This window comes from Microcaecilia unicolor, chromosome 11 (assembly GCF_901765095.1).
Source record: "Microcaecilia unicolor chromosome 11, aMicUni1.1, whole genome shotgun sequence".
NCBI classification, from domain to species: Eukaryota; Metazoa; Chordata; class Amphibia; order Gymnophiona; family Siphonopidae; genus Microcaecilia; species Microcaecilia unicolor.
The window spans coordinates 171,386,957-171,506,091 of NC_044041.1; the positions used below are offsets into that span (position 1 = coordinate 171,386,957).

The 119,135-nt window shown below is 43.9% G+C and overlaps 1 protein-coding gene across 4 annotated transcripts; it reads right to left on the reverse strand.

The window, feature by feature from the left end:
* Positions 1-19,822: 19,822 nt before the first annotated feature.
* On the reverse strand, positions 19,823-91,803 carry LOC115480019 (cytochrome P450 2F2-like). Of its 4 annotated transcripts, none has more exons than XR_003943779.1 (11): positions 91,700-91,803; positions 89,151-89,357; positions 76,299-76,461; positions 74,275-74,424; positions 67,531-67,691; positions 60,787-60,963; positions 51,618-51,759; positions 44,913-45,100; positions 25,781-25,922; positions 23,959-24,342; positions 19,823-19,858 (listed from the first exon to the last, which is right to left on the reverse strand). XR_003943779.1 is itself a non-coding variant. In XM_030218401.1 (10 exons), the coding sequence occupies exons 2-10, from the start codon at positions 89,325-89,327 to the stop codon at positions 24,161-24,163; spliced, it is 1,482 nt and encodes a 493-aa protein (XP_030074261.1). In that variant the 5' UTR covers positions 89,328-89,357; positions 91,700-91,803; the 3' UTR covers positions 23,218-24,160. The 4 variants fall into 4 exon arrangements, 2 of the variants coding, with proteins under 2 accessions (XP_030074261.1, XP_030074262.1); XR_003943778.1 differs by lacking the exon at positions 19,823-19,858 and adding an exon at positions 20,247-22,065; XM_030218401.1 differs by lacking the exon at positions 19,823-19,858 and having other exon boundaries at positions 23,218-24,342.
* Positions 91,804-119,135: the final 27,332 nt, after the last annotated feature.

The following is a 119,135-nucleotide window of genomic DNA, read 5'->3' on the forward strand; positions in this document are numbered from 1 at the left end:
TCCAGAACTCTTACATTTCTCATTATGATTGATTTCTCAGCTATAGCTTAAACTGGATTCCCTTAGAGACTAAGAGGCCCCATCTGACATTGGTTATTCTCATATTCCTAGTCAGCTTCATACTACCTGCTAGCTGAACTCTGGCATTCATTAAAGGGGTCAAGGGCCAATCTTACTTAATGGCATACGGCTATGGTCTGTTATTACTTTCAGGAGGCCAGTCCTACACTTAGCTATAATTAATCAAGGAGAAGAGAGCTGACTAGTTCTGACCTCGTTCACCTATCAGCTTATACATTGAACCAGCCAGAACTGCAGATAAGTCAAAACACATGTTTGACCTCTTCACTACAGTCTTTGCTTAGAAAATACAGCAGAGAGTAACATTAGATTTAAAAAGGTATTCTACATTTAACTACACAGAGTAAACATATTCTAAAATGAGCATCCTTATAAGACATTCTAAATATCAAAAACTTGTAAATACTAATCTATTGCCTCTCTCTCTAAATAGTATTTTCTATCTTGTAAACTACAATATATCTGGCTCATGCCAGAGCTTACAAAGGCTGCTCAGCATGCCTAATAATATACAGATGTTGAGCTAGCTTTCATCATTCACCAGGGTGAAAGAAATTCCTGTCTCTGACCTTTTTAACCCTTTTGCTCGACAGCTAGAGTTCTAGTAATTAATTCCAGCCTGCATTCCTTCACTACTTGCAGGACTGAGAATTTAAAATCAAGCTTTAACAGAATTAACTCTTCATAGGATTTCTCAGAATTATTCTTTGCCCATGGCTGCCTCACTTCAAGAGGCTGAGGTGATGATAACAGAAATTGATATAATTTCTAAAGGATATCTTCTGAATTGATAAAATATTTTAGAAAGAAATCATTAGAAACTAATAGTTGGGATCTGAAGTCTGAACTAAACAGACTAGATAATCATCTGAGATTGGAAGAGTAAAAGTAAAGAGTTAACTGAAGTAAAACCTCTTAGAGCTAAGTGAATTCAGTCTGACTGTGTGTGTGAGTGAATGACATGGTCAGTGGTGAACTGTGAATTCAGCAACTGCTCTCTTTCTAGTCAGGGAAAAGAAAATAAGATGATACCTTTTTTTATTGGACATAACAATACATTTCTTGATTAGCTTTCGAAGGTTGCCCTTTTCGAAAGCTAATCAAGAAATATATTAAGTTATGTCCAATAAAAATGGTATCATCTTATTTTCTTTTCCATGTTTTATTTTGTTTGATTTCTATTGATAACCTTTAAGAGTGGACTAACATGGCTACCACACCTCTCTACTTAGTCAGGGAAAAGAAATGAATGTTTATTAGGTTAAGTTAAGAGATCAGATTCAGAGATTTTATTTTAATTTATTTTGCTTATATTAGAATCCAGTTCAGGTTCCAGTAACAGGCAGGCTTACATTAAAGTACACACACTGCAGGGAGGTAGACTCTCTCCTTTTATTTTCTTTAAAGTATAAGTTTAGGAAGAAGACAAAGTGAAGACAACAAAGACAGAAGAATTGATCCCAAGGTCAAGAAAGCAGGAATCCAACTAAGTACTGCAGGAGAATGAGGACAATTGGACTCTGAGCTGAGAGAGACACTTTGCATTTACAAAGCATATACATACTTACTTTAAGGAACTGAGAACCTGAGAAAAGAAAAAAAAAATAGTTAAATCATTTCTTGGCCCTATAATTGGTTTGAAATAATAGTAGTTGATACTTACCTTTAAAGTAATTCCTATAGGAAATAAATCAGAAAGAGAAAGGAACTGCAATTGCTCAAGAAGAAAAGGTATTAGGGAAATTTATGTAAGTTGTGTAATATGTAATACCTACCTGTGATTGTAAGTGATTCTGTTGATTCCTAAAAAAGGAAAACAAATATTTTAGAGTGTAGTAGCTGGATTCAGTAGGGACTTTAAACACTGATAATATTTTTAACATTCAAGCTTTAAAACCACTTGTATTATTGATCATAGATTACTAAGTGCAATCTGATCATTAGTTTGCACTAAAATAAATAATATATTTATTTTTACCAGAGTTTGTGGTTTCAAATTGATGTAAGTCAAATTGATTATTTTCACAAAAATTAATACTTATACTTAATGCATTCATCCGGTAACACCTTTCTCAGGATGATGTTTGTTTATGCTCACTTGGCCTTTTTGTGAGCTGCACACAGTAAACCTCGGCTCACACGACTACATATCAGAGGGATAATTGAACTGTGTGTTGTTCGCAGGACAGGCGGGTGACATTAAGAAAACAGAACTAAAAGTGTATCCATGGATAAATTAGAAGCAAAACCATGACTGGCTCTGCCTGTATGAAGAATTGGGATCATTTAATTAACCCTAACAGAGTATAGTCTTGATTATCCAACGTAAATGGGACCAACCCATTGTCAGATAAGTGACAAGTAGGATAATATAGACAACAATGACAGCCCCTTAAATAATGCTCAGAAAATATACTTTATGCATAAAGAACAGGCATAGAGTATCTTTAATTAAAAGTTATTGTTTATTAACACTAATCAGCAATGAAAAAAAATGAAAAACATTGAGCACAAATATAGTACAGAGCGGTATACAGGATAGCAACTGTACATCAGGCAATGTGAACAGCAATACAAAACCGAGCAAAGGAATCATATTTATCTACTGCATGTTCAAAGCATGGTCTCATATCAAAAGTGGTTCCCTGGCAGGAAAAGCAATGTACTCAGTTCAAAACATCTTTAATGTTCACTTTATTTAGTACTTCTTTTATGCAAAAGTATCTGCTCTATAGACAAAACAATGTTTTTCCTCTTTTGATTGGCCAAAAATTGCTGCCTTGCTGTACTATTGTAAAATCAAGGTCTCAGCTCAAAACGTCTTCAACGGTTCCCTCACTGCTAAAGCGGAATCCTAGGTCCAAAAATTGCTGGCGCGCTGTAAAAGCAAGGTCTCACTTTAAAACTTCTTCAACGGAGAAGCCACGCATTTCTTAATGGCGATGAGGGGTGCGTGAAGGAATATCAGCTGCAAAGCATGGTTCCCTTGCAGAGAAGCACGGTCTCAGATTAAACATGGCATCCTTGCAGCATGTGAAGCTGGAAAACAGGAAGAGAAGCCTCATGCTTTAAAACGGCAATGCGATGATGTCACGGGGGGGGGGGGGGGGGGTCTATTGGATATGCCGAATGGTTGGATAATTGAGACTGTACTGAATAAAGTTCTTTGATATCTGTTTGTATCAAGAAGGAAAAAAGTTTTGTATATACTTTACATCCTTGGCTTATGTTCTAAGCATTAACCCTTTCTGATTTAATCCAAATTACATGTTTGGGCTAGGGTGGATGATAATGATGATTATTGTTACTAATGTCATTTGCAAAGTGCTACAAGGCATACATAGCAATTTATAGAGACACATGATGGAAAGTCTGCTTCTGTAATTTACAATCTAATCACGATAGATTTGGCTTATTTTCTGAGCATTTAATCCCAGCTCCATGTTTGGGCTAGGGTGGACGATGATGTTATTACCATTTGCAAACTGCTAGTAGACGATAAGCAGTTATTTGCAGAGACATGTAATAGACAGTCTGCTCCTGCAAAAACCGGTCAAAAGAAACCAGATAAAAAAAACTCCAAACAAAAAAAGTTCCCGACATAAAAGTCCCTGACAAAATAGACTCCCAACAAAAGAGCCTGATGAAATAGATTTATTTTTGAATGGTACGAATTTGAAGGGTACAAAGAAGTGGAGGAGCCATAAATTACTGAGAAAGTCCAAGGCTTGTCACTTGAAAGACCTGGCACCTGCCTACGGCTTGACTTCACTATCCACACTTGGTATCTAGTGAGAATCATAAATCTGCTTGAAAACTTAATGATTAAGAGTCTATTTTGTCTTGGGTTGTTTTGTTGTGGGATATTTTTGAGAGGGTTTTTTTTTGTCATGGTCTGTTTTGGTTTTAGTCTGTTTTGTCGGGGTTTTTTTGTCGTTTTTTTTTAATGGTCTATTATGTCAGGGTGCCCAATTTAGTTAAGATACATAAGAAACAGAGGGTCCCTTTTACCAAGCTGCGGCAAAAGGGGGCCTGTACTCGCATTGGCGTGTGTTTTTGATGCACGCTGAGGCCCCCTTTTACCACAACGGGTAAAAGGTAGGTCTTTCTTTTTTTGAGAAAATGGCCATGCAGCAAGTGAAGCACTAGCCATGTGACCATTTTTTTTTTGGGGGGGGGGGGAGCCTTACCTCCACCCATTGAGGTGGTGGTAAGGTCTCCCACAGCACTGCCCGATTACAGCCTGGAACACGCCAACGTTAGAAAAATGAATATATTTTTGTAGCGCCAGATATAACGGTGTGCTGGGGATGGGAACTACCACTGAGCTGCTTCGAAAGCTCGGCAGTACTTCCTTTTTAGCGAATGGTAAGCCTGAGTTGGGTTACAAGTACTTTGTAAAAGAGGCCCTAATAAAATTCTTACGAGGGAAGTAATGAATATAGGCTACCGTTGAGACAGGTTATTTTCCCACAAGTCATGCTATTATAGCACAGGATGACATTTTATGTAATGAGACCCTGTGCTAAAATAGCAAGACTTGTGGTAAAATAATCCAACTTCACTGTAGCTCATGTTGATAACTTCCCCCCTTAGAGTTAAAATAGGGAATTGTGATTGGGGATTTTAATTTAATTCAACACATTTATATTCCACTGAACCCTTCACTTCAGAGCGGATTACAAATAAATGGATAAAAAATAAAATAGCATACAAGAAGAATCATAACACTAAAAAATAAAAACAACAAAATCAAACATGTCCTATCAGATATTTCCTAAAAAGCCAAGTTTTCAAATTATATTTTTGCATCCAGTTTCTCCTACATATGCACACAACTGTGGAACGCCTTACCAAAAGCCTCGAGAACAACATACGGCCACCTAAACTTCCGGAAATCACTAAAAACTAACCTGTTTCAAAAGGCATATCCTACCGATCCAACTTAAACGCCTGAACTCTGCAACACAGCAAAACTAAAGCACATAATGGACATAACACAACTCTTCCGCTTTACGATTCCCTAATGTGACCGTTCCACATGAACCTTATCTTACCACAACATCACTTTATATTTGTTCACACCGGAGTCTGTGAATGCCTTTCCGGTATTATGTAAGCCACATTGAGCCTGCAAATAGGTGGGAAAATGTGGGATACAAATGTAACAGATAAATAAATAAATAAATAAATAAATAACATTTAGGGGCCCTTTTACTAAGCAATGGTAAACCCAAAGCAGGCTTACCACTCGCTAAAAGGGAAGTACTGCTGGGCTACTGCAGCAGCCCAGCAGTAGTTCCCATCCCCAGTGTGCACCATTTCCAGCGCTACAAAAATATTTTTATTTTGTAGTGCCGGTGTGTACCCAGCGGTAATCGGGCAGTGCTGCCCGCTGCCCGGTTACAGTCAGGGTAGTGCAGGAGCCCTTACCGCCACCTCAATGGGTGATGGTAAGGGCTCCCACCCGAAATGGGCCTGCTGCAATTGCTTCACTTGCCACATGTCCATTTCTTAAAAAAAAAAACTTGCCTTTTACCCGCTGCGGTAAAAGGGGGCCATGGCTTGCATCAAAAACACGCACTGACACCAGTGCAGGCCTCCTTTTGCCACAGCTTCGTTAAAGGACCCCATAGTTCTTAATATTCCTAATAATAGTTGGGAGAAGATTCCACTTCTTCACCAACTAACGAACGTTGCGCTGTAGATTGCAGAGCTACAATGGCCTTGGTACATTTTACCAATGTGGTTTCATTTACAGAACAATGGAATCTTGAAGGGGTATAAAGCATTACAAAGTGTTCTAGATAATGAAGGCTAAGATCATACAAAAATTTTAAAACAGATTAAACTTTTAAATTCAATTCTGGCTTGTAGTGGTAACCAATGCAATCGAATTAAATATGGTGTTGTATGTTCAGACCTCCTACTACCCAAAATTAATTTTGCTGCAGCATTCTGGACTGCTTGTAGTCTACATGGAGGGGTATGATGGCCAGCCATCTTCGGGGCTGGCTCCGCGACACGGCAGAGCCAAGAGTATTTTCGAAATACGCTTGGTGCCGGCCAAATCGCTCGCTGGGTTTAGAGCAGGATCGCCGAGTTTATATGAGATGGCCGGCTTCGTTTTCCAGCCATAATGGAAACCGGGCCCGGCCATCTCAAACCTGGCGAAATGCAAGGCATTTGGGCGTGGGAGGAGCCAGCATTTGTAGTGCACTGGCTCCCCTCACATGCCAGGACACTAACCGGGCACCCTAGGGGGCACTTAAACATTTTAAAAAAATAGCTTCCAGGTGCATAGCAACCTTACCTTGGGTGCTGAGTCCCCCAAATCCCGTCCAAAACCCACTCGCCACAACTCTACACCATTACCATAGCCCTAAGGGGTGAAGGGGGGCACCTACATGTGGGTACAGTGGGTTGGTTTTTTTTTGGAGGGCTCAACATTAACCACCACAAGTGGAACAGGTAGGGGGGGATGGGCCTGGGTCCACCTGCCTGAAGTGCACTTCACCCACTAAAAACTGCTCCAGGGACCTGCATACTGCTGTCAAGGAGCTGGGTATGACATTTCAGGCTGGCATACAGGCTGGCCAAAAAAGTTTAAATTTTTTTTTTTGGGTGGGAGAGGGTTGGTGATCACTGGGGGAGTAAGGGGAGGGAGGTGATCCCCGCTTGCCTCCGGTGGCCATCTGGTCAGTTGGGGCACTTTTTTCAGACTTAGTCCTAAAAATAAATGGACCAAGTCCGGCCGGCGAAATGCTCGGCTATTTTTTTTTCATTATAAAGTGAAGCCAGCCATCCCGTACCCACGCCCCCCGTCCTGCCCCCATCCCGCCTTCGCTACCCTACCAACACGCCCCCTTGAAGGTTGGCCGGCGCAGCGACGAAAAAGCAGTTGGGGCCGGCCAAAATTGGCTTTCAATAATACCGATTTGGCCGGGATCAGGAGATCGCCAGCGATCTCCCGATTTGTGTCGGAAGATCGCCGGTGATCCCTTTCGAAAATGAGCTGGATAATCGTTTTTGAGGAAGACCCATTAAGACCACACTGCAGTAATATAGGGGTCCTTTTACAATGCCATGGCAATAAGTGGCCTGCAGTAGTGTGGGCACGTGTTTTTGGCACACACTGGGCCAGTTTTTACCGTGTCTGGGAAAAAGGGCTTTTTTTCAAAGGGCTAGAAAAAGGACCTGCGGTAAAATTGAAACCAATGTGTGCCTATTTACAGCCTGAGCTCTCAACGCCACCCATTGATCTAGCGGTAAGGGCTCACACGCTACATGTGCGGTAACCGGTTGGCATGCACTAACGATTACCGCTGGAAACACTGCACGTGATAGAAAATAAAAGAATTTGTTCCAGCAGTATGGGCATACGCCAAATCTGAAATTACCGCCAGGGGATGTGCTAGCCTCTTGGTGCACGCTGCATGCTCGTACAGCCTACCTCACATTTGTAAAAGGACCCCTTAGTGTCGAGAGGACCAAAGCCTGAATATAACATTGAAACTGGTCTATTTCTAAATATCACTTGATATTTAGAAATAGACCGGTTTCAATGTAAACTTAACAGTTTTAGTTTTAAAAAATATTTCTGAATCGCCGAGCTAATTCCATAGAAAGAGAGAAATCCAAAGTAAAACCCAACAATTTAATGATAGACTTCAGCAACCCACTGCAAAGTCGCACCTTAACACAGTTGGCCAAAATGGAATTACCTCAGGTGTAATTTACACCAATATTGAATGTATAGAAGTGAAAAATCAGCAAATAAGAGATGTTAAATTACAGTTTGTTAACTCTCCACTTAGTTGTTTAATATGAGAGAAAAAAATATTAAGTATTATAGCTCAATTTAAATTTCCTTTTTTTTTGCTTTAGAAGGTGGCAAACAGCAAGTGCTAAGCAAGATGCTATTATATAGATTAATACAAAAATTCTTAAGTTTAATATATGAATTTGAAATAACTTTTCAAGCTGCAGAAAAAAATTATTTACATCAGCATTTAACAGCTGCACATCTGTAGAAATCATCAGCTAAACAATACTTCCTTTTGCAATTTGTTTTACATCAAATGTTATATAAAGTTAATAGGACAAACACAGCAAAGGTGACACCAAAAATGAAGCTAAATGATGTGTAAATCATGCAATTGATTCAAACATCCAAAGACTCGACACAAATTGTGTTTCGGCCACAATAGCCTGCCTCAGGAGTCTTCAAATTGGATGTGCTCTAAACAACATAGCTTTCAATTTTAACACTATATCAATACTATCTCATAGACCACACAGTGGCGTACCAAGGGGGGGGGGGGCGGTGGGGGCGGTCCGCCCCGGGTGCACGCCGCTGGGGGGGTGCCGTGCGCCTGTTGGCTCTGAGTCTGCTCGTTCCCTCCCTGCTGCTCCTTCTGCGCGGAACAGGTTACTTCCTGTTCCAGGGCAGAGGGAGCAGCAGCCAGGGAACGAGCGGACTCAGAGCCAACAGGTGCGCGGCACCCCCCCAGCAGGTAAAAAAGCACCCGGGGGGGGGGGGGCATCAGCGATCCACTCCGGGTGTCAGCCAGCCTAGGAACGCCACTGAGACCACATCATCTAGCTTCATTTTTGGTATCGCCTTTGCTGTGTTTGTCTGATTTGTATACTGTGAAGGGACTTTTTTCTTCTGTTTTTGGTTACATAAAGGGGTCCTTTTAGAAATGCAAGCTGAAAAATAGATTGTGGTAGTGTAAGCACGGGTTTTGGGCATGCAACAAATTTTTCAGCATGCCTGTAAAAAAGGCCTTTTTTTGCCGAAAATGGATGTGCGGCAAAATAAAAATTGCCGCGCGTCCATTTTGGGTCTGAGACTTTACCGCCAACCATTGACCTGGCGGAAAGACTCACGCGGTAACCGGGCGGTAATGACCTGCATGTCCCAAATGCCACTTGGCGCATGTCCGTTACGCACGCCCAAAAATAAAAAAATATTTGTCAGATGCGCATATCAGGCGTGCGCCAAAAATGAAATTACCGCAAGAGCCACGTGGTAGTCTGGCGGTAACTCAAATTTGGCGCACATTGGGCACGCATAGACGCTTACAGCCCCTAAGTAAATAGTACATCTGCAGCTAAATTTCATTGAGCATGCGCTTTACAATAACTTTTAGTTGGGTATAACTGAATTTTACAATTTTCTTTCCACTCAAAACATATAAATCAGAACTGGTTCCAATTAAAATTCAGTATTTTAAATTCTTTCTACTTTGTTTCTCTAAAAGGTTTCCGTGAAAGTATCTTTTTCCAATAAACCGTTTGAAAGATGAAAATCTTTTTTCAGGCATGTATCTTAATTTTCTTTTTTGTAATTATTTTATTTTTATAGAGGAATCACAAACAAAAGAAACAATGTTTGTACAGAAATATGCCCAGAATTATCCATATGCCCTCTGATATTATATAGGTTATCCAAAGTTGGGGACCCAAATATGAGTGTGGAGTCCAGATGCATGCATGAATTACAATAAAGTCTTATGGGTCCTTTTACAAAGGCATGCTGAAAAGTGGCTTTCGGTAGTGTAGGCGTGGGTTTTGGGCGCGCGCAGAAGCATTTTTCAGTGCGCCTGCAAAAAAGGCCTCTTTTTCCCCCCCGAAAATGGATGTGCAGCAAAATCAAAATTGCCACACATCCATTTTGGGTTTCTGAACTTACTGCCAGTCATAGTCCTTGGGTGGTAATGACCCACATGCATCAGATGCCACTTAGTGCGCGGCCACTACACGCGTCCAAAAAGAAAAAATATTTTTCAGATGCGCTTATCGGACGCGTGCCAAAAATGAAATTACTGCAAGAACCACATGGTAGTCAGGGGTAAGTCCATTTTGGCACACGTTGGGCGCACATAGGCGCCTATCCTGCTTATTTTCGAAATAGATTGCCAGCCATCTTCCGACACAAATCGGGAGATGGCCGGCCATCTCATGAACCCGGCCAAATTAGTATAATGGAAAGCCGATTTTGGCCAGCTCCAACTGCTTTCCGTCGCAGAGCCGGCCAAAGTTAAAGGGGGCATTTCGGTAGGGTATGGAAGGCGGGACGGGGGCATGGTTACAAGATGGCCGGCTTCGGCCTATAATGGAAAAAGATGGCCGGCTCTGACTAGCATTTGGCCTGCCTCATTTGATCCATTTATTTTTAGGACCAAGCCTAAAAAAAGTGCCCCAATTGACCAGATGACCACCGGAGGCAACCCCCCCAGTGGTCACCAACCCCCTCCCACCACCCCCAAAAAATAAAAAAAACAAATTTTTGCCAGCCTCTATGCCAGCATGAAATGTCATACCCAGCTCCCTGACAGCAGTATGCAGGTCCCTGGAACAGATTTTTGTGGGTGCAGTGCACTTCTGGCAGGTGGACCCAGGCCCATCCCCCCCTACCTGTTCCACTTGTGGTGGTAAATGGGAGCCGTCCAACCCCACCCCCCAAACCCACTGTACCCACATGTAGATGCCCCCCTTCACCCCTTAGGGCTATGGTAGTGGTGTAGAGTTGTGGGGAGTGGGGAGTGGGTTTTGGGGAGGATTTGGGGGGCTCAGCCCCCAAGGTAAGGGAGCTATGCACCTGGGATCAATTTTTGATGTCCACTGCAGTGCCCCCTAGGATGCCCGGTTGGTGTCCTGGCATGTCAGGGGGACCAGTGCACTACAAATGCTGGCTCCTCCTCCGACCAAATGCCTTGGATTTGTCCGGCTTTGAGATCGCCGGCATTAGTTTCCATTATCGCCGGAAACTGATGCCGGACATCTGTAAAGCCAGCCCAAATGCTGACATTTGGTCGGCTCCAACTGTATTATCGAAACAAAAGATAGCCGGCTACCTTTTTTTGATAATACGGTCGGGACGCCGGTCTACAGCTCCAGCCAAATAGATGGCCGGCCATCTATTTGGCCGGCGCTGTTCGATTATGCCCCTCTATGCGGCCTAGTAAAAGGGGCCGATAATTTCTGACAGGGCATATCCCACAGACTCCCCAGTGATATCATTGTGTTATTGTTAAGAAGCGCATGGCTTTTCTTCCAGTTTTCTGGCTTCAGACGCTGCAAAGAAGCCATCTTTTAGCCATGTTTGAACTGAGACCATGCTTCTCTGCAAAGGAGCCATGCTTTTCAGCTGATACTGCTTCATGCACTTTTCTTCCGAGTTAAGAAGCGCGTAATTTCTCTTCTTGTTCGCGATTTGAGCCCCTGCTTCTATGCATGAATTTTTGGATCTGAGACCCTGCTTTTTTGGTGAGGGAATCGTGTTTTGATTTGAGACCATGTCTTCATGCATTCAGTTTTTTTTTTGAGACCATGGTTCTATGCAAGGAAACCAACATTTTTGGATCTGGAACTCCGCTTATGCTGCAAGGAAACCGTTGAAAAGTTTTAAGTTGATAGCTTGCTTTTATAACATACAACAAGGCAATAAGTTTTGGACCTGGGACCCCACTTGTTCAGTGAGGGAATGGTTGAAAACGTTTTAAGTTGGAACCTTCCTTTTACAGCATGTCAGCAATTTTTGACCGAAAATGGACGTGCAGGCAAAATCAAAATTGCGCGTCCATTTTGTGTCTGAGACCTTACCGCCAGCCATTGACCTAGCAGTAAAGCCTCACACGGTAACCGTGCGGTAATGACCTACATGCGTCAAATGCCACTTGGCGCGCGTCCGAAAATAAAAATTATTTTTCGGATAAGTGTATCGGACGCATGCCAAAATTAAAATTACCACAAGAGCCACGTGGTAGCTGGGCGGTAACTCCATTTTGGTGCGTATTGGGCGTGTGTAGATGCTTACGCGGATTAGTAAAAGTGTCCCTAACTGCTATTATACAAAGGGCACTGAGCCCAGAGCACTCTTCATGGAGTAGCACTTAGGAACGATTTTTCCCGGCACCTAAATTTGAGGGCCATTTATAGAATTTAACCCATATTGTACAAGCAATTATTACTTCTAACATAAAAATATTAAATTGTCATCATAGTCCACAAGAAGGAGGAACCAGGATACACAATCCAGAGGAAGCTGGAACTATAAAGAAATTATCAAACGAGAAAAAGAGTGTGACTCTGTACCTTTGCTATTCCTTTTCTCAACCTGGACTTGATATTAGAAAACCCCGAGCGTTCAAAAAACTACACTAATGAATTAAAAAATGAGTATGTTCCATATAAAAAATAAACAAATAGAAGCAAACAGTGGGAAATAGTCCATGCAAACCAGAAACAGACGAGGAAACTTCAATCACTAGAATAGAGTTTATTGATGATGACTTCATCAATAAATTCTTTTCAAGTCACTGAAGTTTCCTCATCTCTTTCTGGTTTGCTTGGTCTATTTCCCACTGTTTGCTTGTATTTGTTTATCTCTTGTGGGATCTCAGCGTTCCTCCACCTCAGCGGACTTTCACTATATAAAAAATAACCACACATTTACTGAGAAAATGCAGCTGGAGCACCCAGAGACATCACTTTTTGACGCAAGGCCAAAATGTTTCTTTTCCTTTCTTAAATACATTTAGAAACACCAGGAAAAATTTTTATGTTTCCTTCCATAAAACTAAGATCATTTTTCCTCAAATACAATAGTAATACTGCTTCCTTATCTTGGAGAAATGCAAACGACACAAGCAGAATTGTTTTAAAGGATAACATAGGAACTGAGCTACGCAGCAAGAGAAGGGAGCTGAAGCATTTACTAAGCCATGGCAAAAAGTGGCTTGCGGCAGTGTGAGTGCATCTTTTGTGCTAACACTGGGCCAGTTTTTACTGTGTCCTGGAAAAAGGGTCTTTATTTTAAGGGGCCAGAAAATGGATGTGTGGCAAAAGAAAAACCAGCGAGCATCTATTTTCGAACTGAAACCTTACCACCACCCATTGACTTAGTGGTAAGGTCTCATGCGCTACCCAGGCGGTAGGCATGCAATGTGTGAAAACTGCTGTCTACCACCAGGTAAGCACCACATGGTAGAAAATAGAAAATATTTTCTACCATGTCTTTTCGGCACACTCCCAATTCAGAATTACTGCCCGAGATACACGGTAGCTGGGCAGTAATGTCGATTTGGCGCATGCTGGATGCATATAGGCCCCTATCAGCCTTATTTTCGAAAGTGATGGGTGCCCATATTTCGAGCCAAATCAGGAGATGGGCGCCCATCTCGCAAAGGTGCTCAAATCAGTATAATCGAAAGCCGATTTTGGGTGTCTTCAACTACAATCTGTCGCGGAAATGGGCAAAGTTGATGGGGGCATGTTGGAGGCGTGGTGAAGGCGGGACTGGGCGTGTTTATCGGCTGAGGAGAGATGGGCGCCTTTGGCTGATAATTGAAAAAACAAAGGCGTTTTTAGCGTGAAATTGGGTCATTTTTATTGGACCCTTTTTTTCACGAACAAGTCCCAAAAAAGTGCCCTAAATGACCAGATGACCACCGGAGGGAATCAGGGATGATCACCCCTGACTCCCCCAGTGGTCACTAACCCCCTACCAGCATAATAAAAAACCAACTTTGCCAACTTTTTTTTCCAGCCTGTATGCCACCGTCAAATGCCTTACCCAGCTCCATCACAGCAGTATGCAGGTCCCTGGAGCAGTTGTTAGTGGGTGCAGTGGACTTCACTCAGGTGGACCCAGGCCCATCCCCCTCTACCTGTTACACTTGTGGTGGTAAATGGGAGCCCTCCAAACTGCCCCCAAAACCCACTGTACCCACATGTAGATGCCCCCCTTCAGCCATAAGTGCTATGGTAATGGTGTAAAGTTGTGGGCAGTGGGTTTTGGGGGGGATTTGAGGGACTCAGCACCTAAGGGATGGGAGCTATGGACTTGGGAGGTATTTAATTTGTTTTTTTTAATTGTTACAAGTGCCCCCTAGGGTGCCCGGTTGGTGTCCTGGCATGTGAGGGGGACCAGTGCACTACGAATCCTGGCCCCTCCCACAACGAAATACCTTGGATTTGTTTGTTTTTGAGTTGGGCGCCTTTGGTTTCCATTATCACTGAAAAATGAAACCGCCCAGCTCAAATCCGCACAAATCCGATGCATTTGCCGGGCACAAACCGTATTATCGAAAAAAAGATGGGCAGCCATTTTTTTGAAAATATGTTCTGTCCCGCCCCTTCACGTACCCTTTCTCGGACATAGACTCCCATGGAGATGGGCGTTCGCGTTCGATTATGCCCTTCCACGCGCCTTTGTAAAAGGGCCCTTTAATATAAGAGAGGAACTGAGCTACCCAGCAAGAGAAGCGAACGGAAGCATTTAGTATCAGAGAAGAACTGAGCTACTCAACAAGAGAAGGGAACTGAAGCATATAAGAGGGGAGCTTAGCTACCAAGTTCAAGTAGAGAACAGATCCATGTAGCCGAAGCAGAAAGTTGATCCATTCCTGAGAGGTGAGCTGAGTCTTGCTTTTGAGAAGGGAGCTGACCCAATCAGCATGAGAACACCAAGCCATTCAGCTTGAGATGAATTATTCAACTTGAGAAGAACACTAAGTTTAAGGAGAAAGTAGATATATTTAGCTTGAGCTGGACAATCTGAGAGAGCTGAGCTATGCAGCCAGATGGTAACTATTCAGCAAGGGAAGAGAGCTAGAGCTGAGATATTCAGTCTACTAAGAGAGCAGAACTATTCAGCCAGAGAAGAAATCTGATGCTTTTTGGTAGGAAAAAAACAGCCAAACTATGTTGTGTAAGAAGATAGTTGAGCCAATTAGAATTGAAAGGACAGCCTAGTAACCAGCAGGAGAGGACAGTTCACATATTTAGAAGGACAATACAGGTGATGTGTTCAGCCTGAGACTACAGGTGATGTGACCAGCTTAAGAATAAAGGAAACATAATTATATTAAGGCTGCTGAACATGGTAAAGTGGCAATACAGATGAAGTTTTTAATCAGTGAAACAGCTGATCTTTTCAGAAAGGCCACCAGCGGATTGTGCTATCAAAACAGAGTAGCTGATTATAGCAGCCATGGAAATTAGCTGACCAAATGATCACCCTCAAAGAGCTGACAAAGTAAGACTTGCTAAGAGAGGAGACTGATTCAGCCTTGGTGAGATAGGCTGCAGAAAATAGATGCTACTGGGTGCTTCAAGTTTGGGTTGTGCCAGGTGCATGCGCACATGAGCCGAGTTTCCCGTGGAACTGTTCTGTACATTCACCATGTACTATCCTCCCTCCGAACTCTATAAAGCTTAACGCTATGAGCGTGCCTATATTTGTGTAGCTTCTGAGTCTCAGAAGGCCCTGCAAGCTCTACTATTATCCGTGGCTGAATACCTCAAGCTTGCAGTTCACTTCTGAGCTCAGAGACAATTAAACTAACCTCGTTTCCAAAGTTCTAAACTAGGGAGAGGAAAGAAAATTAAAAGGATTTTAAGACCCAGTACCAGACAGATGGTAAGTACAAGCTACTAATTGTTTATTTAAACCCAATTTGGGGTATAGAAAATATGGTGTTCCCCTCCGAAGGGACACCACCTTGTAGTGGTGGAGGGGCTTCAGTGTTTCAATGACTCAGAGGGCTATGCTGAAGGGTTACCCATATCAGACAGGCCTCTGAGGAGAAACCAGACAAAGAGTGTCCCAAACTGGGAGAGTGGTAAGATGGCGACCTGAAGTTCGTATGCCCAACGGCCCAGCTACCCTCTGAAGTTTTGTCTTCTTTACATAAATTTCCTCTCTGCAATTGCATTTACCTTAACTGAGAGGAAGGGGACAACCGGTGGTCAGCCGCCGATGGCCAGCGTTTTGGCCCCTGAGCAGCAAGTGCAGGACTGCTGTGCGACGAACTGCCCACAGATGAAAGGGTTGGCGAGTCCTTTGATTAGCGCCGGCGAAGGAGAGTTGACGCTCTTGGACCTGGAAAAAACAACTCCATCGCTCCAGAATTATTTAACCACCATGTCCAAAGGAGTGGGGTAGTGAGTTAGAGGCATATGCTGAAACGGAGGACATTTACAGCAGAACCCGAATCAGCGGAACCACTCCTAAACACCTAAGAGAAATCAACTCCCGTGGAGGTTACATTGAATACCATCTGGAAGGCGCTTCAGGACCTAACGGTGGCAGTAAATAATTTTGTTTCAGATATAATTTTATCAGAGAGTTACATGGACAATTTAACAACCCTTTGAGAGTGAAAAATTGATATAACAAATGATTCTATACGAGCAAGAAGTGGTTATGATCTTGAAAATGATGATAGACCAGAAACTTTGAATAATAAAATGAACATTATTATAGATGATTAATATCAAGATTATTGTTTTTCCTAGAGTTCCGGGTATGACTCTTAAAATTTTCCTCAGAAATATTTACTCAATTATTACTTTAAAAGGAGTGAAGCCTGTGAAAACTGGGATTACTTTAATCAGTGGGATTGGAATTAGAGACTTAAGTATATGTATTGTTAAATAAGTTCTGGTTTTTAAAAGAGAGAGAATGTAATCAGATGTATTATTTCTAACTAATATTGAACAATAAGTATGTTTTCAATGAAATGATTTGACTATACACCGTATTGGCCTTGAAGAAGCCAACCGGATGATCAATGTGGAATAATGAATTAGACGAGTAATATCTGGGGATAATCAGGTTAATACCATTTATTTTTTTCTGTTTACTGTTTAATTGATCTCCTTGTCTTGTTTCAGGAAGAGAATAGAATTACCTGACTGAACTAATTCCTCTATATTATTTTTTCTATATTTCTGGCAAGTTGTTTTATCGCTTGTAAAAATTTAAATGGTTATAAATAAACTTTAAAGAAAATATGGTGTTGTTAACACACAAACTAACAACAGAAATTTCTCTAACAGGTGCAGTAGTATAGCTTTAGAACAAAAGTGAAACCATCAGATAAGTATTAACCAAAGTATCATATCTGCTCTCTCCTTCTCTAGAGTTATAACTTTCCTTTGTAGTGTATATCTCAAGAATTGATTCTTTTTGAACTAATTTATGTCTTTCAGTTGTGAACACCCAGATCCAGTCTCTAGAACAGGTAAGTTAGGTTAAACTCAGTGATGTTTCAGTGTCCTTTCTTTAGATGTGCATGGGAATGCAGACTTATATTTGGTCTTTCTCGGAGCTTCTTTCTTCTCCTTGCTTGTATGTTGGAGCTCAGGTTCTTTTCTTCCAGTTCAGAAACCTACTGCCTTACACTTTAAAGAAAATCAACAAAAAAAAAACCACGTCATTTCTGACTAACACCAGGAACAGCCCAAGCTGGGATTCAGGGATAACTGGCTTTCTAACTAACAAAATATATAATAATTTTGTAACCTTGAGTAGTTTTTCTATTCTTTTACTAAGTACCCTAACTAAGGAAGGGCACTCTTCATTGGATCCTGTATTCACACTGCCCACAGCAACTCAGTCTCTCCCAAATCATGCAATCTTCCACACTAGCACACCTGCAGATCATGCAGAACACACATGCTCCAGGCCCAACCTTAAGCTTAGAAGACTAGCATTCCTATTGGCTTAACTGGGATTAATACACTAACAGAAACTAGTTTTACACATTCACATACTTGGTCTCTCTACCTCAGTCTTAATTGCAAAACTTTTAAACAGTACAAAAAAAAAGAATCAGTTTTAGAACTTTTTTCTCTGCTCAAAACCAACACCTTTCGCCTCCTGCTCACTTAATCTGCACTCAGTACTCAAACGCAGAAAAACTCACATTCACATACTTAAACAGCACATGAAAAAAGAAAAAAAAAATCAGTTTTAGTTCTTTTTTACTCTGCTCAGATCCAGCACCTTTCACCTCCAGCTCATTCACCTGCACTCAGTGCTCAAACACTTGCAGAAAAACTCACTTTCATCTACTTTCTGAGACAGTCAGAGCTCTCTCACACACATTGGAGTGGAGGAGTGGCCTAGTGGTTAGGGTGGTGGACTTTGGTCCTGAGGAACTGAGTTCAATTCCTACTTCAGACACAGGCAGCTCCTTGTGACTCTGGGCAAGTCACTTAACCCTCCATTGCCCCATGTAAGCCACATTGAGCCTGCCATGAGTGGGAAAGTGCAGGGTACAAATGTAACAAAAAAAAATCTTCACTCTGGTGTTTTTTTTAGTTTCTCTCTCCACTCCAAGGCAAACCAGCTGATCTCTGCTAACCAATCAGGTTTCAGAACACAGGGTGTTTGCCTCATGGACCCTAATTAGCATTTTTCCACAGTCTCCATTTTGGAAAATAATTTTCCATAGAAAAGTTTTCCTATTGGAGTTAATTTCCAAACACTTAGCACAGTAAATAAAATTTTTCAGTCAACTTTTTTGCCTTTCCACCCATATACTCAGTTCTAGGAAAAGCTGTTCTTTGAAACCCTTGCTTCCTTCCCAGACCACAAATACTTTGGGCCTGCAAAACTGCGGCAAAAAGCAGTATATAAATGACCTAAAAATAAAATAAAATACTCTTTTGCACTTTTAAAAGCAGAGCTTCAGTCTTAAATGAGCAATCTTTTAAACATAAAAAAACTATTTTCTTTTTTTTTTTTAATGTACATTAGTGTAACTTTTCCAGTTACATCTTTCGCTCAACTATACTTTTAACCAGGGGCGTAGCCAGACAGCCAGTTTTGGGTGGGCCTGAGCCCAAAATGGATGGGCACAGAATTCAAACCCTCCTGGCTCCCCCTCCACTCTGCTGTCTGCTCTCCCACTACCTTCAAACACAAAATATTAAATACCTGAGCTGGTGTGGATCCCCAGATTGCACCAGCTGAAGATTTCTTCCTCCTTGGGCAGCCAGTGCTCTTCCAAACAGCAGCTGGCAGCACTTGACTTGAGCTGACAACGCTGCCAGAAGTCCATACATGCTCAGTGCTTCCGCCTGGTGAAAACTGAGCATGTGCAGAGGGGCTGGTGTGTGGTGCCAGCTGCTGTTTGGAAGAGCATTGGCTGCCTGACGAGAGGAAATCTTTAGCTGTGGGATTTGAGGATTCCCAACAGCCATAGCAAGAGAGCTACAATTTTGGGTGGGCCTGAATACAAATTGCGTGGGCCACAGCCCACTCAGGCCCACCTGTAGCTACGCCACTGCTTTTAACCCCCCTGTTTACAAAGCCACGCTAGCAGCTGCTGGTGCAGTAATACCGACACAGCCCATTTACTTAATGGGCTGTGGCAGCATTGCCGCGCAGCTTTGTAAACAGCGGGGGTAAGCAAAATTTCTCAAAACACAACAGAATTCAAAGCATACCAGTCATTTTACGAGTATTCAAACTTCTTATTGCTGTCAATTAGTTTTTTCACCCCCTCAAGCCCAAAACTTTATATTTTTTTCTTAGAGCTTCTAGCAAAGAACTGCCTGTTTTTATGCTCAGCTTCCTTCTCCTCAGTAGCTCACTGTGGCACATGAAGGGCTCCTTTTACAAAGTGGCACTGCATTGAATACAAAGAAACCCATTCAATTCCCATGAGCTTCTTTGCATTCGATTGTCATTTTATATTGACCTATTTTTGCCTACTAGGTTGGCTGGACTGATATCAGATCTGATCCACCCTGATCAGACGGGTTTTGATCCTCACAGGTATGCCTCTGACAGTATACATTGAGTAGTTAATCTAATTCATTAGCACAGAAGAGGGGAGTACCTATGTGCCTTTGGGGTATTGATGTGTAAAATGCTTTTGATTGTGTTCTTTGGGGATTCATGGAACAAGTGCTGAAAAGAGAGGCGTCAACCAGAGGGGCTTAACCGTAAAGAAAGGTATTCCCAAATCCAAACCTGAGAGTGAAACACAGAGATATGAACAGATTAAATTCCCAGCTGTAAAATAGAAGTAACAAAAAGTGCAAACTGAAATATTTGGCCAAATTATTCAGCTACATAAACCACCTTCAAAGTTTCTATAATGCTATATTGGCTTTGTACTAACAGAAAAAGAAAAGTGAGATATCAAGAGGCACTGAAGGGACCACAGAGAAAACCGAGCCACACACAAAAATATAGTAAGAAGAAAAAGTTCTTACCTGGTACCAGATGGTAACCAGAATCCCTGGGCAATTTGAAACATTCCAATTCAAAGCCTCCAGATTCTAATCCACTAATACTTGTACAGAGTTAAATAACCAGACCCCATAGCATTATAAGAAAGTGTTTATTGTATCTGCGCCAAGAGACAGGGATTCAGCATTCAGATTCTCTGTCTGAATTACAAACGTTGTACAGTACCTTGTATAATGTTACAATACTGTGAGTTCCATAAGTACAACCCAAGATAATACATACATGGCTTGTTAGTGTATTAACGTAATACTGATTAGAAACCTAACACTTGCTAATCGTGTTGACTGCCCTTCAGTAATGAGCTGATGCCCTTTATCACTACATATTTTGGCAGAAGGTGTATAAAATGATATAAGCCAGACATGCATGGTTAACAAAACTCTATCAGAAGGTAACTTGAAGAGATCACTGTCTGACCTCTCACATCTTCACACACTTTTGAGGAATCATAATTCTGCCCCAAACCAGTTTGTACCTGCATGATGGGGCTATACTATGTGCCAGGTATTTTACATAAGATATATCCCACTATTTACATAACTTCTATGTGATCATTTCATTTCATTTCTGAGCAGATCCTCCTCCTTACATGACATTCAGTGAGGAACACTGAATACTTCAACCTTACTCCCCCAACATTCCTCCATTGACTGACTGTACGATTCATAATGGCAGAAAACATAGGCAAATGATTTCCTACTGGAGCAACTGCTGCTGATGTGGACTAGTTAAGAGGTTGATACCATTCGATGACTTGAGAGCTACTTAAGTCCCAGTGTGCTACTTTTTTTGCGTATAGACAAGTGGCTCACCTTTTGACTCTCAAGAGATAAAGGAGAAGTTGGCACAGAACAGCTTTTTTTTTGTTTGTTTTTGAGGATCTATGTGAATTTAATTTGGCCACAAAGGGATTAATATCAGCCCTTTATAAGTACTTTAGAAATGCTGGATCTAAGATTCTTCCTTATCAAGCTCAGTGGGAGAGTGAGTTGGGAGAGCATGTAGACCAGCACTGAGTCACGTCTCCACCTTATTCCTATTCAGTAACATCACGTATGTATGGTCCATCTGATAAACACTTTTTTTAGACATGCATTTTATATAGTTTACCTTTTTTATTTGTAATTTTTATCATTTCTGTTCATTTTTTTGTTACATTTGTACCCCGTGCTTTCCCACTCATGGCAGGCTCAATGTGGCTTACTCATTCAATGCGGCATTATTCATTATGTATATAGTTTTATATGTGTATAGAATATATTTTTTATCATTTGATCTTGTTACGTTTGTAATATGTTGGATTTTCTATGTGTTCTAGACCCCTGAGGCAGGCACTGGTGAGCACCGAAAAATGGCCTGTGTTGGGTCACTTTCAATAAAGACTACCATTGTTCCAGTTCTGGAAGCCCTTTTGTGCTTTTTCTTTGGAGCATTATGAGGAACAGGAGTGGTCATGAATAGAAGCTGCTCTGGCAAAGACCTTGTGGCAGTTAATATACAGGAGAACAACATGAAGTTTGTGTTCCAATAGTATTTAACCCCAGTAAGACTCCATTTTTGCTTTCCCACAGAGGATCTCCTCTGTTGGAGGAAGTGTGGGGAGTGTGGTACCATGGAGCATATTTGGTACAGTTGTTTGAAGGCCAAAGTCTTTTGGAAGGCTATTTAGTATGTACTACCCTCTCAAAGATGCCCAGCAGAATGACTGGTAGCGAGTCAAACCAGTATCTTAACACCACCAGAACTCCAGCCTCTAGTTTCAATTATTCTTTAATATGAATAAACAAAACAAATACTTAAACATGATGGTGCAACTGAAGCAGTGGTACCACCCAAGCAGGAAGGAGTCTGTCTTCCATCCAGCACTCTTGAACTAGAGGTGCTAGGTGATCAGCCACTGAAACACTGGTGAGCATTGTGTGACACTGGTGAAAAACAAAACAATGCAGCCTCAGGAGTTTGAAGAGGGTTAGGAGCAGGCCAATCATGGGGCTTAAGGCATAAAATGGAGATTATCTTCTCCTAGTAGATGATGGGGGGTGGGGGGTGGGACTGCTTACCCAGCGTACTAGAGACCACAGACTGAGCCAATAGGAAAAGCCCTTGTGATAGTAGGAGAAGGGATCACATGCCCAGGGGAACCAATAAGAGTGGAACTACAACTAATCAAGATATAAGGCAATTTGTATTTCAAATATAAACAGTACCACATGCACACATATAAAGTGGGGGTAGAACATAATATAACATTGAAAACTGGATTGGGTGGAAAATCCCACGGGATCCTGGCAGGTTTTTTTAAATTGTTTAGTACATGGATTGACATTGGTCCAAAATGCCCTTTTTAGATGCTGCTTTAATGCATCTAAATTTGGCAACTAAGATTTAATGCTAAAAAAATGCAGGGCTATGCACTTGGGTCACAAGAATCTGAGGGAATGGTACAATATAGGGGATGAAGTGCTTCTGTGTACAAAGGAAGAGTGGAACTTGGGGGTTATTGTATCTGATGACCTTAAAGTTTCCAAACAAGTAGAAAAAGTGATGGTCATAGCCAAAAGGATGCATGGGTGCATAAGGGGAGGGATGACCAGCAGGAACAAAGAGATGATAGTGCCCTTGTATAAGTCTCTGGTGAGGCCCAATTTAGAATAGTGTGTGCAGTTCTGGAGACCACACCTACGGAAGGATATAAACAGGATGGAGTTGGTCGAGAGGGCGGCTACAAAACTGATAAGTGGTCTTAAACATAAAACATATAGGGACATGCTTATGAACCTCAACATGTATACACTGGAAGAGAGGAGGGACAAAGGAGATATGACAGAGAAGTTTAAATATCTCATGGGTATAAAATGTACAAGAAGTGAGCCTTTTTCAAATGAAGGAAAACTCTGGAATGAGGGGGCATTCGATGAAGTTAAGAGGAAACAGACTTAGGAGGAATCCAAGAAAGTATTCATTCAAGGAAAGGGTGGTGGAAGAGTGGAATGGTCTCCCGGTGGAGGTTGTGGAGATGAGGACTGTGTCAGAATTTAAGAAAGCGTGGGACAGGCACATGGGATCCCTTAGGAAAAGGAAGCGTTAGTGATTACGGAAGATGGGCACACTGGATGGGCCATTTGGCCTTTATCTGCCATCATTTTTCTATGTCCTGTGTTTCTAAATTAGTGCTGGTAGGGGCTTGGAAATCTCTTTACATCATATCATAAATAACAGGCTAAGCTGTAGTATATTTATGATATGGAGGAACATCTGGCGGAAATGAGCAAAATAGTTTGTAAATGGACAAAAAGCTAGGGTCCCTTGATTCAGCTGTGTTCACCAGATGTTTCTATTTTGTAAGAGGCTTTGTGATTCTTTACTGTGAGTTGGGCTAGTCTTATATTGTTTGTCAGGGATAGGGTTTTGTTGTTGTTTTTTTGGGGGGGGGAGGGGGTTGACTGAAGGGTGTTTTTCAGTAAGAATTTCAAAAATTCTAATTATAAATTGGATGTTATATTTAGTATCATTATTGTAGAGGTTGTTTTTTATTTTTACAAATTTTGCCGACAGTATGTTTAAAGCTGCAAAGGCCATATTACCTTTGATTTCTGTCTCTTGCATTGTTGTTTTGGCTCACAGAAAACTTTCATTAAAAAAAAAGTAACATAGAAGCATAGAAAAATGAAGGCAGATAAAAACCATATGGCCTATCTAGTCCGCCCATCCATGTAATCTTCTATCCCTTCCTCTCCCTTAGACATCCTATGTAACACCAGCTTAACCGCATTTAAGTAAGAATCCACTACGCAGGAAGGAGTTTAGAACCCACCTACCAACCACTGGTTATAGTTAGGATGAAAGGGAAGGCTCAAACTGCTGCTCCCAATACTATAAGTTTTCCATGCTGGTGATAGGTATAGCGCTTCCCACAACCTGCCCCAACAGAGAAAACAAGAAATAATTATAACTGTTAATAAACAGAAATCTCAATGATGGAGACAGAGTACAGGTGACTGTAACTTTTTCATAGCTCTTTTAACAGGGTACTGCACAGCACTGGTATGGCTGGGGTAGGTTTTCCACAGCACCTCCTACTGGAGTAAGGTTGATGTCTTCCCTGCTGCTAAGAGGCTGAAAATTGAAGTTCTGCAGTAGGGTGGTCAAAAATAAGAAAATTTCCATCCGAGCCAAATTTTCTCCAGGACAACTCCGTTTGCCTGCAAGTAGAAGGGGAAGATGATTGGAACAGTGGTAACAGATTTCTTTTTAAAAAAAAATTTAACCATTTTGTGGAACACTATATAGAGAGTAAAGTATTAAGCAGTTATAAGAAACCAAACCTACTTTCACAATTGTGTCCAGCTATCCAGGTACACCTTAGAACAAAAAGATGGGCAATATTTTAATTGAAATTTAATAAACCTATTAACCCTGTAGGCCATTTCTTTTTAATAGAAACATTGAAACATAGAAAATGATGACAGTTAAAGACCACATGGCCTATCCAGTCTGCTCTCCATCCACTATCTCATCCTCTCCCTTAGAGATCCTATGTGTTTGTCCCATGAATTCAGATACAGTCTCGGTCTCCACCACCTCCACTGGGAGGCCATTCCACGCATCTCCTATCCAGTTTGAGGATACAGCAGCCCCGCCTCTGTATGCCGAAACAGAGATCCTCAACTAGGTCTTTGCAGGATTATCCAATCACTTTGGCTGCTAAGATATCCACTAATAATACAGATGAGTTGTATTTACTTGCACATGATTATATATATCTTATGCGCAATCATTGCGCTTATTCTATAAACCATACCAGCTGGGTGGTCCCTGAGGAACTAGACACTGCGGGCCCGATATTCAGATTGTGAGAGTTAGCCAGGCTAACTCCTGCTGTTGGTGCTGAGCCCGGATATTCAATGCTGGGCTGTTTCCAGCGACCGGCACTGAATATCCGGTTTATTTTTGGCAGGTTCAATCTTAACTGGCCAAGCCAATATTCAGCACTGACCAGTTAATTCTGAACTAGCCAAAGATACCCCAGGTATTCACATGGCCAAATATTGCCACCACACTTGCACTGAAAATCGGCAGATAGCCAGTTATATCGCGCGATATAACCAGCTAGTCACTAACCACAAATCTTCGGTGGGTCATGGTCTGCCATGTCCTGCTGAAAATTCACAGAAAGCCAGTTATGGGACACTTATTTATTTAATTCAGACTTTCTATACCACTTAAATGATAAACTCAAGGATTCAGAGTTACAACTTAAACAGAGTAGAAAATAAGACCCACAATTGGTGTCAGATAACACACCACCAATACTTACTGAGACACAGAAGGATAGGTCTGCTCAAAAAGCCAGATTTCAACAAGGACTTAATTTTTTTCAGAGAAAGTTCACTATGCAGTGGTAACCGCATCGAGTTCCACAGAAACCGATCCTGGCTGGTTAAAAGCTATTGAATATCAGGAGGGGGGGGGGGGGGGGGGGGGGGTGGAAAGTCCTAAGTTCTAAACTGGAATATGAAACCTGAGGGATAAAGTGTCCAATGTTCCCATCAATCTGTTCACATATGGCTTATTACGGGAATATTGGACACTAAAGGGTTTTAAGAGAGTTTACACTGCAAACAGAAAATTATATTTTACCAGCAGAAAATAATAACAGGGCATCATTTTTCTTAAAACAGCCATTCTGGTCCAGGAAATTTGCAGGATTGAAAATTTCTGGTTTCTTATACAGAGTTGGGTCATGATGAACCGAAGTTATCACAGGAATCACAGGGAGGCCCTGGAAAACAGGAAGTGAGGTCACTATAATAGGTCAGTATTCATTCAGGTAACTGTTGCATAAAGATAAGCAGACAACTTTTCTTCTAATCTCTATTCCTGATTTCTTTTGTCTAGTCCCTCCCTTTAAGTAGGATCAAGAGCGGACTGACAGTAATCTGGGCCCCTCCCTGATCCTCACCATCTTTTTATAAGGGAAGGGAAATGGGACTTGATATACCACCTTTCTGAGATTTTTGCAACTACATTCAAAGCAGTTTACATATATTCAGGTACTTATTTTGTACCAGGGGCAATGGAGGGTTAAGTGACTTGCCCAGAGTCAAAAGGAGCTGCAGTAGGAATTGAACTCAGTTCCCCAGCATCAAAGTGGAGGAGTGGCCTAGTGGTTAGGGTGGTGGACTTTGGTCCTGGGGGACTGAGGAACTGAGTTCAATTCCCACTTCAGGCACAGGCAGCTCCTTGTGACTCTGGGCAAGTCACTTAACCCTCCATTGCCCCATGTAAGCCACATTGAGCCTGCCATGAGTGGGAAAGCATGGGGTACAAATGTAACAAAAAAAAAGTCTACTGCACTAACCACTAGGCTACACTACTTTTCTTCATGGCGTCATCAATCCATCTCCATCTTAAACTACCCATATGATAGCTAAAATAAACCAATAAAGCACAGCTATGGTTTCTAATATTCTGATCTCTAATTCTGGTGATGGGATAGATCAGAGGACCTGATGAGGGAGCACATGCTTAGCTTCCTGTTGTGAGTCAATTAAGTGCACCACCATACCAGAAAAAAGAGTTATAATTCATATATTAATAATGTTAATGCTGTATTTGAATTTTGGGAAACAAATCCAGCATTCAACCAAACTTCAGGTCCAGCTGTTTATTTCATCCTGACATGAAATTGTCAGCGAATTACACACATGAACAACTGAAGCCACCTTTCTCCAGAGCACCAGCAGCTACATTAACTGTCTGCTGCTGATGCTGGAACTTCTCACTTCCATGGCATGCCCTAAGCCCTTGTAGAGGAAGGAAGTTACATCAGAAGGGGGTGGGTCATGGCAGAGAGAAGTTCCAGCATCAGCGGCAGACATCAAATATAGATGCTGATGCCTGTGCACAGGGAAAAGTACGCTTCTTTGAGCCACTACCCTGGGGATGGGAGAGGGACAGAGGGGGGTGTCCCCGACCTGGGAACGGAGGGGAGAGAGGAATGTCGGGCATATAAGATCTGCCATACTGGGTCAGATCAATGGTCCATCCAGCCCAGTATCCTGCTTTCAGCAGTGGCCAATCCAGGTCACAAGTACCTGGCAGAAACACAATTAGTAGCATCATTCCGTGCTACCAATCCCAGAGCAAGCAGTGGCTTCCCTCATGTTCATTTCAATAACAGGCTATGGACGTTTTCTCCAGGAACTTGTCCAAACCTTTTTTAAAACCAAATACACTATCCACTGTTACCACATCCTCCGGCAACGAGTTCCAGAGCTTAACTATTCTTTGAGTGAAAAAATATTTCCTCCTATTTGTTTTAAAAGTATTCCCATGCAATTTCATTGAGTGTCCCTTGGTCTTTGTACTTTTTGAATGAGAGAAAAACACTCAACAGAAACAGCACTTTCTAAAGTCTGCAATGACCTGCTCCTCGCCAAATCCAGAGGCCACTATTCCATCCTCATCCTCCTCGATCTATCCCCTGCGTTTGACACTGTCAATCATGAGTTACTTCTTGCAACACTGTCCTCTTTTGGGTTCCAAGGCTCTGTCCTCTTCTGGTTCTCCTCTTATCTCTCCCACCGCACCTTCAGGGTACACTCTCATGGATCTTCCTCCACTCCCATCCCACTATCTGTTGGAGTTCCTCAGGGATCTGTCCTTGGACCCCTTCTCTTCTCAATTTATACCTCTTCCCTAGGCTCACTGATCTCATCTCATGGTCTTCAGTATCATCTTTATGCTGACGACACCCAGCTATATCTCTCCACACCAGACATCACCGCGGAGACCCAGGCCAAAGTATTGGCCTGCTTATCCAACATTGCTACCTGGATGTCCAACCGCCACCTGAAGCTGAACATATCCAAAACCGAGCTCCTCGTCTTTCCACCTAAACCCACTTCTCCTCTTCCCCCACTCTCTATCTCAGTTGATAACACCCTCATCCTCCCCGTCCCATCTGCCCGCAACCTCGGAGTCATCTTCGACTCCTCCCTCTCCTTCTCTGCGCATATCCAACAGACTGCCAAGACCTGTCGCTTCTTCCTCTTCAACATCAGCAAAATTCGCCCTTTCCTATCTGAGCACACCACACGAACTCTCGTCCACGCTCTCATTACCTCTCACCTTGACTACTGTAACTTACTCCTCACCGGCCTCCCACTTAGCCATCTATCCCCCTTCAATCCATTCAGAACGCTGCCGCACGTCTTATATTCCGCCAGAACCGATTTACTCATATCACCCCTCTCCTCAAGTCACTTCACTGGCTTCCGATCAGATACCGCATACAATTCAAGCTTCTCCTCCTTACCTACAAATGCACCCGGTCTGCGGCTCCTCACTACCTCTCTACCCTCATCTCTCCCTATGTTCCCGCCCGTAACCTCTGCTCAGAGGACAAATCCCTCCTTTCAGTTCCCTTCTCCACCACTGCCAACTCCAGGCTCCGCTCATTCTGTCTTGCCTCACCCTATGCCTGGAACAATCTTCCTCAACCCCTACGCCAAGGCCCCTCCCTACCCATCTTCAAATCTCTGCTTAAAACTTACCTCTTCAATGCTGCTTTCGGCACCTAACCTTTCGTGAAATATAGTATGCCCTATCAGACTGATTGTACACTTGTCTTTTGACTGTACACTTGTCTTTAGATTTACACCTGTCTTTTAGATCGTACACTTGTCTTTAGATTGTACACCTGTCTTTTAGATTGTAAGCTCCTTGAGCAGGGACTGTCCTTCCATGTTAAATTGTACAGCGCTGCGTAACCCTAGTAGCACTTTAGAAATGTTAAGTAGTAGTAGCAGTAGTAGAAAAACCAATTCACCTCCACTTGTTCCACTTTTGTAGACCTCAGTCACATCCTCCCTCAGCCGTCTTTTTTACAAGGTGAAAAGCCCTAACCTCTTTAGCCTTTTGTCATGTGAGAGAGAAGTACTGGGCCTTCCACTGCCCTGGGCCCTTGGGAACTGCACGGTTGCCTGAATGGTCAGTTTGCCCCTGAGTAGGATTGCTGAGGATACATTATCCATTTTAGTTACACCAGCTACTTGGGTTGTCCTACTGAAACAGTGGAAAGTGTTCAGTATGGTAGCTGCTGCATAACTTGAAATAGATAAACTATCTGGGGGATGTGGCCAAAATGGTTTCTGAGTAGGACATTTGTTAAGCAGATCCCGAGTTTCATAAAAATCCCTCCCCCACCCCAAAGTTGGAAGCTTCAATGCTTACACAGGTTCTGATGACATCCTTCGTAAATCCTGCATGGTCAGTATTGGGCATTTCTGCTATTGTCAGGGCTGAGAAAAGCCCCAAACTGGAGGGTGATATTTCGCTCAGCCCACAGAGCCCTATCTTTCTCTGAGAGCTGTGTTAGCAGGGGAGTGAGGGACCACAGTGCTGGCTATAGAGGGGCAATCCTCTGCAAGCCTTGTGTGTGTAGTCCAGTAGCATCCATGTGTGTAATCGAGAAACACTGGGTTCTCTGTTAGAAGGTCCAGTGCTGAAGGCCAATGTAATCCATCTGCTGGTGAAGCCATCTGAGATCACATTGAAGTCTTCTGGACTGTAGTTGAGTCCCTCCACAAGGTTTAACTATCTTTTGTATCTGCTACCCTGTGCAATTCTACAGCATTTTAAAACTTGGGTATTCACATGACTGTCCAGGAAATGAAAGTTTCTTATTTAGAGGGAACTGCCTCCCAAGTTAAAGATATAAAGAGCCAGGTAATGCATGATAATCATGTATTAAGTCAAAAGATTGAAAACCTTGAAAATGAGGCTACATTATTGAATCTGAGGCTTTTGAATTTCCCCCCCAGTTAAATTTAGCCCACCTCATGAAATATTCTGCAGATTTTTAAAAAAGGACTTCAGTTATCCTGACATGAGTCTACCACCTTTGCAAAGATTGTGGTAGCTATTTTAGGAGCTCTTTTCTTGTTTTGGACGTTTGAAAGCTGACATTTAGTTGTCCATATTGAATGAACACCCAAATCCCAATTTTATAAAGCCAAGATATGGATGTTTACAACTGCAATACTATGGCAAGGGTGTGTGGTCTGGTTGTGTTTTAGATGGGACTAGGGAGGGGCCAAAACATGGGCATCCATCACCAATTTCAGAAGGGGAAGGAACATCTACAGTGAAGCCCCGGGATACATGACAGACCTGATCGACCTACCAACTAGAAACACATCCGAATCAACACGAACGTACCTAAATCTGCACTACCCAAGCTGCAAAGGACTCAAATACAAATCAACTTACGCATCCAGTTTCTCCTACATAAGCACACAACTGTGGAATGCATTACCAAAAGCCTTGAAAACTACGTACGACCACCTAAACTTCCAGAAAAAACTAAAAACTAACCAGTTTAAAAAGGCATACCCTACCAATCCAACTTAAATGCCTGATCTCTGCAACACAACAAAACTAAAGTACGTAATGGACATAATGCAACACTTCCGTTGTATGATTCCCTAATGTGGCTATGCCACATGAACTTTATCTTACCACAATATCACTTTGTATTTGTTTACATCGGAGTCTGCAAACGCCTCTCCGGTACTATGTATGCCACATTGAGCCTACAAATAGGTGGGAAAATGTGGGATACAAATGTAACAAATAAAATAAAATAAATCTATGTCTAAAAAGATAGACATTATTATACTTGTCAGGTCATGTCCAGGTTACAGAAAGGTACTCTGATTAAGCAGCTGTCCACTGGAGGGTTTAAGGCAAGTCACCTTCCTAATCCCTCAGTGGTTGCTGTTCCCCTCCCTCCCCTGAATGTGAAACTGGCAAGGGACACTGGACTCTATGACAGCTTTAGGATCCATGGACATTCTTAATACCCTGCACACATAGGCGGTCGGTGGCCCAACTGTTTGGGGAGGCTAAAGGGGGCGGGGTTGGGGCCGGGGTGGAGCTTAAATCCATAATTGTCTGATAACACACAGAAAAAATAAATAAATAAAAATAAAAGTCACAATTAATACCTTTTATTAAATTTAGATATTAGATATGTATCATATGTCAAAGAATAAAGTGGTTGCTCAAAGCATATTCTAAGCACAATCGCTCAACTGCAAAACACTATGCACAATTTTGTGCAAAAACACACTCAGAACCTTACTGTACCATAAATATTACACTGGGCAGAACCTAATACACCAATATACCACCCATACGGAAAATGCAGACCGTCAGCAATATGAAACAAGGGATCATATCATCACAATTCTCATGAAGAGCCACAAAACACCCTAATTCATGTTTAATGTGGGATAAAATGCCATAAATAAGTAAATAAATATAAACTTTTAATGTTGAGCACCTGATTCTCAAAGTGGACATATTCCAAACACTATAATGAAAATAAAATGATCTTTTCTACCTTTGTCTGGTGACTTTTTCTGATCATACTGGCCCAGTATCCGATTCTGTTGCTATCTGTCCTCAGTGCAGGTCAGGAAGTCATCCTCTTTAAATATCTCCCTGGCAACACAGGACACCTCCAGCCAACCCCCCCTCCCTCGCTTTCCCAGCAGTAAGGTAAACAAACCATAAACCAATTTCTACGACTGCTTACAAAAGGCTAGAGGGCTTTCACTGCAGCTCCTGCTGTGAGGATGGAGGTACATCAACAATTTAAACCCCTCAGAGCACAGCAGGGGAGGCTTAGCCTGTCCAAGCCTCTTATACCGTGCGGGTGCCTATGCCTGCACACTAATTTGAGGAAAAAGAAAGTTAATTGTTAGTTCAGTGGACTAAACCAAATCACCCAGGTTCAAATCCCTGTTCCATTGTTCTTTATTTATTAATTTATTTTAAATTATATTGTGAGCCTTCCAGGGACTAAAATACACCTATTGTACCTAAATATATAAGAAACCTGCAAACCTGAAGGCTATTGAGCTGGTGTACATTCAAGTATAGTAGGTTTATTTCTGTCCCTGGATGTCTCACAATTGATAGAAAAATATGTCACAAACAGTTGAAGAGGGATTTGAACCTGGGCTCCCTGGTTCTCAGCCCACTGTCCAAACCATTAGGTTATCCCTCTACTCTGCATGGATGCCTATGTGGCCATTTTGCAACATGACATTTCTATGTTGCCACAAGGATGTCCCTGTCCCTTTTTTTCTCCAAATAGCAAAAGAGAGGGTCTAAAAGTACACAAACCAAAAACAGCAAGAAGAAGCACAAAAGGGCCTCAAAAACTATAATAATGGTACAAGACAAAAAAAACTTTATTGAGAGTAAGTATATTTTCAAAAATCTCAACCTACCTTTCTAGGAGGAAAAATACAGATTTTTCCCAATATTTCTAAGTGGACTAAGTGTTTTTCCCCATTCATATTTTGGACATTTCAGTTCATAACATGGGTGTTCATGGTGGATGTCTCCAGCTCATGGACATCCATTTCTCACATATTTTAGAACAGGCTGTATGTCAGCAGATCCTGTTCTAAAATAGATGAGAAATGGATGTCTGTCCAGATGTCACGTAGAGAATTGGAGGCCCATATTCTGAGTTGTATGTCCTTTCTTCTACCAACTACTTATAAAAAAATTAATGTTCTGGAGGGTTCTGTTGCAGCAGAACTCTCCTTGGATATTTGAATATATCTGCTGTTCTGGAAAGATCTCAAGAAGAAAAATCTATCAGAGCTATATTGGTCTCATTTGTCTTTTTTTCAAGATAAAGCAGCTTAATTATGGCTCTATCACAAACTATCTAGAGTTATGTTCTTGGGGGACAGAATACAAATATTTCCAGATGTTTCTCACTGGACACAAGAGAGAAGAAAAGGTTTTTGCTTATGAGGCAGGAAGTTTTGGCCTTGGTGGCACAATTGCAAGTGCATTCTAAATTTGAATAATGTAGCAATCCCGCTAGAAACATTTTACAACCTGATACAAACAATGGTACTGAGCCATGTAGATTACTGCAACGGCATTTATGCAGGATGCAAAGAACAACTCATAAAGAAACTACAGACCGCCCAAAACACGGCAGCCAGGCTTATATTTGGAAAAATGCATTTCGAAAGTGCCAAACACCTCCAAGAAAAACTACACTGGCTCCCAATCAAAGAACATATTGCCTTGAAAATCTGCGCCATGGTTCACAAAATTATCCACGGCGAAGCCCCGGGATACATGACAGAGCACATTGACCTACCAACCAGAAACACAATCGGATCAACAAGAACATGCTTAAATCTTCACTACCCAAGCTGCAAAGGACTCAAATACAAATCAACCTATGCAGCCAGCTTTTCCTACATAAGCACACAAGTGTGGAACGCACTACCTAAAGCCGTGAAAACAATATACGGCCATCTTAACTTCAGGAAATCACTAAAAACCAACCTACCCTACTGACACAACCTAAATGCCTGAACCCTGCTACACAATTAACTAAAGCTAGCAATGGACTTAATGCAACTCTTCCTCTCTACGACTCCCAAATGTGTCTGTAACACTTGAACCTTATTCTACCATAATACCACTTTGTATTTGTTATAGGCTTGGCGAACGCCTACAGTACTATGCAATCCACATTGAGCCTGCAAAAAGGTGGGAAAATGTGGGATACAAATGCAACAAACAAACAAACAAATAAAAATTTATTGAGCCTTCTCAGTTGCATTCCTTTTTTGGATGGGAGGACCTAAAGTTAGGCATGGTTTATAGAATACGTGTAGTGCCCATCCCCCCAACTAAAATTTAGGCATAGCCATTTGCGCCAACTAAAACCTGGTGTAAATGCTCATGCCTAACTTAGGTGTGGATCACACATATTCTATAACAGTGCGCGTAAATTTTAGGAATGCCCATGACCCTCCCATGGCCACATCCCCTTTAGAGATCCATACATTAGAATTATGCACACCTGGAGAAGTGATTCAAAACAATATATGTACTGTTTCTATTATTTTTGATATCTGAAAACCTTAATAAAATTTTGAGGAAAAAAAAAGAATTATGCACAACACTTAACAGAATATGCTTAGAAAGTTGAGCACGCAAATTGTAATTAGAGTCAATAATTGCTTATTATTGGCCAGTTATTGCTTATTAATCAATTAAGTTGTGCATGCCAAATTTGCATGTGCAGCTTTAGTTGCCATATATAGAATTCCCACCTATGTCTGTCGATTATCTTTTATGACAGAAATTTCAGTACATAGATATATTCTGAAATTCTTAAAAACATTTTTTTTTTACCTATTTAAAGTTATGTGGATTTTCAGCAGTGCTGTCTGTTCAAGTGATGCCTTTGAAGATCCATATATAACTCTTAAAGATAACTTAAACATTTACCCCTCCAATATTCAAAGCTATTTAACCGGCCAGGCAGGGCCGCTTACTGGTTAAGGAGCATATCAGTGCCTAACTGCTCATATTCAGTAGGACATAACCGGTTAACCACCACCAGCTCAATATTGCCCCCATAATATTTGGCTGAAATATCAAAATATTCAGCCAAAAGTTATACATTGGGTAGCCTGTATTTAATAAAGAAAAAGATTTTTGCAATTAACTTTGATGTTAACTGCATAAATCCTTTTCAATATTGACCTCTATGACTTTAGGGGCCCTTCTACTAAACTTAGCATGCACTAACAGAATTAGCATGCACTAAATGCTGAATATCCTATTTTATACCTGTGGGCCACTTGGCACTTAGCACACGCTAATGTCCATTAGCGTGCACTAAGCTTTAGTAAAAGGGCAGTAGTGTATCTCACTGGCATTTGTCAAACTAACTGATTTTGACAGGTGGCACACACACTTCCAGGTTCTCAGCCAATCAGAAGTGAAATCATACCCAAGCCATGACCATGCCCTGCACAAGCCATGCTCACTCCCCCACCATTCCTCACCCCCTTTGGTGACATAATCGGAAGTGACATTATAGCCCTACCCAAGCTCCACCACTTTTACATAAGCACATACCTTTCCCCTTCTTATTTGCATAGCTCCTGACCCATTTTTACATAACCCTGCCCTGAAACCCTCCCATTTTGGTGAGGTCACGGGAAGTAACATCGTAGCCACATCCCTTTTTCCAAGATGGCGTCCACTACTGGGCATATCACATCACTTCCTGTTTCCACTACTAGCCGCCATCTTGGATGGGGTCATGTGATGAGAAGTGATGTCAAATGCCCCCGACACCGCCCTCTACAGCCTCTCACAGGAAAGAAAGGCACATAGACAAAAGAACTAGTGTGAACATGATGTGCTGTGCCCCTCCTCTCACAGCTGTCCTGCTTTTTGTGCCTGAAGAGATATTTGCTTTTCACACATGTGAAAGAAAAAAAAGGCTTTTTTAACTGATACAGAGAAAAAGCAAAATTATATTTTTTTAGGCTTTAAAGGCCACATACACAAAAGAACTAGTGTTTAACTTTAAAACAGAGGTGGAGTGACGTGCTGCTTCCTGAGTGAGAATCCACATTCACCAGAGCTGCTTTCTGCAGACAGAAGAGAAAAAAAAGTGCCGAAGTGCCCAAAGAGCTGTTTCCTTTTTGATATCAATCAGTCTGCAACCCCCCCCCCCCCTTTTTTTTTCTATATGTAGGATCAGAGCCTGGCCATGTGGATTGGTGGCAGATAGCCTTGCAAAACAGACAGAGAAAAAACTCCAGACCCGCACATTTTACACTATTAGCAAGTTTGGCTACTTTAAAAAAAGATAAGGTGGTGACTGACATCATGCTGTATCCTGTCCCTCCTCATCATACGTGTACACTGCCCCCTCCCTACCAGGACATATGACAAAGCTAGGGAAGATCACGTGAATGAATTCACTAGTCCAGGTAAGTTGACAGGCAGATTGTAAGAAGCCTAAAAAGAAGGTAAAATTATGTATCATACCTGATAATTTTCTTTCCATTAATCATAGCTGATCAATCCATAGACTGGTGGGTTGTGTCCATCTACCAGCAGGTGGAGATAGAGAGCAATCCTTTTGCCTCCCTATATGTGGTCATGTGCTGCCGGAAACTCCTCAGTTTGTCGATATCCAAGCTCCATCCGCAGGACTCAGCACTTAGAGAATTACACCCACAAAGGGACACTCTGCCCAGCTCACCACCGCCGAAACAGGGGAGGGGAATTAACCCAGCTCATCCCCACACAAGTGGGGGAGGGGAATCCGTCCAGCTCATCCCCGTGGAGCGGGGGAGGGACACCACCCCGCCGATGCGGGGGGATCTGGCTTATCCTGCAACCGCAACCGCAGGAGGAGCTGACTGACCCTAACACCGCCGAAGCGGGAGGGGTACAAAGCTGCCCTACTGCCGTACGAAGCGGGAGGGAGCGCCGGCAGAATTTAAGTCTCAATCCAGCCCCGTAAAACGGAGGGGAGAGGAATGCAGCAGCTCACTGTAACACAAATTCGTCTCAACTCTTGAAGAATCCATTGAAAAACTTGAACACGAAGTCCTCCTGAACAGGAACTGAAGACTAAACTTGAACCTGAAATGCAACCAGAATATAAACAATACAGATATCTGGGAGGGACTATGGATTGATCAGCTATGATTAATGGAAAGAAAATTATCAGGTATGATACATAATTTTACCTTCCATATCATCATGCTGATCAATCCATAGACTGGTGGGATGTACCGAAGCAGTACTCACCCAGGGCGGGACATAAAAATCCCTGACCGCAACACTGAAGCTCCAAACCGGGCCTCCACCCGAGCAGCCACAGTCAAGCGGTAATGCCTGGAGAAGGTATGGGCCGATGCCCAAGTTGCTGCCTTGCAAATCTCTTCCAAGGAGACGGACCTGGCCTCTGCCATCGAGGCCGCCTGAGCTCTAGTGGAGTGAGCCTTCAGCTGGATAGGCGGCACCTTCCCCGCGGCCACATAAGCCGCTGCAATGGCTTCCTTGACCCATCTTGCCACTGTAGGCTTAGCAGCCTGCAGACCCTTACGAGGACCTGCAAACAGGACAAACAAATGATCCGACTTCCGGAAATCATTGGTCACTTCCAAGTATCTGATGATGACTCATCTCACATCCAGATATTTGAGAGCAGAGTATTCCTCTGGGTAGTCCTCCCTACGAAAGGAAGGGAGACAGAGCTGCTGATTCACATGGAAGCGAGAAACAATCTTGGGCAGGAAGGAAGGCACTGTGCGAATAGACACTCCTGCCTCCGTGAACTGCAGAAAGGGCTCTCGACATGAGAGTGCCTGGAGCTCGGAAACTCTTCTGGCTGAAGAGATAGCCACCAAAAAGACTGCTTTCAACGTCAGGTCTTTCAGAGATGCCCTTGACAAGGGTTCAAAAGGCGGCTTCTGCAAGGCTCTTAGCACCAGGTTGAGATTCCACGCAGGCACCACTGAGTGCAGAGGAGGGCGCAGGTGATTAACTCCCTTGAGAAAGCGCACCACATCTGGCTGCGAAGCCAGGGAAGCACCCTTCAGGCGGCCCCTGAAGCAAGCCAGAGCCGCTACCTGGACTTTAAGGGAACTGAGCGACAGGCCTTTCTCCAGACCTTCTTGCAGGAACGCCAACACTGAAGAAATTGGAGCAGTGAAGGGAGAAAGTGAGCCTGCTTCACACCACGCTGCAAAGGTACGCCAAACCCTGGCGTAAGCAGTAGAAGTAGAGCGCTTCCTCGCTCTCAGCATAGTGGCGATGACCTTGTCTGAGATGCCCTTCTTTCTCAGACGCTGCCACTCAATAGCCAGGCCGTAAGACCAAAGGGGGAGGGATCCTCCATCACCATGGGACCCTGATGCAACAGGCCCTGCTCCACTGGCAGCCGCAGAGGATCGTCCACTGAGAGCCTGATCAAGTCCGCATACCAGGGACGTCTGGGCCAGTCCGGACCCACCAGGATTATCCGGCCCGGATGCTTTGCCACCCGGTCTAGCACCCTGCCCAACATGGGCCAGGGCGGGAACACATAGAGAAGCTCCTGTGTCGGCCACTGTTGGAGAAGAGCATCTACTCCCAGGGATCGAGGGTCCCGTCCTCTGCTGAAAAAGCGCGGCACTTGGCAATTGGCCGATGACGCCATCAGATCTAGGCTCGGCTGGCCCCAGCGCTTCGTGATGTCCAAGAACGCCTGAGCAGATAGCTGCCACTCTCCGGGATCCAAGGTATGGCGACTGAGAAAGTCTGCCTTGACATTCATGACTCCGGCAATGTGGGCCGCTGACAGCTGTTCCAGGTTCGCTTCCGCCCACTGGCATAGATTCATGGCTTCCTTGGCTAGAGGGGCGCTCTTGGTACCTCCCTGGCGGTTGACATAGGCCACAGCTGTGGCATTGTCCGACAGGACCCGTACTGGCTTCAACGCCAGTACCGGGATGAACTCCAAAAGCGTCAACCGAATGGCTCTGAGTTCCAGGAGGTTGATAGACCACTTTGCCTCTGCAGGAGACCAGAGACCCTGCGCTGTCCTTCCCAAGCAGTGGGCTCCCCAGCCCGACAAAGAGGCGTCCGTCGTGACGACAATCCACTCCGGGGTCACCAGAGGCATTCCTGCAGACAACTTGTCTGTCTGCAGCCACCAGCTCAGCACCTTGCGCACTGCTGGGTCCAAGGGAAGGCGCACAGCATAATCCTCCGACATCGGAGTCCAGCGCTGCAGCAGAGAGAGTTGTAGTGGTCTCATATGAGCCCTGGCCCAGGGCACTACTTCCATCGTGGCCGTCATAGAGCCCAACAGCTGCACATAGTCCCAAGCCCGAAGAGGAGAGGCTACTAGGAACTGGTCCACTTGAGCCTGGAGTTTGACAATCCGATTGTCTGGCAGGAACACTCTGCCCACTTGGGTGTCGAATCGAACTCCCAGATACTCCAGGGACTGAGTCGGGCGCAGCTGGCTCTTCTCCCAGTTGATGATCCACCCCAGGGAGCTCAAAAGAGCAACCACCCGGTCCACAGCTTTGCCGCACTCTGCATAAGAGGGGGCTCGGATCAACCAGTCGTCCAGATAAGGGGCTGAGGGAGAGACGTCCTCTGGCGAGGAAATCTTCAAAATGCTCATGGCCTGCAGTAACAGGTTGGGCAAATCCTCTTAGCGAAAGATCCGCGCTGCAGAGGGGTCATCCGCTCCATCCGAGCGGGAATCCGTCTCCTCCAAGGAATCCCCAAAGGACCGTTGGGAGAACTCAGATACGCTGCCCTCATCTACATCAGAGGAAACAGCGGCCTCTAAGGCCTGGGAATCCACCCGAGGGTGTTTACTTCCGGGGGCCTCAACCCCGTTATCGGACAAGGGAGAAGGGGCAGCGTTTTGCATAAGGAAGGCCTGATGCAGCATCAAAATAAACTCGGGGGAGAAACCCCCCAGACTGTGTATTTCAGCAGCCTGGGTCGATGATTAAAATACACACATGAGCAAAGATTCACCGTGGAGTGAAATGAAAATAGCCGTGTTGGTCATATGAGACTCCACCTCACATAGTTAATTTACAAAGCTTACTCGTTCAACATTCTCTGTTATTTTGTATCAGTTTGGACTATTTGTAAAGAGAGCAGAGTTGGGCCAAAGTGGTTTGGCAGTATTTCTAGGTTAAGCAGCATAAAATGTATTGAACTTTTTTGGGATCTTGCCAGGTATTTGTGACCTGGATTGGCCACTGTTGGAAACAGGATGCTGGGCTTGATGGACCTTTGGTCTGTCCCAGTGTGGCCATACTTATGTACTTATGATTTATGTGGACGCAATATATATATTTTAATTAACAGCATGATGGTCCAGTGTGCAGTGTCAGGGGTTATTATTTTTTGTATATTTTTTGAGGCTACATAATTAAACTGCTACTTCAAAGGTATTTTACCTCTTATTAATACAGTTTTAAAAGAAATTTATATTACGCTACAATGTTAAAAAATGATACTGTTTCCAAAGTTTCCATAAATGTGTATGGGGTTATTGTCGATGCAGGACAGACTATTTATTTAGAAATCCATTATCCAGTGTACTGTATGGCATTATATAGTATATTAAGAACTACTCACACCTATATGCCTAGTGCCTCGCCATGTTAACTCTGCCCCCCTCCCCCCCCCCCCCCCCCCCCCCCCCCCAAATGTCAGGTCTGGCTATGCTACTATCCTTTTGAAAGAAAAATAAAAAGGAAAACAAATTCCGATTTTCTTTCCTGTGAGAAAAAAGGTTAAGCTGCACACATTCCCGCACGGATATTGGGGGCAGTGTCCGGGGCATTTGACATTACTTCCCTTCACGTGACCCCATCCAAGATGGTGACTAGTAGTGGAAACAAGAAGTGAAATCATGTGCCTACTACTACTACTACTAATCATTTTTATAGTGCTACTAGACTGTACACTTGAACATGAAGAGACAGTCTCTGCTCGACAGAGTATACAATCTAATCAGGACAGACAAACAGGACAAATAAGGGATAAGGGAAATACTAAGGTGGGAATGATAAATCAGACATGGGTACTGAACAAGTGAATAGGGGTTAAAAGCAACATCAAAAAGGTGGGCTTTTAGCCTAGATTTGAAGACGGCCAGAGATGGAGCTTGATGTACTGGCTCAGGAAGTCTATTCCAGGCACATGGCACAGCAGGAAAAAAAGGAACAGAGTCTGGAGTTGGCAGTGGAGAAGAAAGATACAGATAAGAGAGATTTACCCAAAGAACAGAGTTCCCGGGGAGCAGTGTAAGGAGAGATAAGGGTGAAGAGATACTGAGGAGCTGCAGAGCGAATGCACTTGTAAGTCAGTAAGAGGAGTTTGAACTATATGTGGAAATGGATAGGTAGCCAATGAAGTAACTTGAGGAGAGGGCTAATTATAAGCCTAGCGTCACTGGCAAAATATATGTCGTGCAGCAGCATTTTGAACAGATTGAAGAGGAAAGAGATGGCTTAGTGGGAGACCTGTGAGAAGCAAGTTGCAGTAGTCTAAGTTAGAGGTGATAAGAGACTGGATATGGGTTTTGGTAGTGTGCTCAGAAAGAAAAGGACAAATTTTGGTTATATTATAAAAAAAGAAATGACAAGGTTTTAGCAGTCTGTTGGATATGTGCAGAGAAAGAGAGAGAGGAGTCAAAGATGATCCCAAGGTTACAAGCTGATGAGACAGGGAGGAGGAGAGTGTTATCCACAGAGATAGAGAATGGGGGAAGAGGAAAAGTGGGTTTAAGGGGAAAGATAAGAAGCTCAGTTTTGGTCATGATTAGTTTCAGGTGGCAGTGAGACATCCAGGCAGCAATGTTAGACAGGAAGGCTGATACTTGGGGCCTGGATTCCCGCTGAAATTTCTGGTGTGGAGAGGTAGATCTGGGAGTCATCAGCATAAAGGTGATACTGAAAACCATGGGATGAGATCAGAGCACCAAGGGAAGAAGTACAGATGAGAAAAGAAGAGGTCCCAAGATAGAGCCCTGATGTACACCAATTGATAGTGGGATAGAAGTGGAGGAGGGTCCACCAGAATATGCACTAGAAGTGCGATGAGAGAGATAAGAAGAAAACCAGGAAAGATTAGAGCCCTGAAATCCAAGTGGGGACAGTGTATCAAGGAGTAGGCAGTGATCAACAGTGTCAAAAGCAGCACCATCCACGTCTGTCAACGAGGCTGTTTCTTCTTACAACAATACTTTATCCTCTGCCTTAGACACGCACCTTTGATGACCCGCCTTATAAGGCATACAAAACCCCAACCTTGGCTGACTTCTAATATCCGCTACCTACGTTCCTGTACCCGTTCCGCCGAACGCCTCTGGCGGAAATCTCGGGCCCTTGCTGATTTCTTACACTTTAAGTTCATGCTGACCTCCTTCCAATCTGCTCTTTTACGTGCCAAACAGGATTATTATATCCAACTGACCAACTCTCTTGGCTCTAATCCTCGACTCCTCTTCACCACATTGAACTCTCTCATCAAGGTGCCCCCTCCCCCAACTCCCCCTTCATTATCTCCTCAGACCCTTGCTGAATTCTTTCACAACAAGGTTCAAAAGATAAACCTTGCTTTCTCTACCTCACCAGCTCTCCCTCCACTAGTCCGTTCCCCTCTCTCTCCTTCCCCTCATTCCCTTTCCTCCTTTCCTGAAGTTACTATTGAGGAAACTACACTTCTCCTTTCTTCCTCAAAATGTACCACCTGTTCCTCTGATCCCATTCCCACCCACCTTCTTAATGCCATCTCACCTGCTCTTATTCCTTTTATCTGTCACATTCTCAACCTCTCACTTTCCACTGCAACTGTCCCTACTGCCTTTAAACATGCTGTGGTCACACCTCTCCTTAAGAAGCCTTCACTCGACCCTACTTGTCCCTCTAATTACCGACCCAACTCCCTCCTCCCTTTTCTCTCCAAATTACTTGAGCGTGCTGTTCACCACCGCTGCCTTGATTTTCTCTCCTCACATGCTATTCTTGACCCACTATAATCTGGTTTTCGCCCTCTCCACTCAACTGAAACTGCGCTTACTAAAGTCCCCAATGACCTATTACTGGCTAAATCCAGAGGTCAATATTCCATCCTCATTCTTCTTGATCTTTCCGCTGCTTTTGACACTGTCGATCACAGTATACTTCTCGATACCCTGTCCTCACTTGGATTCCAGGGCTCTGTCCTTTCCTGGTTCTCTTCCTACCTCTCCCTCCGCACCTTTAGTGTTCACTCTGGTGGATCCTCTCCCCTTGCATCCAAACCAAAGTTTCAGCGTGCTTGTCTGACATTGCTGTCTGGATGTCTCAACGCCACCTGAAATTAAACATGACCAAAACCGAGCTTCTCATTTTTCCCCCCAAACCCACCTCCCCACTCCCCCTGTTTTCTATTTCTGTTGATGGCTCTCTCATTCTCCCTGTCTCCTCAGCTCATAACCTTGGGGTCATCTTTGACTCTTCTCTCTCCTTCTCTGCTCATATCCAGCAGATCGCCAAGACCTGTCGTTTCTTTCTTTACAACCGTAAAATCCGCCCCTTTCTTTCCGAGCACTCTACCAAAACCCTCATCCACACCCTTGTCACCTCTCGTTTAGACTACTGCAATCTACTTCTTGCTGGCCTCCCACTTAGTCACCTCTCCCCTCTCCAATCGGTTCAAAACTCTGCTGCCCGTCTCGTCTTCCGCCAGGGTCGCTTTACTCATACTACCCCTCTCCTCAAGTCGCTTCACTGGCTCCCTATCCGTTTTCGCATCCTGTTCAAACTTCTTCTACTAACCTATAAATGTACTCACTCTGCTGCTCCCCAGTATCTCTCCACACTCATCCTTCCCTACACCCCTTCCCGTGCACTTCACTCCATGGATAAATCCTTCTTATCTGTTCCCTTCTCCACTACTGCCAACTCCAGACTTCGCGCCTTCTGTCTCGCTGCACCCTACGCCTGGAATAAACTTCCTGAGCCCCTACGTCTTGCCCCATCCTTGGCCACCTTTAAATCTAGACTGAAAGGCCACCTCTTTAACATTGCTTTTGACTCGTAACCACTTGCAACCACTCGCCTCCACCTACCCTTCTCTCCTCCTTCCTGTACACATTAATTGATTTGATTTGCTTACTTTATTTTTTTGTCTATTAGATTGTAAGCTCTTTGAGCAGGGACTGTCTTTCTTCTATGTTTGTGCAGCGCTGCGTACGCCTTGTAGCGCTATAGAAATGCTAAATAGTAGTAGTAGTAGTAGTAGTAGCAGACAGATTGAGAAGGATGAGGCTAGAATAGAGACCTTTGGATCTGGCCAGGGACAGGTCATTGGAAACTTTAGCAAGCGCTGCTTCAGTTGAATGAAGAGGGCGAAGGCCAGATCGAAGTGGATAAGGAATAGCTTGAGATGAAAGAAAGTCAAGACAACGGCAGTGAACAACTTGGATTGGAAAGGGAGGAGGGAGATGGGGCGATAGTTGAAAGGACAAGTAGGGTCCAATGAATGTATTTTGAGGAGTGGTGTGACTACGGCATGTTTGAAGGCATCAGGAACAGTTGCAGTGGAAAGTGAAAGATTGAGGATATGACAGATAGAAGGGATGACAGTAGAAGAGATAGTGCTAAGTAGATGGGTGGGAATAGGATCAAAGGAACAGGTGGTTAGTTTCGAGGAGGAACAAAAATGTGCAGTTTCCTCTTCAGTGATTTCAGAAAAGGAAAAAAAAGGAGGAAGGGGTTAAAGGAGGGTTGAGAGAATGGACTGAGAAGAAGAGGTGGAGGTGACTTGGCTGAGAATTCAAGGTTAATCTTGCAAACCTTATCCTGACAGTACTCAGTCAGAATCTGAGGAGGAAGTGAAGGGGAGTTGGAAGTGAAGGCACATTGAGGAGAGAGTTCAGTGTGGCAAAGAGATGTTGGGGGTAGCTCAGTAGTAGCTGCCATCTTGGGAAAAGGGGTGTAGCTATGATGTCACTTCTTGTGATATCAGCAAAGGAGGTGGATTTTGGGGTGGGATTATGTAAAAATGGGTGGGATTTGGGGTTGGACTATACAAATAAGGCAAAGGGTGTGGTTATACAAAAGAGGCAGAGCTCGGGTAGGGCTATGACATCACATCTGACGTTGTCACCAAAGTGGGTGGGATGTGGGTGGGACATGGGCCTGGACATGACTTGGATTTGTTCTCACATCTAATTGGCTGGGAACCCAGAAGTGTGTGTGTTACCTGTCAAAATTAATTAGCTTGACAAATGCTGGTGAGATACACTAATAAGGGCCCCTTAGTGAGCCCAAAACTAAACATGCTGACTGCTAGCAGTGTGGTGGCATCTCAACCCTAGCTGTCTCCAAAAAAGTACCTTGGGTATCTTATAGCCCTTTAATTGGGTGTCCTGCATCACAAGGTGTGGTAGAGATAGTGGACCAATATCAGTGAATCGCATGAGTTCTTCAATCATGGCTTCAGTGTATGGCATCGCCTTTCTATCTTCATTGGCTGGAGGACGGTTCTGACCAATCACCTGGTTGATCTCCTCTTGCACTTTTTCTAGAAAGAAAATGTTTCCAAATGAATGTTTTATGAGAATCGTAAAAAGCTCACATGACAGTCTTTCACTTTTGGAGTCTGGGAAACTCCTTTTCAGCAGGGTTACTTTTATTGGATATAGGGAACATCAATAATACCTACTTTTAACTCTTAACCAGACTAAGGGGTCCTTTTACTAAGCCGTGGTAAAAAGTGGCTTGCGGTAGTGTAGGCGTGGGTTTTGGGCGTGTGCAGAAATATTTTTCAGCGCACGTACCAAAAATGGCTTTAAAAATTTTTTTCCAAAAATGGACGTGCGGCAAAATTAAAAATTGCCACGTGTCCATTTGGGGTGTCTGATCTTACTGCCATATAGAGATAAACTATAGGTAATACAGGGGAACTGGTTTCCTCTTTTAAATATCAATGCATATAATTACAGAAACACAGTTATTCATACGTAAGCAAAAAGAGTCTCTCTGTAAGGAGGAAAACGCCTCAAGACAACCCTCTGCTTTACTTAAAACAGAACAGGGGCTAGAACTTCGTCATCATTGGCGATACAAAAACCTCCTGATACTAATCATTTGTCTTTTGTTTTTTTTAATTCTTAGTAAACAGAAAAATGCTCTGCCATACAGTCCTCAAAATTTTTGTACTTAACTCAGGCAGGCAGACGGCCTTCTTCTTTCTAGACCGTGATCAAACTGTGCTCAACAGGTCCCGTTTCACATAAGCTGCTTCAGGACCACAGTTCTTCAGCTAATCAATTCAACGGTCATCATTAAATCCGTTCATGGTGCTGACGGTTGCATTATTTACATAAATGTTTAAGAAATATCACAAATGAATTAATAAGAAAATCAATAAATTTCACAAAAGGAAAGAAAATTATTACTTCTACTTTGTCCACATTATTAGATCCAAGTACTAGGAATTATATAAAAAAATTAGGTAAACATATTATCAATACATCTGTAGAGAGCCAGATAATCGGAGCCAATATATAGTGCTATCAATTACTAGACGTGATCAAGGTATCTCTATCTCCCTCTTTAGAATTAATATATTCCAGCAGCTTCTTTGGGTCAAAAAAAGACATTAATTATTTGCATTTACACATCGACAGGGAAACTTTAACAAAAACGTACTACCCAAATTAAGAATTCTTGGTTTTAAACCAGCTGTCTCTTTCCAAACTGAAGAGCCCTAACCTCTTAAGCTTTCGTCATAAGAGAGAATTTGGTTGCCCTTTTTTAAACCTTTTCTAAATCTTTTGAGATACAGCAGCCAGAATTGCACACAATTCTCAAGGTCAGGTCACACCATGGAGCGATACAGAAGCATTATAATATTCTTCATCTTATTTTCTATCCTTTTCCTAAAACTTCCTTGCATTCTGTTTGCTTATTTGGCTGGCTCTACACATTCAGCAGAAGATTTCAACATATTATCCATAATGACACCCTAGATCTTATTCTTGGTTGGTGACTCCTAAAGTGGACCCTAGCATCAGGTAACTATGATTTGGATTATTCTTCCCAATATGCATCATTTTGCATTTCACCATATTAAATTTCATCTTCTGTTTGGATACCCATTCTTCTTCGATGAAGCCCCGATCTATATGTCAAACCTCATAGACCTACCACCTAGGAACACAAAAAGATCAGCACACACATTCCTGAATCTCCACTACCCCAGTTGTAAAGGACTTAAATATAAATCCACATATGCATCCAGCTTCTCCTACATATGCACACAACTATGGAACGCACTACCGAAGGCCATAAAAACAACGCATGACCTAACAATCTTCCGGAAACTACTGAAAACTGACCTATTCAAGAAGGCATACCACAATGTTCCATCCTAACAACGAGACAACCAGACTTCACAGGAACTAGACAGAACCGTACCTCTACACCTGACTGATAACCAAATGGCTACTAATGAAAGTTACGCAATACGCACTACCACTTTATTTCCCATGCGGGAATTAACTCTTCATAATTTCTTTTTTGTTACATTTGTACCCCACACTTTCCCACTCATGGCAGGCTCAATGCGGCAGGCAATGGAGGGTTAAGTGACTTGCCCAGAGTCACAAGGAGCTGCCTGTGCTGGGAATTGAACTCAGTTCCTCAGTTCCCCAGCACCAAAGTCCACCACCCTAACCACCAGGCCATTGATTATCTAACTTATGCTATAATCTACTCTATCACTCAGGAACCTCTATGCAAAACCATATTGTTTTATACTGTACCATGCATGCACCTTAATGTAATACCATCAGTATCTCTCTACCCGGAAATGGTGATCGCTATTACGGCATAATGTAAGCCACATTGAGCCTGCAAATTGGTGGGAAAATGTGGGATACAAATGCGACAAATAAATAAATAAATAAATAAATAAGTAAATAATATCCTAAGGTCCTCGTACAATTTAACAACTTTGAGTAGTTTAATGTCATCTGCAAGTTAATCACCTCACTCATCATTCCCATTTCCATATCATTTATAAATATGTTAAGTAGCACTTTTCTTTTCCTTGTTTTTCATAATGGTGGGAAAATATTTTAGGCCTTTCCATCCCTTTTTAAAAAAAAATCTTTCTATGACAAGAGAGGAGGAGAGCTGTGTCCGCACTTGGATGTGGACAAATAGAGAGTGATCAGGGAGAGGGACTATTAGTAGCATGGGAATCCTTGCACAGACTCAGAGAAACCTAAAAGGCATCTCTGACCTAGATGAAACCTCTGGCACACTAGCTCCATTGATAAGTGTGCCTGTATCCCCCTGCTTGCCTAAGGAGAAGGTGAGGAACAAACTGTCACCCAAACAAAATGTTGCCTCGCAGGGCCGCTGAGAGGGGGAGCAAAATTCCCCCAGGCCCTGCATCCAAGGAGGCCCAGCCCAGGGTCTGTCTCTCTCCGGCTCCTGATGGGGCTTGGGTGATCGCGTTAATGCAATCACCTGGGTCCTGCGAGGAGCAGGAGAAAGACAGACCTTGGTGCTGGGTTCCACTTAGAGGCCAGAGAGGAGCAGACATAGGATTTGAGGCCCCTGGTTTGGCTGGTGGGGGTCTGCAAGCACCGCCAGCAAAAGCCTTACTCCAGCACTGTTCTCCACTGCATTGCCTGCCCTGCTTCCCTTCGTGTTACACATATACTCAGTTTTAGTGAAATTTAGTATAAGTGATACTTCGCGTATGCTCAATTTCATCAACACCTAGCATGCTCGATGTGAGGGTAGCGGGGCAGGCAATGTGTCGGAGAACAGCACTAGAGGAATGCTTCTGCTGGTGGGGCAAAATGTGGCCCCCACTTTGAGCTCCGGTCCTCCAGTGTTTGAAATCTGGCAATGTGCCTGGGAAGGCAGGGACGGCCTGAGGGAGGGGCGGCGACTACGACTGCATCCTGAGTGTGTGTGTGTGTGTGTGTGTGGGGGGGGGGGGGGGGGAGAGGGGTGTCGACTGCATCCCGAGTAGGGGTGGTGGTGGCGGTCCTGCCCCAGGCCCGCCTCAGATGTAAAAAGCAAACGTGCACCAGAGCTGGCCAGGAGTATGTAAGGAAATGTAACATAGTTGATATCATTGGTCATGTGACCTCTAGCAAGTTTTAAGGCACAGACGTTAAGGAAGGGCTTTTTCCAGCAACTGCCAGGATCATGTGAAAGAGTGGAACATTTTTTGCCAGCTCTGGTGCAAGTTTGCTTCTAAAACGCAATGCAGGACAAAAGGAGAAGAAATCCCCAAACAACAGTCACAATACAGATATAAAAACAAAAGAAGGGGGTAGACCAATGAAGTTCCAAACTGGTGGTTCATTCTAAGCAGTCAAAAAAAGGACTCAATGCAGTCTGCCTGCCTCAGGAGTCAATTATAATAACTTTGTAAAAAATATAAACATACAAATCAAAATATAATAAAAAATTTATAATTGTTTAAATCAGTTTTATTACATTTTTGATTTGTATGTTTATATTTTTTACAGAGTTATTATAATTGACTCCTGAGGCAGGCACATTGTGTGCCAAACTGCAGACTGCATCAAATCCTTCATTGGCTGCTTTTAATAAACCACTGGTTTGGAACTTCACTGGTCTACCCCCTTTCTTTTGTTTTTATTTCTGGCCTTTGCTTTTTACATGTTACTGGAATTGAAAGCCCCTGAGGCAGCCCTTTATTCGGGCCAAAATTGGCCTAGTCGTGCACAGCTTTCTGCACCTCTGTGTCTGTTGCTAATAAAAGTACCATTGAAACTTGATTGGAACTTGTTTACTAGACTGTCTGATTTGATCTGCTCTTGATTTTGTGCTGGTCTGGTTCTTGTGGATCGACTGCCTGTGTGTTTCTTGGGACCTTTATAAATAATCATCTCCAGGAAAGTAGACACATATATTTATATCTGCTCTGAGGCAGAGGTAATTATGCCTGTATGGACCAATGACTTTACAGTTACAGTTACGCTAATTCCTGTCAATGGCTCTAAGTGGATTACAAACAAGAAGACAAGATGATATATCTAGGAACTTAAGGACTGATATGAGATAAAATATACACTATTATCAAACCTAATGCTATCTTAGTATAAGATATTTTTGAAACAGGACAATTGTGATAGCTTTTTAAAAAATAGCATAGCTAGATAAGAATATTAACTCACTAGTGGGCCAATGCTCAAAACCTAACGCTGGTGCTAGAGGTGATTAGCACCGGATTAGCACTGGCGTTAGGGCTCACAGAATGTTCAAAGGGTACCTACGTTAGGGACAATATGTGCACCAAAGATGGCCAAAAATATCATTAACGTATATGTAAATGAGGTCCTTGGCTATTCCCTCTAATGCTCAGAAACAGCGCACAAACCACATCCTACCCTTACCGCTGAAAACTTAATTCCAACTCAGAGCTGGCGTTGGAACATTGGAAGAGAGGATTTCTCATAGAATTTGAAAGTAGCAGTATAAAATGCAAGCCCCCCAAAAAGGTTTCAAGTATTTGGGCTCTTTTTCCTCTTGTTTGCATGCGCGAGACATTTGACTCTGTCTGTCTTGGCCCTCTCACCCTCTACACTCACACAGACTGTCACAGTGTCCCACCCCTTAGGCAGAGACACGAGAAAGCAGTTTTGATTTCAGATGTGAGACTGTCTCTTCAGCAGGGGCTCCCTGCTGCCCAGTTTGACTGGACATGGACACCACACAGCTCTTGTGCGCATGCGCCAGGCACATTCCTCCCCCTTAACTTCTCAATACTCAACGCTAACAGCGTGCATATCATTTGCATGATATTAGTGTTGAGCATCGAGAAGTTATTTTTCTGTGTTGTTCTTAAGTTATTTCCTGGTGCTGTTCTGAGATAAGAAAATAAAGAGGAAAATACTTTCACAGATGATATATCTCTAGGACTTGGAAAGGATAAAACCATAGAATTGTGTGTTAGATGATATTGGTTGACCCCTGGCCTACAGATAAATTGAAGTATATTCTTCAGCACTGTGCCATAAAAGATCTTAAATATCAGACAGTTAAGTTTGTAGAGAACTAAGGGGAGCCAATGCAGTAAAACAAAAAAAGGGGTTATCATATTTTTTAAGAGAAAAGATTAAATGCACAGCTATATTCTTTGCAGGATCAAGGATTGAACCACTAATCTAAACTTAACTTGTTGAATATATTTATGGATTCTTCTCAGTTTTCTCAGAAATAACTTTTTACCAGATGATTGAGCTGAGCATCATCCATTGTTAGGTTTGATTCTTAGTTTATGATCAATTATAATTCCTAATATTTGTAATGGTCCTTCTTGTACAAATTCTGACAGAGGTAGAGAGGGAAGGATAGAAAGAGAAGCACAGAAGGAAGAGAGAATGGGAGACAGAGATATATTTATTTTTCTCTTCAGCTGGCCTGTGTATTCCTTTGAAATATTCTCATTATGACAGCAGTTCCCAAACTGTGCGCGGTGGCACCCTGGTGCGTCACAGCGAATTCTCAGTGGTGCCTCGGCGCATCACTCCCTACTTTCTCCTCCCGCAAGTCCAGCATCTGTCACTTCCTGCTTCTTCTCAGGCCACCGCTGCAGTGCTAGCAGCTTACATTTTCTGGCCGTCTGTAATTCCCACAGGCGCCGCAGGGACTTCCCTCTGCCACATCCGGCCTTCACAACAGGAAGTCGCAGCAGAGAGGGCTGGATGTGGCAGACTGGGAAGGCCCCGGACTGCCTGTGTGTATCGCAGATGGCCCGAAAACGTAAGCAGCAAGAACTGCAGTGGCGGCAGGGGAAAGAGAAGGAAGTGGCAGTGATCTGGGACCTACAGGAAGGAAGGTAGCGAGCGATGCTGGATTTGGGGAAGGCAGAGGGCTGCATGGAAAGGGGGGGGGGGGGGGGGGCGGTGCTGCAAAAAAGTTTGGGAACCCTTGCTTTATGAACTCTAATGTTCCAAAAATTTCAAAGGCAATCTTCCCACCCAGCATGCACATACACATTTTGCTTAAACCTCTGAAAACCACTGCACAGTTAACGCACCCACCTATTACTTCTGGGAATTTCATCAGAACCAGCAGACTGTATCTCAGTAATGTAGCAACAATTTCTGTCCCACCATAGATCAGGTCCTCTATAGTCATGATCAGAGATTCCATGAAGAAATGGGATGTTGAATTATTCTTTTCCTGGGGAAATTCACACAGATAAACAATGAGAGAGGAAATAATTTATGGGTTGTAGTAGTCATGCTATTCTTACAGTATTTTTAATTCTTTTATTCCGGGCCTGTTCATAAAAACCTACAGAGTCCTTCAACAGAACCACCTAACCCCCCCCCCCCTCCCCAAATCTCATGGAGGATCATTTTATTGCCCCAAGAGCTCTTGTAGAGTCCTTCCTTTTTAAAATTATTTGTATTTGTAAGAATACATTTTCCAGCATTGCAAAAAGAAATAGTAGTAATAGGAGCAGACTGACCATTCGGGTAACCGGGCAATGCCTGAGGGCCCAGAGGCTCTGTCTGGATGCCTGCCGCACACTGCAGCCCTCCCCGGTCCTATCTTTAAAGATGCGCTGCTGGTGATCTAGTGGCCTCTGCAGTGGGGACCATGTTCTTTCATGCCCGTTGTGCTGCCGCTATTCCCCCTGCCCAGCACTGCCGTACTTTAAAAATGGCGGCCGAGACTCCCTGCGGAAGTCTCGTCAGACTGAGACCCACAAGACTACTGTGGGAGGTCTCAGCTGCCATTTTAAACATATAGGCAGCGCAGCAAGTGGGAATGAACATGCTCCCCTCCTGCAGAGACCACTAGACCACCAGGTCCCTTCAGGTTGGACCGGGGCAGCGGGGGCATCAGCTGCGGCGGTAGGGAGGCAGCAGCATGGCGGTAGGGGGAGTGTTGGGCAGCAGCTGGGCAGGGGGCCCAGAGACCACCCTCAGAGCCTGGGGGCCCAGACCACTCTCAGTCTGCCTTTGTTATTGCCCCAAGAGCTCTTGTAGAGTCCTTCCTTTTTTAAATTATTTGTATTTGTAAGAATACATTTTCCAGCATTGCAAAAAGAAATAGTAGTAATATATAAAAGGGGAAGGGGAGAACAATAAAATTGTTGTTTATTATATTATGTTTATGCCACCTATAACCTAGGTGGATCATAATTCAAGAAATAAAATAAAACAGCAAGAACAAAAATAGCCCGCATTAAGGTACACAGAAGAAAAATCACAGGTAAATAATGGACTCAGAAATAATTTAAAAAAAATGATAAAATGCTCTTGTAGGGTCCTTCCTTTCCCAGACTTTTTCTAGAGCAGGGATTACAACCCAGTCTTCGGGACACACCTAGCCAGTCAAGTTTTTAGGATACCCACAATGAATATGCATGAGATAAGTTTGCTTGCACTGCCTCCATTACGCAAATCTATCTCATGTACATTCATTCTGGGTATCCTGAAAACCTGACTGGCTAAGTGTGTCCTGAGGACTGGGTTGAGAACCCCTGCTAGTGTAGTCCATTTCTAAAAGACTACCTATAGGTTTATTTCAGTATTAGAGCTCTCCCTCAGACTCGCTCTTATAAACCATTCTGTAAACAGTTAAGGGTCTTAGATTTGATATACACCTTTCTGTGGTAAAATCAAAGCAGTTTACATATATGCAGGTAATTATCCCTTATAACCATTCTGTAGGGTTATTTATAGCAATATGACTTCTGTACTAGGTTGCTCAAAATTACATTTTCACTGCACTAGAGTTGCAGTGTTCTGTGATTGGATCCTTGTGAGCTTGTTTCTATTGGTTGTTGGCTCTGAGCTAGGGCTAGCCCTCTTCTTTGCCCCGGAGGCTGGGTCATGGACCTGAGAGGGAGGCTCAGTCTGTGCCTTGCATGCCATGTGCTAGCAGCTTTCTGAGCTGACCTTTCTTGGTTCCACTATGGTTCCATCAAGGACTTTTACCTCTCTCTCTCTCTCTCCCTTTCTTCTCTCCTTGAGATACTCTCTTCCCTGGGTACTTGCTTCCCAAAGGTCTTTTCCCCAAGGTTTTCCTAGCTCTCTCACAGAGCTCTCTCCTTTAGGCTCTTTCCTTAGAGCAAGTCCCTTCCCAAATCTCTTAGGCCCTCATGATCAAAAGCAAACTCTGGCGCTAGAGGCTGTTAACGCCATACTAACGCCAGAGTTTGCAGCCGACCCATGATCAGAGCCCTCGAGTGCCTGAAACAGCGCACTCGAGGACTCTCAGTGCAAGTAGCATGCAAATGCATGCTAAACAGGGCTTCTAGCGCAATTAGCTTGCAAATGCATGCTAATTGGCGCTTAACGCATTCATCCCCAATGATCAGCGACCAGCACGCCAAAGATTGGGTCACTGGCTGCAGCAAAATCAACGCCAGCTCCGAGCTGGCGTTAGATTTTGCGGATCATTGGGGAGGAATGGTGAGCCCTGTCCAGCATGCAGTTGCATGCTGGCAGGCCCACCTTCCCCCCCCAAGGCAAACGCGAACGGGGGCTGGAGGTCCGGTGGGTCTCCAGCCCCCGAAACCCCCAGAAATCATTGCTTCATCGACGGGGGGGGCCCACCCCAAATCCTCCCCCCAGCGTTGTCTTTAAATTCCCTGGTGGTCCGTGGTGTCGTGACACCCCCCTGGCCCCGTCCCGGCCCCCTCCCGGCCCCCCTACCTTTCTGTTGGAGGAGGGACGCAGCCTGCCTGCCTCCCTCCTCTTCCTGTCAGTCGAAGCCCAAAATGGCGGTGCCCAGCACCGCCACTGCATCCTGGGATGCACTGGGCGGGGCTACAGACCAGGTAAGGGAATCGCTCCCTTACATAGTATGTAGCCCCGCCCAGTGCATCCCAGGATGCAGTGGGCGGTGCTGGGTGCTGCCATTTTGGGCTTCGACTGACAGGAAGAAGAGGGAGGCAGGCAGGCTGCTTCCCTCCTCCAACAGAAAGGTAGGGGGGCCGGGAGGGGGCCAGGACGGGGCCAGTGGGGGTGTCACCACACCACGGACCACCAGGGAATTTAAAGACAACGCTGGGGGGAGGATTTGGGGTGGGCTGGAGGTCCACCGGACCTCCAGCACCCACCCCCCCCCCCCGTCGATGGACCAGCGATTACTGGGGGTTTCGGGGGCTGGAGACCCACCGATCCTCCAGCCCCCCCTCCCCCCGTCGCTGGGTGGGAGGGTGGGAGAGGGTTTGGCCGGCGGCGGCGGCCACAACCTTTTCTGGGGGTTTGGGTGGGGCCTCGTTGTTCGGGCCTCGGGCCAGGCTGTTTGACAGGTTTGGGCTTTTGACAGCCCAGACCTGTCAAACAAGTGCGGGAGGATTGTGCTGAGCGCATGCTCGGGCGCAATTCTCCCGCACTTCAACATGATAATCAAAGATAATAGCGCTGCTTAGATTAGCATGCATTATCTTTGATCATCGATGCAGAAAAGCCCTGCGCTGTCCAGGCGCTATTTTTAGGGCACTGTTTGGAACAGCGCGGGGCTTTTGATCATGAGGGCCTTAGAGGCTTATGTTGCTGTAAAAGGCATTTTCCCTTTTGTTTCTCCTGTTTGAGTTTACAGCTTTCCCTCTCAGCAGTGCTGAGATCCGGTCTCTCCTTGCCTCTGAAGTGGCTTAGTATGGACTCCATGTTGCAATAGGCACAGTCTTTACAGGCAGCTGAATTGTAGATTGGATTCTTTTTGTGTATTGAGAGAATTGCAATAAAGAATATTTGTCTAAGAATTGAGAGTCTAGTGGTAAATATTTCTACTCGGGGAGGAGGAGGTGGTGTAACTGAATGTGAAGTTATACTGGTCAGTAACACTGGACAGTGCTTGGATTGAACAGTAGCACTGGGCACTGACCAGGACAGTAACACGTGTAATATTTGCAGTGTCGCCTTATTACATGTTGCATGGCTGGTGATAAGAGCATGGCTACTGGGTGGGGGGGGGGAGGGGTGACTACTGAAGGGGAGGAGCCATGGATAGTCACCCCATCCCTTAAGGCTGGCTCTGTATGAGTACCAACACCTATTTTATAAGAATTTTGTAAACTGATGTTTTCATATCAAGCAGTGATATGCCGATGATCAAAACTCTGGCGCTATTCTGAACAGCGCTATTAAAAATACCACCGGAACAGCACAGAAGAACAACACCCTAATGCTGAAACCTAATAAGATGTAGATATAGGCGTACTCATAGCTTTGAGCATTAGGGAGTTCAATGGGAGGATTGTGCTTGGTGCATACGCAGACGAGTTCTGCGGTCAGCTTTGCTCCTGTGTGCATGCGCCTGGTAAAACCCAAACGTGAAGCAAGCTTTGGGTTTTTTTAATCATTTATTTATCATTTTACAAGGGTCACTTGCAAACAGTAATACAGAGATGACTGTACATTAATACAATATTAGAAGAAAACAATCTCAACTAGATAAATGGATTATATACAACCTTTCTCTTTCTTAGACACAAAATGAAATAGGGAGAGTGAAACAAGACAAGGAGGTCAATTAAACAACAGTAAACCAAGAAAATGTGGTATTAACCTGATTATCCCCAGTTATTATTTATCTGAATCATTGTTCCACATTGATCGTCTGGTTGGCTTCTTCAAACCCAAGACGGTGTATAGTCAATTAATTTTGTTGGAAACATACTTATTTATTTATTTAAGAACATTTATATCCCCGCCTTTTGCCACGTAAAGCAGCCCCAAAGCGGCTTACAATGAACTAAAGAAAATCAATTACAATGACAGAAGAAGGCATAAGGGAAGGGAAGGGAAAATAAATACAATAGTTAGGGAAAAGGAAGCAAAAAAGAAGAGAAGGGAAGGAGGAAGAAGTCCAGAATCAGATGCACCTGATTTCATTTTTTTTCTCTTTTAAAACCAGAAATTATTTAACAATACAAACACTTGAATCTCTAATCCAATTCCCACTGATTAAGGTAATCCCAGTTTCACAGGCTTCACTCCTTTTGAATTAATATACTAAGAGGAATCATTTCAGAGGAAAATACTTTAGGAGTCATACCTGGAACTCTGGGAAAACAGCAATCTCAATATTAATCAACTGTAATAATATTCATTTTGTTCAAAATTTTCTGGTCTATTATCATTTTCAAAATCTTAACCGTTTCCTACTCCTGTAGAACTTCAGCTTTGCTCCTGTGCGCATGCGCCTGGTAAAACCCAAACGTGAAGCAAGCTTTTTTTTTTTTTTAAAGCATGGCCACTTTAAATTTAGGTGCAGGACAAGAACACCAATGTGTGCTTACATTCGGGTCTGCTGTTTCTCGCAACCAGCGCTCTCAAGGGCTTGCATGAGCTTCCATCTGCTTCCAAATAAGCATGGAAGAAACATGAGAACCAAGGGAAATCCTCTCTTCCAACTTCCTAACGCCTGCTCAGACCTGGCGTTATTTTTTACAGTGGTAAGGCACTTTTGTTTCGGGTGCTCTTTTCTGATCATTGGGGAGAAATACAAAATGACCTCACTTAAATGAGCTTGACTACATTTGCATGCTATCTGCGCTAAGGCCTGGCATGCTCGTTATTGGCTGCGCTAGACCCCTCTGACTATCCGCAAACAAATCTTTTCCGGAGATGGGAAGGCAGTAGAACGAGAGGACATGAAATGAGATTGAAGGGGGGCAGACTCAGGAAATATGTCAGTAAGTATTTTTTCACAGAGAGGGTGGTGGATTTTTGGAATGCCCTCCCGCGGGAGGTGGTGGAGATGAAAACGGTAACGGAATTCAAACATGCGTGGGATATACATAAAGGAATCCTGTGCAGAAGGAATGGATCCTCAGAAGCTTAGCCGAAATTGGGTGGGGGGAAGAGGGGTTGGTGGTTGGGAGGCGAGGATAGTGGAGGGCAAACTTATACAGTCTGTGCTAGAGCCAGTGATGGGAGGCGGGACTGGTGGTTGGGAGGCGGGGAATCCTGCTGGGCGGACTTATACGGTCTGTGCCCTGAAACGTACAGGTACAAATCAAGGTAAGGTATACACATATGAATTTATCTTGTGGGCAGACTGGACGGACCATGCAAGTCTTTTTCTGTCGTCATCTACTATGTTACTATCCAGCTTATAATCGAAAGTGATCGCCGGCCACCTTCTGACACAAATCGGGAGATGGCCGGCAATTTCTTAAAAGCGGCGAAATCGGTATAATCGAAAGCGGCATTTTTGACAGCATCGCCGCTTTCCCGTCGTTTCGCCGGTGAAAGTTCAAGGGGGCGTGTCGGTAGATTAGCGAAGGCGGGACATGGGCGGGTATGGGCGTGGCTACCAGATGGCCGGCTTTCGCCGATAATGGAAAAAAAAAAGCGGCGTTAAGCAGTATTTCACCGGCTTTACTTGGTCCTTTTATTTTCACGACCAAGCCTCAAAAAGGTGCCCCAACTGACCAGATGACCACTGGAGGGAATGGGGTATGACCTCCCCATACTCCCCAAGTGGTCACCAATTCCCTTCCAAACTAAAAAAATAAAACTAAAAACCTTTTTTGCCAGCCTGTATGCCAGCCTCAAATGCCGTACCCACCTCCATGACAGCAGAATGTGTTGTATCCTCCGACAGACTTTCCCTGGTTGCGATGTGGCTCTCGGGCGAGTGTGACACCTTTTCTGTTAGGTGCCCTGCAGAGTCACATTAGCAATGCATTGTGGTGGGTGTAGGGTACTGGGCCCTACTCCCATGGTGCTTTTCCCCCCTGCTAACTGGGTCAGAGTGTGCCCTGTTTTGTTTCCTGTTGTAGTCCATGCTGTAGTGGCCATTTTTGTAAGCCAGTTTTAGTTCCCTTTCCTGTGTTACCCACGTTAGAGAACGTAGTTCTTACCTTGAATGGTGCTGAAAGAGGGCATTGTACACCATTGTGCCAGCTCTGACCTACTGCTAATCTTAGTACCAGGGGACTCTTTGCCAGTGGGGCACAACCTCTGATCTGCAGTTAACTGTGAGTAAACGTGCTTATTTCAAGAAAGGACTTTTTCAGAGAGATTAGTCTTCAGGTGTGAACTGGTGTGCCAAAGTTATACAGCAGCAATAAGTCCTAGAGGCTGTATGCAGGTCCCTGGAGCAATGTTAGTGGGTGCAGTACATTTGTGGGCAGTGGGTTTGGGGGGGGGGGTTGGGGGGCTCAGCTCCCAAAGTAAGGGAGCTATGCACGTGGGAGCTTTTCTGAAGTCCACCGCAGTGACCCCTAGGGTGGCTGGTTGGTGTCCTGGCATGTCAGGGGGGCCAGTGCACTAAAATGCTGGCTCCTCCCACGGCCAAATGCCTTGAATTTGGCCTGGGTTTGAGATGGCCGACATGGTATAGAGAGAGCATAAGGCATTCCAGGAAGTTGAAACCGATTATCCCTTGACAAAGCAACCCAGCGAAACAGGTCCTGTCGGGATAATAAAGGTTCCTGGATGCTCCTCAATACATATACAGATAAGTGATTGAGTCTCATGTAGTTGCTGAATGTTTGAGTTTACACATGAGACAGCGCAAACAGTGGTGGCATGAATTGATGCCTTCCTACTGCTTTTAAGTGTGTGCCCCAAGCATGTTCCACATTAATATTATTTGCATAGAAAACACTTACAAAAATTGGATGGTGGGGGCCGTCAATGATTAAAGACTGTCACGGCTGGTAGACATGAGTATTCTTTTGCACATACAGCCAAATGTGACTATATGAGACGTCCCTGAAATTCAATCAGAACAGTACTTGGTGACACTTACTTTTCTACTTTCTATTTTTGAATATTATAGCTGTGTTCTTTTGGACATAATAAGTAGAACGCCTCAGTATTTTGACAGTATTATAAAAATAAGCAGTGGATTTTCCCCAAGTCCATTCTAATACTGGTCTATGGACCTTTCCTTTAGGAAGCCATCCAAACCTTTTTTAAACCCCACTAAGCTAACCACTTTTACTACATTCTCTGGCAATGAATTCCAGAGTTTAATTACAGGTTGAGTGAAGAAATATTTTCTCCAATTCGTTTTAAATATACTACTTTCTAGCTTCATCGCATGCCCCCTTGTCCTAGTGTTTTTGGAAAGAGTAAACAAGTGATTCACGTCTACCTGTTCCACTCCACTCATTATTTTATAGACCTCTATCATATCAGCCCTTAGCCTTCTTTTCTCCAAGCTGAAGAGCACTAGCCACTTTAGCCTTTCTTCATAGGGAAGTTGTCCCATCCCCTTTATCATTTTTGTTGCCCTTCTCTGTACCTTTTCTAATTTCACTATATCTTTTTTGAGATGCGATGACCAGAATTGAACACAATATTCGGCCTGTGGTCGCACCATGGAGCGATACAAAGGCATTATAACATCCTCATTTTTGTTTTTCATTCCTTTCCTAATAATACCTAACCTTCTATTTGCTTTCTTAGCAGCTGCTGCACACTGAGTGGAGGGTTTCAATGTATCATCAATGATGATGCCTAGATCCCTTTCCCGGTCGGTGACTCCTAACATGGAACCTTGCATTACATAACTATAATTCGGGTTTCTCTTTCCCACGTGCATTACTTTGCACTTGCTCACATTAACGTCATCTGTGTAGTGGTGGAACCAGCTTTAATTGCATCCAATTTTTACTTAAGTTTGCTGAGCTCTTCTTGTATAATAGAAAGCTGAAGACAGATGAGGCAAGCCCTAAGCCTCCAGATAGTGTGTCTTGCAACTAATGCACCACAATTATTACATTGAATAAGTCATCTTGATTGGTTGGAATGGCTGGAATGGCTATGAGCAAGTATGCTATGATAGGGTTAATCTGCAAAATTACCTGTATGTGACTGACGAGTATTGTTAATGATTATTGGGTCATCTATATATGAGTAGCAAACCCAGGGGTGGGTGAGGTGTGGGGTAGAATAGGCTGAGTCAACCAAGTACCAGTATTAAAAATGTTCTCTAGGAGGGACAAGCATTGAGACAATTTGATACAAAAATCAAGTTATGTTAGAATCTAACTTGTCTCATTTAAAACCAAATATTCTCAATAAATATAGCAGTTTCTTTAATAAAATCTTTAAGTGCAAATTAAATCAGCTGTAAGACTAAAACTACTTAGGGCGCTGACAATGGAAAATAAAATTTGCAAATAGGAGGAGACAACTAGTTAAATAATAATCATCATGATAATAATTCAGCTCCATCCCAAAGCAGCAGACTTTATGGTAAGAATCACAGTCCCCTAAATTTTACCCTCTCCATTTTGATGAGGAAAACATCGATGTAATCTCGGGGATTGTCAGGGTCCAGTGTCTCCTGATGAGCCTTGATTGTATCCTGAATAATGACTCTCAGCTTTCCAAAATTTGCAAAAACCTTTTTGTGTAGTCCTGGCAAATAGTCCATGACTTCTGGGTAGATATTGTACATCTGGAAAGATAAAGGCGGAGGAGTTATTCACAAGTCTGACCGAGGTTCAGGTTCACAAGCCTGGTTTTAATCAAAACATAGCAGCTAGATTATTGTATTTTATACCTAAATTTGAAAGTTACACCATTGTTTATTAAATTACATTGGTTTCCATTAGAAGTCTGGGTGGTTTTTAAATTATGTACAATGATAAACCTTATATTATACAGTCAAGCCCCTAAATATATGATGGATCTGATAGTTTTACCAGATAAAAATTAAGTATAAACTTCTAGACATGTTGTAGATCTTCACTTTTCAAGTCCAAAATAAGTAGTTTACAAATCTATTCTTACTATTTCCTTCCCATATCGAGCTGCCAAATAGTGGAATTTATTACATAAAGACCTGAAGCAAAACTTTAATTATAAACTTTTGGAGATGGTTAAAAACATTTTTATCTCAGAAGTATGCTTTACATCAGATGTAAGCTGAATGGCTAAATTTTAAGGTTTGTTGGTGTTCCTAGGTATTCCTAGCTTCTTATGTTGTGCCACATTGAACCATTGTAGGTATGTGAAGGATTTAAATGTTTTAATCTAATCTATCATCAAATCCAAAAAGGGAAACAAGTATAAAGGTGGCAAGAAAATGTTATTCAAACTAAACTGAAGACACCTCAAAACAATATTCACATTTATTTCCATGAATGCATCTTTTTATAATTAAAGCAACAGTTGATCTTAGTATTCAAATACATTTTCCTCCCCAAAGGTGAAATTTAATCTTACCTATTCATTTCCTTTCCTTGAATCCTGCTAGACCAGTATTTTTTTTAACTTCAAGTCAAGTACCCCTTAAGTTGAACAGATTTCAACTGAGTACTCCCAAACTCCGATCAGCAGAGATTTTGTGTTAAATGGGTACAGCATCTTTCCTCTTTCTCCCTTCCCTTTCATCCAGCATCTCTCCTCTTTCCATCCAGTGTCTTTCTTTTCTCTCTCTCTCCCCACCCTTTCCTCCAGTGTCTCTCACTTTCTCTTCCCACCCTTCCATCTAGTACTTTCCCTCTGTCTCTTCCAAAAACTGACACATTCTAATCAAGAAATAGAAAATAAAATTGCTTTTTCTACCTTTTTTGTCTGGTCATTTTATTTCTGTAATTGTGTTGGTTTGAGCTCTGGTTTCTGCTTTTTTTATCATATCATTTTGCTCTCTCCTTTTACATTCAGTTTTCTTTAATTTATTTTTCTGTCTCTCTGTGCAAATTTAATTTATTGTTATCATACGTCTTCAATTTCCCTCTTTTTACTGCATCTACCTATAGCTTTCCATCTCTTTTCCTCACCCTTGCTCTCCTATTTCCATTCCTCCTGGTCCCTTTTCTTTCACTAACTGTCCTCTTCCCCCTTCCATCCAGCATCTCCTCTCTTTTTTCCCACCCTTTTATCTAGTGTCTCTTTCTTTTTCTACCCTTCCATCCAGCATTTCCCCTCTTTCACTCCCAAAATACTATTCTAGTGTTTGTCCAGTTTCCCCCACTTCCATCTAGTGTCTTATTTCTTTCTCTCTTCTCCCTTCTATCCAGCATCTCCCCTCTTTCTCTCCTCTTTCCATCCAGCATTTTCCCTCTTTCTCTCTCTCCCCTCCCATTTTAACCTTGCATTTCCCTCACCCCTCCTTGACCACTGCTGCTGCTTCTCCAGACTAGCACCAGCAGTGGCAAAACAAGTAGAAAGTTTTTGACAAAGTCCATCATGAGAGAATCCTGAGAAAATTAAAAAGCAATGGGATAGGAGGAAATGTTCTATTGTGGATTAGGAACTGGTAAAAGACAGAAAACAGAGTGAAGTGTTAAATGGCCATTTCTCTCAGTGGAGAAAAGTAAATAATGGAGTGCCCCAGGCAGTGATATAGCTAGCACTAAATGGGCCCTGGGCAGAAAAGTTGGGATAGGCCCCTTAATACCATCGCTCCCAGGATAGTGAAGACTGGGGGAGAGGAATGGAAGGAGGATGCATATTTCCCAAAGCTGATATATTACAACTAATAAATTCAGAAAACATGTTGTTGGTTTTTTCAGCCTTTGTATTCTGAGCATTGCTTTGATCCCAGTATCTCTCTTCTGCTGTTCTCTGTTTTTTTCCCCTTAACTCTCTCCATGGACTTTTGTTCATTTGACATTTCTTCTCCTTCTATGTCTAGCATTCATCTTTTCTGTTTCCCTATCTGTCCTGTCCAGCATCTCATCCTCTATGTCTTTATCCATCCATTTGTGTCCCTGTCTCTATTTTCCCTCAACAGCCAGTACCAATTCTGTGTACCTGTCCTTTCCCATCCAGCATCTACCCTCCCTCTCCTGGTCCAGTGACTCCCCCTCTCTCTCCCCTGATCTAGTATCTCTGTATCTTCTCTTCACTCCCCTCCTTAGTACAGCATCTGCCACCTCTTCCCTTCCCCTTTACTCCAAAACTTTCTAATCCCTTTGCTCCCATCTCAATTTATCTTTCTAGATTAGCCTAGTGCAAAGGGGAAAGCCAGGAGTGACCCACAACTCTGTATAGACACATAACCACAAAAGAAGGGGATTAGTGACCAAATGATGTCCCCTTTCTTTTCAATATCATATATAAATAGTATTATCCACTTAGGACCTGATTCTATATATGGCGCCTAGAATCTAGGCACGTCCGATAGAAGCGCCTAGGCGTATTCTATAAGATGCGCCTAAATTCAGATGCAGTTTATAGAATACGCTTAGGCTGGGAGGATGAGCATAGATTTAGGTGCGGCCATATACACCAGTGAAAAGTTGGTGTAAATGCTTGCACCTATATCTATGCATGCTGGCCTAAATTCTATAACTGTGTGCATAGATTTGATTGATAAGCCTGACATTCCCACACTCTACCCATGGCCATGCCCCCTTTTTGGCTATGCGGGTTGGAATTTACGCACACCGCCTGTGAGAGTGCAGGTGAAAGGGGATCCGGGAAGGCACGAAGAAAGGGGGTACAGGGAGCCGGGGAATCCCAACAGGGCAGATTTCATGTGCACAACACCCACATTCAGAAAGCTGGGCTACCGGAGGCAGAGAGGTTGGCTGGGTTAAGGAAGAAGGGGAGGAACTACCAGTCCCAGAATCCTTCTCTTCCCCACCTGGCTGTGCAAGAGTTAGGGGAGGAGATAGAAGATTGGGAAATGGTCTCTGAGGAAGGTGATGAGGGCCAGCTGGAGAGATTGGGGCGGAGGAAGTTGAAGAGAAGGATAAAATGGAGATTACTGAAGGACTAGAGGAGGAACAGATGGAGATTGGAGCCCTGGCTCAAACCTGAAAAGCTGCTGTAAGAGGGTGGCTAGCTGTACCTTGGAGAGCCTGGTGGAAGACCGGAGGAGAGAGGCTGAGGCACTGGGGGAAATCTCTACTAAAGAGGAAACAGGTGCAGCCTATGGGAGAGCAAGAGAGCTGGGCACAATTGAAACCCCAGCCTGAACCAGGTGGGAATAAAGCTGTGTAACCGTGCTGTAAGAAGGTGCAAGAAAGACTGTGTAAACTGTTTCATACTAAAAAGGTCTGGGCTGCAACCTATCAAGCTATTTGGGTTTTCCCTCTGATACTGTACTGTTCCCTAAGTGAAGTAATCTGAGCTAAAGTGAAGTGAAGTTATATGGACTGTTTTTGAACCTGAGTTTGAAGTTATATGGACTGTTTTGAACCTGAACTTGACTGTGTTGAACCTGAATTGTGCTCTGGGCTGCTAGCCTAAACAACCTGGAGTGAAGGGTGTTTTGTTGATTTGAAGCAAGAAAATAAAAGCTCTTACTTATAAACATTGGGCTTTGAATGTGCCTCTGTGAAAGGAACGGAGGGAGGAGGAAGTCCTGGGAGTTCACAGGGCCTGGAGCCAAGGCTCAGAGGAGCCAGATTGCTGTGGAGTGAAGGCAACAGTTGTGTGGAGGAAGAGGCAGCTAAGCAGGGTCAAGCCTGGCTGGGTCCTGGATGGGTGACCCAGCTACATGCCTTACAGAACATACATAGCAATGCATAGATTCCAATTATGGTAAATTTTGATAGTTGGTCATTATCAGCCAATTATCATGATTAAGTGGTTCATTAAACAATTGAGGTGTGCGTATAGATTAGGCACAAACAAAAATCTACATGTGTACTTCCATGCTACATATATAGAATCCCAGGGTTACTGTATCATTGATCTGAAGTGACTGGTGGTCACACAAATTTATTGAGCATATTTTGTTTTGGGCTACCACAGTAGTTGGTATATTGTTATTGATATTTTTTTTTTCAAATTTTTGATTATCAACAAAGAACCTTATATTATCCCCAAAGCATCAGCAACTTCACTCTTGGGCTTCCACTGTAGTGCTTGACTCTTTCTTGGTTGATTTTCTACTCCATTTTCTGTGGGTTTTTGTTCGTTTATGGCTAGTTACTACTCCAGCTGTACATACAGCACAGCACAGCACAGCACAGCACACCCACCCATATATTCCAAGGGTCCAGGGATGGGGACACGAAGCTAACTCACCTCAGACTGCCAGACTGGAAAAAGAAGGCACCAAAAGTACCTCAGCACCTAACCCTCCCTGCCCCCCCCCCCCCCACAGTATCGGCCTAGGACACACACCAACCCTGTCAGCCCAACCTTGAAGAGAAAAAAGGTTACCTACTAGCTAAGCCAGGAAAGACAGCCTGAAAACGGATTCCCTTGGAGAATAGCAATTATTAAATCAAGGGAGTAAGCCTTGAGAATGTTGACTTGGGAGGAACAGGAATCTGCCATCCTGGGAGACAACCTGAAGGCTGATACCCTGGGAGATGAGCCAGGCAGTACTCCGCCTGCAGACCTTGATAGACCCAGGGAGTCTCAATCATATTATATCAGTGCCTCAATCTTATTATATCAGAATGGCATGTGCCACCATTTGTTGGTGGCAGAGAATCCCAGAGGTTATGTTGTGGGCAATGATAATGTTACTGTAAAACTGTGTTCTCTGCTTCATTCTGCTGGCAAGGTGACATAAAGCCATTCATCTGGACTTGTCCAGAGGGATGATAAGGAAACAATTTTAAAAATTCCTAGCTGTTGCTTAGAGTTATAGGAGGCCCTATGAGAGAGACCTGCAGCTTAATTTAGCAGAGCACTAGTTTGTCAACAGAAAGGAATTCTGAACATGCTTACGAAATAAGTGGGGCAATAAGTTCTGATCTACACAGTGAAAGAGCAGGGGTCCTTGTATGTAGTTGCTGTAATTTATCAGTAAGTAGGAGCATCAGCTCATCTGAATGGGGACAGGAAGGAATTCTTCAGATTATCAGAGGTGTTTTTACAACCTATGCACAAATTTTCCTTAAAGCCAGCTCAGTTGGGAGCCACATTAGATGTACATTTTGATGTTATTCTTTAGTCTCACATAGGAGTTATGGAAAGGCATTTTCAATATGACATCTAAGTCTGACTTAATCCGACCAACAAAGAATGCCATTTTCAAAAAAGTAAAACATCTATCTTTTTTCCCCCCAAAAAAATACTGTTTGTAAAAGAAGGTGTTATGCTCTGTGAGTGTTTTATGCCATTTTCGAAGAAAAAAAAAAGTCTATGTGAAAAACAGAAAAGCAAGCCATTGGGATGTAGGAGGGGAAGCAATTTTAGTGGACTAGTCCCAGGAGAGCAATGGAACACCCTAGGGGGCACCACAGTGGACTTTATATAAATACTTCCAGGTACACATCTCACCATTGCTCCCTTATCTTGTCAGATGAGCCCTCTGAAACCCATCCAAAACCCACTGCCTGCAACTGTACACCCCTACAACAACTCTTACGGGTGAAGGGGACTACCTATATGAGGGTACAGTAGGGTTTTGGTGAGTTTCCATTATAAATATCATAGGTAGGGGGAGGTATGGGCCTGGGTCCACCTGTCTAGAGTGCACTGCACTGACCACTAGAATACTCCAGGGACCAGCATTCTGCTCTGATGGACCTGGCTATACATCTAAGGCTGGCATATAGGGCTGGTATGTAATATTTCTAATCACATTTTTGGGAGGTGGGAAGGGGTCAGTGACCATGGGGGAGTAAGGGGGCATCCCTGATTCCCTCCAGTGGTCATCTGGTCATTTAGAGAACCTTTTTGTGACATATTCATTCTGAATACAGGTCTAAGTTTCAGCCCTAGATGTTTTTGTTTGTTCCATTATGGCTGTAAAATGTTCAAGTGTTAGGAACGTTCTAAGCCTGCTCTCATCCTATCCGCAAAACACCCCTGACATATCCCTTTGTGATTTGGATGCACTGCAGATGAATTGCATAGATATACATCTGCAAAATAGTTTTAAAAAATACTTTAGGATACTTTTTGGACGTTTTTCTCTTTCGAAAATGAACCCCCATGGGCTACTACAGAGAGGACTGGCTGACTCACACTCTGTAATGTTTCTCCTAATATCAGCTACAGCATCTTCTTGATCACGTGGTTAAAGAATGGATCAAGATAGTTCCATAATACTGTGATTACATATCTAATGTCTTAAAATGAAAAAAAAATGTCTGCAAATACTGACCATTCCCCATGTTGTGCTCATTATGTGAAAGTTCTCATTGGTCGTATTGATGATGGTCTGAAAGGTTTTATCTTCATAATCAAAGCGGCTCCCAAAGATTATAGAGAAGGTGACATTGGCGATCGATTGGCTAAAGATTAGCGTAGGATCAAAAGGCGACTCTATAAGAAAACACAGTGGAGACAAATATATATTTTTTATTTATAATAGTATTCTGCTGCTAAAACCAGCACTCAATTTATCTTACAATATATATGGAAAACAAACTACCATAATACATCAATAAATGCAGAGCAATTAATTATGAAACGCATAACAATACCATATCAAAATATGATTTATGCAGTTAAATCTCTTTTGTTGTTAAATAGGCCCCACTGATAACCTGTGTATAATAACGCAAATTAAATAGAAACACACTTTAATGCATTACTACAGGTTATTAAATCTAGCTCTAAATCAGCAAATATGTGTGTAATTGTTGGGAGGGCAATTTTCAAAGGATGACTTCTGTAGGAAAAAGTTGACATGCTGTTTGTTTATATAGATCCACATCTGTACAGGTACTGATAAGAAATGAAGGACAGAGAAAGCTCAATGTTCAACCATGTGGTGAATGCATAATTTGAACCATCTAGCTTATATGTTCAGATCATATGTATATTCAGGAGGGAAGTTATTAAGCTGCATAAGGGCTGTTAAGTAGTGCTATTTGCCCTTTAAAGCATGCTAAATAGTTCTATCGCAACATACAGTACCATAATGCAGTGATAACTAAGGGATCCTTTTACAAAGGCACGCTGAAAAATGGCTTGCAGTAGTATAGGCGTGGGTTTTGGGTACGCACCAATCCATCTTTCAGCACGCCTGTAAAAAAGGCCTCTTTTTTTGCCAATAATGGACGTGTAGCAAAATCAAAATTGCCGCGTGTCCATTTTGGGTCTGAGACCTTACCACCAGCCATTGACCTAGTGGTAAAGAATCTGGGTGGACTATGGACAATGTGAACAGTATGGACAATGTTGATAACCAAAACAGTGCTCGACAGGACAGGACAGTTGTTGAAGAAGTTGGTTATTAAGCACAGCGGGGCTGATTAGATGAAAATGCTGTAAACTTTGTAAACGAAAGTGTTGAGACAACTGTTAACTATAATAACAATTGATGGGCAGGGTCACGATGGTAGTGAGGCACATGATGTAATAGTAAGATCTGGTACAAGGCTTGGATGAATGTGGGGGGTGTGAATGTGTGTGTATCTGGTTTATTGTTGACAAATGATTTTATAGATTTGATATTTGTGATATATAATAAAGAGCAATTAAAAAATAGTTGGGGTACATAATAATGAGATGCAAATATGAAATTGTATATAAAGCAGCTTGATACAATGCAAATCCTATAACACAACTTGAGGTGAACACTGCAAATCACATTATAGCTGGAAAAATAACCTTAGCAAAAGCTGAGGTTATTTTAACATCTCAGTGGCCATTCCACTCCACTCGGTATTTTATAGACCTCTATCATATCTTCCCTCAACCATCTCTTCAACAAGCTGAAGGGCCCTAGTTGCTTTAACATTTCTTCATAGGGAAATGATCCCAACTCCTTTTTCATTTTTGTTGCCCTTCTCTGTACCTTTTCTAATTCCACTATATCTTTTTTGAGATGTGGTGACCAGAATTGCACACAGTATTCAAGGTGGAGGAGTGGCCTAATGGTTAATGCAGTGGGTTGCGGAACTGGGCTTGACTCCTGTGCTGCCTAATGGTCAGCAGTGGGTTGAGATCCTGTGGACCCAGGTTCAATTGACTCTGGGCAAGTCACTTAACCCTCCATTGCCCTAGATACAACAGTAATACAAAGTACTACTTAAACTGTGAGTCCACTAGGGACAGACCTAGTACTTGTAAAAACAAAAACTGTAAACTGCTTAGGTCTAAGTGGAATATAAATACTTAAATGAAGGTACATCTCTTGATCATTTATAAATATGTTAAAAAGAAGTGGCCCCAGCACAGACCCTTGGGGAACCCCACTATCTACCCTTCTCCAATGAGAATACTGACCATTTAACCCTACTCTCTGTTTTCTATCTTTTAACCAGTTTTTAATCCCCAATAGAACACTATCTCCTATCCTATGACTATCCAGTTTCCTCTGGTGCCTTTCATGAGGTACTTTGTCAAATGCCTTTTGAAAATCCAGATACACAATATCGACTGGCTCATCTTTATCCACATGTTTGTTCACCTCTTCAAAGAAATGTAATAGATTAGTGAGGCAAGCTTTCCTTTCACTAAATCCATGTTGGCTGTGTCTCATTAATCTATTCTCATGTATATGCTCTGTAATTTTGTTTTTTATCATAGTCTCTACCATTATACCGAGCACTGACGTAAGACTCACCGATCTATAATTTCCTGGATTACCTCTGGAACACTTTCTAAAAATTGGTGTAACATTGGCCACCGTTCAATCTTCCTATACTATGCTGGATTTTAAAGAAACATATTACTAACAATAGCTCTGTAAGTTCATTTTTCAATTCTATCAGTACTCTGGGACATATATCATCTGGTCTAGGCGATTTGCTGCTCTTCAATTTGTCAAATTTATTTATGCATTTATTGCCCCATTATATCTTCCAGGTTTACAGAGATTTGTTTCAGTTTCTCTGACTCATCAGCATTGAATACTATTTCTGGAACTGGTATCTCTCCCACATCTACCCCACTGAAAACCGAAGCAAAGAATTCATTCAACCTCTCCGCTATGGCCTTGTCTTCTCTGAAAACCTGTTTTAGCTGTTGGTCCTCTAGCAGTCCGACTGATTCTTTTACCGTCTTCTTGCTTCTAAGATTGTCACGGTTGTGGCCGTGTCCCATGCTTACACTCACCTCCTACTACTACTACTACTATTTAGCATTTCTATAGCGCTACAAGGCATATGCAGCGCTGCACAAACATAGCTTCCTCAGATCCTTTTTCATGTTTTCCACTCCCTCCGGGGTGTCCACTCTGTTACAGATCTTAGTATCATCCGCAAATAGGCAAACTTTACCTTCTAACCCTTCAGCAATGTCACTCACAAATATATTGAACAGAATCGGCCCCAGCACCGATCCTTGAGGCACTCCACTACTTACCTTTCGCTCCTCCGAGCGAATTCCATTCACCACCACCCTCTGGCGTCTGTCCGTCAACCAGTTCCTAATCCAGTTCACCACTTCGGGTCCTATCTTCAGCCCATCCAGTTTATTTAAGAGCCTCCTGTGTGGAACCGTGTCAAAAGCTTTGCTGAAATCTAAGTAGATTACGTCCATAGCTCGTCCCTGATTCAATTCTCCTGTCACCCAATCAAAGAACTCAATGAGGTTCGTTTGGCACGATTTCCCTTTGGTAAATCCATGTTGTCTCGGATCTTGCAACTTATTGGCTTCCAGGAAATTCACTATCCTTTCCTTCAGCATCGCTTCCATTACTTTTCCAATAACCGAAGTGAGGCTTACCGGCCTGTAGTTTCCAGCTTCTTCCCTATCACCACTTTTGTGAAGAGGGACCACATCCGCCGTTCTCCAATCCCTCGGAACCTCTCCCGTCTGCAAGGATATATTAAACAAATCTTTAAGAGGACCCGCCAGAACCTCTCTGAGCTCCCTCAATATCCTAGGGTGGATCCCATCCGGTCCCATGGCTTTGTCCACCTTTAGCTTTTCAAGTTGTTCATACACACTCTCTTCCGTGAACGGTGCTCTATCCACTTCAATCTCATTTGTACTTTTTGCAGTCCATCGCGGTCCTTCTCCAGGATTTTCTTCTGTGAAAACAGAACAGAAGTATCTATTTAGCAAATTTGCTTTTTCTTCATCATTATCCACATAGCGGTTCGCAGTATCTTTTAGTCTCACAATTCCCTTTTTAGTCATTCTCCTTTCACTAATATACCTGAAGAAAATTTTGCCACCCCTCCTTACATTTCTAGCCATTTGTTCTTCCGTTTGCGCTTTCGCCAGACGTATCTCTCTCTTGGCTTCTTTCAGTTTCATCCGGTATTCCTCCTCGTGTCCCTTTTCTTGAGTTTTTTTGTATTTCTGGAACGCCAACTCTTTAGCCTTTATTTTCTCAGCCACTTGCTTGGAGAACAATATCGGTTTCCTTTTTCTCTTGCTTTTATTTACTTTCCTTACATAAAGGTTCGTGACCCTATTTATAGCTTCTTTCAGTCTGGACCACTGTCCTTCCACTTCTTGTATTTCCTCCCATCCTATCAGCTCCTTCCTCAGGTATTCCCCCATTTTACTAAAGTCAGCATGTTTGAAATCCAGGACTTTGAGTTTTGAGTGGCCACCCTCCTCTTCAGCCGTCATATCAAACCAAACCGTTTGATGGTCACTGCTGCCCAGGTGGGCACCCACTCGGACATTTGACACATTAACCCCATTTGTGAGTACCAGATCTAGTGTCGCTCCCTCCCTCGTGGGTTCTGACACCATTTGTCTGAGCAAAGCACTTTGAAAAGCATCCACGATCTCTCTACTTCTTTCCGATTTCGCAGACGGAACCGTCCAATCTACATCCGGCAGATTGAAATCTCCCAACAACAGCACCTCTCTTTTCTTCCCCAACTTTTGAATATCAGCGATCAGATCTTTATCTAGGTCCTCGAATTGTGTCGGAGGTCTGTAGACAACACCCACATGGACAGAGGTTTTATCCTTTCTTTTTAAGGTGATCCATATCGCTTCTTCCTTTCCCCAGTTCCCTGTCATTTCAGTCGCTGTGATATCATTTCTCACATACAGAGCTACTCCTCCACCTTTACGCCCCTCTCTATCCTTCCTAAAAAGATTATAGCCTGGTATGTTTGCATCCCATTCATGGGAACCATTGAGCCATGTCTCTGTGATTGCAACTATGTCCAAGTCTGCCTCCAAGATTAGGGCATGAAGGTCATGAACTTTATTGCTTAGACTGTGAGCATTTGTGGTCATCACTTTCCATCTACATTTCCAAGTATGTGTTTTGGTTTTAGTGATTTGGGGGTGTCTTTTCTCTTTGGGTACCTTCATATCTTTTTGTTCCACCTTCTTTGCTTTTTCTTTCTCTTCCGCCTCAGTTTTATTTTCAGGAGCATCACAGTGCTGTAGTGGAGCAAAGGAATTCTGTAGGGGCAAAACTTGTGAGGGCGGATGCTTCTGTGTCACATAACGAAGCCTGCCTGAGCCTACTGTGAACCATCTATTCTTAGGTGGTATTATCCTTTGAGGCAGTGGTGAGAATTTGGTATGATTCTGTGCAGTATGATTTTGTGCAGTCCTAGAAGTTGCTTTAAGTGCATTCAATTCCTGCTTTACTTTGCTGAGCTCCTGTTTTAAACTAGCAAGCTGAAGACAGATAGGACAAGCTTTAAGTCTCCAGAAGCTTGGTCTTGAAACCAAAGCACCACAATTATTACAGAGAATAAAAGTCATCTTGATTTGTTGAAATGGGTATGAACAGGTGTACTATGATGGGCTTGTAATTAGGGTGGGGTTAATTTATGATATGTAGTATATTTGGTAAAGCTATATAGGAAGTGTCAGTCTTGGGGTGGGTGGGCTTAAGCATAAGACCTATGGAATGTGTTTGCTGTAACCTATCTCTAGAACAGCATTGAAATGCCCAGAGCCACAAGTGTAAGGTGGGGGGAATCAGAAAATAATCTTATCTGAGAAGATCCGTCCAGCTTCTGTTCTGTGTAGAGACAAAAACCACGTGGAGAGAAAAGCTCCACCTGTGCTATGCAATTACCTTACAACAAAAGCAGATGGGGGGAGGGGAGGAGTTTCACACAGAATGGAAGCAGAGGGGAAAAAAATACAAGAGAAACTACTACCGATTTTAAAGCACTTGTTAAATCCAGTTCCTAGATTATCAACTATCAAATACAAATAGCCAATAAGCAGTTTTAAAATCAGTTACATAGAGTACAGATATCAATTAGAAATAGCCACTAAGCAGTTAGTTAGGAAACACAGATTATGAGATCACAAGCTTAGCTGAGCAGTTTTCAGCCTCAATCCCTGTTTTCAGCCTCAATCCCTGTTTGGGTGGTTTGCCTGCTGCTGCCAGTCTCCGGCAGTGGTCCAAGGGCTCACTACTCCTGACTGTGACAACGATACCTAAAAAAGTTTTTACTATGTGTTTTTGCCTCCAACGCAATCTTCTTTTCAAAGCCTTTCTTTTCTTGCTTATCTGCGCTTTGCTTTTGACTTGCCATTCCTTATGCTGTTTCCTATTATTTTCAAAAATCAAATATAGTAATCCCCAAATGTGAGAATATCACATACCCAGTGTAATTCACTGGGTATCTGATATTTTCACATTTTGGGATTGACTATATTTGATTTTTGTTTGGATTCTTGTCTCTCCCTTGGGATTTTTGTTTTTGGTAGTGATCCTATTATTTTCAGTCAGATCTTTTTTCCATTTTCTGGAGGATTATCTTTTAGCTCTAATAGCTTCCTTTACCTCACTTTTTAACCATGTTGGCGGTCATTTGGCCTTCCTTCCTCTTTTTTTAATACATGGAATATATCTGATCTGGGCTTCTAAGATGATGTTTTTGAGTAGCATCCATGCCTGATGTAAATTTTTGACCTTTGCAGCTGCTCCTTTGAAGTTTTTTCTTTTTTTTTGTTCTATCATAAACGTCCCTCTAAATGAAAGCCATGAGTAAATGCATAAAAGAATACATACGGTTGGTTTTTCTGAGCTGTTTTACAAGGAACTGAATTTCCTCTTGGATCCGTTCCTCAATGCTCCTTTTCCCAACTCCAAAGTTTCTCATGGTCTGCATAATGAATCTACGAAGCTCTTTCCATCTATCACCGTTACTGAATGTCATATCTGAAAGAAATGAATGGCAAAAGGAGCCTGGTTAGTGAAGTCACTGAGAAGCATCTAAAAATGTTGGACTCATTCTGTGTTTGGTTGTGAAAACTTATGGTAGTGAGAGGGGTGACCATGATCCCTTCATGCCCAGATATTCTCTATATCCTTGCCTGTTTTTTTTCCCCTAAATACATACTTTATGCATTTTAGCATACATGGAATGACACTGGTCATCTAATCTGTCTGGAACTGTTCCATGCCCCTAAATCTCTGGTGCTTATAAAACTGTAGTTTTGACTATTTGCATCCAAAATTGTACTTAGGACTCCAATCATAATATTTATGTCCCTTGGGTTATCCAAACTCAGCCGTCTGTCCTGACCAGGACTTTATTCTTGCATCTCATTAAAGCTTAGAACACCCAAACTTCCACCCACACCTATCTGGTATTACAGACCTTTTTCAATGTATGTTCTATTAAAACAAATTGCCATTCTTCCTCTTTCACCTTCATCCACCTTCACACACCTAATATCTCTCCCGCTGTTAACTTCCCTCTATTATTGTATTGTAAAATATTGTATTCACCAATATTCTTTTATAGCAGTATATCAAGTTCATGCAATAAAATAAATAAATAAATAATATTTGTCTGTCTCATTAATCTTAAGAATTGTTTTTGGTTTATGTCCTCATCTCTATACAGTTGCTCAGGTTGTCCATATGTTCTCTTGGTTTCTTGTGTTTTTTTAAGTTTCATCATTCAGATTTTCTGTTACTATACTATAGGTAGAGCTCTAAGATAAAAGACCTCTATGTATGCATAATCCCCCGGATTCTATAAATGACACCTATGCGCAGATCGTATTCTGTAACAATCTGCACGTAAATTCTAATGTGTGTAAATTTGGGGGGGGGGGGGGCATGGCTAAGGGCATTTCAGGGGCATTCCAAAATTTTACACACGTAAATACAGAATTTGGCCGAACCATGCCTAATTTAGGCTCTGGCATTTATGCCTGCTTTTATGCTCTACATGCTGATTTTTAGGCACCACTTCTAGAATTTACCCCAATAGGCATGGCAATTTTGAAATTCCTCACAGTGCTTGTAAGCTCCTCAGTTTTCCCAACAATATTTTCTCCCTCCATGACCAGAGCTCCGATGCCCTGGGGATGCAGCAGCGAGGAGGCTCTGGGCTTGTCATCTGACAGGATTTGAAAATATTGTCGCTGCCTGATGCTCTCTACTAAAATGTGGATGCATATTAAGGTATGGGGCAGGGAGGAAGGTGTTCCGAGAAAGGAGGACAGACGTGCCAGAGATGCGGGGCCCCTAAGAGAGTGGGGCCCTGTGTGACCACCCCTGTCGCCCCTGCCTAAGACCAGCCCTGGCTGCTCTTGTGCATAGGAAGAGTTGGCTTAAATCTAGCTGAGTGGCATAGAACAAGTAGAAGTAAATCAATTTTTTTACTTGTTCCAAAAGTACAAAGACTAGGGGACTCTCGAGGAAGTTACATGGAAATACTTTTAAAACAAATAAGAGGAAATATTTTTTTCACTCAACGAACAGTTAAGCTCTGGAACTCTTTGCTGGAGGATGTAGTAACAGCGGTTAGCGTATCTGGGTTTAAAAAGGTTTGGACAAATTCCTGGAGGAAAACTCCATAGGCTGCTACTGAGACAGCCATGGGGAAGCAACTACTTGTCCTGGGATTAGTAGCATGGTATGTTGCTGCTAACTGGATTTCTGCCAGGTACTTGTGACCTGGCTTGGCCACTGTTTGGAAAACAGGATACTGGGCTAGATGGACCGTTGGTCTGACCCAGTATGGCTACTCTTATGTTCTTATGATCTTATCTTGGCCACTCATGGCCCCATGTTCTTACCATTTCCTTTAGCGTTGTTGCAAAACATTGGAAAGGGTCCTCTGCCTCCGAACTGCTCTCCTTGATTAATCAAAGCCTCTTTTATGGTCTCGTATCCACAGAGAATCAAATTTGGCTTTGAGCCCATATAAATTGTGAAAACTGGGCCATATTTCTTACTTAGCTGTGGAAAGACAAATAGTCAGGGACAGAGTTACCTGTATCTTTAGATGACTAGTTTCACTCATGAACACTGGCAGCAATTTTATAGGCATCGGGACAATCTTACCATATATACTCGAATGTAAGCCTATCCAAGTGTAAGCCGATAAAACAGTTTCCTCCCCTGTCATCAATAGATACAGTCTTAAACAGAAAAACATTATTTCACCCCACAGGAGGGACAAAACTACAAACTGGATAATTACATAGAAAGTTTCAGACATAGGGTTAAATCACAACTCTCCAACAAACAAAAAAGAATTCTGGACAATCTTACCCCACCAGAAAGAGCGGCCATAAGAACCCTACAAACTAACGAACGCATTACCATCAAACCCGCAGACAAAGGAGGCGCAGTGGTAATTATGGACATACAAAAATACATTGAAGAGGGGCACAGACAGCTCTCAGACAATAAATACTACAGGAAACTAACTGAGGACCCCACACAGGATTACACAAAACAGCTGAAAGACCTTATCAAAACATTTCCTACACAAGCGCAACCTCACCTGAAGAAACTCATACCAAATCAACCTTCCGTGGGCACATTTTACATGCTACCCAAGATCCACAAACTGGGAAACCCTGGCAGACCAATCATATCAGGTATTGGCACACTCACGGAAGAAATATCTGGATTCATAGAGGGAATTCTGAAACCTCTCGTACACAAAACTAACAGCTTCATACAAGACACCACAGACTTTCTGAATAAATTGAAAAATATCAAGCAACTACCACCTAACACCCTTCTGGTCACGATGGATGTAGAATCACTATACAGCAACATTCCACATGCGGATGGCATAGCTGCATGTGGAAGACTCCTAAAAAAATCCACACTGGACCATCAATACTCACCAGAAACTATTACAAAATTAATCAAATTCATTTTAACTCACAACTACTTCCACTTTAACAATGATATCTATCTGCAAATAATGGGCACTGCGATGGGCACCAGGACAGCACCCCGATATGCCAACCTTTTTATGGCTGAGCTGGAAGAGACATTTCTGAATACACACCAGACCAAACCTCTAAAATACTACCGGTACATCGATGACATTTTTATGATTTGGACGGAGGGTGAAGAAACTCTGAAACAATTTTATTCTGCATTCAATACATACCATCCTACAATCAGATTCAAAGTTGACTACTCCCCAGAAAATCAATTTTTTGGACACCACGGTCTCAATCAGTGATGGCTGTATACAAACATCTATATACAAGAAACCCACAGACAGATGTAGCTACCTCCACAACTCCAGCTTCCACCCTTCACATACAAAAAGATCCATCATTTACAGCCAAGCCACAAGATACCACCGTATCTGCTCTGACCCAGGGGACAGAGACAGACACCTTAAAACCCTGACTGAATCCTTCAAACAGAAGGGCTACAACCCCAAAATAATCTCCAAGAATATTGCCTCCTCCCTCAAAACACCCAGGGAGAATCTGCTACAGTACAAAAAGAAAAAATCCACAGACAGAATCCCGCTTGTAGTGACATACAATCCAGAGCTGGAAAAACTGAGGAAAATCATAAGAGATCTACAACCTATACTCCAGGAGGATGAATTACTGAAAGAGATATTCCCATCCCCACCAGTACTGGCCTTCCGACAGCCACCCAATTTAAAACACAAGCTAATCAGAAGTAAACTTCCTTCACAGACTGAAAAGGAACAGAAGGGCACACTTCCCTGTAATTTATCCAGTTGCAAACTATGCCAAAATATTTCACAGGACCCCAAAGTCATCCACAAAGGAAAGATATTCAACATAAAGGGATCTTTCACTTGCTCATCTTCCAATGTGGTATATATCATTCAGTGTAAAAAATGTAACGAAGGATGCTATATTGGAGAAACAGGCCAGATGCTTAAGACAAGATTCAATTTACATAGACATCATATGAACAATAGTGGTGCCAGCAGGGTTCCCACGCCTGTTGGGCAACATTTTACAGGACCAGGACACTGTATCAGTGATTTCACAGTGAGAATCCTCAAAGGTAACTTTAAAACCATACAAGAACGTAAGACCTTTGAAGTCAGAATGATTGAATATTTAACACCCAACAGAAAGGACTTAACAAGGATCTGGGGTTCCTAGCCCATTATAAACCATAAAGCTGTATGTCTCTGTTGATCACCCTCCCCTCACCTATCCACACCCACCCTGTTAGAATATCAATGATATGCTTTGATGTCCCCATGCATACTTCCTACCCACCCCCCTCCTCCCACCCTGTCAGACTGTCATAGTAATGCTTGAATGTTTTCACTTATATACACTGTCAGCTAGCACATTTGCTTATTTCCGATCTGAGGAAGAAGGGCAACCTTCGAAAGCTAATCAAGAAATGTATTAAGTTATGTCCAATAAAAAAGGTATCATCTTATTTTCTTTTCCATGTTTTATTTTGTTTGATTTCTATTGATAACCTTAAGAGTGGACTAACACGGCTACCACACTCCTCTACTCCCCTGTCATGCTACTACTATTATAAATCACTTCTATAGTTGTACGCCGCACTTTACAATTGAACATGAAGAAAGACAGTCCCTGCTCAAAAGTGCTTACAATCTAAATCAGGACAAACAGACAGGATCAATAAGGATAAGGGAAGGACAGACAGAAGGACACAAGGATAAGATAAAAGTGACAAGTCAGGAGTCGAAAGCAGCATCAAACAGGTAGGCCTTTAGCCTGGATTTGAAGGCAGCCAGGGATGGAGCTAGACGTAATGGCTCAGGAAGACTATTCCAGGCATAAGGTGCGCCGAGATAGAAGGAGCGGAGTCTGGAGTTAGCGATGGAGGAGAAGGGTGCAACTAGGAGAGATTTGCCTAGCGAGCGGAGTTCTAGGGAAGGAGTGTAGGGAGAGATGAGGGTGTAGAGGTAGTGAAGGGCTGCCCTACATTTCTCTCTTTCCCCTTAGTGTGCAGAAGTTTTGCCCTCATCCCAATTTTTGGACTTTTTTTGGGGTCAAAGATAGCAGCTTATAGTTGAGTATATACGATGCCAGAGAAAGGATTTAAGGTAGGGAGTGCCAGATATGGGGCCAGAGTTGGGGGTTAAGGGAGGGAGCCGGTCTACCCCTGCCGCAGTGTGAGTAAAAAAAAATGGTACCCTCGGGCTCTGGACTGCAGACCGCGGTCTGTCATTTGATTGGGCCTGATGCAGAGGCAGCAGAATGCCTTTTTGGGGGGGAGCCAAGCTCCACCCTCAACCCCACCTATGCTCTGCCCTCAGCTCCACCCACACTCCGCCCCCAGCTCCAGCATCTTCCCTTATCTAATGCCCCGTATACCCCCCTCCCACAGCATCCGGCATTCTTCCCTACCTTTTAACCCCCTCCATAGTATAAAAATATGTAGGCAAATATTAAACTGAACTCCCAGAAAGCCACAGTGCAACTCCAGAGAAAGAGAAAAAGTGATGCATGTCCCCCCTGTACTATGCAAATATAAAGACAGCAGATGCACACTACTTTATCCTAAACTAAAAACAAGATTAATTTTTCCCTACCTTTCTTGCCTGGCCGTTTGCTTCTTCAGTCTCTTGTTTCTTCTTTCCTTGATCTCTTCTTAACTCTCGCCAGCGACTGCCCCATCTCTCCTCCCCCTTTCCATCCAGCATCTGATTTCTCTCTCTCTTTCCATCCAGTGTCTGCTCCCTCTCCCCCTTTTTCATTAAGCATTTGCCCTCTCTCTTCCCCCTTTTCCATCAGTGTCTGCCCCCTCTCTCCCCCTTTCCATCCAGCATCTGCCCCCCCCCCAGCATCTGACCCTTTTCTCTCCTCACTTCCATCCAGAGTCTCTCCACTTTTTCTCCCTCCTCTATCCAGTATCTGGCCCCTCTCTCTCCTCACTTCCATCCACTCAGGCCCCCCTCTCTCTCCCCAGTTCCATCTAGCATCTGCATCCTCTCTCCCCCTTTCCATCTGGCATATGTCCTTTCTCTCCCCCTCATCCAGTGTCTGCCCCTCCTCTCCCTTTTTCCATCTGACAACTGTCTCTTCTCTCCCCTTCATCCAGTGTCTGTCCCTCCTCTCCCCCCTATGTCCAGCATCTGCCACCTCTCCCCCCTTCTATCCAACATCTGTACCTGCTCTTCCCCTCATCCAGTGTCTGTCCCTCCTATCCCTACTACATCCAGTGTCTGCCACCTCTCCCCCCTCATCCAACGTCTGGCCCTCCTCTTCTCCCTACATCCAGCATCTGCCACCTCTGTCCCCATCCAGCATCTGACCCCTCTCTCCTCCTCTTCTCCCTACAGCCAGCATTTGGCTCTTCTCTTCTCCCTACATCCATTGTCTGCCACCTCTCTCTCCCTCACCCCGCTGGACACCCCCACTGCAACTGGTGCGCCAGGCTCTCCCCACTCTCCCCACTCTCACCCGATACCCCCCCCCCTGCCACAGCCACCACTGCTGCTGCTGCTGTTTCAGTAGTGGCGGCATAAACAAAGTACAAGATTGTGGGGCCACACTGTTCCCGCTCATGGTTGACCAGCTCTGCTCTGGAGCAGGAAATTATGTCAGAGGAAGGCGGGACCAGCAGCCACAAGCAGGATCAGTGTGGCCTCACAATCATTTTCTCTGTTTTTGCTGCCACTGCTGAAAGAGCAGCAGCAGTGGAAGCCATGGCAGGGGGTATTGGGTGGGAGTGAGGAGAGCCTGTTATGTGCCTCCTGTTCCCTTGGATTTTGTGGGGGTGCCACGGCACCTGTGGCTCCCCCCCTCTGTTCTGACACCTATGGACTGATGATTCATTTATACACACACCAACAGTACACGGTTCAAGTTCCTTGCCTCCTGAGTGTCACATACTATTGGTGCTCCAATGTACCTAAATTTACACGCAACCTCTGCTCATAAGCACTATTCTATAAACTGTTCCTAACTTTAAGTGTGGTTTATAAAATAGCATTTTTTTGTGACATTATTTTTGGAACCATATATAGAATTCTCCACTTAGTGCCACTGAAAAAGACCGGTTAACATCTAACACAAAACCAGCTATTTTGAGGGCGTTCCAAGGGCAGAGTAGGCACTTGGCTGGTTAAGTGCCAATATTCAGTATTTAACCGTCCAAGGAAACCGCATAAATAGGACTGCATAAAAGTCAGTCATATCTATAAGCGATGCCCACAGCTGGTTAAGAGGCCCTTTTACTAAGCCTTGTAGGCACCTACACGCACCCAATTGGCGCCAATTCGGAACAACCACCTGGCTACCGTGTGGCCCAGGCAGTAATTTCATTTTTTAGGCACGCCCACTACAAGTGCCAGAAAATATATTTTATTTTCGGTGCGGCGCTAACCAAGCTGTAATCAGCATTGTATGCACACTGATGATTACTGCCCGGTTAACGCGTGAGACCTTACTGTTAAGTGAATGGGTGGCGATAAGGTCTCAGGCCCAAAATGGACACGTGCCAATTTTCATTTTGCCGCATGTCCATTTTCGGCTCCCCAAAAAGGCCTTTTTTGCAGGTGCACTGAAAAATGGACGTGCGCACGTCCAATACACACGTCTACACCATTACAGGCCACTTTTTAGCGCACCTTATTAAAAGGACCCCTAAGTGCTGAATATCGTACTTAACTGGGTATGGAGTAGCTGGCAAAACAGTAAGCTGAAAACTAAACCGTATTCTTGTATCTCTTCCTGTGAAATCCAAAAACCAAAGTTATGCTATATTTTCATACTCTGGAACTATTGAATACTATAATTAAATGGATGGAAAGACCTCAGATGTCCTGGCTTGGCAGCAAGTATAATATCTTAGTTCCAGCTCATACTGGACCCCAATCTTATCATTGTTCAAAATACCAAATGTTTTTATTTGAATTATTTTTATCGTTTTTGTTTAATTGTATAAAACAAACGTGCACTGTGACTTCTCCCAATGACTGTAAATCCTAGAATTACTTCTCTATTTCTTCATAGATTATTACAGTTCAATACAAAAGGCACTTAGCTTGATTCTTGTACCCAATGGTGCTCTCCGTTTCACTCTTATATCAAGCTTCATCAGGGAACTGAGGGGTCCTTTTACAAAGGCACGCTGAAAAATGGTTTGCGGTAGTGTAGGTACGGGTTTTGGCCACGCGACAATCCATTTTTCAGCGCACCTGTAAAAAAGGCCTCTTTTTTCCCCCCAACAATGGACGTGCGGCAAAATCAAAATTGCAGCGCGCCCATTTTGGGTCTGAGATCTTACTGCCAGCCATAGACCTAGCGGTAAAGAATTTGGGTGGTAATGACCTACGCGCATCAGATGCCACTTGGCTCGCGTCCGTTATGTGCACCAGAAAATAAAAAACACTTTTCAGATGCACATAGCAGTCGCACGCCACAATTGAAATTACTGCAAGGGCCATGCGGTAAGCGGGTGGTAACTCCAATTTAGCGAGTGTTGGGCGTGCATGGGCGCCTACGCAGCTTAGTAAAAGTGGCCCTAAGTGCTCTTAGAGCCTACAGTTGCTTCATCGGCATCCCTTCCTCCCTCCTGGCTGGCTCTGTATATCCAGAAATTCAATGCTGAAGCGTGGGCATGGCTCGGCATTGAATTTCTGGGCAATATGTAGGCAGCAGTCAGTACAACGCTGATCACCACCAGCTGAATATCGACCCATGAATGTTTATGAAGTCATAAAAGGTATATTGTTCAAGTAGTGCCCTCTAGTGCTGGGGAATATTGATATTCAAAGACTGTTCAATATTGCTCAATATGGCACCTATTGATAAATAATGTGCATTCTTGAACAAGAGTGTGCACTTCTGAGTAAAAGGGCACATTGTTGATGATAAAAGGGGAAAAACACGTTTTGTTTTTCCCATCTATTTTGGTTTAAAATCACTATGAAATGGCATGGGAAATTTCTTTGTTACTTCTCATGTTATTTCGAATGAATGCACAGCCTCAGTTAATTCCTGAGGGTAATGCTAATAGACTTGGAAATTGTTTTTTAAATGTACAAGTGGAGTGGAGGAGTAGCCTAGTAGTCAGAGCACCAGTCTTGACATCCAGAGGTGGCCAGTTCAAATCCCACTGCTGGTCCTTGTCCCTCCAGGGACAGAGAAATATCCAGTGTACCTGAATGTAACTCACCTTGAGCTACTACTGAAAATGGTGTGAGCAAAATCCAAATAAAATAAGCATCTTACCTCTCCAATTTACTAAGTGCTTCCCTCCTAAGGTTAATAATTAAGGTGTAGTGAATTTTGCCTTATAAACCATCAAAAATCTACTGCTGCTCAAAAACATCTCCAGAAATAAGACTTTCCTCCACCCCCAACTTCACAGTGGTACCCATCGCTTGTAGTCCCCAGTACCATTACTGGAGGCAGATCTGTGAGAGCAAAGGCTAAGTGTTGCGTGGAGCCTGGGGGCAGATTTGGGAATGGGATGGGCGGTTATGGCCCAGAACCCAAACTCTCATGGTAGAGAGGACAAAATGAGAATCAAGAGGGACATTGGGCCCTGCTAGTTTTGACCTCATGCCTCCTCTGGAGCCACAGCCCTGCTACCCATATCTGGCTGACAGTTGAAGAGTGTTGCTTCACACTGATTCTGCTTTCTCTGCTGACTCCTGGGACCTTTAGAGTCACAGTATCTGCTGTCATCATATGTTGAAACCACAGCGTGAATTCAGCTAGCAGCAAAGGCAGATGTGTTATAAATTTTCACAGTTGCTTCTCTGTTGGGGAGAGAAAAAGCCCTGGCATACTTAAACTGAAAGCTCAGTTCAAGAGTTTTGGTTCACTCAGCACCTGCAAAACCCAGTAAGTTTATATAGAGCGCTTTGATTTGATTGTGATAGAAGGGTGGGATGTCAAATGGTATCTATCTATCTATCTATCTATCTATCTATCTATCTATCTATCTATCTATCTATCTATCTATCTATCTATCTATCTATCTATCTATCTATCTATCTATCTATCTATATTGGCTTTACCCTTGAACTGAGCATTTGGTTTAAATAACCTAAAGAGGAATAAAAACAGAAAATTGCTCTGAGGTAGTCTAAGGGGATTTTTCACTAAAATGTGTTAAGCAGTTATCACTTGAATTAGTGCATGTTAACTGCTACTGCACAAACACGCAAATGTTACCACACTAGTTGAACAGTTATGCGTGCAAATTCGTGCAAGGCATGCATGAAGAATGGGTCTGGAGAGAAAACAACAGGTAGTGTGTAGCACATACCTCACACTAATTGGCACTTGTGCAGTTAGCCCAGATCCACTTAGTGCCTCCTGAAAAGGATGCACTAAGGGGGTCCTTTACCAAGTGACACTAAGCCCAACGAGGGCCAGGGCTTTTTTTGAGGGGGTATTTGGGGGTACTGACTACCGGCACCTTTTCCATTGTCTGCTAAAATTGACCCACAGAACCCAAGTTCTAACGATAGAGCTCAGGCTCTACACACCAATTCTGCCTTGTCATAGATTCTGTGACTGGTTGCAGGGGACCTGGCTATTGTGGGGTGGGTGCCTCAGTGATCACCCCATCCCTGAAGGATGGCCTGACATTTGAATACCAGCACCTTTTTCTCTAGAAAATACTCACTGACGAGGGCTTACTGCTCACTAAACTGGAAGTACCTCAGCAGCCCGGTGGCAGTTTCCACCCCCAGTGCACACCATTTCTGGCACTAAAAAAATATTTACATTTTTGTAGCGCCGGTGTTTACCCAGTGGTAATCGAACAGTGCAGCGTGCTGCCCAGTTACAACCGGGTTAGCGCAGGAGCCCTTACTATCACCTCAATGGGTGGCGGTAAGTGCTCCCCCCTGCCGAAATGGCCACACAGAAAGTGCTTCACTTTAAAAAAAAAAAACCCAGCCCTTTACCCATTGCAGTAAAAGGGGGCCTCAGTGAGTGTCAAAACCATGCGCTGACACCAGTGCAGGCCCCCTTTTTGCTGCAGCTTAGTAAAAGGACCCCTAAATGCATCCACCCTAACTGCGAGCAGAACAAAAAGCACTAATGGATATTTTAATGTGGGATCTGCAAGTGAAATGCTGAGTACACCCTCCAATGGTTGCTGTGTTAGATCTGCACTAAACACGTTAATGTTTTGCATTAAAATTAGGGCTGCATTTCCGAAGTAGGTTGTGAAAACTGAAAGGCTGTTTATAGATATTCTGCATGCTGTTTTAGATTCTTTCATTTGTAATGTTTCAGTTTGTATTTTGCATTTCTTATCTTTTCATTACTTTTTGTTCTTTAATTTTTTTTTTAGGGCTGCATTTTGATTACAATTTTTAATTGCAACTAGTCACACAATTCATCGTGCAATTAACGGTAACTCATTTATTTAGTTTTGTTCCTACTGCGGCTCTTTGTGACTCTGGACCATGGAGGGTTAAGAGTCCCTTTTATCAAGCTGCAGCAAAAGAGGGCCTTCGGTTGTGCTGATGCGTGTTTTTCACATGTGCTGAGGCTCTCTTTTACCGCAGCAGGTAAAATGAAAGTCTCTCTTTCCTACAGGAAATGACCATGCGGCAAGTAAAGCACTTGCCGCAAGGCCATTTCGTGGAGGAGCCCTTACCATCACCCATTAAGGTGGTGGTAAGGGCTTCTGCGCTAACCCAGTGGAGCGCTAGGGGTAGGCTGGTGGGCTGCTGTGGTAGCCTGGCGGTACTTCCTGTTTAGCGAGAGGTAAGCCCGCGTTGGGCTTACTGCTGCGTAGTATAAGGGGCCCTAAGTGACTTGCCCAGAGTCACAAGGAGCTGCAGTGGCAACAAAACTAACTAACTAAATAGCATACCTTTAATCGTATGATTAATCACAATTAAAATTTTGATTGAAATGCAGCCCTAATTAAAATGTGTTTAACTGCAAAATCTAATGCATTTTACTAAAAGGGCCCCTAAATCTTTATTTAGATTTGGATAGAACACCCCACCAGATCCAGTGTGTTCATGCAAGCTTAAGACTACACACTTTGGACTAGATTTTATTTATGGCGCCTGAAACCAAACGGAAACAAAATTATACCTAGGCATAGTCTTTAAAGTATGCCTGCATTTTATAGAATAGGCTTAAATTTCCACGCGGCATATAGAATACGCCAAGCAACTTGCCACGTGACCAAATTGGAGGGTAGCCCATGTAACGCTGATAATTTAAAGAAGGTTCCAGAGGTGATCCGGGAAATTATAGATCGGTGAGCCTGACATCGGTGCCGGGCAAAATGGTAGAGACTATTATAAAGAACAAAATTATAGAGGATATTCAAAAGCATGGATTAATGAGCCAAAGCCAACAAATTTAGTGAAGGGAAATTTTGTCTCACCAATATATTACATTTCTTTGAAGGGGTGAACAAACATGTGGATAAAGGCAAGTTGGTTGATATTGTGTATCTGAATTTTCAAAAGGCGTTTGACAAAGTACATCATGAAAGACTCCGGAAGAAATTGGAGAGACATAGGATAGGAGGTAGTGTCCTATTGTGGATTAAGAACTGGTTAAAGGATAGAAAACAGAGAGTAGGATTACATGGTCAGTATTCTCAATGGAGAAGGGTAGATAGTGGGGCTCCCCAGGGGTCTGTGCTGGGACCACTGCTTTTTAACATATTTATAAATGATCTAGAGATGGGAGTAACTAGTGAGGTAATTAAATTTCTGATGACACAAAGTTATTCAAAGTTGTTAAATCACGAGAGGATTGTGAAAAATTTCAAGAGGACCTCACGAGAATGGGAGACTGGGCATCTAAATGGCAGATGACGTTTAATGTGAGCAAGTGCAAAGTGATGCATGTGGGAAAGAGGAACCCGAGCTATAGCTATGTAATGCAAGGTTCCACGTTAGGAGTCACCGACCAAGAAAGGGATCTTGGCGTTGTTATTGATGATACGTTGAAACCCTCTGCTCAGTGTGCGGCGGTGGCTAAGAAAGCAAATAGAATGTTAGGTATTATTACGAAAGGAATGGAAAACAAAAGTGAGGACGTTATAATGCCTTTGTATCGCTCCATGGTGTGACTGCAACTCGAATATTGTGTTCAATTCTGGCCACCGCATCTCAAAAAAGATATAGTAGAATTAGAAAAGGTGCAGAGAAGGGTGAAAAAAATGATAAAGAGGAAAGGCCAAAGCAGCTAGGGCTCTTCAGCTTGGAGAAAAGATGGCTAAGGGGAGATATGATTGAGGTCTATAAATTAATGAGTGGAGTGGAACGGGTAGACTTGAATCGTTTGTTTACTCTTACCAAAAATACAAGGACTAGGGGGCATGCGATGAAGCTACAAAGTAGTAAATTTAATATGAATCAGAGAAAGTTTTTCTTTGCTCAACGTGTAATTAAACTCTGGAATTCGTTGGCAGAGAATGTGGTAAAGGCGGTTAGCTTAGCGGGGTTTATAAAGGTCTGGACGGCTTCCTAAAGGAAAATTCCATAGACCATTATTAAATTGGCTTAGGGAAAATCCACTGCTTATTTCTGGGATAAGCAGCATAAAATGTATTGAACTTTTTCGGGATCTTGCCAGGTATTTGTGACCTGGAATGGCCACTGTTGGAAACAGAATGCTGGGCTTGATGGTGTGGCAATATTTGGCCACGTCCATTTAGGCCATGTTTTACTTGACGTAAATCCTGATGCATGTGTATTCTATAATAATGCACATAAATGTTAGAAATGCCCATGCCCCACCCATGACCACACCCCTTTTTCAACTGCACAACTTAGAATTTAGGCGCACCACATTATAGATACAGTTAGTGAGTTGTGTGCTTAAATCTCAATTAATGCCAATAAATGATAATTGCTTGTTTACATCCAATTAACAGTGCTGAGTACCTAGTTAACCAATTATGTGCATTGTTATATAATACGCTTTGATTTTTGCGCAGAAATTAAGGTGCCATATATAGAATGTGGAGATTTGGTCTTAGACGGGAAATTTCTGCTCCCCCTCCCCCTCCCCTCTTTCCCCTATCCCTTTCCAAGAATCTGTCCCTTGAGGTGGGAGTGCATGAACTCTGTGATAGTGGAAAAATGAACAGGGAAATACAATAGATTTTTGCTTAAGGTGTGTCTGAGAGATGTCAAGGATAACCCAGCACAAAGATACAATTATTGCCCCAGTGGCTGAGTTTGAAGGCCAAAGAATGAAAATTTTTATTTTCAAATCTTCTGCTCATTGAATACATCTGAAAAGATCTGTATGGTATTTATTGTAACAATTCATTTTCTGCAAACCCAGCAAAGAACTGTCTTGAGTGGAGGAGTAGCCTAGTGGTTAGTGCAGTGGACTTTGATCCCTGGAAACCAAGTTCAATTCCCATTGCAGCTCCTTGTGACTCTGGGCAAGTCACTTAACCCTCCATTGCCCCTGCTACAAAATAAGTACCTGAATATATGCAAACCACTTTGAATGTAGTTGCAAAAACCTCAGAAAGGTGGGTATATCAAGTCCCATTTCCCCCTCTTATGTCAATTACATCCAAAATAAAAATACAATATAGAAAAGGAAGACCACTGTTTCTTGCTTTAATCCTTCATTCAGGGACACCATATTCTATCCGTGGTATGCACAGAAGTTATTAACCACATTCCTAATCGCAATGTATTAGATCCTGGTAGGGAATTAAGAAATTCTACTTACTGCGATCAGAGATTGGGCAATGCTATCCGTATTCATCTGCAGCAAGTTGCCCACAACTGGTAGGGGGATAGGGCCAGGGGGGAGCTGACCCCTTTTATGCAGCATTTTTCCATACAACATAATTAGGTAGGAGATGCAGGCAGTGAGCATGAGAAACAAGGCAACAGTGAAATCCATCCTGGGAGGAACTGAGGATCGTGTCTAAACCTGCAAGACAAAATCCAATTGAGTGTTGGTCATCAAATAAAAGAGAATCAGTACCTTTTCCTATTCTCCTGTTAACAGATTTTGAAATAATTTCAAGGTTTGAAATGACTGGAATGACTATTTGCTCAGTGGAGGAGTGGCCTAGTGGTTAGGGTGGTGGACTTTGGTCCTGAGGAACTGAGTTCAATTCCCACTTCAGGCACAGGCAGCTCCTTGTGACTCTGGGCAAGTCACTTAACCCTCCATTGCGGTATACAATATGTAAGCCACATTTAGCCTGCCATGAGTGGGAAAGAGCAGGGTACAAATGTAACAAAAATAAAATAGATACTATTGGAGATTCTACATGGAATGTTGCTACTATTGGAGATTCTACATGGAATGTTGCTATTCCACTAGCAACATTCCATGTAGAAGGCTGTGCAGGCTTCTGTTTCTGTGAGTCTGACGTCCTGCACATACGTGCAGGACGTCAGACTCACAGAAGCAGAAGCCTGCATGGCCACATTGGTACCAAGGGCCGACTTCTACATGGAATGTTGCTAGCAACATTCCATGTAGGAATCTCAAATAGTAGCAACAGTGGAGGAGTGGCCTAGTGGCTAGGGTGGTGGACTTTGGTCCTGAGGAACTGAGTTCAATTCCTGGCACAGGCAGCTCCTTGTGACTCTGGGCAAGTCACTTAACCCTCCATTGCTTGCCGCATTGAGCCTGCCATGAGTGGGAAAGCGCGAGGTACAAATGTAACAAAAAAAAAATTTTACAAAAAGAATTACATGATCACAGATATTCACTTCTAAACCACTTTTCATCTAGTACAACAGATTTTCAACATAAAAAAAGTCTTAAGCATCTTTCTAATAACTAGATAATGTTAATGCTAATGAAACTCGCAGGGGTTTCCTTCTAGTTCCAATGCAAGCTAAAACCAGCAGTTAAAAACTGGTGTGGAATCCTCTCCGCAAACCCATGTATGCTGCTCTGGACCTGGCAAAAAAACTTCATGGTAACCATGCATCTAAAGCCCCTGTTTACCTCTCTGCATGCCACGGAACATTCGATGGCCTTATTAGAATTCATTTTTGTGCAATTTGCGGCCATGTATTCCGTACGAGTTAACATCCGTATTCTATTCCTCTCTGCATTGCTCGGCATGTAAAACCCACATACAACCCATGGTAGCCATGCAGCTAGGCCCGCAGTAGCCTTCTGCATTGGCCCTCTGTGTTTGAATCCTGCTCCTACTCACCCACCCCAGATTCATTCTTTGATTTATAGGTTTTTAAGGTAATTAAGATTGAACGCAAATTTCTTTTTTTTTTTTTTAATCACAGAGTGCAATGGTGATTTTCATCAACAAGTGATTAGCCCTTTGGGATGTAGTCATTAACATGAGCTACCATTAAGACTTGCTATTTTACCACTAACTCGGTATTTTAGCACAGGTCTCATTTTATGCAGAGACCTAGTTAACAGTAAAATAACACATCTTAATGGTAGTCATGTTGATAATTCCCCCCCCCCTCCCTTCCCCTCAACCCTTAGCAATAGCTTAATTCTAGTTCCTTTGCAGTTCATTTAGTAGCAAACATAAACTATCACAAAATATACCTAATAGACTTAAGGGACTTTATATATTCAAATCATGTTTATTGCATGGCTCATAATAACACATATAACAAATTTCATATTTCCCGGCCACACAGCAAATTATAAACTTTCAACAATCCCACCACCCTCAACTACCTCCCTCCATCTCTCCCAACCCCTTTCCTCTCACCCTCCCTTTTCCCACTTCTGCCCAACCCTTCAACTCCCAGTACATTCTAAACGTGTGATGTGTGACTAATTGATGATTCTACTTCTTGCTCTTGGCTGCAATGTGTCCCAGAATCGCTCCCATGTCCTCTGTAGGATTTTACCCTCCGTTGTATCCAGGTTTGTAACGCCACATCTCTCCAATTTCAAAAGTTCTATCATGTTGATCCTTCACATCCCCAGGATCTCTATTCTCTTAGCAACTTCAGATAACCACTCACCAATGATGCCAACATATATGAGTAAACTGTAAATCTCACCCTGATGGCATCAAACTAATGCAGTCTCAAATACTGGATAAATGGAACAAAAACTCCCAACAGCGTGCAATGTCGAGAGCAGCAATCAGGGTGTTCCCCAGAGCTCAGCAAGTTTTACAGCGGTAGAGTTCCTGACCATGGGAATTTTATCTTGCAATATTAGTGGGATCAAATGCTTGGAGGAAAGCATTCAGAGCAGAAGCCTCTGTCTCACTTTGTCTGCATGTTCTAATTTATGAGATTAGACTGGTTTATGTTACTCACCTTCTAGAATGGTTGTAGGCAGAAGCTTGTTTTAGTGAGTTCCAAAGTCTAGCATTGGTTGGCTGGTCTTCAAGCTCTTGAAATCTTGTGCTGTTATTTCATAACTTGACTGTATGTGGGTGGCTCTTCTCTGCACATCTTCTTTTTGCTAAGCTGTCATTCAAGCTTTTGGCCAACTGACAAACCTCTGCACTTGCAGTTATGAAACAGCACGTTGTTTATACCAGACTTTAATTTCTTGCAGCTTCCAGAAGAGAAACAAATTACACTGAAGAAAGTGTGCAAGCCATGGACTATGTGATGCCGTGGGACTGGAGCACCTCTGCTTTGCTGATTAAGGGTGAAGATAATGCATTTGATATGCCACCATTCTGTACTGCAATCAAAGTGGTTCATGTATTATATACAGAAACTTTTTCTGTCCCTAGTGGGCTTACAATCTGCTGCTGTCCCCACTAGAGATATTGTTTTCTATGGGCGCTTCAGGACTGTGCCTTGAATCTTGGTTCCAGTGTCCACACAGTCTGCTGACTCCAGCGCATCATGTCATCCTAATTCAGAGCCACATGCAGAGAGAAAAGGAAGTAAGAACTGCCCCCATTTTCTTTCTTTCTCTCCACTCCTTGAGCAGAAGAAGTCAGGGAGCAGTATTCATTTCTTGCCAGTGCTGCCGCCTCTACTGGCTTTTCAGCAGGGATCCTGAGACTAGAGGGCCATGTACAGTTTTGAGTTCAGGAGGAAGCCAACAAAGGAAGGAGAGCTGCTTTCCCAATTGTTGTTGCCTACTAAGAGGGGAAGGGGGTGCTCGGAAAGGGAATGTGGCAACAGGGATAGGACAGAGGAGAACCCACAGTGAGTCTCTGCATCTGGCCCAGCATCTCCGTCCTACTGGCTGCCCCTGAGGGGAACACAGAAAATTCCTTGGCAATTCTTCCCCCTCCTCTATTTTACCACTGGGTTGGAGCAGCAATGTGGAGAGGAGGAGTGTCAGCGCTGCAGAAGCTGGAACTGCTTCTCTCATACAGTGGACCAAAATACTATGACACCCTGCTTGTCTGGAGATTTTGCTGATTCAACATGACTGAGTGCTTTCATCTGAAGTAAAGGTTGGGCTTTAATTCCTTCATGTGATCCCCTGACCCAGTCCTTGCACGGGCAAAACATGGCCATGTTGGGCTTCCTTTTATCACTAAGCATTGTAATAATAAAATTTTACATTTTTATATTTCCCTGAATCTGGTCTGCTTCTGTTCCATGGTTTTTTTTAGCAGCCTCTCTTGCTCTACTGCTTCTCCTATAGAAATGCATTGGACCATTTTTTGTGATGCTTATTTCTTTATAACCTTTCTTCTGATTTTGCTTATTTTCAGACTCAATGTGTCTTTTCATGGGGTTCTCTTAATCCCTTTTGTATAATTCTCTCCAACTTCTGTTGGGTTGGAAAGAATAAAAAACACCTATAGGTAAATGCACAGTACAGGTTGGCCCCCCTACCCTGGCTTCAAAATTACTCCCTGCAATTTTCCCATTTCCAAAATCAACCCCTAAAACTGCCCCACAATATGCCCCAAATCCTAAAATACTCCTGCATCTGCACCACCACCCAATATCTGCCCCAGTCCCCAAACCTACAGGTACACTATCACCCCACTATGAGGACCAGCCCTTAACCGTACCTCATTTGGCTGCACCTCTACTTCACTATCTGCCCCTAGCCCCCATACTACCCCCTTGAACTTCACTAACACCCGACTATCTCCCCCAACCCACAAAACCCCTCCCACAACTGTCCCACCTCTCCACAAACTACCTTTAATATAAAAAAGAGTAGTTATTTGTAAAGGGCATTTGTGATAAGAGGTGCTAAGGTAGCACAGATGTGGCAGAATCTAGAGTACTGATAGAACTGAAAAACGAGCTTGCGGAGCTACTGCTAGTGATATGCAACTTATCCTTAAAATCGAGCATGGTACCGGAAGATTGGAAGGTGGCCAATGTAACGCCCATTTTTTAAAAAGGCTCCAGGGGAGATCCGGGAAATTATAGACCGGTGAGTCTGACATCGGTGCCTGGGAAAATGGTAGAGGCTATTATTAAAAACAAAATTACACAGCACATCCGAGGACATGGATTACTGAGACCAAGTCAGCATGGCTTTTGTGTGGGGAAATCTTGCCTGACCAATTTACTTCAATTCTTTGAAGGAGTGAACAAACATGTGGACAAAGGGGAGTCGGTTGATATTGTGTATCTGGATTTTCAAAAGGCGTTTGACAAGGTACCTCATGAAAGGCTACAGAGGAAATTGGAGGGTCATGGGATAGGAGGAAATGTCCTATTGTGGATTAAAAACTGGTTGAAGGATAGGAAACAGAGAGTGGGGTTAAATGGGCAGTATTCACAATGGAGAAGGGTAGTTAGTGGGGTTCCTCAGGGGTCCGTTCTAGGACCGCTGCTTTTTAATATATTTATAAATAATTTAGAGATGGGAGTAACTAGCGAGGTAATTAAATTTGCTGATGACACAAAGTTATTCAAAGTCATTAAATCGCGACAGGATTGTGAAAAATTACAAGAGGACCTTACGAGACTGGGAGACTGGGCGGCTAAATGGCAGATGATGTTTAATGTGAGCAAGTGCAAGGTGATGCATGTGGGAAAAAAGAACCCGAATTATAGCTACGTCATGCAAGGTTCCACGTTAGGAGTTACGGACCAAGAAAGGGATCTGGGTGTCGTCGTCGATAACACACTGAAACCTTCTACTCAGTGTGCTGCTGCGGCTAAGAAAGCGAATAGAATGTTGGGTATTATTAGGAAAGGTATGGAAAACAGGTGTGAGGATGTTATAATGCCGTTGTATCGCTCCATGGTGCGACCGCACCTTGAGTATTGTGTTCAATTCTGGTCACCGCATCTCAAGAAAGATATAGTAGAATTGGAAAAGGTGCAGCGAAGGGCGACTAAAATGATAGCGGGGATGGGACGACTTCCCTATGAAGAAAGACTAAGGAGGCTAGGGCTATACAGCTTGGAGAAGAGACGGCTGAGGGGAGACATGATAGAGGTATATAAAATAATGAGTGGAGTGGAACAGGTGGATGTGAAGCTTCTGTTCACGCTTTCCAAAAATACTAGGACTAGGGGGCATGCGATGAAACTACAGTGTAGTAAATTTAAAACAAATCGGAGAAACTTTTTCTTCACCCAACGTGTAATTAAACTCTGGAATTCGTTGCCGGAGAAAGTGGTGAAGGCGGTTAGCTTAGCAGAGTTTAAAAAGGGGTTGGACGGTTTCCTAAAGGACAAGTCCATAAACCGCTACTAAATGGACTTGGAAAAATCCAAAATTCCAGGAATAACATGTATAGAATGTTTGTACGTTTGGGAAGCTTGCCAGGTGCCCTTGGCCTGGATTGGCCGCTGTCGTGGACAGGATGCTGGGCTCGATGGACCCTTGGTCTTTTCCCAGTATGGCATTACTTATGTACTTATGTAATCTGTTTTTTGACTAGTATATGGAGGCTATAAATAAGCAAATCCAAGAAGACAGAAGGAGCCTCCACGGAAAGTCAAAGCAAAACAGCAAAAGTAGAGACTGACAAATGCGCAAACCAATAGGGAGATAATGTTTTGTCTGAAGAGAAGGTGAGCCCTTAGGTCCTGCAAGGCCCCGAAGGACCTCAGAGGACAGCCGTGCAACCCCAAGTCTTCACCCGCGGCGACCGCCATTCACCGAGGGTTGAGCCCTCAGCTGCAGGCGGCCAACGGGACTTCCGGAACCGCAGGGTTGACAAACTGACCCAATACTGGAACCAGGAGCCCGGAGGGCAGGAGGAAAACAAAGGAGTCCAAAACAGGCAACAGGTCAGGGCAGGCAGCTCACAGCGTAGTCAAAACAGGCAATAGGTCAGGGCAGGCAGCTAGCAGAGAAATCCAAAAACAATGCAAAGGTCAAAACCAGGAGAACAAGGAAAACGAACTGAATGCTGGAACACACAGAGACTGGCCTCGGGAAACAGAACCTGAAACAATGTCCTATCTCAGGCCTGCTCCTTAAATACTGTCCGTAATCAACCACCCAGCCCCAGCTGACATGGCCGGCCAATCAGAACCCGTTTACTGACAACATCCTTCTGATTGGCTCTGTCCGACCTCCCAGGTGGGACTACAGCACAGGCCTCCCAATCAAACTCCTCAGAGGCGGAGCTTCGGGTTCCCGTGCCCGAAAGTGAAGGAGACGCCGGCCATAGCGTCTCGGCGCCATTCTCCCCACTGGCGCGAGTACGGACCCCATAGCCGGCGATCGAGAGCCTGGCAGCTGCGATCGCTGGCACATGGCCTCGGCCCCGGACTGGGCGGCTATCGCCGCGGTGAGCCCCGGCTCTCCGCCGCGGCCTCAAGAAGGCCGGCCATCGCCGCGATGGACACCGGCTCCTGCTTCCAGCGGAGGAGCAGCTGGAGGGAGCGACGGATGTGACAGTATCCCCCCGGATGCCCCCTTCCTCCTGGGTCCTGGTTTTTGAGGATAGCGATCATGGAAGGCCCGTACCAACTCCGGGGCATGTACATTGGTAGCCGGCTCCCAGGAGTTATCCTCGGGACCAAAATGCTTCCATGATAACAGGTAGAGCAGCTTCCCCCGGCGCCTCTTGGAGTCTATGATTTCTTCCACTTCGTACTCGGGATCGGGGTCAGCCTCTGGCATAACTGATTCCTTACTCTATGGATGCCATTTAGACCCCCAAAAGACCTTCAGTAGAGAAACATGGAAGGCGTTATGGATCCGTAGAGTTCTAGGTAGCCGCAGGCGGTATGTCACTGCTCCGATCCGAGACTGGATCACAAAGGGCCCGATATACCGTGGCCCCAGCTTCCGAGAGGGCACCCGGAGCCTCAGGTATTTGGTACTCAACCAGACCTTTTGCCCTGGCTGCAAAACCGGGGCGGGGCGCCGGTGCCGGTCTGCAAATGACTTATACCTGATGGCTGCTTTCTGTAGTTGCTCCCGGGCCATGTTCCAGACTTCCCGCAGGTCAGCAAGGGTTTGAGTAACTATGGGCATAGAGGAGTCAGAGGGAATGGGCGGAGGCAGCCGCGGATGCTGTCCATATACCATGAAGAATGGAGATTGCCCAGAGGCGGAGTGTTCACTGTGGTTATAGGCGAACTCGGCCCATGGGAGAAGGGATGCCCAGTTATCCTGCCGCCTGTTGACAAAAGCCCGCAAGAACCGCTTCAACGTCTGGTTAATCCTCTCAACCATCCCGTTGGTCTGAGGATGGTAAGCAGAGGAGAAATGGGTAACAACCCCCAGGGCTGAACACAGGGCTCTCCAGAATCGTGAAGTGAACTGGGCTCCTCGGTCACTGATGATCCTGACTGGCAGCCCATGGAGCCGAAAAATGTGCTGGATGAACTGCTGGGCTAATTGTGCTGCCGATGGAAGCCCCGGCAGGGGAACGAAGTGTGCCATACGAGAGAACCGGTCTACCACCACCCAAATCACAGTGTGCCCCTGGGAGCGGGGAAGATCCGTAATGAAATCCATAGACAATTCCTCCCAAGGGGCTGCAGGAATGGGCAAGGGCTGCAGATCCCCCTAGGGGCGCCCCACCACAGACTTAGTCCGGGCACAGGTGGGGCAGGTCGTGACAAACTGAAGGATATCTTGATTCATACGAGGCCATCGGTACTGTCGAGAAATCAGACGGAGGGTTTTCTGAAATCCAAAGTGTCCGGCCCATACAGATGAGTGTCCCCAATGCACGAATTCCCGTGTCGGGGTGATCCCACCCAGGGCCGCACAGAGGCAGGCCGGATCCAACATAGGATGAGGTTCCTCAATATCCTCGGGAACTTCGAAGGCTCTGGAGAGGGAGTCCGCAGGGGTATTCTGCGCAGCCGACCGGAACACAAGTTGAAACCGGAACCTGGCGAAGAACAACGACCAGCGGGCTTGCCGCGGATTCAGCCTTTGGGCCTCCTGCAGATACAAGAGATTCTTGTGATCCATAATCACTGTAAATTGATGCTCTGCCCCTTCTAGCAGATGTCTCCACTCCTGCAGGGCTAACTTCAAAGCTAGTAATTCTCTATCTCCTACAGTATAATTGCGTTCTGCTGGGGAAAACTTTCGGGAGAAGAAGAAACAAGGTTGACGCCGGCCCTTGGCGTTAACTTGAGAGAGGACTGCCCCGGCGCCCAAAGCAGAGGCATCCACCTCTACCACAAGAGGTTTGTCCGGATCCGGGGCCTGAAGGATGGGAGCGGATTCAAATGCTTTCTTCAACTGACTGAATGATGTTAGCGCCTCGGCCGGCCAGTTCCTAACATCCACATGCTTCTTAGTGAGCGCTGTCAGCGGAGCTGTCAATTGAGAATAATGGGGAATAAACTGACGATAGTAATTAGCAAACCCCAGGAACCGTTGTAGCGCCTTCAGGCCTTGGGGTTGCGGCCACTCCCAGATAGCGCGGAGTTTGTCTGAATCCATTCGCAGACCCCCAGGTAATAGAATATGTCCCAAAAAAGGCAGAGTCTGCTGGTAAAAGGAGCATTTGCTGAGTTTGGCAAACAGACGATACTGCCGCAAGCGCTGGAGGACGGTCCAAACGTGGACCACATGCTCCTGGGGATCTTTGGAAAAAATCAGGATGTCATCTAGGTATACAATTACCGTAGAATAAAGCAGGTCTTCAAGGGTGAAGTTCATGAACCTCTGGAACACCGCTGGAGCGTTGCACAGGCCGAAGGGCATCACCCGGTATTCAAAGTGCCCCTCATGCGTATTAAACGCAGTTTTCCATTCGTCCCCCTGCCGGATACAAACCAAGTTGTAGGCTCCACGGAGGTCCAATTTGGTGAAGATCTGGGCCCCCTGCAGCCGATCAAACAACTCCGGAATAAGGGGCAGAGGATACCGGTCCTTTATGGTGATGGCATTTAGGCCCCGGTAGTCAATGCAGGGCCTCAAGGAGCCATCTTTTTTGGTCACAAAAAAGAATCCTGCTCCGGCAGGGGACGTGGAGGGGTGAATGAACCCTTTCTGGAGATTCTCCCGGATGTAAGCTTGCATGACCTTCGATTCCTCTCGGGACAGAGTATAGAGTCGGCCCCGCGGTGGCATCTTACCGGTCATCAGATTAATAGCGCAATCAAAGGACCGATGTGGGGGTAGCACATCCACTTCCACGGGACTAAACACATCAGCGAAATCCCGGTACTCCTCTGGCAGAGCAGCTTGACAGACTGGCACAGTTCTAGGAGTAGCCACTACCGCAGGGCAGCTGGATTCTCGACCCTTCAAACAGGTCTCGGTGCAGGCGCCACCCCAGGCTTGAATTTTCCCTAAAGTCCAATCTATTACAGGGGTGTGACGCCGTAACCAGGGCAGGCCCAGTACCACGGGATGAATGGTACGGGGCAAAATCAGAAATTGAGCCTCCTCACGGTGGTCTTCCCCCACCTGGAGCCCCAAAAATGGAGTCACCTCCGTGATAGGCTGGGGTAACACTGTCCCCTGGATGGATGTCACTTGCAAAATAGCCGATGGGGCAATATAGGCCATCCCATCTGCCGCAGGAGTTCCTGACAAATGACATTTCCCCCGGCCCCGGAGTCCAATAAAGCTCGAGTGTGAACCACCGTCTCCTGCCACCGCAGGGTCACCGGGAGAGTAATCAGGTTGTCCACAGAGAGAACATGGTGTTTGCTGATCAGTTGACTGTTCTTTTGTTCTCTGTGTGGATTAACTTGCATACATAAAGGAATTATTCAACCCTATCAGCTTCTTCTCTGAGAAAGTTGATTGTGACCCCTGAGGCAGGCGCTTTGGCGCCGAAACACGGACCATGTCGGGTCCTTGATATGAATGAACTGGTTTTTTATATTATCTCCCTATTGGTTTGCGCATTTGTCAACCTCTACTTTTGCTGTTTGGCTATAAATAAGCACCAAGTATCAGTAGTATGAAGCCTCAAAAAAGCCCATAAGGAGATGAAGGGAAAAGTACAGGAACAGGTTAAGAATCTGTCAGAGAGGCAAATTAGTACAACTACTGAATAGACAATACCTCTGGGATCCTCAGTTCCTCTTTATCCTCAACTTATGAAGCACAAGGAAGAAGCTGACAAGCCTCAGAGGATCATATCAATGTATTTTATGGTGATTCCCAAGCCTAATATATAGGAATGGGTCCTTTTATTAAGGTGCGCCCAAAAATGTCCTGCGCTGTTGTAGGCACATGTATTGGTTGCGCGCAGATCCATTTTTTAGCATGCCTGCAAAAAAGGGCTTTTTGGGGGGGGGGGAGGGGCGAAAATGGATGTGCGGCAAAATAAAAATTGGCATGTGTCCATTTTGGGCCTGAGACCTTACCACCACCCATTGACTTAGCGGTAAGGTCTCATGTGTTAACTGGGTGGTAACCGTCAGCGTGCGTGCACTGCCAATTACCGCTCGGTTAGCGCCATGTGGTTGAAAATAAAAAAATATTTTCTGCCATGCCTTATCAGATGCGCGTAAAAAATGGAATTACCGCCCGAAGCGGTAGTTCCAAATTGACGCGTGTTGGGCACGTGTAGGCGCCAACGCGCCTTAGTAAAAGGGCCCCATAACCAGCAGACCTTAAGAACAGAGCATAAAAAGAAAAGATGCACAGCAGAGTAGAAGTACTCTAACACAAAGAAATCTTACCGCTGGTCAATACATACAAACAGGAAGATCTATCACAAGGGGTCTCACTGCTGATGAAAACACACAAACAAGCAAACTTAGCTTAATAAAATGCAGCAAAATTAAAAGCACTGTGAGAAATAAAATCACAAGACTAGTAAATGGATACAAAGAAACCAAGTTTAAAAAGACAAAGCCTGCAGGGGCCAAACTTAAAAGAGAGGGGCAAATATCTCTATATGAGCATAATTCACTGGCAGATTACCAATGTAAAATCAAAAAGCACAAACACTTCACAACTAGCTGACATAACCCGTGGCTTAAAATCATGCATATGTCTCTTAAAGCAATAGCAATGTAAATAGCGCTTATGTGCTTGACATTACAGAGAAATGAAATGCTAGGTGAAAATCTCAATTGGCAATCAGAAGGTAAAATAATGCACCCTTGTGGCTTTGTTGCTATCACAATTTAGAGCCCTGTTTACTAACCTGTTATTTTCGAAGGAGATGGCCAGCTATCTTCCGACACAAATTGGGAGATGGCCGGCCATCTCCTAAACCCGGTCAAATCGGTATAAATGAAAGCCGATTTTGGCCGGCTCCAACTGCTTTCCATCGCAGAGCCAGCCAAAGTTAAAGGGGGCATGTCGGCAGGGTACGGAAGGCGGGACGGGGGCGTGGTTACGAGATGGCTGGCTTCGGCCGATAATGGAAAATAGAAGGCCGGCTCTGACGAGCACTTGGCCGGCTTCACTTGGTCCATTTATTTTTAGGACCAAGCCTCAAAAAAGTGCCCCAATTGACCAGATGACCACTGGAGGGAATCGGGGATCACCTCCCCTTACTCCCCCAGTGGTCACGAACCCCCTCCCACCCCCCAAAAAAATCATTATTTGGCAAGCCTCAAATGTCATACCCAGCTCCCTGACAGCAGTATGCAGGTCCCTGGAGCAGTTTTTTGTGGGTGCAGTGCACTTCAGACAGGTGAACCCAGGCCCATCCCCCCTACCTGTTACACTTGTGGTGGTAAATGGGAGCCGTCTAAACCCCCCCAAAACCCACTGTACCCACATGTAGGTGCCCCCCTTCATCCCTATGGGCTATGGTAGTGGTGTAGAGTTGTGGGGAGTGGGTTTTGGGGGGGATTTGGGGGGCTCAGCACGTGAAGAATATAACTAAGAAGATGTTCTACTCCATGTGGAAACTCAAAAGAGTAAAACCTTTCTTTCCAAGATCTATTTTTCGCAACCTGGTACAGTCAATGGTACTAAGTCACCTAGACTATTGCAACGCACTCTACGCTGGCTGCAAAGAACAGATTGTCAAGAAACTTCAAACAGCCCAGAATACTGCAGCCAGACTCATATTTGGAAAAACAAAATATGAAAGTGCAAAACCCCTAAGAGAGAAACTACACTGGCTCCCACTTAAGGTGCATAAAATCATTTACGGAGATGCCCCGGCCTACATGCTAGACCTCGTGGACCTACCTCCCAGAAATGCTAAAAGATCTGCCCGCACGTTTCTTAATCTGCACTTCCCCAGCTGTAAAGGATTAAAGTACAAGCTAACACATGCGTCCAGCTTTTCCTACATGAGCACACAGCTGTGGAATGCATTACCAGCTGACTTGAAAATAATTAACGAAATAACTAACTCGCAAATCTCTGAAAACTTATCTCTTCATTAAGACCTACCATGACAATCCATAGCTTAATTATAAGACACGCCGGGTTTGAGATCGCCGGCATTAGTTTCCATTATCGCCGGAAACCAATGCCGGCCATCTCTAAAGCCGGCCCAAATGTTGAGATTTGGCCGGCTCCGACCGTATTATTGAAACAAAAGATGGCCAGCCATCTTGTTTCGATAATGCGGTCGGGTATGCCGCTTTACGGGGCTGGCTATATAGATGGCCGTCACAAAAGAGAGGAAATACAGTATACAAGAACAACCAATTAAACAAACAAAGCAAACACTGGGCCTTTCCGGGAGATGTAATTCACGCTGGTGTAACGTTCTACGTTTCAGCGGCGCGTAACTCTCTCCCCCACCCACCCGGTCTGTTTAGATTTCAGCGCAAGGCGTTATAAGGAGGCTGGTATTCGCCGAGACCTGCTGGACTTCCCTTCTCGTTACTTAGAAGTGATGCCACAGCAGATTCATCTACCCTTCTGAGTACTGAATCTGCAGACCCATGATGCAGGCGTTTGTACGCCGAAACACGGACCGTGTCGGGTCTCCATTATAAATAAAGGACTACATTTTTCTTAATCCTGAAGGCCCAGTGTTTGCTTTGTTTGTTTATATAGATGGCCGGCCATATAGATGGCCGGCCCCGTTCAATTATGCCCCTCCATGGCATATTAGAGTGTTTAACACACCTACAGTTAGCGCACGCACTGTGTAGCACCTATAGGGATATTGTAAACATGTACACGGTTAACATGCGTACATGGTTAACGCACATTAAAGACGCTAACGTCCCTATAACGCGGTTTAGTAAACAGGGCCCTTAGTTTGCAATAACAGTCTTATTGGTCACAGTGGTAAACTGGTTGTTTCCTCTAAACTGTGATACACATAGGCCTAAAGTATCACAGATGTTTAAAATTTATGTTTGAGTTACCCAGAGTTGTTTCTAAAAGTGTGTATTGTCTCCCCTTGCATGTGATAAGAAGAGACTGTACAATTCTTTTTCGGGTTTGATAATAAATATATTTATTGCACAAATATGTATTAAAATAATAACCCCCTGATACAGCAAATGAAGGTCTACAGGAGTAGGAAATGGTTAAGATTTTGAAAATGATAATAGACCAGAAATTTGAACAAAATGAATATTATTACAGATGATTAATATTGAGATTGTTGTTTTCCCAGAGTTCCGGGTATGACTCCTAAAGATTTCCTCAGAAATATTTCCTGAAACTTTTGTTATTTTCCTTTGCAATGATTCCTCTTAGTAATATAAATTATTACTTAGTAATATTAATTCAAATGACGTGAAGCCTGTGAAACTGGGATTACCTTAATCAGTGGGAATTGGATTAGAGACTCAAGTGTTCGCATTTTTAAATAATTTCTGGTTTCAAAAGAGAAAAAAAATGAAATTAGGTGTATTATTTCTACTAATATTGGACAATAACTACTACTACTATTAAACATTTCTATAGCGCTACTAGACTTACGCAGTGCTGTACAAATGAACATGAAAAGACAGTCCCTGCTCAACAGAGCTTACAATCTAAATTGGACAGACGAACAGACAGCTAGGGGTGGGGAAATTGCAATGGTAGGGGTGATAAGTGAGGGTGTTGAGTACAGGGGCGTAGCTACGGGTGGGCCTGGGTGGGCCCAGGCCCACCCAATCTCGGCCTGGGCCCGCCCAGTCTTTTGGGACCCTCACCTACCACGACGACGATGACTTCGTTTTTTTGCCCGCAGCGGCCAGCGGGTGTAAAAGCAGCAAGCAGCGAGCCAGTCTCGACTTCGCGTCCTTTGTTTCCTGCCCTCTCAGCGTCCCGCCCGCCTGAAAGGAAATGACATCAGAGGAAGGCGGGACGGCACAGAGAGAGGGCAGGAAGCGAAGGACGGAGTCGAGACTGGCTTGCTGCTTGCTGCTTTTACGTTGCAACTTCGGGAGTGGAAGTGAGCCAGCCAGAAAGAAGCGATTTGGTTTCCACTCCTCCGCGCAGCCATCGCCGTTCGCTCAAAACACAGGGCAAGCAAACCTGTGAGCTGCTGCATCCACGTTGTCGTTCTTTTGAGGGGGGGGCAGGGGAGATGCCAGATAGAATGGGGAAGGGGATTGAAATAAACAGGATGGCCAGGGGAGAGAGGAGAATTGCCGGACAACAGGGATTGATGGAGGGGGCAAGGGAGAGAGGAAATTTGCTGGAGATGGATGGAGGAGAAGGCAGGGGAGAATGGAGAGTTGCTGGACAGAGCAGGGGGAAGGGGAAGGAGGAGAATTGCTGGACATGGCTAGATGGAGGGAAAAGGGGAGAGAGGAAATTGGCTGGAGATGGATGGATGGAGGAGAGGGCAGGGGAGAATGGAGAGTTGCTGGACGGAGCGGAGGGCAGGGGAAGGAGGAGAATTCCTGGACATGGATGGATGGAGGGAAAAGGGGAGAGAGGAAATTTGCTGGGTATGGTTGGATGGAGGAGAGGGCAGGGGAGAATGGAGAGTTGCTGGACGGAGCGGAGGGCAGGGGAAGGAGGAGAATTGCTGGACATGGCTAGATGGAGGGAAAAGGGGAAAGAGGAAATTGGCTGGAGATGGATGGATGGAGGGGAGGGGAGGGCAGAGGAGAGAGGAGAATTGCTGGATGGAGCGGAGGGCAGGGGAAGGAGGAGAATTGCTGGACATGGATGGATGGAGGGGAAAGGGGAGAGAGGAAATTTGCTGGGTATGGATGGATGGAGGGGAGGGCAGAGGAGAGAGGAGAATTGCTGAACATGGATGGATGAATGCAGGGGACAGAGGACATTTGCTGGATATGGGTGGATGGAGGAAAGAGCAGGGGAGAATGGAGAGTAGCTGGATGGAGGGAAGGGAGAGAAGTCAGGGAGGAGATGCGCATGGATGGAGGGGAGGGAAGAGAGGAGAAATGCTGGACATGGATGGAGTGGAGGGCAGGGAAGAGAAGGAAAAATGTTGGACAAGGATGGAGGGGAGGGAAGAGGAGAGAGGAGAATTGCTGAACATGGATGGATGAATGCAGGGGACAGAGGACATTTGCTGGATATGGGTGGATGGAGGAAAGAGCAGGGGAGAATGGAGAGTAGCTGGATGGAGGGAAGGGAGAGAAGTCAGGGAGGAGATGCGCATGGATGGAGGGGAGGGAAGAGAGGAGAAATGCTGGACATGGATGGAGTGGAGGGCAGGGAAGAGAAGGAAAAATGTTGGACAAGGATGGAGGGGAGGGAAGAGGAGAGAGGAGAATTGCTGAACATGGATGGATGAATGCAGGGGACAGAGGACATTTGCTGGATATGGGTGGATGGAGGAGAGAGCAGGGGAGAATGGAGAGTTGCTGGATGGATGGAGGGAAGGGAGAGAAGTCAGGGAGGAGATGTGCATGGATGGAGGGGAGGGAAGAGAGGAGAAATGCTGGACATGGATGGAGTGGAGGGCAGGGAAGAGAAGGAAAAATGTTGGACAAGGATGGAGGGGAGGGAAGACAGAGGAAGAAGAAGCACATGGATGGAGGGAAGTAAGGAGAAATGCTGGATATGGATGGAGGGTAAACTGCTGAGTTTAAGGGTTGGTTTGGAACACGTTGAGGGCAGATACTGAAACTCGAGGAAGGATAGGGACAGGGCTACAGATGGTAGACAGGACACATAGGACACAGGAGGATGGTGGACATGGTGAGAGAAAAAATATCAGATGGAAAGAAGACACTGCATATAACAGAAGACACTGGGACCAAAGCGAATAGAAAAACTAAATGATCAGATAACAAAGGTAGAAAAAAGTATTTTATTCAGAATTTATTAATTGGAATATGTCAGCTTTTGGAAATGTGAATCTGTGATATTTTGCATGTAAGTTTCAATTTTTCTGGTATTGCTGCATGCTGAGTCTGACTTCTTGAGTTAACTTTCCAGTTCAGTATTTTGCCTTCATATTTTTTGATTTCTAGTTCCTTGTGTCATGTCTGTTGTGTCATGTGTTTTTCATGTGTGATCAAGGTGCAGTATTCTGCTAGCATGTAGTATTTACAGCCCTTTTTGTTTTGCTTTTTTTTTCACGAAGTAGTGTATTGGTGTTTTAGAGCCTAGTGTAATTACAGTTCTGCCTTTTCAAGCATAAGGTTGTAGCTCGTCCTGTCCTTGAAATGAGTGCTGTTATGGTTTAGTAAGGATATGAGTGTGTTTTTGCACAAGTTTGTGTATAGCATTTTGCAGTGGAGAGATTGTGGGATAATGTAATTATATTTAAAAATATCAATTTTTCCATTAAGTATGTATGTGGTTATACTGATGCAGGGCAGCTGTTGGGCATCAAGTGAATTCTAAGGCATTATTTTGTAGGATCCCAAGAGACGCTACTCAAACTTATATAGACAGTGCGTGCCCACCCATATTAGCTCTGGGCCCACTCAAAATCTCAGGTCTGGCTACGCCACTGGTTGAGTAAGAGTACAATAAGTATGTTTCCAACAAAATTAATTGAATGTACACTGTTTTGGGTTTGAAAAAGCCAACCAGACGATCAATGTGGAATAATGATTCAGATAAATATTAACTGGGGATAATCAGGTTAATACCACATTTTTTCTGTTTACTTTTGTTTAATTGATCTCCTTGTCTTGTTTCACTCTCCCTATTTTGTGGTCTAAGGAAGAGTAGAGAATTACCTGATTGAAATAATTCTTATGTATTACTTTCTCTGTATTTCTGGCAAGTTATTTTATTGCTTGTAAATTTAAATTCTTATAAATAAAAAAAAAAATAAAAAAAAATAATAACCCCCTGTTTACTAAGCTGCGCTAGCGGCCTGCCAAGCAACAATGGTGACACAGCCCATTCAAAGTGAATGGACTGTATTGGCATTCGTGCACGGCACCTGCTAGCGCAGCTTAGTAAACAGGGGGGTAAGTAATTTAACATTAAAATGGGTCTTGAGAAAACAAACTGCAAGAACCAATTAAAAATGATTTTTTGAAAATGTTAAAAACTCACAGCTGTGTGTAAACTGTTCTAAATATAGTACTAACCCCTCCTTTTACAAAGCCCTGCTAACAGCTGCCACGAGGCAATGCCGACACAGCCCATTCAAAGTGAATGGGTTGTAACCAGTGGCGTAGCTACGTGGGGCCACGGTGGCCTGGGCCTCCATAGATTTGGCCCTGGACCCCCCTGCCGATGACCCTCTCGACACCCCCTCCCGCCGCCAACCCTCCCTCGCCGTCACCGTCGCCTACCTTTGCTGGCCGGGGACCCCAACCCCCGCCAGCTGAGGTCCTCTTCTTCCGGCGCAAGGATTCATTCTTTTTCTGTGAGTCTGACGTCCTGTACGTACAACGTGCAGGACGTCAGACTCACAGAAACAGAACAAAGCCTTGCAGATCAGCCAGCGGGGCGGTCGGCAATGGCGGCGGGGGGTCGGTGGCACCAGGGGGGGGGGCTAAAATATGCCCCCTCACCTCGGGCTCTGGACCCCCCTCCTGACGAAGTCTGGCTATGCCCCTGGTTGTAACGGCATTAGTGCACAGGCAACCACTAGCGCGACTTTGTAAAAAGGAGGGGGAAAATGTGGATAACAATTGCAGTACAGATTGCTAATCAAAGACTTCTCCTTTTTTGAACCTGGAGTATTTTACAAGGGTTTGTAACTTCTTGTTAACTAAATAACATCAGATATGTATTTTTATAAATTAATTTTCACTTCTTACAATATCACCAAACATCTGGGATAATTATACAAAAAAAGTAATAAGTATGAAGAAGTCCAAAATGCCATAGAAAACTAAGCCCCCTTTTAGGCAGCCTTTGAATAGGCTGTGTCGGCATTGTCGTGTGGAAGCTGCTAGCAGGGCTTTGTAAAAGGGGAGTAAATTAAATGCTCGTTGTCCACAATATTAAGCAAACAATCCAAAAGAGATAAGAAAAGAAATCAAATTAACAAATAAGGTCACTTCCCAAGTCTTCCTTCCCAGCCATTCAAAACAGTGAACATATTGGCTATAGAATAACATTAATATTTTCCTTGGCCGTTCGAAAATCCTCAAGCTGTTTGGGATCAAAACATTGGAATTGTTGACCCTCAAAAACATAAAAACACACACAAGGAAATTGTAACACAAAGTTGGAACCTAAGCCCTGCCTATGGCCCTAGAATGAAGGACCAAAAAGGCCTTACGCCTCGTCTGCATTTCTCATGCCAAATCCAGAAAAATCCTTATTTATGCTCCCATAAACAGCTATTCTAAGTGTCTAAAAGAAAGCTTCAAAACAGTACTGTGGTCCGGTTCAAGTGCAAAGGTCACCACCAAAGTAGTTCTTTGAGTAATAATATCCAATGAGGATACAAAAAAATGAGATTAGATTCATATCGCACTCTCCTTGATCTTGCTGTTCCAGGCTCTTGACCTCCCAGTGCCCAAAATATATTGAGCTCTTGTAATAGGGAGCAATGAATCCACAGCATTTTTAGAACCTCCACCAAGTACTTTTAAACATACCTTTTGCAGAAACAAGAGGAGACTTAGGAAAGTTCAATAGTCTCAGGATATGTCTTCTAAGTTTATTCTCAAGTATTCCAACCTTTGATGAGTAAAATTCTTATCCTATATGGAGACTCTTTCCAAACTTTCCAATGTCTGAACCTTAGTCTTTAAGGCATCTAATTCAGAACTCTGCTTACCAGTAGCCTGAGCTACAAGGAAAATGTTTCACTCAATGTTTCACTTAAACGAATAAAACCATTCTTCCCACGAGATGTATTTCGTAACTTGATACAATCAATGGTTTTAAGTCTCTTGGATTACTGAAACGGAATATATGCAGGCTGTAAAGAGCAATTAACTAAAAAACTTCAGACTGCACAGAACACTGCAGCAAGATTGATTTTTGGAAAATCAAAATTCGAAAGTGCCAAACCCTTCCGTGTAAAATTGCATTGGCTCCCCACCAAGGAATGTATTACCTTCAAGGTCTGCACTCTGGTCCACAAGATTCTCTACGGTGACGTTCCTGGTTACATGTTGAACCTAGTAAATCTACCATCCAGAAACAGTACAAGTCAATCTCGAACTTATTTAAACCTGCATTATCCTGTCTGCAATGGGCTTAGATACAAATCAACTTATGCTTCCAGCTTCTCTTACATAAGTACACAACTATGGAACGCCCTGCCCAAAACTCTGAAATCTATCCACAACCATCTCATTTTCAGGAAATCATTGAAAACCATCTTATTTACGAAAGCCAACCGTTCGGAGCCAAATTAACGTCCTCCTAAATGCGGCTGTTTTGCAGAGTCATGGAATCGGAGGTAGGGTATTATTATGGATTAAGAACTGGTTGAAAGATAGGAAGCAGAGAGTAGGATTGCGTGGCCAGTATTCTCAGTGGAGGAGGGTAGTTAGTGGGGTCCCGCAGGGGTCTGTGCTGGGTCCGTTGCTTTTTAATGTATTTATAAATGACCTAGAGATGGGAATAACTAGTGAGGTAATTAAATTCGCCGATGACACAAAATTATTCAGGGTTGTCAAGTCGCAGGAGGAATGTGAACGATTACAGGAGGACCTTGCGAGACTGGGAGAATGGGCGTGCAAGTGGCAGATGAAGTTCAATGTTGACAAGTGCAAAGTGATGCATGTGGGTAAGAGGAACCCGAATTATAGCTACGTCTTGCAAGGTTCCGCGTTAGGAGTTACGGATCAAGAAAGGGATCTGGGTGTCGTCGTCGATGATATGCTGAAACCTTCTGCTCAGTGTGCTGCTGCGGCTAGGAAAGCGAATAGAATGTTGGGTGTTATTAAGAAGGGTATGGAGTCCAGGTGTGCGGATGTTATAATGCCGTTGTATCGCTCCATGGTGCGACCGCACCTGGAGTATTGTGTTCAGTACTGGTCTCCGTATCTCAAAAAAGATATAGTAGAATTGGAAAAGGTACAGCGAAGGGCGATGAAAATGATAGTGGGGATGGGACGACTTTCCTATGAAGAGAGGCTGAGAAGGCTAGGGCTTTTCAGCTTGGAGAAGAGACGGCTGAGGGGAGATATGATAGAAGTGTATAAAATAATGAGTGGAATGGATCGGGTGGATGTGAAGCGACTGTTCACGCTATCCAAAAATACTAGGACTAGAGGGCATGAGTTGAAGCTACAGTGTGGTAAATTTAAAACGAATCGGAGAAAATTTTTCTTCACCCAACGTGTAATTAGACTCTGGAATTCATTGCCGGAGAACGTGGTACGGGCGGTTAGCTTGACGGAGTTTAAAAAGGGGTTAGATAGATTCCTAAAGGACAAGTCCATAGACCGCTATTAAATGGACTGGAAAAATTCCTCATTTTTAGGTATAACTTGTCTGGAATGTTTTTACGTTTGGGGAGCGTGCCAGGTGCCCTTGACCTGGATTGGCCACTGTCGGTGACAGGATGCTGGGCTAGATGGACCTTTGGTCTTTCCCAGTATGGCACTACTTATGTACTTATGTACTTATGTACTTATGTACCCTTTTATCACCTCCCCTCCTATTTCGCTGTTGCTTTATACTTATGTTACTTTATGCTCCTACTTTATATTGTATTTGTATCTGTGAAAGCCACATTGAGCCTGCAACCAAGTGGGAAAATGTGGGGTATAAATGTATTAAATAAATAAATAAACTGGTTTTATAAGAATTTGCATCATGTATATTTTGTATCATTATAGGGTTTGTTATTAGCTCTGCCCTGTTTCTTTATGGCAAACAATATGAATGCCTAAGTATCTCTGAGAACCTTTGTAATATTGCTAACCTTTGACATCTGAGCAAGAAGGCATGATGTGCAATCTTTCTAATCAATATTTATTCAACCACTTTTTTATTTAATCATGCTACATGAACCATAAGAGCCCCGATTTGTGCTTCTTTTCAGACTGATGAGAGCATTTTGACTTCGCAATTGCAAGTTTATGTATTGGTGCTTACTTATTTTGTATGAATTCCTATCCCTGCTCCCTTAAAACTGATGAAAGCAATTCGACTCTATCATTGCAAGAATTTGTATCGTTAGCATTCCTGTAGTCCACATTCATTTTTGGAGGTAGATATGCAGTTTAAGTAAGAGTTGTTTGGTGCATGTTTTTATCCTCAACAAAGTCATGTAAGAATTACATCTAGATTATCTCGCTGACATTATTCATACGTTTTTAAGTTATTAGAGTCGATAACCAGTTGCTGGGTCTTTCAACGCGTTCCCTGTGGTTCTTCAGTTTATTCTATGGCCAGCTCCTTGTGTTTTCCTGCTGTGGCATGTGCCCTTGGTGATTTCCCTCTCCATTAGAGACTGCAAAAACGAGCCAGCTGGAGACCAGGGCTGCTGCAGAGAGAGGCTGCCTGGCACAAGATGCAGCAGAAGAGACAATTGTGGGCACAGGAAGCAGCAAGAGGGAAAATTCCCATCAGCTCCCATGTACAGCTGCACACCAGGAAATGACCACAGGAGGAGCAATGCAGCCCCCCACCCCCAGAGGAGTTGACAGACAAAAGGCAAAGTAAAGACCCAAAACAAAAGATAAAGAAAATGAGTGAAAAGCATATGGAGTCCAGTGTTGGCAATAGTAACAAACAGCAAACACCTGGAGACATGCTGAACAATAGTATGTCACTGAAGCAGAGAAGCCAAGTTACCCAGTGGCCAGTTCCGGGCTGGAGACTTTTTGGCCAGTTCTGGTTTTGAACTTACAAACCAATGCAATATGAGATTTGTAGTGCCTGATCCTGCCCATTGAAATCAATGCTGCAAGTCCCATAATGCATCAGCACAAGGTGGTCAGAAATGTATTTATTTATAGCATTTATATCCCACAATATTCCCACCCATGGACAGGCTCAAAGTGGCGTACAACAGTCTACAAAAACATACAATTCTGCAAACAAACAATCAATATCATAAGAGAGAAAGGGAAAGAGCAAGCTGAGAAAAGGGGAAAGAGTAGCGGTGATTAGTATGTCGCTATGGCAGTTGTAATTCAGAAGGAAGAGACACCAGGCGGGTTTGGAGTGTATGCTCTACCAAAAAGGAAGGTCTTGAGGCGCTTCTTGAAGGTCGGGTGATCAGGAGTAAGTTTGGCCAATTGAGGCAGCCCATTCCACAATTGAGTGCTAAGATAGGAGAAGGTGGATGCATAGGTAGTCTTATACTTCAGGCCACAGAATACTGGGTAATGGAGATTTAAGTACGAATGAGCTGATTTGATCTCCATCTCCCCCCCCCCCCCCCCGAACCTGTGTCAGGAGGGATCAGGGGGACTGGAGGTCTTCCAGATCTCCAGCCCCTGTGTCGCTTTGCTCGGGGTGGGGGTACTAGGGGTCTGGTGGTCCCATGGACCTCCAGCCCCTGTGTTTGACAGCTCTGGGCTTTTGACAGCCCAGACCTGTCAAACAAGTGCTGGAGGATGCTCTCAGGCACAATCCTCCTGCACTTTACCCTATGATCAGAACTAATAACGTGCTTAAATTTGCATGCTATTATCTCTGAACATAGGGGCAGTAAAGCCCTGCGCTGTTCCACCACTATTTTTAGAGCGCTGTTTGGAACAGCATGGGGCTTTAGATCATCTGCCCATGTGTCTATTAAGAAGATTATCAGGGTTCCAGTTCTTTCTGTTTAGTTGATTCCTTATCACTCCAGCAGAGCCCGAGGCTGTCAGAGTCCAAATTCTGAGCATTCATTCCTTAACAGTGAGCTTCTCCCAGAGAAGAGGATCGTCCCCTCTAAGTACATAAGTAATGACATACTGGGAAAAGACCAAAGGTCCATCGAGCCCAGCATCCTGTCCCCAACAGCGGCCAATGCAGGTCAAGGTGTCACGACTGTGGTCATGACTCCTCTTTCACTCACCTTATTTCCCGATGCTCAGTTTCCAAGATGGCTCCTGTCTGTCCAGCTTCCAAGATAGCTCCTGTCTATCTTTCCTGTGTGCTCACTTCCTGTGTGTTCCAAGCCTCTCTTTGGTGTCAGTGTGTTCCCTGCTCCTGTCCTGCAGTAGGTGACATCATCAGTGAGAGTCTTTATAAGGAAGTGGTGTACTTGTATTCTGGGTCTTTGCATTGCCAAGGGTCATCAGGTTAGTCGGTGTGCTGCTGCACTGTTTATTTAGCCTTGTTCTGTGGGCTCTTGCTCTTCTGTTTTGTCTTGCTCTTGTCTGTGGGCTTCCAGTTTTGCCTTGTTCACTGTCTGTGTTTCTGTTTGTGGCTGCCTTGCAGCCTTGGTTCTTGTGTCTGTGCCTACGTGTCCCTGTTTGTGGCGGCTTGTCAGCCTTCAGGATTAGTTCTGTTCTTTCCCTATGTATTTCTGTTTTGTGGCTGCTTGGCAGCCTTCAGTCTTGGTTTTGTTCTGTTGCCTGTGTGTGGAGCTCTTGTCTGTGATTCTAAGTGTCTGCAGTAGCCAGCATTGTCTCTAATTAGCTCTCTGCTGTGCAGGTGGTCTGCTCTTGTTCTACCCTGTCTGCTTTCAGCTTTCTTCTCTCTGTTTGGGACCCCTGCTTCTGCCAAGCTTGTATGTATATCCTAACCCCTGCTTCTGCCAAACTTGTATGTGTATCCTGAACCGTGCTCCTGCCAAGATTGTGTATGTATATCCTAAACTCCTGCTTCTGCCAAGCTTGTACGTATATCCTAAACCCCTGCTTCTGCCAAGTTTGTATGTATATCCTGAACCCTACTTCTGCCAAGCTTTTATGTACGCCCTGTCTGCCTAGTCTGTCTTTGAATCCTGATCCAGTCCAGTTCCATCCTGTAAGTCCTGCAGGCCGCCCGCATCTAGGGGCTCAACCTCTGGGGAACAGCGGTCAGAGCGGGTGAAACCTGGAGCTGCTCCAGTCCTGTTTGCCTCCTGTTATCCCAGTCCTGTGGTTCCAGCAGGCTACCTACAGCCGCGGTTCCAGTCCTGTCATTCTGGCCAAGTCCATTCCAAGATTCCAGCTCCAGCCTTGCTTGTTTGCCCAGTCCCGGCTGCAGGTTTCTGCCTGCTGCTGCCACTCCTCGGCAGTAGCCTAAGGGCTCACGTTCTAGTGACTGTATGTTTTGAAACTGAGGCCATGACACAAGGGCACCTGGCAAGCTACCCAAATGTACAAATATTTTATACAAGTTATTCCCGAAATTGTGGATTTTTCCCAAGTCCATTTAGTAGCGGTCTATGGACTTCTCCTTTAGGAAACCATCCAACCCCTTTTTACACTCTGCCAAGCTAACCCCTGGGAAGAACTTTTATGTTTATTTATTTATGGCATTTATATCCCATATTATTCCCGCCCATGGACAGACGCTCTGGAAACTGTATACTCCCCTTCCCTTTCCTCTAATTAGAATACTCACGTGCTTGGGGGTTCTGATCATGGAGCGGTAGCAAACGCAGACACTAGCATGGCGCTAGCATCTGCATTGGCTTCTGATCATTGCCCATAAAACCTGAAGGAGAAAAGCCAGGTGAATACTTCTTTTGTTGTTCTAGGTGTAAACAACCATGGGGAGAAGGGTAGAAAATGCTGATGTGATTTATTTTACTATTCTGAGGGGCGGGGCTATTCAGGGCTGAGCTGCAATCCTTCAAATGTCAGCTAGCCCTGTAAACACTAACATTCTTTTTTTCAGTTAGCTGAAGAGACTATCTTGGTAAACTGAGAATACGTGTTTTAAGATGTAGTTACAGAAAGAGACTCAACAAGTAAGAGGGTATACACTAGTAAGGAGAAATTGTGCTTGAAGAAACCAGCACAAGGAGCCACCCAACTAATTTGCATAAGACTCCTTGCTGGATAAACGTACCTGTTCTGAGTTCTAAGTTCAGGAAAGGAGGAACTGAATATCCTGAAAGGACTGAAAGCCTAGTAAGGAACTTCACGTGTTTTGAGTAATAAACTACTGGTGAGAAGTTCACTCTTTTTTTCATCACCCTGAGTACTCTAGTGAATGAGAATAAAGACCTCTACAAGCTCAGAATTGCATTTATATATATATTTATTTATTGAGGGCATTTGTTATAAAGCCATTTACAAATATCATGGCGGTATACAGAACCAAACATTTAAGCAGAATTATAAGAACAAAAACTGACTTACTAGTCAAACAAAAACACACTAACCCCCCCCCCCCCCCAAAAAAAAAAATATGGGGAAAGCATAACACAACAAAATATAATACACAAAAACAAATAACAGAACACACAAGGTCTGAACAGATAAAAGTGTACCTTCAAAAAGAAAACAACCAAAAACTCTAGAAAAGAACCAAGGGGTAGATATTCAGCCTGTGACGATGAGCATTTTTTTTTTTAATCCCACCGAAGTTAACCTCAGATATGTAGTGCCAGTCCATGTCTGGGCACCAGAATTGAATATTCTGGTTTATACAACTGGCTATCTCTTATGCAGTTAAGTGTGATATTCAGCACTTAACTGCCTAAACAACACCACATAAAGATAGGATTGGCTTTTATGTGGTCCAATTTGAACTTAGGCAGTTCAGTGCTGACCGCATAAGGGCAGACTCCACCCCTGAACCACCTACAAAATAGTTGGCTTTCAATTTAGTGGTCTGAGATGATATTCAGCGGCACTAACTGGTAAAGTGCCATTGTATATTAGCAGATAGCCCCTCAGAGGCACTTTAAGCAGACAGGAGCCACTTAAATCGCTTTGAATATCAACCCCCCAAGTATTCAAAGCTGATTTAAACTGATTGAGGGATCAAATGCAAATACTGAGGAAGTTGGATTTTTCTGATTGCTTATTGGAGTTTAATCCCTCAGCCCGTGTGGACTTGTAGCTGCTCCTTGTCACATTACTGGCTCTGATTCATTCCCTGAAAGCATAATGCTATTTGTGCACTGCAGCTGTTCCTTTTACCCATGGTAGCCTTGGCAATGTATTTAGGAGTGTATATGCAGATGATTTTCTCTACTTGGAGTGCAATGGGAGTAGAGTTAACATAATTGCTGCGACAAAAAAGTGGACTCAAAATAAAATGCAGCCCCACCCCACCACACCATACCATGCCCCTGCACTGCACAGTCATCTTGACCCCACGACAGCCAGATTCTATAAGCAGTGAAAATACTGGTAAAGCAACATTTTCTTCCATACTCTACTAAATAGAAATGAAAAGATGTACATTTACAGAAAAGCAAACATCCATGAGCATGTCCTCTTTTCCTTTCCCTCCCATCCATAAGCAACATATCCTCTTCTCTCTATCCCCTTCCATCCATATGTTGCATTTACCTCTTTCCCTCCCCCATATATGTCCCCCTCCCTAATTTTTCCCCAGCATCCCTCTACCCACCTTTTTTTTTTACAGCTCCCTCCACCCACATGACTCCACCTCCCCTTCCTTCTCCTCACGTATCTTATTTCGCCCTGTGGTCTAGTGGCCTCTTTGGGGCAGGAAAGAACCCCATTCTTTCCCGCCCGGCGCTGCCACTGACCGTCTCACTGCCAGTATTACTTCAAAATGGCAGCCGAGAATTTAAGCGGCAGCCTCACGAGACTTCCACAGAAGTCTTATGAGGTCACCACCTGAAGTCTCGGCAGCCATTTTGAAGCGCTGCGGGCAGCGAGCAGGTCAGTGGCAGCACCGGGCGAAAACGGGTGGGGTTCTTTCCTGCCCCGAAGAGGCCACTAGACCACTAGAATGTGACAAGGTACGTGATGGGAGGGCACCCTGAGGCCCACCCACTCGCCAGCCAGCAAGTCCGCCTGCCAACCAGCCACCCTGCCTGCAAACCTGGACAAACGAGCAAGATGGAAAAATCTGCCCGGATGCCCCAAGGTGCCTCCAAATGGGAGGAGCTATGGGATTAAATGATGTTATGTTTAAATATATGCCATCTGTTATTATGTTACTATCGCTCAGATTAATGAAATTTATTATGATTTGATCTGCATCATTCAAACTATCATTCTACTTTTAAGAAAAAACTGAAAACATGGCTTTATGAGAAGGCCTTTAGTTCTAAGGGGATTTGATTTGACATTATTAAACTGTTATGGGTAGTCTGTATTTAACACTGTTGAACAAGCCAGTCGCTGATATTCAGCAGCAGTTAACTGTTTAGTGCCGCTAAATATCTCTGCTAACTGGCCATCCCCTAGGGTGGAATTAAGTGAGAGCGGCAACTTAGTCGGTTAGTGACAACATTGAGCTGTCCTAACTTTATGTGGCACATTAACCAGGCAATGGTCTGAATATTGCCCAACCATGGGCTGATTAACATCTGGGTCGGCAGACATACCCGGGTACTCAATACTGGGAGCCACAAATGAACTGGCAATGAATATCCAGGGATAGGTCAGCTGATGGCTGGAAGCAGCTTGCAACTCACTTACCGCTTTGGGCTGAATATTGACCCTTCTATCTTTGGGCTGAGTATGTAAATGATTAGGTTTAGGTAGATCGCTGTGATTAAGTATTTTTATTTGTTAGCCTGATTTTGAATTTGCAGTTGTTATGTGCCTTGAGCTTATGACTGAGGTGTGAAGGAGTGGCCTAGTGGTTAGGGTGGTGGACTTTGGTCCTGGGGAACTGTCAGGTTCTCAGGTTCAGAGCCCGCGGGGCCGGGCTCTGGAGCAAACGTGAGCCCTTGGGCTGCTGACGAGGAGCGACAGCAGCAGGCAAAACCCACCAACCAACACTGGGTAAGCACACCGGCAGGGACTGCAGGCACTGCCCAGTGAACCGGAACACCTGGACTGGAATCCCCCGGACTGGAGGACACAGGACTGGAACACACACCGGACCGGAACACACTGGACTATAGCACACCAGACTGGAACACCCTGGACTGGTCCCCCGGACTGGAGGACACAGGACCGGAACACGGGACTGGAGCACACTGGACTGGTCCAACAGCTTCACCTGTACTTAGCTACTAAGCCCCCCAAGAGTTGAGCTCCTGGGTTCGAGTAGCCGACAGGACTTACTGGATACCGGATGACATAGGGACCAGGACTGGAAACAGAAGTGCTCCTAACCCTAAACTGATCTACGTGCTCCCGAGCCCTAAACCAGCAGGAGTGTTCCTAACCGTAAACTGACAAAAGGACTTCCTAAGCCCTATACTAAACAGGAGCTCCTAATCCCTGCTCAAGAAAGGGACTTCCTAAGCCCTAGACTAACAGAGCAGGGAACTAAACACAAAGCTAACACAGGTGCTACTAAGCACCAAGCTACAAGCAGAGCTTTTACACTAATAAGCTAAACACAGAACTAACCAGCTACCTAAGCACTGCTCTAGCAAGCTAGATACAACTAACAAGGTGCTTCCTAAGCACTACTCTGGCAAGCAACCAGAAGAGCTCCTAGCACTAAAAGGGAAGACAGGGGAGCCACAAGGAAAAAGCAGTGAAGCTAACACATAAGCCAAAAGTGATTCTAAATCACCAAACACCAACAGCAAAGACTGCAATGCTCCCAATAGCACAATCCCAGAAGTACTTCTAACAGCAAACTCTGCAGTGTTCCTAACAACACCAAACCCTGAAGTACTTCTATCAACAACAGAGCTTCCAAAGCCCTACACACAGCAATGCTTCCAAAACCAAGAGGGAAAAGCAGGGGGACCAAACACCAGTGCACACTGCACTAACACTAACCTGGACCTTAGCAAAAGCAAGCAGGGAAACTAGACACAACATCAGAAGTGCACACTACACCACCCTACCTACAGCAAACACCACTGTTGCAAAGGCCCTGAAGGAAACAACACCACTTCCTTATCAAGGCCCTCCCTGATGATGTCACACTCCCTAGACCTAGGCAAAAGCACACTGACCCAGAGAGGCCCAACCCACACCAATGCAAAACCGTGAAACCCTTGAAGCCAGTACACCCAAAGAGAGTTAGAGCAACTCAGGCAACACACAGCTGTAGTAAAGTAAACCAATTAACCCCATGCTGCTGGAAGCTGCCAGCACAGAGAGACAGAGCCAGCTCAGAAAGGACAGAGAAAAGAAACAGAAGCCAGCTAAGAAGCTGACCCCCAGGAAAGAGGTAAGTTTGAGAGGGGTTCAGACCCCAATCATAACAGGA

What these genes read in the sequence shown, in the direction of transcription:
- LOC115480019 (XM_030218401.1), bottom strand. Translation starts at nt 89,327, where the DNA reads ATGGATTTCACTGTTGCCTTGTTTCTCATGCTCACTGCCTGCATCTCC. An exon ending in TGAGCACAACATGGGGAATG is followed by an intron (nt 60,964 to 67,530) that starts GTCAGTATTTGC and finishes TTATCTTTCCAG; the next exon opens with ATGTACAATATCTACCCAGA. An exon ending in AGGGCTATAAGATACCCAAG is followed by an intron (nt 25,923 to 44,912) that starts GTACTTTTTTGG and finishes CCTGTTTTCCAG; the next exon opens with GGCCTCCCTGTGATTCCTGT.